At 41.3% G+C, this 144,179-nt stretch overlaps 4 protein-coding genes across 7 annotated transcripts; 3 read left to right on the forward strand and 1 right to left on the reverse strand.

Moving 5' to 3' along the window:
- The first annotated feature begins 11,677 nt into the window (after window positions 1–11,677).
- On the forward strand, window positions 11,678–19,655 carry nsfl1c (NSFL1 (p97) cofactor (p47)). Of its 2 annotated transcripts, none has more exons than XM_082518058.1 (9): window positions 11,678–11,823; window positions 12,530–12,630; window positions 12,755–12,829; window positions 15,270–15,435; window positions 15,562–15,657; window positions 16,625–16,734; window positions 16,850–16,987; window positions 17,848–18,018; window positions 18,453–19,655. In XM_082518058.1, exons 1-9 carry the CDS (start codon window positions 11,722–11,724, stop codon window positions 18,613–18,615), a joined length of 1,122 nt encoding a protein of 373 aa, XP_082374184.1. In that variant the 5' UTR covers window positions 11,678–11,721; the 3' UTR covers window positions 18,616–19,655. The 2 variants fall into 2 exon arrangements, with proteins under 2 accessions (XP_082374184.1, XP_082374185.1); XM_082518059.1 differs by having other exon boundaries at window positions 11,683–11,823; window positions 12,752–12,829.
- A 1,846-nt stretch (window positions 19,656–21,501) lies between these two features.
- On the forward strand, window positions 21,502–31,104 carry fkbp1ab (FKBP prolyl isomerase 1Ab). Its single transcript, XM_082518079.1, has 5 exons — window positions 21,502–21,776; window positions 21,883–21,930; window positions 25,548–25,660; window positions 28,046–28,213; window positions 29,756–31,104. The coding sequence occupies exons 1-4, from the start codon at window positions 21,740–21,742 to the stop codon at window positions 28,172–28,174; spliced, it is 327 nt and encodes a 108-aa protein (XP_082374205.1). The 5' UTR covers window positions 21,502–21,739; the 3' UTR covers window positions 28,175–28,213; window positions 29,756–31,104.
- Window positions 31,105–55,387: 24,283 nt separating this feature from the next.
- On the forward strand, window positions 55,388–83,975 carry sdcbp2 (syndecan binding protein (syntenin) 2). The gene is made up of 9 exons (XM_082518071.1): window positions 55,388–55,552; window positions 69,814–69,865; window positions 70,648–70,744; window positions 74,925–75,025; window positions 75,795–75,959; window positions 78,037–78,212; window positions 79,441–79,612; window positions 81,711–81,802; window positions 82,451–83,975. The coding sequence occupies exons 2-9, from the start codon at window positions 69,815–69,817 to the stop codon at window positions 82,503–82,505; spliced, it is 909 nt and encodes a 302-aa protein (XP_082374197.1). The 5' UTR covers window positions 55,388–55,552; window position 69,814; the 3' UTR covers window positions 82,506–83,975.
- A 446-nt stretch (window positions 83,976–84,421) lies between these two features.
- snphb (syntaphilin b) lies at window positions 84,422–115,543 on the reverse strand. 3 transcript variants are annotated; one of them, XM_082518055.1, is made up of 6 exons: window positions 115,323–115,543; window positions 104,595–104,723; window positions 99,762–99,914; window positions 94,811–94,915; window positions 93,862–94,011; window positions 84,422–93,722 (listed from the first exon to the last, which is right to left on the reverse strand). In XM_082518055.1, the coding sequence occupies exons 2-6, from the start codon at window positions 104,642–104,644 to the stop codon at window positions 91,730–91,732; spliced, it is 2,451 nt and encodes an 816-aa protein (XP_082374181.1). In that variant the 5' UTR covers window positions 104,645–104,723; window positions 115,323–115,543; the 3' UTR covers window positions 84,422–91,729. The 3 variants fall into 3 exon arrangements, with proteins under 3 accessions (XP_082374181.1, XP_082374180.1, XP_082374182.1); XM_082518054.1 differs by lacking the exon at window positions 99,762–99,914 and adding an exon at window positions 95,410–95,589 and having other exon boundaries at window positions 115,323–115,542; XM_082518056.1 differs by lacking the exon at window positions 99,762–99,914 and having other exon boundaries at window positions 115,323–115,540.
- Window positions 115,544–144,179: the final 28,636 nt, after the last annotated feature.

Consider the following 144,179-nt stretch of genomic DNA (forward strand, 5'->3'; position numbering starts at 1 on the left):
CAAAAAAACCCAAAAAAACTGAGTATCGTGCATGACAGTTGAATGTTTTCCCAGTGGGTCATAATACTGTAGACCCACTTGGGTTCTATTATGTTTTGCTAAGTCTTTCTTAATGGTTAAGCAAAAGTAGAATTGTCATTTTTCCGAGCTGTCAAACGACGTGCAGGTACAGGTGTCATTTTCAAAAATGTGGTCTTTTTTCTACTTCAAGAAAGAAAAATTGCAGTAAATGCAATGCTGACAAAAAGCTTCTACAAGAGTTTGTTTATTTGGAATGACAGAGGGAGATGTTATCAGAACGAGTGCATAATTAGCACTTTGGGTGGATAGCTCAGAGCTGTGAGAGCAGTGCCTAAACTTTGGCTCCTTCCTAAACTCTTCATTCCATCCTCACACTGAGTGTGTAGAACTCACTCTCACTTGTTTCTCCTTCTGTGGGGAGGACATAGCAGTAAAGCAAGGGTGCCCTGCACGTTTTAAATGTGTCCTTGATCCAACACAGCTGATTTCAATAGCTAAATTACCTCCTCAACATATCTTGAAGTTCTCCAGAGCCTTGGTAATGAACTCATCATTGGATTCAGGTGTGTTGACCCATATTTAAAACCTGCAGGACGCCGGTACACCGGCACATGTACTACTACTAATAATAATAAATTGCATATACCGTAAATATAAATAACAAATATACACCAATGGACATTAGAATGCAAATTGAATAATACAGAACCTTGAACACACTTTTAGCAATATATATAGATGATGATGTTGACTTATAGAGAGCACTTATAAATGTATGTTTATGCAAGTGAACACCTGAAAAAGAGGCATTGTGACATAGTAACACAATGAAGTGCTGAATGACTTACTCTGAGACCAACTTGGAGACTGGCGTCAAGCTCCAAAGGCGATGGATCAGGTGGTTCAGCTGACTGAGCTTTATGAACTGATGATGTGTGGGTCTGCACTCAGCATGCAGCTGAAACACTCAAACGTTGTTTGTGACTCACATTGTCCTCCTCACGTTTCATATGTGAGTGGGAAAAAAAAGTCTATTGTTGTTGGCTCTTTACTTTGGCCCTCAGTGCTAACTACTCCTCCAGATAGTCTGTTTTCTCCTGTTCACCATTAACTTGTCCCTGCTGGTTTTGTACATCTCTTGACTCCTTACACCCCGTTTTCCTCTCTGCATGAATACCAGAACCTAACATTAGTTGGCATAATGTTAGCTTATAAACAGCTGTTGCTGTTGTTGTTTAGCCAGCTTGTTGTCAGCAGTCCGGAGATGGGAGGGTCTAATCTACTGACAAGAAGCAATTGCGACAAAATTGGGAATAAGTAAGCGTGTTTATGAATGTTTCTGTGTACTAGAGCCCTGATTTCAGTACAGGAGATGAAATTTGAGGTGAGGAAGAGGATGAGGAGGGAATGAGGGAGGAGAGAGATGAAGAAGCAGAGTAGATAGACATAGTGAGAAAGAGATGATGAAAATATCTACGTCCAAATCCTAATTGGTCATATGCAATTTGAAATAGCTGTTTGTAAACAAGTAATTTAAAGGCATACTTTGTATGTGGCCAGCCTCTAGCAAGATACATGAAACATGATTAGGCAGAACAGGGATACCCATTCAAGATAGACATCAGGGTGGCTTCCATAAAACAGTGCCTCTTCTTGTGTATATTTAATAGTTTAATTCTATGTTCATTAATCCATTAATTTGTTGGAAGATGTAATTACACAGTAATCAATATATATTTATGAGTACAACATTTTTACCCCCCCCCAAAAAAAAATTACTTGCTGTACCTTTAAACCAGGTCCACCCCCAGCAACTTACATAAATTATTGATAAAACAATGTAAACTAAATGTGCATGCCACCAGAATACTGTGCACTACACAGAATACTGCTTCTTGTCAGTTTCTGCAGTCCCAGAACTTGGGAACACAGACCAATTTATCATGGTTGCTGCTAACACGTGCAAAACGGAAAGCTATCCACATCCTCAAAAATGTAAACACACTGTTGTCTCCACATGAACAGATATTGTAATTAGGTCAGCCAGCAATGTGCCCCAGAGTTTGTATCCTCCTAAGATGTCCTTTAGACATTCACATCCTAGACGCCAAACATCTATAACGGATTTGGAGATTGGAGAAAATATATGATAAGTGAAACATAACACACAAATAAATATCCAAATATGTTGCTTTTCAGCAGGCATGCGTATATAAGCAGTGTCCCTTGGTATGTTCAACATTTTTGTCATCGAAGGGAAGCTTAATTTTACTATGGATGCACAACATGCACCATAAAACATTTAGCAGACAGAACAACAAAATGTTGGCTGAACCATTTTCCATTCATCTACCGTATAAATAATCACAACTGAATAACTACTTTGTAATACTAAATAATCTCAACCGTAAATCAAGAAATCAATGTAGTCACTGTGGCATATCCTATTGCTTAGTGTAGCATCTTAGTGAACTCAAAAGCTGCAGACACCATTGTGATCATTTGAAAGTGGACCTGACAGGAGAGTGTGGGGTCTGACTGAGAAACCACAAGAAATCACAGGGCCAGCCTTAACCTTCTCTGTTTAGGACTATTAATTGAAAAATGAAAATTGTGTTTTATTTAATAATAAGGCACTTATGGCTCCACCTTTCAGACATGGAAGCTGTGTCACTCTTATGCAAAGTCTCATATATAATCCACGACAGAGTAGCATTAAAAAGCAGTTGCGTGATCATTTTTAGAGAAGGATCTTATCTCTACAACAAGTGTTTACATTTCAAGGTGGTTGCATGAACGCAGGTATTGAATGTGAGCTATAATACATTGTTTAGAATCTGACCTGAGAATGCACCAGAAACAACATTAAATAAATCTATTTAATAAACAACATATATATTCTTTTGAACTCTGCATCAGTTGCAGCCTTCAGCTTTACAGCTGTTGTGTGAACTGTAAATCACTGTGGGGTTTAATTAAAACGTGTTCACTGCTGTGTCAGTGTGTGTCCCCAAGTTACAATGTGATGCAGCGGGTGTTTGACCCTTGGTGACACTGGGCTGTGTGTGTGTGTGTGTGGGGGGGGGGGGGGGGGTGAAAGAGAGGAAATTGAGGGAGGAAAAAGGTGTCAGGGAAGGGAAGAGGGGAAAAGGAAGAGACAGAGGTTTGAAAATAAAGGAAGAATAGAGAAAACAGAGGAGGAGGAGGCAGAGGAAAGCATCCTGGCTGTAGTAAATCTCTCTCTGGCAGTCGAGAGAGCGGCAGCCAGATTCATGACTGCATGCTGGGGTAATAAGAGAATGGACTGTATCCCTTTTAGTGGCCCTCTTCACAGCATTGCAGTGCCTACAGCCAGAGTGACCTCCCTGCTGCTGTACACTGATTTATGTACTCTATGATCTGCTACAATATGCACACCCTTTAACCTAATGCAATTTACACTTCTTGTCATATGTAGGTCAGAAGCTTCTGTCTCGTCCCTGCAGACCCGGTTCTGCCAACTTTATCAGGTGATTGTCTGCTGCCACGGAGATAAAAATGGAGCTGGCTCTGGTTTTGGTCTTTTGGACGCACAGACAGGCAGTTTTCAAGTATCTGCACATGCAGAGATGCACCCGTGGAGAAAGAGGAAAAAGTAACAATATAATGGCTACGAAGATAATAAGGCCCTTCCTCTTTCCTTCTTCCTGCTGATACCAAACTGTTTATCTTGTGTAGGCTACACAGCCTCATGGGCAGAAGCAAAAGACAGAAAAAAGACAACAAAAAAAACGGAGATAATAATGTGTGGATATCCGCCCTGCCCACGAAACTCAAGGGAAAACTCAGTGGTGGAGAGTGAAAATCTTGTTCACATTGGCAACTTCTCTTTAAAAAAGTAGTGGAAATCCACAAATCCTTTAACGCAAACACTTGGATAATACTTAGCACCTTGTAAGTGGATGTGGAAAAAATGTTATCAATCATCTAACACATACTGAGCAAGTCTAGTCTCCTGTGCATGTCTGTCCACCAGAAATCCAAAGAAGGCCCCGAGAGCTCGGTGCAACGACAAAACACACACAAATAGACAAAACTTAAACAAATTAAGGACACATCTTTTGAGCATACCAGACTTTTTTCTAGGGAGACTTAAAAAAAAGTTGTAAGCACTGCTGGAACACAATTATTGTTGCAATAATTTACAGCTAAAATCAAATGTCTGTTGGTGACGTTGAAAAATGAGCCTATAAAGGCTTTTGGTTAGTTTTTAGCATGAAGTATTGTAGCAAAAAGTATGTCCGCTGTTTTTTTTCCTTTTCGTTTACACTCTCACATAATGACTCTGGAAACCACGCACCTCTATGTGCTAACAAAGTCGTAGAAGAAGGGAACCAAAACATAGCAAATATGTATGTAAATGGTGCAAGACATCAAATATTCGGAAATTGTCGTTCCATTTTTGAATGCAGGAGTTGGAATGCTTTGCTTTAAAGTGACACACGTAGTTCAGTCTGTGTGGCAGCACTACTTTTGTTCATGTAACAACCACAAGTGCTACTTCTATGGTTCCTGAGTCACCAGCACTCAGTGACTTTAGCGCATGATGTCAGTGACATCCCAGTAATGTATTAGCCAGATTCTAAGAAATAGCTCTGTCAGTTTGTAATTATGGTTAGACTCATGATAGGTGAGAAGAAAAGCTCGTGCTGACAGAGACCCTCAGGGCAGCCATTGTTAGGTCTGACTTCACCTGGACTTCTATGATGTCTGTCTGCTGGGATTAAAAATTCTCCCAAAGGGAAATACCAGTGTGGCACTGTGAATGCACTGGTGCTTACAACAGATGAAAAACCACCGCTGGGGATGACATCGATATAAGTGTACTAACTTTTAGAGGGGTACAAGAATCCTCTGCTTTGTTATTACAGAATATAACATGGATACGCCTTCAATTCCAAAAGGGTTGGCATGCTGTGGAAACAGAATACAATGATCTGTAAATGTGCAAATATTTTATTCACCATAGAACATAGAAAACAGTGACATGTTTTCCCTGCTTTATTATGAATAAAATGTGGATTTTAACCCTTAAATTTTGTTTTATTGACATTTTATACAGAATCCCAGTGTTTTTAGAACATTTTTTAAAATAAACTTTAAATTAAACTTTTTAATTTTTTTAAAGTAAACTTTAAATAATGTGTTACACATAATATCAGATTACAATAAAAGCTTATGACACATGGTGTGTGTCTATCGAAGCAGAAATTACCAGTTTGATTGGAAATTATAGTGATATTTATTTATTTTATGACATATCCCCAGCATCACCTTGTTGCACATATATGCTTCCTTTGTTGCAGGATTCCTCTCTGCAGAATGAATTGTTTGTGACTCTGCTGACCTTTAACAGGGCAGTTAACACAAGGCCTTGACCTTTTAGCCTGCAATTGTTACTATTAGCTACTCCCTGCCTAAAGACAAATGAGCATATTGCTATGTTTGACAATACTAAAGCAGGTGGAGGATGAATAAAGAGCAGGAACACAACGAATTATTGAAATATGTACTGATACAAGTTGGTACCAGTCAAGAGTTAAGTGGTAAGTATAATAAATCCTTGAATTTCTATGGCATAGTCTTCAAAAGTAGCCATCACTTATTTGGTGCTCTCCTGAAGATTGTAGACCTTCACTAAGTCTTGAGTTGTTCTATGCTGTGGTTCTTTTATGACATGACACCACTGGTAATTGCGATTGTGCAACTTGTACATGATTTAGAAGAGTGAGTGGCAGGGAGGTGGAGGGAAGTTCAGGGGCCTCTAGGTTTATGTACGCTTGGACTAACAAACCTCAAACAGCAGCTTTCTTTTACGCTCTGCTGGATACTGACCTCCTGAAGGCAGTTCAAAATTAAATTACTGTGTCCTATAATAGGAAGGTGTTTTTACCTCTAATAAGAAAAACTGAAAGATACAATATTAAGATTATCATGCTATTGCACATATATGAACAGAAACTATAATCCTATGGTAACTTTATCACAATAGAACCTGAAATCATATCTAATTTATCTACTCTCTAATCATATCTACTAATGTTAAATACATCATAAAACAAACTACAATTTACATACTTTTAAATTCAGAGAAATACTATATTTAGCATTCTTGTACAAAATATGAAAAAACGGATACCACTTTTATAACTATAAGTATGCCGAGGGGGAGCCAGGAGAGAGTAGCATCAGTTAGCATAAAGAGTGGGAGCAAGAGAAACAGCCAACATATATGATATATGTTAGATTAGAACTGGAATATTGTTGGATAATAATAATAATAATAATAATAATAATGAAACTACAACCAAAAATCAGCTCAAGGGATCACTTCTGTGGTGTCCCTGGTTGCAACAGTTTTGTGTTTGAGTTTTATGCTAAGAAGCCGAGGATATACTGCATCACAAATAGCTGGATTTTCTTGTTTGAGTGCAACTAGCCAAACAGCGAACAGCCACTGAGACAGAGAGTTACAGAGACAGGCAGTGAAAGTGGACAGTGTGTCCTCTGTTTCTTAACATAAAACTCATTGCTGCAGCACAAATGTGATCTCCTTAAACAGATTTTCAGTTGTAGTGTCCTTATTTTACCCTGAGTTACCGATTCTGTCACTAGTTAGCTAACATAAACTAGTGTAAGTCTATTAACTGCAACCAACCACATTTCTTACTGACAGAAGATGGTGCTGAACATGTTCTTAAAACTTTACAGAGCTACATCGATTTCAGTTTTTGAGAGTAGGGCTCAATGGTGTAAATTAGCCTTTATATGTGTAGCGTTTCATGTCCCCTTTAAGGCAAGGTCATGAATTTACCATTCCACAATTAAGTAGAGAGTAGGCTACTGAATTGTAGTCGTTATAAAAAATTACACATGCATTTCAGGTAGCAAATCTCTAAATCTTTTATTTTCTCCAGAAGGTCCTCCAGCTAAACAATTATATAGTCATGGTCCTGCACTGGTCCCATTGCTGTTTTGGTATTCCACTTTCAACAAGTAGGTTGGAAGTTGGGTTAAGCAGGTGATGATGTGCCTGAGGCTCAACACCAACAAGACCGAATACTTAGAGGCTGGCCCCCAGACCGACGGCACGATCAGCGTCGATGGAGAAGATCTGGCGAAAGTACCTCATTTCAAATACCTCGGATCGATGATCAGCAATGACGGCGATATCCTACTAGATGTACGAGCCAGGATCAACGCAGCGTGGATGAAATGGCGCCAAGTCACCGGCGTCCTGTGTGACCGAAGAATGCCCAATCGCCTCAAGTCAAAGATCTACAAGAGTGTAGTGCGCCCCGTCGCCCTCTATGGATCCGAGTGCTGGCCAGCCACCGGAAAGCACGAACAAGCCCTTCACACGATGGAAATGCGGATGCTGCGATGGTGCCTAGGCCTAACACGATGGGACCACATCATGAACACCGACGTTAGAAAGAGGATGGGAATCGCGCCAATCACAGATAAGATGCAAGAAGCGAGGCTGCGGTGGTACGGACATGTGGTACGGAGCGATGAGAACTCAGTGGTGAGAACAGCACTACGGCTCAGCCCCCAAGGACGTCGACCTAGAGGCAGACCAAAGCGGAGATGGATGGACCGAATCAAGGACGACGTGAAGAAGATCGAAGCCGATCTGAGCGACGCCCTTGACCGACCCAAGTGGAGACGACTTTGCAGAAAAGCGGACCCTGCAACCGAGCGGGAAAAACGCTAGGAGGAAGAAGAAGATGTGCCTGAGGATGGAGTCCCATTTTTCAGCCGCCACACTGTTGTTTGTCAGTCTTATTTTCAGCACTTAAGGTCCAGCTCCAGCATCCAGTATCTGATTGTCTGCCTCCTTAGAGTGGTCATCAGGCTGCTCTGTGACTTTCTTGTTTTTTCACAAACCTTCAAACTAAAGTCTCAATTTCCTTGTCTCCCAGTGTTCCTTGTGTGGCCCAACTTACCTGTTCTCATCTAGCTGGTCCATTCTCTTTGGAATCCGTCAGAGAATTACCGCATCTACTCACCTGTCTGCCCTGGCACAAAACAGATCAGTGCTTCCCTTCCAAGTATCCTCCCCAGATCAGCCATACTTGTTATTAATCTCTGTCTCTCTTCCACAGCATGTCTTTTATCCTGTCTTCCTTCTCTCTCCCCAACCGGTCGCGGCAGATGGCCGCCCCTCCCCGAGCCTGGTTCTGCGGAGGTTTCTTGCTGTTAAAAGGGAGTTTTTCCTTCCCACTGTCGCCAAAGTGCTTGCTCATAGGGCGTCATATGATTGTTGAGTTTTTCTCTGTATGTATTATTGTAGGGTCTACCTTACAATATAAAGCGCCTTGAGGCGACTGTTGTTGTGATTTGGCGCTGTACAAATAAAATAGAATTGAATTAAGTAAAACCCTCTGGGACAATGCTGTGGAAGTCTTGTCTGTAGGTTAACCTGAGCCAACCTGCCTCTTCCTCTCTCTCAGTGGTTCCAGTCCTCATAAGCCAAACGGTCCCCAGGAAGTCTCGTAGCTGACATCTCCTCCAGTATTTCTTTGTCATTATTTAATAAATCTCTCAAACTTTTAATTTGTCTGCACTGCTCTAGAGTCCACTACTATTTTGGTGTATGACACATATTTGTAATATTTGTTGTGTGTTCTTATTATCTATCTTAACTATCTTAACAATCTCAAGTGTTGCTAAAATAATCTTTCCACTATAAAAGCCTAAAACCATCTGCACTAACAGGGAATGACAAAAACAAACACATTGAAATCTTGTCCAGGAGATTTTAGTTCTGTCTGTTTAACCACCAAAACTACTTGGTTAGGCAAATACCATGTCTTAAAAGTAATCTCTTACAACATTAGAAACACGTTAAAACCCTTAATTTTCTTGTATATCAGTGTGGTGCCAGTCCCACTGAACCTTAAAGGTGAAAACACTATTTACATTTCACTATGTATTTACTATTCACAGGAGGGGAGGAGGTCACGTTTTCTGTCCGTCAGTTCATCAGATGCTTCCAGTGACATTCCAGTTAACTTCAGCTGACATCTAAAGTCTGCCGTCTACTTCTAACATTTTGCAACTGTAGGCTCACTGTAACATTACACTTCGACAACATCAGCCTCCAATCTCATGGGACCATAAACACACACATAAATCAACACTCACGCCTTCAGGATTTCCTGAGGCAAGATTCACTGATGTCAAGCCGTGACATGGGTTGAAGCTGACTCTAGTGTGTGTTGGTGTGTGACAGGCTTTAGGACATGATAACAACTACTTCTAGTTTTGTTCCTTTTTCACTTTATACATCATGTGCATGTGATTTTTCTTGTTTTTCTTCCATTGGTCTGCATGTTTACACTTCACTCTCTTCCTGATATCATTCCCTCTCTTGCTTTGAATCTGGGTGCTGTTGCCTCATTACGCAGAGCCTGAAGCTAAAAACATCCAAAGGGGGAACTATATGATCACAGCCTCTTAAACTTCCTCACTGTATTTTTCCTTTATTTATCTCCATCTTTTGTCTGCGTCTGTTGGGGGATGGTGGGTGTTGTGCTTCACCAATGTGACAGCAGGGTTTTCTCACTTCACTACAGATTAATTAGCCTTGAAGATCAAACAACGAAGAGCACATGGCACAAATAACCCCACCAACCCATGTCCCCCCCCCCACCCCACCCCCCCCACCCCAGAAAAAAATTAAGACGGTCCAAATCTGTCTGAATGTGGATTGCTTTGTGCCATCTGACCAGCCTGCGATCAGACACTTTATTGGAATACAAAGGTAGCCTATCACCCATGGGAATATTCTCACCATCTGCTTATCATACTGGAATCAGAGGAACATGTTTCCTGGAGCAGTTCTGCCAGAGGTGAGGGTGTTTGACATTTCAGTCAGCATTTGTTTCACGGAGCACTTGCATAAAAATATAAACTAGAGATAGGGGCTTAGAAGTTCCCACATTGATGTGTCAGAGTTTGTTGGAATGGAATCAGATTAACGAGACAAAATGAGATGAAAACCCTGACAGGGCCTGAAGAAAAGCTAGAAAGTTGTTATAGTCTGTTTAAAATAAGAGGTGATCTTTTCTCTTTCTCTCTCCCAGCAACTCGCTTGTCACAAGGGGTCAGCCCAGCAGGCAGCCTTTACACCAGATACTCTTTTTGATGTAACTCCAAAAGGGATTTGTGTCCCCAGTTGGAACTGAACCAAATGCAAATGTATAATCCAACACAGTTAAATTTATAGACTTCTTTGTATATATATATATATATATATATATATATATATATATGTATATATATATATATATATATATAAAAACACCCAGCACGCCCCTGCGGGCGGTTTATCCTTCAAGCTCGGGTCCTCTACCAGAGGCCTGGGAGCTTGAGGGTCCTGCGCAGTATCTTAGCTGTTCCCAGGACTGCGCTCTTCTGGACAGAGATCTCCGATGTTATTCCCGGGATCTGCTGGAGCCACTCGCCTAGCTTGGGAGTCACCGCACCTAGTGCTCCGATTACCACGGGGACCACCGTTACCTTCACCCTCCACATCCTCTCGAGTTCTTCTCTGAGCCCTTGGTATTTCTCCAGCTTCTCGTGTTCCTTCTTCCTGATATTGCTGTCATTCGGAACCGCTACATCGATCACTACGGCCGTCTTCTTCTGTTTGTCTACCACCACTATGTCCGGTTGGTTAGCCACCACCATTTTGTCCGTCTGTATCTGGAAGTCCCACAGGATCTTAGCTCGGTCATTCTCCACCACCCTTGGGGGCATCTCCCATTTTGACCTCGGGACTTCTAGGTTATACTCGGCACAGATGTTCCTGTACACTATGCCGGCCACTTGGTTATGGCGTTCCATGTATGCCTTGCCTGCTAGCATCTTGCACCCTGCTGTTATGTGCTGGATAGTCTCTGGGGCATCTTTACACAGCCTGCACCTGGGGTCTTGCCTGGTGTGATAGACCCCAGCTGGATAGCGTAGTGGTTAAACTACACGCCTTTGGAACAGAGGATCGCAAGTTCGATTCCTGCCTGGGGCGTCTGTATCCAGTAAGGGTCCTAAGGCTAGACCCCCTATGCTAAGCAAGCCTACCGCAGACATGAGCGAGACAGATAAATATGAAGGCATGCCGGCTCGGACGTCGCCCGGATCAACAAGGTCCGCGTCAGGTGTTGAGGAACCAGGGCACCCTGACGAAAAGTGGGCTACTGGAACAAGAAGGCATCGGTGGGCAAGGGACGAAAACAGGGCGTTGTTGGAATGCTACTACGCAAGTAACCCCGGCGGAAGGGGCTACATGAATAGGATGAGGGACCTATGGATATATATATATATATATATATATATATATATATATATATATATAGTGTAACGCTAATGAGTTACTGCTCAGTTTAACCTGTGGGTATGTCGCCACCAAGTGGTTAAAATCATGTTAACAACGCAGAAAATTGTAATAAAAAAAATACACTGTGTTCAAAATTATGAGAGCTGTCGATACTCGTTGAAAAAATAATAAAATACAGTTTGAAACCACTTTTTTCTTTTTTGACTGTGATGTGTTTAACAATTGCTTCCTGTCTGGTTTGTAACAGGATAGGAACCATCATCTGTTGCTAGTTTCTTCAGGTGGAGGCGGACGAGTTATTGAAGGAGCGAATCAAAATGGCGAACCAAGAGGAGTCAGTGAGGGAGTTCGTCGCTGTTACTGATGTGGATGAGGAGAGGGCCCGTTTTTTCCTGGAGTCTGCCGGCTGGAATCTGCAGGTACGGCTTTTCTGTGATCTTCCATGGAGCTGCGGTGGACTGTATGAAAGACCCTATGAAGGAAACTCAGGTTACCGGGCAGGTGCCAGACCAGTAGCTCGACGGCTAACGTTAGCCGGGTTTTGCCGGTAATTTGTGCAAGTCACCCTTTGACAATGGCCGGACTGCTTCTTATCATCAGCAACAATTCACGCGTGCAGTTAGTCAGCTGATAGCGTCACGCGTGCAGTAACTACTGCTGTGTTATCATAAAGAAGATTGTCCATTAAGTGTTGTCTAAGCTGGTCTGCCGTAAACCTATTGACTCATGCTAGCTAGCGTTAGCATGCAACGCTAAATAAAATGGTTATTATTAGTAGCCACCTTCCCGGGTCGTATGGGCTGCTCCATGGGAGAATAACGTGTGTGTGTGTGTGTGTGTGTGTGTGTGGGGGGGGGGGTTTAGGGAAATAAACGCATATCCACAGTATTTGCGTGGTCTGATACTGTAAGATAACACAGACATGGGCAGTTTCTTCACTGTACCAGCGTCGTCAGTGTACAAAGACAAAATAAGTCAGTGAAACTGTGGCTAAATCGCTTAATCCTCGAGAATGTTTGACGTGAGCTCTTGACTGACGTGTTACCGGAGCGGTGTACTGTAGCATCTGGAGCTCGTCAGATATTATCGTGCTGTCACATTTGCATGCTCGTTTTGCATCCTCAGCTTGCACTTGCCAGCTTCTTTGAAGACGGAGCCGATGATGACATAGTGACACTTCCCCAGCCTGAGGGAGGCTCCTCGGTGTCCCGATCCGCAGGCCCCAGGTATAGTCTCCATCCAGCCTGTCAGTGCTTTAATCACAATGTAATGGCACAATTATAAGAGGGACGTTTTTGTTTAAGTACAGGACACTTGTACATGTATTTATACAATTGTATCGTCCAGTAGTCAGCCCAGAGTGACCTCCTTCAGAGATCTAATGCATGAAGCAGAGGATGAGAGTGATGAAGAGGAAGGCCAAAGGTAAGTGTGCTTCCCTCTTGTCTGTTTATCTTCAGTGAGTGTGTGGAAATAAGACCACCGCTCTCTTAGGCTGAGTTACAGAAAAGCTTCAGTGTGTCTCAGTATAATACTCAAATAGATAATTACGAGCAAAGGAGGTGAATACCTTTTTGTGCCGGAGGCCTTTCAGAATGGGTGTGACAGATGTTGCTGTCTGTTTGAGCTGTGGATGGATGGTACAAAGTCACACCTAGCTGGCGTGGTTCCAGAATGCACCAAACTATTTTTGGTAACACCTCATTCTCTGGGAGCTGGTCGCTTTCCTGCTGTGTCAACAGATTCTGCTGCTGGATCAGTGCAGTGGACTAGTTGTTAAGGGGACCGTGTGGGGGTACTGATAACCTTCATAGTCATTTTTCATTTCATCCAAGCAAACAGAGCTAAAGAACACAGTATTTTATTCCAGAGTCAGTAATGATGTCATTTATAATTAACATTTCTTCTGGTTCTGTTTCTCAGTGCACAGTGGCTTCTGGGATAGTTTGGAGGAGGGGGGAGTGTCTTTATTTCAATATGTACACAGCTCAAAATGAGTGAAGGGACATTCACACATTGCTGTATTAATCAAAGTCAGTTCAACTTCAGGGATATCAGTTGATCCAGTTAGGAAGTGTAAACCATTGTGAATCCATTTTACTGACTTTGGTGCAAACGACATTCACAACAGGTGCAGTATACAGACAACAACAAGACCAGGGAATGGTTTTACAGCAGCTGCTCTCTCTTTACCTCTGATGTTAATTGTTTTCTGTAGTTTTCCTTTTGTTAGTAGTATTATCTTCTATGGTAGCATGAGACAGTACCTGTTGTAGAAATGGTGCCGTATTTCTTGAGAACTTCTTGACAAGTCAGTCTACAGGACTACCTGTGCAACCTTAAGGAGCTGTCAGTACAGTCACATGCTACTATGACACCAGCTTTAGAAAATAAAAACAGTTAGGAGGGATAAGAAGAGAGCATTGGTCTGCAAAAGCTTTCCCTCTTTGTTGTTGTCTTGTTGTTGCCTCCACAGCACACCTGTTGTCAGTTTCGTTTCATGTCTATCATTTTTAAGTTTGTTTCCATCCAGGCGACACACTTTAACATGCATAAGAATTATATAATGCAGCACTGTAGATTGTGCAGTTTTCAAGTCTGGTTACATTGTTTGTCTTGCTGCCTGACTACTAGAACAATGTGCACATAGTTGGCTACCCAGACACCCGTCTCCAGTGCAACTGTATGCTCATCTTATTTCTTTGTTGTCCAAACAGCTGATACGCTGCAAAGGACTACTCAGTAGAGATGTTCCATTTTCTTTTGCCTATTTTCTTCATTATGTATCAAAACTTTAAAACTATGAAAAGACACATTGAGAAAAGTGCTTTAAATTTGCGATTGTTAAATGTTTGTACCTTTAGCTTTGATTACAACTTTCCACTCTATCAGGTTGTCACATGAAGCCAGTCCAACACCCTTGAATAAGTTCTAACATATGGTTGCTTTTCTCACTCATACAGTTACTGTGCTGAATGGTCTGTAGTCCATTCATTGTTTCTAGATCTAAGCACTTTTCTCCCTTCTTCTCAGTTGGTTTCAGAATTGATTTTTTCCCCCTGTAGATCCACCATGAAGGCTTTATTCAGTTTTCTACACACAGTTGAGATCTGTCTGAAAGATTCTGAACTTGTCTTTCCTGTGGTGATCCTCCTACAAATTATTAAATAAAACCATGTACACTTTATAGTCCAAGATGTAGGAGTTACCTGACTAGCCTGTTTGTAAGGAAAAGGATAGACAGGAAAGACCAGAGCTAGCTGGTTAGCAGCAAGTTGACTTTCAAAATAAAAGCCAGGAGACTGTTGAATAATCAGTCAGTTGCCTTGTGTTCTCAGGTGGATGAAAAAGTAAAGATAAATCACTAAATGTGTTTTTTAGTCTACCCAAATAAGCTTACTCCTAAAAATCACACGTAAACACACATACTATCCATACACCAATAGACTTAGTTTATTTGTCATACCTCCAAGAGAACAGAACCATCTGCAATTATTTTACTTGTGGTCAGTACCTTTGCTCTAGACACCAACTGTGAGCTGGAGGACCACTCCGACCAGATCCTGTGCTGTGCCAAGCTTATAAAGGTTGCAACACAGAACAAGGATTACTGCGGCCAGTTGTCCATCAGCAAGACAAGAGACTCACTGTAAACAGTCTTTATTGGGCACAAAGGACAAGGACTTTAGTTTTTGCACAGAAACACTGTTGTTTTTCAACCTTTATTTTGCAATTATGGCTTTATTATCCTCACTCTCACACTGTGACATGCGACCCTGTAGAACACTATTCTCTCTCTTTCCCCAGAGTGGCTGTTGTTCTGTTTATAAAAGACTTCTAACTAGCTCTATTCCCACCCTCTCAGGTTTTTTGCAGGAGGATCAGAGCGCAGTGGGCAACAGATTGTGGGACCTCCTAAGAAAAAGAGCTCCAATGAAGTGGTAGAGGATCTATTCAAGGGGGCGAAGGAACACGGAGCTGTGCCTTTGGACCGCAGCGGGAGAGGACTGGGGGAGCCCAGCAAAGCTAAGGTGAAGTATAGCTACTGTGAACAGCTGTCCATGACAGGCTCCTTCTCTTCTATGTTGCTCCTGTTAGCAGATTTCTTTTGTGTCTGTAAATCAGTTACTCTGTTCTGATTGTACTTTTTGTTCTAGGCGTTTGTTGGCGGAGGTTACAGGCTAGGAGCAGCCCCTGAGGAGGAGTCAACTTATGTGGCTGGTGAGAGGCAAGCTTCCAACAGGCAGCAGGATGTGAGTGTAGATTATTTTCTTTCTTTTTGTGGGTAATTCAGTCCTTGCATTGTTTCCTGTCCTGTGTTTCTGAATCTGCTCCAAGGTAGACTTCAGTCAATCAAAGCCTGGGGCTCTTAGTTTATAGCAATAAAACAAGACAGTAACAGATGAAGGGTGATCAATCCTGTTCCAGGAATCCAACTAATCATTAATCAAATCCTAAAGAGTGTCCTGATGAGTAGAGTCACATAACACCGAGATGTTTGTTTTGTTGCTTTGTTATATAAACTGCACTCACGGCCATCTCACAAAGCATACCAGTGCTGAAAGGCATGATGCACTTAAGTTGTTGTTCTGAGAGTATTTCAAAAAGTATATTGGCTCTAAAAGTAGCCCATAAATCTGAGAGAATATGTAGGCAGAGTAGAGGTCTCTTTAGCCACTAAGACCAGACAAATCCTGCAGGGATGTTGCACTATTACAGGCACTCTGTGGCAAATATGCTGCAATTATGTATCAAGCCTGAATGCACTCTGCAGAGCACAGTTTGCCTGAAAGTATATAAATGCATGTTTCAGCAGCACCAACAGTACGAAATAAAAGGAGCTGATTTTAGAGCGTTATTCTAAGAAATCATCACTAGATTTGTTAGAATAACTATATTTAACTGCATTAATAATGCAAATCATACACCTAACCTAGGAGGCCTTTAGGAAGCATCCTAGTCAGAGGCCCAAACCATCTCAGCTGGCTCCCTTTTCTTTGTGGAGGAGCTGCGCCTCTGCTCCACCCAACCAGCCTTTAAAGAAAAATAATTTCTGATGCTTGTATCTGTGACTTTGTGACTAGTTAAGGCTAGGAACGTAGGTTGAATTGTGAGTGGACAGCTCGGGTCTCTTCAGAGCAACGGGTGGGTACAGCGTCTCATTCAGTGCCTCACCAATCTGTCTGTCAGTCTCAAACTCTGTGTGTGTGTGTGTGTTAGGTACATGTGGTGCTTAAGCTGTGGAAGACCGGTTTCAGTCTGGATAACGGTGAACTCAGAAGCTACGATGATCCTGGAAATGCCAACTTCCTTGAAGCGATCAGAAGAGGGTGAGATTAGCTGAAATCTATTATTTGTTTGCAATTTCAGTAATTTGCTTTTCGGCTCGTCTTATGTCCTGATGAATGTTAGTTCCACACTCACCCGTTCATCCTCATCCCACAGGGAGATTCCTCTTGAGCTGAGACAGCGGTCTCGAGGGGGCCAAGTCAACCTAGACATGGAGGACCACAGAGATGAGGACTTTACCAAGCCCAGGATGGCCTTCAAAGCCTTTGACGGTGAAGGACAGAAGCTGGGGAGGTGAGGATGACGTTTGATTTAACATTGTAGCTGTATTGTGTCTATTGTATGGTTTTTAAAAAAGCACTGACTGAGCTCAGTGCAAGCTTCATTCATATAAAGGCCAGTGAACCAGTCTGCCTCGTTTTTCAAGTTATCATGAATCATCTGGATGAATTACTGGTTTCTATGGGTCATAGAAACTCCAAGGTTACTAATAACCTGCATAAGTCATGCATGTTGACGGTAAGTACAAAGAAGAAAATTCCAAAGCAATGGTTCAATCCTGACATTAGTATGGAATCATTCTGGATACGATGTCTTATCTGTATCATTAATCTTGAACGTACCACAGCAAAATTAAATAACCCACGACTGTCGAAGCTTGGAAAATCTTCTCATCCAAAGTTATTTCCTGGAAGAAGTCTATAATATATATCGAAATTCTCACTATTTGATTTTCTTTATTTATTTGTGGATGGGGATATTTAATACTTTTATCAGTTTCCAGAACATTGTTGTGGTTTATAGGCTGGTGATTATCTGAAAATAATACAATCTCAAGCTAAAAAACCTTTTCCTCAGGCCATGAAATTGTCTGCTGTCCACGGGACTGCAGGAGCATGTAATTTGAATAGTTAAATGTTTGATTGAATACAACCCCAGTAAAATCGATCAGCAAGCAGCAAATGGAAAAGCAAAACCCAAACGAAAGTGTTTCAGACAAATGTTTGGAAAATAACTGCAAACCAAATCAGTAGCTACTTTATTCTTCAGATGTGGACATTCATGTATTTAAAGTATACGTTGTGTATGTTTTGCATTCATAACTTCTGTTCACTTTGGTCATGTTTGGGTTTTTTTTGCCCTTTTCTCTCCAGCGCCACACCAGAGTTGATTTCAGCTCCGCCCACCTCCCAGCAGGACCAAGCTGCCAACGAGGCCCAAGCCAGTGCCTCAGTGACTCTCGACCCCTCCCAGCCCGTCACTAACATTCAGATCAGACTTGCCGATGGTGGCAGGCTGGTCCAAAAGTTCAACCATACCCACAGGTAAAAAAAATTTAAGTTGCATGTGTTTCTGCTGGACGTGGATATGAAGAGGACAAGATCTGTAGATATTTGGTCCCAGTTATGCAACCAGTCCTTGTGATTGTTAAGGCAGAGACATTGTGTTGTTTCAAGTGTCTTATTAGGGACACAAGGTTTGGGGGGTTGTAAATCAGTGAATCCCTGTCTCATAAACCCAACACACTGTGATTTTACACCAATACAAACCATGTTCTTAAAGAAGAGAGAAAGAAACAGATACACAAACTGTGGTACACGAGTCTGTAGACAACATTTAGCTTGGTCAGTGCTACCAGCCTAAATAATCGAAGAAGGTGAAATCAGTCCTGTATCAAAGAGTAGAAGCTAACATTGTCAGATTTCATCCTGTCATATAACCCTTCTTTCCTGTCCTGCCGTGTTCTTGTGTCTCTCAGGGTGTCTGACCTGCGGCACTTTGTGGTGGCGGCCCGGCCCGCCATGGCTGCCAGAGAGTTCATCCTGATGACCACCTTTCCCAACAAGGAGCTGATGGATGAGAGCCAGACACTGCAGCAAGCCAACCTCCTCAATGCTGTAATCGTCCAGCGGCTAAAGTGAGGATGAGAGAGGAAGATCAGCCCCCTGAACCCTCTCCCTGTCCCCCTCCTCCAGCTGCCCTCCCCCCTCTTCCACTCCTCCCTCTCCCTGTGGTGTGGCTAAGCAGCTCTTTGAAACCTGCTGCCCTATCGAGGGTGGAGAGAAAACAGACTTATGTATGGACTTCTAATTTCTCAGTTTTGTTTTTCTAAAGTGAAACTTAACACTCTGCTTCACAGCCCTGTCCCCCCAAATTCTCCCCCCTCTCCCTGTCTGTGAAAGACGGTAACGGGGACGAAACTAAAAATCTTCCAGACTGGAACAGAGTTCATGTAAGAGCCTGTCGGAGCCTGAAGATGCAGTCTGAACGACAGTTTAGTTATAAAGGTGTTCACTAAAGATTTGTTTGTTTTCCATTAACCCATCTTTTCTTTTTCTATAGACCTTAACTCAGCCCATCAGCTGTCAGTAGCCGGTGCTTTGGCAGATCCACACCGTGACAGATTCTCACTTTGATTCTGTCTCAACAGCACAGACCAGAATCACATAACCAAAGCCAGTTTATTATCGCATGATGACGTGGCTTTGTACAAGTTTCCATTTCTCTCCACACATTCATGTTGGAGAGAAATGGGTGATGATGTAACAAAACATCAAGGATTTTTCTCTCTCCAAACAAACCTGTACCAGTAGCCTTACTCTTCTTTACGCATCTCCACAATCACACCTGTCCATTTGTTTAAATGAAGATGGAATAATTTTTTTTTAAATCAACTCCTTTTATCACTTCCTTCTTTTTTTTTTTTTTTTTTTTTCACGCCGATTGTAAGATTGTCCCAGTTAGACAGAGGCATTTTGATATATGAACACCAATTACACATGGCTTTATTATTAAACCAATGGTCGAGCAAAAGAACATTTAGATTGTAAACACTGGTTTGTGTTAGCGGAAGTTGAATTCTTAAGATACACTGACATCTTCTATGCATCCTGGGGCAACACAAAAATATGTTTGGACCTCTGGTGAAATAAATCCATTTTATGGTTGATGTATAAAGAAATGATGGTCTTGTGTTTTTGTTATTGTTAGTGGGATATCTGCTGCTTTTATAAAGTGAGAAAACATGAATTATAATATGCTAGATAATGTTAGCATTTCACCTGGGGGACATCAGTGAGTTTATCAGTGACGTAACCACATTTCATGTTGGTTTTCTAATGTGTAAATCCCTCCATTTGTCAGACTTCCCAAAAGAAATTACACATGGACCCAGCAAAGGTGTGTATACACCTTATTGCCAAATACCGCCATTTCCATTGTCAGTCTGGCACACAGACTGTATCTAAAAGAAGGATGTTGTCACAGGTACGTCGCCCTTCTGGATGTTTTGGCTGTCAGAATATTTGGTTTGTTTTCAGGAGTGACCATATTTGGACAAGAGGCTGGAAGCCTAAGTTATTGCATGCTAGCATGTTTGGTTAATAAGGTGCATCAATGAACTGCATGAATGCAACATTAAACACACATCTGCTAGCAACTACTAAGTAGCAGACTTATCAAATACTAAGACTGAACTCACCAAAACTGAAGCAAACAGATTCTCTGCATCTGGCAGCAGGTTTTATTGTTTGTCCAACTGTAATTAGCAGAGGTAAAGCTTGGCACACAGCTGCCAGCTATTCAAAGTGGCTACCTTCCTTAACAAAACAAAGGCATTCTAAAAATATTTACCCACTGTATAGCACTTCTTAAGAAAATATCTGTAGAGTCTTGGTTTCTGATTATTTCTGCTGTGAGGTTGAAAATTTTAAAATGTAAGAATTGAGAGGAAGGCAGATGATGTGGTTTCTAATCTAGGGGTCCTCCTTGGATTTGGGCATGCCAAAAGGGAGGGAGACGATCCCAGCTGGACATGAGATTGTCAGTTGTGTCTCTTGGCTGGCTTCGTTCCTAGCCTCTTAGTGCCCCTTTGGAGAGTGTTGTGTGGGAAGAGGGAGGTCTGAGCAATCTGCAACACATGGTAGATGGATTTATGGAAATGTCAAGCTTTGTGTAATATCTGACTATTGATCAGATCTGATGGGCCCCCTTTGTTCTAATAGTGTTTTATTGTTTGTCTTACGTGACTCACTGTATAGTGTTTAGATCTAAGAAACCTAAAATCATTCTCGTGAATAAAAAAAGCTTCCACTTTAAATATTTCCTTTCCTGTTCTCACATACAGTTTAAGCTTACTGTATTCTGAATTAAGATGAATTAAGATCTCAGAGGCCACACACACACATCCACGTGGACTCGGTTGGCATGCAAATATTTTATAGTGACTTTAGCATAACAGTCTCAACTACTGCGCTACAGTTTAACGATAATAATAATAATAATACATTTTATTTATAGGTGCCTTTAAGACCCTCAAGGTCACCGTAAAATAGTACAAGAACAATAGCAACAATAAAATAATATTTTAATAATAATATAATAAACATTGCAAGATAAAATTTAGACATAAGGTTGAAAAAAATGAACCATGGAGAATGAAAAAACCTAAGAAGCAGGTCAGTTCTGATTCTTCTTTCAGTCAGAAATGAATGGCACGTAACTTTTTTAATTTCTTGCTACGTTGTGCTTTTGCATTTAAGGAGCACTTGCTGGTGCCCAGAGTAAACCCAGTGCGCTGTGATCGGTTTTTCCTTTTTGAAGGCCTGTTTTTCTGTTATTTGCAAACTTTTTTAATCTTGATTTTTTTTTAAATCACAAGATAATATCTGAACAATATATTATTCACTTTTAAAACTGATTTTATTTATTCTAATAACATTCATCTAAATATGAAAACGGGTGGCCTGTGGCCGCCAGGGGTCCGTTCCAGTGATTTAGATTGGGTTTTACTTTGGTGGTCGTGGGCGGAAGTGTTGATGTGAGCCATTGACGCTAGTGTGTGTGTGTGTGTGTGTGTGTGTGTGTGTGTGTGTGTGTGTGTGTGTGTGTGTGTGTGAGTGAGAGTGTGTGTGTGTGTGAGAGAGAGAGAGAGAGAGAGAGAGATGTGGAACATCCGCCGGAGGAGCGCGCAGACAGACTGACTGCGGGAGGAGTGTTGCCGTGTTCAGGGACAGCAGCAGCAGCTCCAGGACGCACAGCGCTGAAATGGGAGTCGAAATCGAGACCATCACCCCCGGTGACGGTAAAGCCTGCTGTACATTTTAACGTGCTTGCGTGCAGCCATAGAAACAGCGCCTTAATTGCGTCATGAGCATGTTATGTTGAGCTCCCTTTTGGCTTCTCCACAGGACGGACTTTCCCCAAAAAAGGACAGACGTGTGTGGTGCATTATGTCGGTGAGTTTGACGTGACAAACTTAAACTGTACGTGCACGGACACACTGTACACGTTAGGCACACCGGCGGGTTCACGGGAAGGCCGTCCGAGTGGAGTAACGGCTGTGGGCACTGTGTCCTACACCCGTTCTGAAAAATAGCTCAGCGTGATAATCCTGAAAGTATCGCAGGAGATGATGAGAATCCTCGCAGGGACGCTGTGAGGGTTGGATTAAGAGCAACGTGCAGCCGGACAAAGTGTGCACAGCAGACATATTTTGTGCCTCAGACCTTTCCAGGCAGTGATTTCTCAGTAGGGCAAAGAGGTATTACTGTCAGTCACCGACCGAGCTGCGTGGAAATTTAACCCCTTCGTCGCGTTTCTACTCCCCGCACATTCGGTGTGTTGGGTAGGTGAAAACGTGCAAAGCAGCATCAGCAACAGTAGGTGGAGTTGGTGGTGGAGGTGGTGGTGTGTCCCGGGGACGGTGCTCTAGATTCACCACTGCGTAAAATAATGCGCGCCTCAGTCTGGGGCCGACCGCTCCATTACAGCCTCATGAAGATCACTGGATGAATGTGGTCATTTGTCTTGTCTGGATAATTAACAAATGAGGAGGTGGAGGGGGGACGCAGACTGATTCCGCCGCAGGGTTCACTCAGAGGACCAGACAGACAGACCAGAGGAGCCCAGACAGCACGGTTTTAAATCCCGTCTGATTTCCAGCGCTTTTCTGTCTTTGTTGGAGTTTCTCTGGGGTCGTTGGGGGGTTGGGGGTTGGTGGCGTTTAGCTGAGCCGATTATAACCGTCTGGCTGACTGTAATAATAGCAGGCTCAATCCTCTACTATTTTCTGGAGAATTGCACGTTATGTGAACAACACTGAATGTTGGTCACTTCGTCACTCTGAACAAGAGTTAGCAATATCAGTCACATCTTTTATTTTTAACCCCTCCTTTGTGCCACCAGGATAGAGCTGTAGGACTGATGTACAGCACAGTCTGTGGCTAAGACTTATTTTCTGTGTTAATTAATATCTCAGTTGTCTTTTGGTGGTTTTTTTGTGTTTTTTTTAAGAAAAAATGTTTAGAAAGGAAGAAGCTTATTACAGTTCACTGGAGTCAACTTGGATGGCAGCATAAAATGTTTTGTTGTCTAACTAATAATCCAAAGCCACAGGGTGCAGATGAAGACTGAAATGGTTCAATTTATTTAAGTTTTAATTATATAGTGCCAAATCGCAACAGCAGTTGCCCCAAGGTACTTTATATTGAAAGATAATGATCCTTTAATATTAGAGTAAAACCCAACAATAGAACAACCCCTTATGAGCAAGCACTTGGCGACAGTGGGAAGGAAAAACTCCCTTTTAACAGGAAAAAACCTCCGGCAGAACCAGGCTCAGGGAGGAGTTGGGTTGAAATTGAAAATCATACTGTGTTAAAAAAAGTCTAAAGTAGTGACTGGGGCGATCGTGGCTCAAGAGTTGGCAGTTTGTCTTGTAACTGGAAGGTTGCCGGTTCAAGCTCTGGCTTGGACAGTCTCGGTCATTGTGTCCTTGGGCAAGACACTTCACCTCCACCAGTGTGTGAATGAATAGTGGAATTGTAAAGCGCTTTGAGGGCCCGAAAAGCGCTATATAAATGCAATCCATTATTATTATTGATAGCATAACTGATTGGCAAAAACAATAGTGGATAAAGAAGGATTATCCAAAATATGAACACTCGTCCATGACAAATTGTCAACATTAGCAAATTGGTAGCACCGTTTAATTGACTAATGACGTATACTTGACCTATTAATATTAACAAGCCTATGAGTATAGAGTTATTAACTAATAAGCACGGGGTTTCACAGTCAGATCCAGCCCTCACTCGTCACATCTGGTTTCAAAACACTGGTGATAGAGAAAAGTGACTAACTATCCAGTGAGTGACTGTGTCCATCTTTTATACTGGCTCTCATTTAAACAGACTAAGTTTTGGCAACATATACCCCCCAACCCCCATTAATCTCTAGTTGCCGATCAAGTCACACATCACTTACTAGATCCTTCTCACTTACAAATCCCTCCATACGCTGGCCTTCAGTATCTGTCTGACCTCCTTCACCCGTGCACACCGTCTCAGATCCTACGATCTTCAGCCATGGGTCTGTCCCTCGCTCTAACCTCTGTACCGCTGAGCTTTCAATGTGGCAGCCCTACCCTCTGGACTCCTCTCCCATCTGAGCTCCGCAACGCTAGCAATGCAATGCTAAAACCGTATGTTGAGGTTTAGCAGTCGGTTGTGTGCATGCTAGCAGAATTTGTGCAATCAAATTTGTGGCTTTTTCTATTGCCAAAGTTTTGCATAAATTAAAATTCTCCTCAGATAGTGCTATATGAAAAACTAATTTATTACAAGCCACTCATAGTGGAGCATGAAGTTTGTGGATCAGCAAAGTCATTGAGAGTTTTCTTGTGGAAATTGCACACTACTTCATGGAAATCCTTCCTCGTGTTGCTGTTGAGACGTAAAAGCAGTGGACAGACTGACAGATATCATTAGCATGCTTTGCAGTGTATTAAAAGGGAGTAACATGTAGATCATGTCATGCAGTTCCCAGCATACTAGACTACATATTTGTCTGCACCTGTTTTTAGTTTGGCAAAGCGTGTTGCCTGGTGAGACAGACATAACTCACCCTGTAACACAAGCCTCTTTGCTTCGAGATTATGTAACATGAAGTCAGAGCTCATTTGGGCTTTGCAAGGCAAAGCATATTTTTTAAAACTTGTTTTTAGGCTTGAGACTGCATTCTCTCCTTTTTAATAACCCACAATCTGCAGGATTTCCTCTCTGAGCCGTCTCCCTTCCTGCAAGCCTACAAAGTTATCTTGACATGAAACAGGATATTCCGTTACACAAGCGAGTCTTTTTTTGATGCAGACATCTGTATGAAGATCAAAACTTGGTCTGTCTGGGAGCAGCTCTGCATCCAGGAAATGATCAGCGTGTGAGAAAGTCATTATTGGGTTCTTTGCACCGCAGTGCTCGGATCGAATGGGACCTTTAGCTTGTCCAGATAATCTGATATCTAGATTTCCAGAAGAGGACAGGACACCCCACCGTGCCGCTGGGATTACAGGCTGCATCTTGCCAGCTCGCCTCCTGATCTGCGTATCGATATGTGTTATGTTGCATCAAGCAACCACACACACAGACACACACCCTTCCACGGTGGTGGTAATAACAGTAATAACGATGGCGGAAATGGTATTGGAGGGCTGCTATTCTGTGCACCCATGCCTGCATCTTCCTGACTCACATTCAAACCCACCATGCAGACAGCTGCAGCTTCTATTTCTGAGATGCTGAGAATCCCTTTATTTGTGCGCTCTGTATAAACACAGCAGAGATGATGGATGCCAGAGAAGCTTGGAAGACATCACTGTTTGCAATGGTTTTATGAAACAACTTGTACACGTTAGATATTAGCCGGCCTGAACATTCTGTGAGTGATTAGTCCTGTAATTGTTCATGTTCAGGGGTAATGGCTGGCTTTTTCAACAGCAGGATGAGGGCGTGCACCAGCAGCTGTTTCTGTTTCTCTCACACACTGTACTTCCATCTTACCGTTTCCTTGTTTGCAGGCTCTCTCACAGACGGACGGAAGTTTGACTCTTCTCGTGACAGAGACAAGCCTTTCCGGTTCAAGATTGGCAAGCAGGAAGTGATCCGAGGCTGGGAAGAGGGTGTAGTGCAGGTAGGCTGGAGAACTTTGGGAAAAGGTAAAAAGGTTATTATTAGTAGCGTTACATTTTTCCATCATAGACTTTACATGGTGGGTTAGCACGTTTTAGTTTTATATATTCATCCCTCCAGTGATACCCACCTTCAGTTTACTAGGCCATAATATTCTCACTTTTATTTGGGAAGTTAATTTGCTGCTAACCATTTTGTATTTTCCCTACTAGCTGAGTCACTGGGTAGGTTACTGTTGTGGCGGTCTTCAATATCCATCTGCTGCTTTGTAGGAAGGATCTAGTCCTGTGGTTGGAAAGATTCCAACTCCACTATCTTGGACTGCTGCTGGTGTTCGTACTCCTTACTGGAGATCTTCTGCAAGCTGGAAGGCCACCAAACTGGCTCATGTGCTGCAGTTCTAAGCTGTACAACAGAAGAAAGCTTACTTCACCAGCTGCAGTCCAAGATGATGGAATTTAACTACAACATTCACTGAAGTTGATGATGATTCAATAAAACATGGATACATCTATGCTCATTCAGCCTATTTTCAGTCAGGTTAACAACCATCGACTCTGCTGAGAAGATGGAAATAACAAAGCTGACGTGTTCCACTGGTTTTGTAGTTCTTTTGGAGCCGGAAATAATAATGGATTGCATTTATATAGAGCTTTTCGGGCCCTCAAAGCGCTTTACAATTCCACTATTCATTCACTCTCACACACTGGTGGAGGCAAGCTACAGTTGTAGCCTGGGGCAAACTGACAGAAGCGAGGCTGCCATATCGCACCATTGGCCATCACCAGTAGGCGGAGTGTCTTGCCCAAGGACACAACAACCGAGACTGTCCAAGCCAGGGCTCGAACCAGCAACCTTCCAATTATAACACGAACTGCCAACTCTTGAGCCACGATCGCCACGAGAAGTGACCATATTTACAGCCGAGGATGGTGTGCTAAGTTATCACCATATGCTAGCTAGTTTGGTTAGCAGACATGCTGTTGCTAATTAGTCTGAACACTAAAAAAAAAACAAAGAATTTCAATCAACAGTTCAGGGACTCTGATTAACTGTCTGCTAAGCGGCGCATGGGCTGGACACAAAAACAAAAGAAAAAAACAGTCTGACCATGAAAGCAGATATATGAAAAGAGGTAGTGCGAAGTAAAATTCTTACCGGGCAAAAAATGAAAACTGAGATTGCATTTTGCAAAATGTCTTTTAACTTCTGCTTAGGCTATTTGCAGACTTGCAGTCCAACAGATTCATTCACGATTAGCCAAAACGACCCAGACTAAAAACAGCCTAAAAAAACAGACTTTAGAAAGGCTCCAGGACCAAAAATCGTGCCCTTTAGAGTTTGCTTGTTCAGACGTGTTCATTGTTTCCTGTTTATAAACAGTATCATTATACCTGGAGCAAATGCCATAAATGCCATTGTTTCTGCTACTTGTCTGGTTCCAGGTCATGTAACTAGTTAGTTGTATTACTGTCAATTATGAAATTCAGCTGGTTAAAATGAGGTGGTGATGTCAGTGATATCAATGTACCCGCTCATGTGCTTTGTAAATAAGTGCTGAGCTTATTGTTCCCACTGGTTTTACATTGGACTGACTTGATTGCAGAAAGGAAATAAACATTTTATTATGTGTCTTAAACAGTCTTAAATTTGTATCTAGTACCCCATACGGAAACCCCAATACAGCACATATAAAATAATGATCAAGCAATGAAGCTAAAGCTGGTCTATAAGCTGTGTGAATTTATTCAGATGTCCTCAGAGGACATTCTGCAGTGTATTGTATGCCACTGGATCAGATGCTGGGGGAAAAGTCATAAAGCTCAGCAGCTTCAGCAGTCATGATTTAGAGGCAAATGTAACTGGGATGGTTTCAAAGAAGATGTATTTTGCTTCTGTAACACATAAATTTATTGACATGGTTCCATTATCGAGTTTTCACTTACCAAGCTCTCCATTAACTCTGTTCCTCTGTGCACCAACACAGCAAGGACACAGCTCCATATCTCACCCGCTCAGCCGTGCAGCATTTAGATGAGGTGGCTGGTGCTGCCTGTGTGGACATCCTGTATTTTTAATGGTAGCAACTTCAAGTTCTCTGTGTGCTCAGTGTGATCTTTAATATACCCACAGGGCATTTAGATTGATTTGCTATTGTGCAGTAAAGCAGTCAGAGTAGATGCACTGTGGATAAGATTGAGGAAAACTGAAGCATCATTAGTAAACAAGATATTTTTACTGTCCCCTGTGGCTTATTATCTAACTTCCACTGCAGAGACTACATTATGATCCAATTAACTGTATTTTCTAGCAGAACAAGTGCTCAATAACAATCCATTGCCTTTGTCCTGTTTCTGTCTCCTCCTCTTCATCCTCCTGCATCTAGATGAGTGTTGGTCAGAGGGCCAAGCTGACCTGTTCACCTGACTACGCTTACGGAAACAAAGGCCATCCGGGCATCATCCCACCTAATGCCACCCTCCTCTTTGATGTAGAGCTGCTGGGTTTGGAGTGAAACAAACCCGCTGGCTTTATTTATTTTTTTTAATGTTGTGTAAGTAGTCTGTAAAAAGTCACAGTCTGATATACATTTAGCTAGCTTACATATTAAACACAGGGCAGCACAGCAAGTGATGAATGGACTGGTTCTCGTATCATGCATTTCGACTCTACTTGAGCACTTGGAATGCTTTATACCCATTCATGCAAGCACTTTTCTCCTACACTTAATTGCTTTCCATCTAAACACACACATTCATACTCTGACGAACACCCTGGAGAGCAACTTGGCGTTGCCCAAGGATTCAAATAAAAAATCAGCCACCCAAAAGCCCCATAAACTCATAAGGCTAGAATACAAGGGTTGTTGTTATTGAGAAAATAACTGGTAGCACACTCACAAGTTCAGGCTGTCCTAGAGCTTTCCTCTCACCACAGATGAGCTGTTGTTGTTGTACCTTTGTCATTTTAATTTTTTTCTTTTTGTCCTGACAGGACACAACTAGCCTACTTTAACACAGTACCATAGCATAACAGTTGGCTAGCTTCTTCAGTAGCTAGTTTATTATTTCACATTACATGACATATTGTAGCTGCAGCATGTATTGAATTCACTCACTACCTATTATTATAGCATTTCATTATGTTACAGAACTAACATATTCACACATGAATATGAACTGGCTAAATTTGGGTTAAAAACTGAGCTAATGTAGCTATAGTTATAATGTAGCTAGTTAGCTAGTTATGGCTACATTCTAACTTTCTTTCTGGGCTCTGTTTTTTTAAAGCCTCGGTGTTAGCATTGTTTTCTTCTACTTCAGTGGGTGTTTTTTTTTTTCTAGCTTTAGTTTTTAGCTGACATTCAAAAGCTTGGTTTACAATCTCCTAAAACTCTACAGGTATAATACAAAGACATAGATACCCCATAATTAGTGTAATTAATACTAAAAAATAGAATTTAATGACAGTGAATCAGCTTAGTGGATGTGACACCAGACAGCTTTGGGCCACTCCCCTAACTTTAAGTGTTATTAATGTGGAAATTAGCTATAAAGAACAAAACCATTTCTCCAGGTTGTAATGTTACAGCTAAAGCTCTGTTTGTAGCCAGTTTATACTGGCCATTAGAGGAAATGAAGTTTTTGGCTTTTAATTCTGTAACCTAGAAGTTGATACTTGTTTTTAATGTTCATATATATCCTATATTCCAAGTTACCGTCTCAGTTAAATCCAGTTTGGATCCCAGAAGTGCACCTATTCAAATATGTTTCACAGCATCCATTTAGCATTTATGCTTAATTGACTTCCTACACTCCTTGTTTTTACCCTTACCCCTGAATTGGTCGTGGCAGGAAGTTTCATCCTGTTTAAAGGGAGTGTTTCCTTCCCAGTTGCCAAATAGGCGATTGTCTGGTTGATGTGGGGGGTTATCTTATTCCATTAAGTGCCCTGAGTGTATATACTGCTGTTAAACACTTAAGCTTGATAAGATGACTCTTAAATCTCAATCCAAACTAAAGTGTCAGAGGTATCTCCATCTGTACATCCTAAAATGTTTTTAAACAAGATGTTCTCCTTCATGTTGTCATCACAGGGGACTTCCTACACGGGCGACCAGGAGAGAAGCTAGGAGAGTCTGCACTTGAGGCTCAAGTCAATATTCCACTACTTATTTCATCAAACTATGACAGGTTGTGTTATTTTGTCTCTGTGACTGAGTTGATTCTGTTTTTCCATCTTATTCTTCCTCCTAGAAAAACCATGGGTCATAGCCTTAAAAACCTCCACGTTCTTAATCTTAAAATGCTAATTGAATTGCTTTTCTTTGTGTTTTAGAAATGTTGTGCATGGTTACGCTGAAAAGTACATAACCAATGAACCACTAGCCGAAACATTCATCTTTATAAGTCCAACCCATACTGATGTTATATGTTTGACAGCTTGTTGTATTCCAAAAAAAAATAAAGGAAAAAAAAAAAGTACAAAAACATATTAAAAGCACACATTTTTATCCCTGCCCAGCTTCAAATTGGGTTAAATAGGCATAAGGTTAAATTTAATGGCTACTTGTTGTGAAAGTCAGGGAAGGCCTTAATGGTGCGATACAGGAACGTAGTTTCTGTAAAACACCACTGTGTTTACTTTTTCATTGAACTTGCGAATTTAAGCTGGCACAAAAGAGAACAAGTAACAGTTGTAGATAGCTCTCATGTGTGCCTAAATCTTCTCACCAGATACACGGTTACTACTTTACCCTATCTGCATGTTGTAGGCCTGATGGAAACTTAGTGCGTACATGCTGAAAGCTTTGCATCTGATTTTATTATTACTGCCTTCTCATCTTGCCAAGTCTTTAAACCCCATTTAAAGCCATACACAGGTCGAACGGTGCAACAACGGGATTTGTGGGAGCACGTGTCAATTGGAAGTTTGGTTATTTTTGTCTTATAAAAATAGGATGGAAATGTTTGAAATCAAGGGGAGGGTGTCAGTCAAATTGCAACCTCCCTGATTTATTTTGTGGATCAATTACAATTGTGTATTTTTTCAGATGCTCACTTTCTATCTCTAGAATCAACATGGCTGATGTTCAACCTATGACGATAAATTTTCTTCTTTTTTTAGTTATATTTTATTTTTTTGCCACTGTTAAGTACCACACTGCCTAACTGAAGTCTGTGTTGTCATAAAAAAAGTTGCTGACACACAGGCGTCCTTGTGGTTTTTGTATCTAAAAAAAAAGTAGTAGTTTTAAATGGAGTTTAAATGAAGGGATTTGCTGGCCTGGCTGTCTGATATTGACTGTTGATGTTGCACATTGGCCAAGCTGCAACTGGTGTGACAGCAGTCCACCTATGTACTGTGTAGTTCTGTGCTGATGCATTACTGTATGCAGGCTAAACCAATGAAGACATATTTAAAATAAAAGAAGTACTCTCCACATGCCTATGAAGTTTATTTTTGGCTTTTTTTTCCTACTCCACTGTATTTGATTTATTACCATTTGGGGCGTGACAAAGTGCAGACCAATCATCATGCTTCAGAGGCTGCCTCTGTTTATTGACTGCTGCTCACTGACCTGCAAGCCAAGGGTGGGGTAACCTAGACAACTAAACTGATGAGCAGCTTATATAATAAATTGTATTAACATTAGATAAACACTTTAAAAATCAATAACTTGTGAAACTATTTTACCACAAGTGCCTACAAGCTAATCATAAATACCAGCTTAAATAAAAGCTTTTGTGCATATTTTTTATCTCTCCTAGAATTCCACTTGGTGCCATCTGGAACCTTTAAAAGGTGCTCAGGATGCATGAGCTTACTGGGGGGGAAAGTAAAAATGTGCTGCTTCAAGCTGACTGGAACTCTGTATGAGTTACTGCACTGCAAAAAGACCACTTGGATTAATACTGAATGAATACACATACATTGTTGGCTTAACCTTGTTATAACTGCTTTCATCTAGACAGCAAGCAATACCATGTTCTTAAAATCTTTGAAGACAAATAGTTATTATTGACAACATATAGGCATATAGGGAATATAGAAGGATTCTAAGTATCACATTACTTCTAAAGGTCAAATAAGTTAAATCTTTAATAAAATGTCTTTTATCTTTAAAACTATGCTTAAAATGCTGCTACCTTTGTATTAGCAACATTCAGGAAATGACACAGGAATATGGGGATTCAAAATATTATGTTCTAGTTTGCGTCTAAGTATCATGTCACCTCTGACATCAATTTTAAATTTCACATCTGTGTGGAGTTTGCATGGTTTGGGGTTATGTAAATAGGTAATTCTAAATTGCCCATAGGTGCGAATGGTTGTCTGTCTCTATGTGTTAGCCCTGCGACAAACTGGCGACCTGTCAGGATAGGCTTCAGCCCCCTGCAACCCTCACATGGATAAGCAGAAGAGAATGGATGGACAGTTCTGATCTTTACTATGCAAATTACATTCTTTACTCTTTTCAGTCTGGTTTTCAAAAGTACTCCAATGAGACTGCTTTCTTGAAGATCTATAATGATCTTTAAATAGCTTCTGATGCAGGGAATTATTCTGTAATAATTTTGCTTGATCTCAGTGCAGCCTTTGATACCATTGACCATAAAATCCTACTTAATACGCTTAAAGTTTTCACTTGTGTATTTTGGTTTTTCCTTAGGCTGGGTTTCTACTTATCTCAGGGCTGCCCAATCCCAGTCCACAAGAGCTACTATCCTGCAGCTTTTAGATGCATCTGTAACCCAGTGTTAAAAACGGGATTAAAAGTATAAATATTCATACTCTCACGATGGGAATAAATATTGATAAAAACAAAATTAATTATAATAAATACTGATAAAAAGCATGTAAACATAAGTTTAATATGTACATATGTATATGTGGTATATAGATGGTGTGGGGGCAGGACTTAGTCCTTTAGAGTGTGTTTGTCAGATCCACTGAGCGACCAATCATTGGCCGGTCTGACCCTCCCCCCAGTCTGTGCGCTGCTGAGACACCTGTGCGTGCCTTCGTGTGCCAGTAAGATACGCCAGAGACACAGACGGTGAAAGATCAGTTTACCCGTGCGGCGAAGAAGCTAGCTGGATAGTGAAAGTCCTTTTTTCGGCGAGAATAATAAGAGTGATACTGTATTCCAGAGGCCGTGAGCCAACGTGAGCACTGTGAAGCCCCGTGTAGCATTTGTTGCTTCGCATGGTCAGGTTTTTTCCTTTGCTTATTTGGATTGGATTGGTTTTGAGGACCTGAGAAGAATCGAGGATCCCTTTTCCAGTACTGGATGGCGAGCCCAGCCCAAAGAGCCGGATGAACTGGTAGATTGTAACCCGACTGGTTACAAACACACTGAGTGACTACTGAACATTGAAAGACTGAAATTGACTTTTAAAAAAAAGACACAAAAGACAATATATCCTTAGGTCGACCATTTGTGGGGTTTATTTTATTTTGTTTTCAAGAAGCGCGCTCTACTTTTGTTAAATGTGCACAACTTTAATAATTGCTAATAAATGCAATTGTGTTTTCTACACCTACTGTGTACAAGTCCTCTGTTGTCATACACCCTTGGCTCCTACGAATCTAGAACCTGTCTGATCTGGTCCATATTTCCCTTCTGTCCGCGTACTGTGGTTAAAGGTAACTATACTGCCCGCACTACATGCAAAGAAGGCAAGAAGTAGCACTAACAGGTCTAGTATTGCACCACCAGTGTTACATAAAAAAAAGTGGCGAGCCAGCCAGGAGCCTAGAGTGTTGTGTGACAACATTGGAATCCTCTTTGACCTTTGATCAAATGCTCACATACTGTGAAAATGGATTTTGTCGAGAAGTATGCCGTTAAAGTACCAAATGCCATTATTGTTAGCGGTGTTACAGATAGAGATAAAGACAAAGAGGTATTTGAGTTTCTGGAGCAACATGGTACTATTCGTAGAGTACTCGCTGTCGATGATGACTCTTCTGCATTCCACAAAAGTCAGATTGTAGAGTTCGAGTCCGGTGCAGCCATGGAAATATTAGCACCTAAGCTGCCTTACCTCTTACAGTCCACTGACAATCCAGATGTCAGTTACCGCATTCGAGCCTTAACTGACGTCTATACTAAGACCGTAGGGGGCAGTGTTACTGAGGCTTACATTAGCAACCTGAAGGGTTTAGCCAAGTTAAGTGGGAAGGATTTCGAAGAAGTGTTGCGGGAGGCCCTATCCACAATAGGGAAGACCATCGAAGCTGCTGAGACAGCTGAGATAAACCCTGAAAATGATGCTGCTGATCAGACTTGCCCTGTGGTAGGATCCACACAACTTGGAGCCTCACCTTCAGTCTTAACTGAACTGCCTCACCCTCCTGAACCCATTCAGGGCACATTCCAACGCCCCATGAGACCAAACTTGACACCTCAAATGTTGAGTCCAACTGACCTCAACCCACCAGAGGTTCAGAAAGTAGTAGTCGAGCATGTTGTCAAGAGTGTTGAAAAGACATCACATGCTCACTCTACATTAAGACTCAGAGCTTTCTCTGGCAAGATGCCCAGACCTTACAGCGAAGCTGACTATGAAACATGGCGTTCTCATGTTGACTTGTTGATGGAAGATGCTTCTTTGTCCGAGTTGGGAAAAACTCATAAGATTCTTGAAAGTCTCCTTGCTCCCGCTTCTGATGTCATCCGCCCTCTTGGGCCAGAAGCCACTCCTGCAGACTATCTTAAACTTCTGGATTCAGCTTTTGGCACCGTCGAAGATGGTGAGGAACTGTTTGTACGCTTCATGAACACCCTCCAAGATCATGGTGAAAAGCCCTCTGCTTATCTGCTTCGTTTGCAGGTGGCAGTCAATCACACCGTGCGCAGAGGTGGGCTTGAACCACATGAAGTAAATAAGCAGCTTCTTAAACAGTTTTACAGAGGCTGCTGGGATGATAACTTGCTAACGGAGTTGCAATTGGAGCTAAAGCATAAGGAGCCACCCACTTATGCAGAGCTATTGCTTCTCCTGCGTACTGCAGAAAACCGACAAGAAGTTAAAAACACGCGAATGAAGAAACACTTTAGCGCCACGAAACCAAAAGCAGTGTCTCATGAACAGACGGTCACTGAAACAAATGCAGATGTTCGCCAAGCACAGTCAGATAGTCTAGAAGAGCTGAAAAAACAAGTTGCCGATCTAAAAAGCCAATTAGCTGCCGTTGTGAAGCCAAAGAAACAAGCAACACTGAAGACAGTTCGAACAAGGAAACCTGAAAATAAAAAACCTGACCATGCCAAACCTGAAGACTCACCTCCACCCAGCCGCCGCAGTACTAGGCCCAAGCCCTGGTATTGCTTCCGCTGTGGGGAAGATGGACATATAGTAGCCACTTGTGAGTCAGAGCCCAATCCTGCCCTTGTAGTTGCAAAACGAAAGGAATTAAGAGTGAGAAGGCAGATATGGGACAGGCAGAATGACCAGCTTTCTTTAAACTAAATTCTGCCTCCGTTGCGGGACAAATGGAGGCTGATGCTTTGTTAACCCGTCCCACCCAGGTTAAACAAAAAGCTTCACCTAAAAAGCGTGCCAGCCTAAAGTCACACACAAGATCAGATTCCTTCGACTTTCCTAAAGGTCTAATTGGTACGAAGAGTACTGCACAAGTGAAAGTTAATGGTCACACAGTGAGTTGTTTGCTAGATACTGGTTCCCAGGGGCCCGTTCTTCGTACCTCGCTAAGTAGGTTAGCCGGATTAGATTGTTGACGATTTCGCGTGATCCTGGATCAGTCGGTTCCCCGAAGCTCATCCGGGACTTGCTGTCATAGCAACAGAGCCGTAAGCGTAAACCTGCTCGGGAGCAGGTTTACTTTATGTAAACAGGATTAGATCGCGGCCACGCAGGTATGTCCGCTTCATTTATACGAAAGCAACAGCGATATTTTTCCACTGTTTCACCATAAATAAATATTATCAATGTAACTAAAGATAATGCAGCACTTGATCCTTTTATTGATGTCACACAGATACATACAGGTCATTTCCTAAAAAAGGGAAATGTACTATTAACATTCTATTACATGTATGTGATTATTACAGATGTAATTCATATTTCAGAGTAGTAATTGTAAATTACTTCGTGTAATCAAGATGAGAGACCACGGCTATAAAAGCGAAGGTGGATTTGGGAAGCCTGTCGCAGTCATATCCTGTCCGTATACGCGACCAACCCATTGCGGAAGGTGCAAGATTGATAAGGAGAGTCCTCAGAATTCAGCGTATATTGCGGGACAGACAGGATCCTTTAGCTCAGCGCGACAGTGTGCTCATAGAGAGATATCGATATTCCCGTGAGGGTATTATTTACTTAACCAACTTGTTGACGAGGGGGTGCAGGACCACCACCTGTCTTTTTTTCCTCTGCCCTTTTCTTGGTTGCTGTTATGAACAAACTAACAGAGTATTACAGGCCAGTATTACCTTGCCAAGAGACGCAAAGCAATCTAAGAGATAAATATTACCATTCTGTAGAATACTCCTGTATTCCACTTTTACTTGTTCCCATGTTCTTGTGGGTCCTGTTGTGGCTCTAATGTGAAAGGGGATATAATATAACATATTATAATATAATATAATGCCATATGATATTGGACAATATAGTGTCATATGATAGATCTACCCTACCGCCTACTGGTGTTGGCCAGAGGGGCCGATGGCGCGATATGGCAGCCTGGCTACAACCGTAGCTGCCTCCACCAGTGTGTGAATGTGGGAGTGAATGAATAGTGGTATCGTAAAGCGCTTTGGGTGCCTTGGAAAGCGCTATATAAACCCAATCCATTATTATTATTATTATTAAATTACCTACGAGTTTGATTTGTCAGCAACTTTCTGCCAGCCCTCTCTCCTTGCTTTTGCAGCCTTTGCAGTGTTCTCTTGCGTTTTAATTAAACTCTGAAACTCCTGAAATCCCTCACTCATGAGTTCTTGCTCTGCTGCCGGAAAATACCGAGCACGCCCCTTGGACATTTTCGCCGACCAATCAGCGGGTTGCCGATCAATGTTTCTACTATCGATGCGTAGCCCCTTTTACGACACCCAGTGATGTCACATTCCTGCGTCCAGCTGTAGTAATCGTCAACAGCAGGTGTGTTCGGGGAACCGGATTAGCGAGCTCACGGTTAGCGCGATGATTTGATCTTGGATGTGTCATTTGATCTTGGATGTAGTAAGCGACGTACGAAGAACGGGCCCCAGGTGACTACAGTCCCCGAGTCCTACTATCGTCAGCATTTGTCCTCTCATGAGATTAAGCCATTGTTTGAACTTTTAGAAGTTGAGGGTGCCAACGGTCAGTCTGTGCCTTACTTAGGCTACATTGAACTGCATGTCACTTTCCCAAAGGACTTCCTTGGCATTGAAGCTGAAGTGCCGACACTTGCCTTAGTTGTCCCCGATGTGCGCACAGCTTCTCAGTCCTTAGTGCTAATTGGGACAAACACATTAGATGTACTTTATGAGCTGTACTCTAACACATGCCATGAACTGCAGCTGAACCTGCCATATGGCTATAGGGCAGTTCTAAAAGTTCTTGAGTCACGACACAAACAGTCCAAAGACAGTAGTCTTGGTTTAGTGACGATGCACAACAAAGAGCCACAGTTGATTCCAGCAGGCCAAACTGTTGTTCTAGATGGTGCTGTAGCTGTGTCAGCCGGTAACGGTGAAAAGTCTGTCTTGTTAGAGTATCCACGAATGTCAGCCTTACCTGGTGACATCCTTGTGAAACCTTGTCTCATAGACCTACCTGAACGAGCACCTTACCTTGTACCAGTTATACTCACCAATGAATCCGAACATGATGTGACAATCCCTCTAAATTGTGTCATCGGAGAAGTCAGTGCATATCAAAGAGTTCTATCTCACGAACACTCAGTGAGAACTCCAAGATCCCGAACTGAGCAGAAGTCAAATGTAACATATAACTTTGACTCTTCCCCTATTAGCGCTGAATGGAAGGAGCGCATAACCGAAAAACTAAGCCAAATGCCCGAAGTGTTTGCACAGAATGATCTTGACTTTGGAAAGACGGATCAAGTGAAACACACAATCAGATTGTCAGATGAAACACCGTTCAAGCATAGAGCGCGTCCCATACATCCGAACGACCTGGAGGCAGTCCGTAAGCACCTCAAAGAACTGCAAGAAGCTGGCGTGATCAGGGAATCTACCTCCCCTTTCTCTTCACCCATTGTAGTCGTGCGGAAGAAAAATGGTGAAGTCCGCCTCTGTATCGACTACAGAAAGCTTAACGCGCAGACTATAAAAGATGCTTACGCTCTCCCCAATTTGGAGGAAACGTTTTCCACCTTGATCGGGTCGCAATGGTTCTCTGTCCTGGATTTAAAATCTGGGTACTACCAAATTGAGATGGAGGAGCTGGACAAACCAAAGACGGCGTTCGTATGTCCCATCGGCTTTTGGGAATTTAATAGAATGCCCCAAGGCATTACAAACGCCCCCAGCACATTCCAGCGGCTCATGGAGAAATGTATGGGCGACATGAACCTGCGCGAAGTGATCGTGTTTCTCGATGACATCATTGTATTCTCCAAGACACTTGAAGAACATGAGGCTCGCTTAATGAAAGTTCTTGATCGCCTGAAAGAATATGGGCTCAAACTCTCACCCGAAAAATGCAAATTTTTCCAAACTTCTGTCAGATATCTTGGGCATATTGTGTCCAGCAAGGGAGTGGAGACTGACCCTGAAAAGGTGGAAGCCTTAAGTACCTGGCCTGTGCCCCGTGATCTTAAACAGCTCCGCTCATTCTTAGGCTTTTCAGGGTACTACAGGCGGTTCATTAAGAACTATTCGAGTATCGTTAAGCCCCTCACTGACTTAACATCAGGCTACCCTCCTTTGCGCAAAAGCACAAAGCCTAAAGCTAAGTCTGACCAGTACCATGACCCCAAGACACCTTTCGGCGAGCGATGGACTCCCTCTTGTGATCTTGCTTTCAAAACCATCATTGAAAAGCTCAGTACTGCGCCTGTATTGGGTTTTGCTGACCCTAAACTGCCATATACGCTCCATACGGACGCCAGCACTACAGGGCTTGGCGCCGCGCTCTATCAAGAGCAGAATGGCCAGACTAGGGTGATAGCTTATGCAAGCCGTGGGTTGTCTAGGAGTGAATCTTGTTATCCCGCCCATAAGTTAGAGTTCTTAGCTTTGAAGTGGGCAGTAACGGAAAAGTTTGCAGATTACTTATATGGAAATCAGTTTACTGTCGTAACAGACAATAATCCTCTGACGTACATATTAACTACTGCTAAGATGGATGCCATGAGTTACAGATGGCTAGCTGCCCTGTCAACGTTTAGCTTTAAGCTCCAGTACAGAGCAGGCAAGCTTAACTCAGATGCAGATGGCCTTTCTGGACGGCCACATGGCGAGTTGCTTAACGACGCAGTGTCCCAAAAAGAGCTCGACCGCATACAGCAGTTCACACAGACTCACCTGTCCCTACCTGACAGCAGTTTAAGTCCTGAAGTAGTGTCTGCTATTTGTGAGAAACACCTTGTATGCAGCTCTCAAAATGACACCATCCCTTTGGTTCACTCGCTAGCCATTTCTGCAGCTGCCATTCCAGGTGACTTTGTCAATGAAAATGACTGTGGTGGTCTTCCTGTTATACCCCATATGTCCCTTGAACAGATCACAAACGAACAAAGAACAGACCCTTGTCTGAGGGAAGTTATTGCACAAATTGAAACTGGAGAAAAGGTCCCACCAACTGTGCGAGCTGACCTTCCTGACATCAACCTTCTACTCCGAGAGCTCAATCGATTGGAGATGCACAATAACATCCTGTATCGAACTCGCCAAGATGGAGGAGATGTTACCTACCAGCTTGTCTTACCTGAACAGCTCCGTGACTCAGTCTTCCAAAGCCTCCACTGTGACATGGGCCACTTAGGCACTGAACGTACCTTAGATCTTGCCCGAACAAGGTTCTATTGGCCTCGCATGGCAGCATATATAGAACATAAGATCAAAACATGCAACCGCTGTGTAAGACGTAAAACTCCTCCAGAAAAAGCAGCTCCACTTGTGAATATCAAATCCACCAGACCCCTCGAATTAGTCTGCATGGACTTCCTGTCCATTGAGCCTGATCGAAGTAATGTAAAGGATGTGCTTGTATTAACCGATCATTTCACGAAATATTCATTAGCCATCCCTACCAGCAATCAGAAAGCTCAGACCGTTGCAAAAGCCCTTTGGGACAACTTCATAGTCCACTACGGGATACCCGAACGATTGCATAGCGATCAAGGTCCCGACTTTGAGTCCCACATTATCCAAGAGCTTTGCAAGATCATGGGCATTCGCAAAATCCGGACAACACCCTATCACCCCAGAGGAAACCCGGTAGAACGTTTCAATAGAACGTTACTAAGTATGCTAGGTACTCTTGAGGAAAAGGACAAAACTCAGTGGCACAACTATGTCAAACCACTCGTTCATGCGTACAATTGTACGAAAAATGATACAACCGGTTTTGCCCCATATGAGTTAATGTTTGGCCGTCAGCCAAGATTGCCAGTCGATCTAGCATTTGGGCTGCCCTTTAACAACAAAAGTTTCAAGTCGCATTCTCAGTACATAACAAAACTAAAGGCAACTCTACAAGAGACCTACAAACTAGCAACAGACCATGCTAACAAAATGGCAGAAAGAAACAAAACAAGATTTGATATGCGAGTGAAACCCTCAAAACTAGAGCCAGGTGACAGAGTTTTGGTGCGTGCAGTCCGTCTCAGAGGCAAGCACAAGCTAGCCGACAAGTGGGAGACTGATATTCACGTTGTGGTGAACCAAGCAGGTGACTTGCCCGTCTACAGTATAAAACCCCTAACAAAAGAGGGCCCAGTCCGCACAGTCCACCGCGATCTCTTGCTCCCTTGTGGTTTTCTTGCCCCTGTTGAAGAGAAACCTGTCCAACTAACTCATGTACGCAAACCAAAAACAAGGCAATCACCTAAACAACATGAGGAATGTGATCATTCAGAACTGGAAGATGAGGATATCTGTTGGTTCAGAGAGGAACCTCTTCAAGAGCCCATAAAGGTCACTCGAGTCTATGAGATTCCCCAGCCAAAGACACACCCTAATGATCACGATCATACTGAAACTCATTTGCCTGGAGGAGACAACTTACATGAACATGACAACCTGCCTGGAGGAGACAACTTACATGAACATGACAACTTGATTGGAGCTGACAATTTAACCGGATGTGACAACTTACCTGAATGTGGAAATCCACTTGGATATGGAAGCCTAGAGGAGAGTGAAACCATGGTGGAACACTCAACCACTGACAATGAAAGCGAGAGTGATGCCAACTTACCCGATGGATCTACCTGTGATGGGCCAGTGGAAGAAGACAACTCAAATGATAATCAAGCAAACTCAAGTCAGTCAAATACTGAGAGTGAAGCCACAGCGACTGTAAGGCGCTCAGAGAGAACAAGAACCCAACCAGAACGACTGCAATATAGTCGGTTGGGAAATCCTCTCGTTTCCATTGCCCAGTCCCTGTTTCAAGGTCTAAGCCTGGCTTTTACCAGTGCCTTGACAGAACAAGATTCTGTGGTCATCCCCATGAAGGCTGGTTCCCCTGTCATTACCGTTTAGCTATCCCATGCAAAGGGACTTGCATGATTCTAAGAGGGGATAGTGTAACCCAGTGTTAAAAACGGGATTAAAAGTATAAATATTCATACTCTCACGATGGGAATAAATATTGATAAAAACAAAATTAATTATAATAAATACTGATAAAAAGCATGTAAACATAAGTTTAATATGTACATATGTATATGTGGTATATAGATGGTGTGGGGGCAGGACTTAGTCCTTTAGAGTGTGTTTGTCAGATCCACTGAGCGACCAATCATTGGCCGGTCTGACCCTCCCCCCAGTCTGTGCGCTGCTGAGACACCTGTGCGTGCCTTCGTGTGCCAGTAAGATACGCCAGAGACACAGACGGTGAAAGATCAGTTTACCCGTGCGGCGAAGAAGCTAGCTGGATAGTGAAAGTCCTTTTTTCGGCGAGAATAATAAGAGTGATACTGTATTCCAGAGGCCGTGAGCCAACGTGAGCACTGTGAAGCCCCGTGTAGCATTTGTTGCTTCGCATGGTCAGGTTTTTTCCTTTGCTTATTTGGATTGGATTGGTTTTGAGGACCTGAGAAGAATCGAGGATCCCTTTTCCAGTACGGGATGGCGAGCCCAGCCCAAAGAGCCGGATGAACTGGTAGATTGTAACCCGACTGGTTACAAACACACTGAGTGACTACTGAACATTGAAAGACTGAAATTGACTTTTAAAAAAAAGACACAAAAGACAATATATCCTTAGGTCGACCATTTGTGGGGTTTATTTTATTTTGTTTTCAAGAAGCGCGCTCTACTTTTGTTAAATGTGCACAACTTTAATAATTGCTAATAAATGCAATTGTGTTTTCTACACCTACTGTGTACAAGTCCTCTGTTGTCATACACCCTTGGCTCCTACGAATCTAGAACCTGTCTGATCTGGTCCATATTTCCCTTCTGTCCGCGTACTGTGGTTAAAGGTAACTATACTGCCCGCACTACATGCAAAGAAGGCAAGAGGTAGCACTAACAGGTCTAGTATTGCACCACCAGTGTTACACATCCCTACTCTAACACAGCTGAATCAAATGGTTTGATTACCTCTTCAGCATGCCATCATGTTTGGCAAAGGCCTGATAACAAGCCATTCATTTGATTCAGGTGTGTGGGAACAAGGATGCAAAGCTGCAGGACGGTAGCTCTCGAGGACCGGGATTGGGCACCCCTGACTTATCTGATAGGACCTTCACTGTTAGAGCAAACAAGTTCACCTCCCTGACCTGCAGGTTAGAGTTCAGTTTTGGATCCATTATTATTTTCTTTCTACATGCATTCTCTAGTTGGCATTATTCAATCTTTTAATAACATTTCTTATCATTTCTATGCCGATGACAATCAGCAGTATATGTCTTTTAAGCTTCATCACCTAAACATCACCGAATTTAGGATCTTCTTGCTGTGAGGCAACAGTGCTAATCACCGAGCCATGGTGCTGCCCAAGAACTAATTTTCTACAATTGCTTTGTAATAATTTATAATAATTTGCTTCTACATGGCAATTTTGAAATAGGCAAATAATTACCAGTAGAACTTGCATCAAGATTCTGTTTCTTCAGAATCTGTTACTTCACAGTTACCTTGCCTCAGTATTAATGAGTCACTGTTAATGACAGACAGCAATGTGGGACCATTGCTGGTGAGTCCCAGAAAGGACAGAAGGAGGTAATATATCTAAGGATATTATGACAAGGATTTCATTTGACCTGTTACTGAAGTTAAACCATTCATTGTAATTGGAGAAAAAGAAGTAGATGATCCAGGGCACCAAGGACCATTTTCATGAGGGGAGCCATTTGAGGAGATTTTTGATCTCAAGTCCATCAACTTATTTACAAAGTGATTGAGAAATGTATTGCAATCATCATCAGACAGCTGAGTTGGAGAACAAACAATACTGTTGATAATCTCAAATAATACCCTTGGATTATTCTTATGACAATTTACGAGATTATTGAAATAAGAGTATTTAGCCTCTTTCACTGACTTATTACACTCAACAAAAATATAAACGCAACACCTTTGTTACTGCTCCCATTCCCCATGGGATGGACGTAGAGACCTAAAATTCATTCCAGATACACAATATAACCATCCCTCCCAAACAGTGGTCACAAATCAGTCCAAATGTGTGGTAGTGGGCACATCTGTTATATTGAGATAATCCATCCCACCTCACAGGTGTGCCACATCAGGATGCTGATCTGACATCATGAGTAGTGCACAGGTGTACCTCAGACTGCCCACAACAAAAGGCCACCCTGGAATGTGCAGTTTTTTGCGCTATTGGGGGTCTGGGGACCCAGAACCGGTCAGTATCTGGTGTGACCACCATTTGCCTCATGCAGTGCAACACATCGTCGCATGGAGTCTATCAGATTGTCAATTGTGGCCTGTGGAATGTTGGTCCACTCCACTTCAATGGCTGTGCGAGGTTGTTGGATATTCGTGGGAACTGGTACACGCTGTCGTATACGCCGGTCAAGCACATCCCGAACATGCTCAATGGATGACATGTCCGGTGAGTATGCTGGCCATGCAAGAACTGGGACATTCTCAGCTGCCATCTGCTCTGAACAATGTGAACCATGATTCATCCGTGAAGCGCACACCTCTCCAACGTGCCAGATGCCATCAAATGTGAGCATTTGCCCACACAAGTCTGTTACGGCGACGAGCTGGAGTCAGGTCAAGACCCCGATGAGGACGACGGGCATGCAGTTGAGCGTCCCTGAGACGGTTTCTGACAGTTTGTGCAGAAATTGTTTGGTTGTGCAAACCAATTGTTCCAGCAGCTGTCTGGGTGGCTGGTCTCAGACGATCTTGGAGGTGAACCTGCTGGATGTGGAGGTCCTGGGCTGGTGTGGTTACACAAGGTCTGCGGTTGTGAGGCCGGTTGGATGTGCTGCCATATTCTCTGAAACGCCTGTGGAGACGGCTTATGGTTGAGAAATGAACATTCAATGCACGGGCGACAGATCTGGTTGACATTCCTGCTGTCAGCATGCCAATTGCACGCTCCCTCATTGCTTGTGGCATCTGTGGCATTTTGCTGTGAGACAAAACTGCACATTCCAGGGTGGCCTTTTGTTGTGGGCAGTCTGAGGTACACCTGTGCACTACTCATGATGTCAGATCAGCATCCTGATGTGGCACACCAGTGAGGTGGGATGGATTATCTCAATATAACAGATGTGCTCACTACCACACATTTGGACTGATTTGTGACCACTGTTTGGGAGGGATGGTTATATTGTGTATCTGGAATGAATTTTAGGTCTCTACATCCATCCCATGGGGAATGGGAGCAGTAACAAAGGTGTTGCGTTTATATTTTTGTTGAGTGTATATAAGCCAAGAATCTCTGAATTATTGCAAGATGAATATGAGTAGGCCCTGATACATGTTGAACAAAGTTAAAAGAGTCTGTAATGCTCAGGAATTCCTTAGTGATACCATTTGATGGATCTTCTGCATGAATATAAGTCCCTAACAGTGATGACCATGCCAAACCTAATAGTGGGAGTTAAAAAGACTTGAAATACTGACAGAAAAGATTAAGCAGACCCAGGAGGTGGAAGATAAATTAAAATATCATACATGAGCTGATCTCTTCCAATTTTGATCATAATCATCTCGAAAGAGCTGTAAAAGCTCGAAGAGATCACCTGGTATAAAAATGTATTGCGGGGCATAGCTATAAAAGATAAAGATGAAGCTGACGAAGTAGTACAAGGAAACCGTCTCTCTTCCCCCGCTGCCTCCGATGAGTCCTCCAAAGCAAAGGTGGAATGACCGGCAAGAGTGGAGATATGCTGGGTGCTGCGACGCACTCAAGCATTCTGTGCTGGCACGCGATGGCGCTAAACATGTTTAAGACATTTATAGCACTTATTTAATTCAGCTTCACAGACAGAGTTACATCTATGTCAGTTTTTGAGAGTAGGATTTTGTAGTGTAAATTAGCCCTTATACTAATAGTATAATGCAAATAAATAAATCAGCGATCTTTTACAATATACATATAAAAAGAATCATGTTTTATACTGATCCAGAGTCAGGGTGAGCAGCAGACATGTACTAGCAACCTACTTTTTCAAGGTGCATTTAAGTCACCTTGCTTTTCAATATTTACAACCATATAGGCACACTACATCACAGAGAAATGTAGTCACAGTAGTCAAAAAATGGTCTTAAATTGCAGAACGAAGGCAGGAGCCAAACAGGAGACATTTTATAAGTAGAGAATGAACTTATTATACACTAGAACAGTTGACTGTGAGCACACAATATCACCAACACATTTCCAATTTCTTTGCAATTTTCATGCTTGGGGGGGGGGGGGGGGGGGGGGGGTCATGCTTAAAAACTACATGCAAACGCAGAAGAATGTCCTCTTTTTAGTTTCAAAGATTCATGAGGGGTACTCCCCAAAGTCTGACCTGAATATATGAGAGATATATATATATATATCTCTATCTCTCTATATATATATATATATAGATATATCTCTCTCTCTCTATATATATATATATCTCTATATCTCTATATCTCTATATATATATATATATATCTCTATATATATATATCTCTATATATATATATATATATATATATATATATCTCTATATATATATATATATATATATATATATATATATCTCTATATATATATATATATATATATATCTCTATATATATCTCTATATATATATATCTCTATATATATCTCTATATATATATATCTCTATATATATCTCTATATATATATCTATATATATATCTCTATATATATATATATATATATATATATATATATATATATATATATATATATATATATATATATATATATATATATATATATATATATATATATAGTTGTTTAACTAACTAGTGATAGTATGTCAAGAGTGAGCGAGACGTCGATTCACTGATCCACACTACTAGAATTTACAGCAATGACCTCTGAATGTTCATGTCACGAGATGGTAAATAAGAGAGGGAAAGTAGTCAGAACTGAGGGAATGCACTCCCAGGAGGCAACATTGCAGACATCGAGGACAGCTACAAATATCTGGGAACCCAGGGACTAGGACCTGGAGTTTTAAACTAAGCATTTAGTATTGCTCCACTCTTTCCCTGACTCACAAAGCATCACATGATGTCACAAAATGTTATTGATCAGTTGCAATGATGGTCTTAGAACAGTATTAATCAAGATATTGTTAGAATAACACCAACACGGGGATAGCTGACTGTTAGCGGGACATCCATTCGGTAATTCCTCTGGCACGTTTGTCCTTCTTATTAAAGTCAGCTGCTGAGAGCTCACACTGTTCTCTGTGTACAAATCAGCCTGACTCGCCAGATGTTTGGATCCATATTTGACTATTAAGCACATTTTGGCTATAATGTTTGGTCTTCTGTGAAGTGTCAGCTACCTTTGTAGCTTATCTATGACATGTTGTCATTTATTTGACACAATGTAGCTCCATGGTTGACCAGCACTTTAAGAAGTTGTGCAACTTGTTACTAAAATGTTCTCTTTTTATGTTGGGGCCCCTTATTATTTATCTTAATTTTTTTACAGTGCACAGCGATCCAGCCAGATAAAAAGACAGCCTCATGGCACTGTGACGTTAAGCTCCACTGATCTCCCCTACACCCCTTTGATGCATATTTGCTTTGTGCTTAAAATATGGCACTCATTAAATTATAAATTCTACCCTTCCTGTGCATCACTTTAGGTATAAATTCAAATGGTTATTATCTCTTGGCATAAGCACATTTGCAATACTAATCTATCATCGAATTCCCAGGGCCTCCATCTGTACCAGCTGAGAGGCTGCCAACAAGGACAAACCAGTCAATAAAAACAAAAAAAAAACAACAAAAAAAACCCAATAAACATTTTAGTGCATTCTTTTATCTTTACAGTGTCCCCCCCCCCCCAAAAAAAAATAAAGCCCACAAAATGTGCAGGGTACCAGGAAAACACTCCCAAAACAGTTCAGGGGGCCGGCCTTGAGGTCGACGGCCCAAGAGTCCAGAAAACAGCTCAGGGGGTTGACCATGAAGCCAGCGGCGGCGACGGAGCAGGTCTTAACAGTCTTTGATTTAACAGTTTTCACAGTCTCAGACTTTACGTGGCCAGGTTTAGAAAAAACAGACTTGGCAAAAGTGGGTTTTAGCTTATTTCCACCACGATGAACAGTCTTAGGACTAAAAATCTCAGAGGAATGTATATTGTCATTAACTAGCTCGTGAGGAGCTAAACCAAAACTGGCCTCCCAATCCAAATCATCATCGAGAAAAGAGATCCCGAAGGTGTCTGAGGTGAGATTATAGTCATTTCTGTTTATTGGCTCAGGAGTGTGGGAAATGTAGTCATTTCGACTCACCACCACAAGTTGCTCAGAATTGTCCATATGACGGCAGCGTGGGCGCCGCTTTCCTCGGGAGGAGCAACGCTGTGGCTCCAGCAAGGAATGTGTGTCCGAAGTTAAACGAAGACCTCCCACTTGTAGTGTAGGTAGCACAAGTGCAGGCGAAGTAGCAGGTGAAGCAGCATGGCAACTCCGGGCACCCCCCAGAGCTTAACGAGTCCCATGAAAAATGTGCCCATAGTGGGGGTGAGCCATGGCCTCCACCGGAGCTCCTCCTCTAGCTGGGAGAGAGCTACCTGTCGGCGCTCGTGCAGTTCAACGTCTGCTGGGTCCATGTTCTGGTCGCGATCTTCTGTTATGAAACGGCTGTGTGCAGGCAGGAGTGGTGATATGAAAGACCCAAAATGCAGACTCACGGAAATCAAAGGTGAAGTTAAATACAGCTTTAATGCTGAACTCCACAAAAAAGTAACAAAACTGAGACTCCAAGGTAAACTTTACACAGACAGAACACACAGCAAAACAAGGGTAGATCACAACACGGACACAGAGAAACACAGGGCTTAAATACACAAATGGAGCAATCAGGGAATAGGTAACAGGAGGGAAACAGCTGGGGCAAATCAGGCCTAACGAGACAAAGGAAGCAAAACCAGACACATTTACATGAGACACGGACTTTCAAAGTAAAACAGAAAACATAACACAGACTGAACTTACAGACTCACAGGCAGGCACTACAACAGAGGGAACAGAGACGTGGGACCAGGGCAGACAGACACTGACTGGACACGGGGATATAGCAGACAGGGGAGACTGCAACTAAAGATTACACAGAGACATAAACCATAAGACAGAGCTCTAACAAAGAAACCAAAGACTAGAAATGATAAATAATATAATAAACTCAAAAACCCTGGGTCAATGACCCAGGCATCCTAACAAATATACATTATGCACACCGTAGATTTATTCATGTCATAAGTGTAGACACTTCTGAGACCCTGTGTTTTAACCTATGGCATAACCTGATCTGTACCTCCAGTGCAGAAAGCCAGTAAAAATAATAACAAACTGTGTATTCATTACAGACTGTTGAGGACATTGTACTGTGATGTTTGATGTGTGTTGGCTCTCCTGCACGCAGTAATAAATAGCTTGACCACAGCTCTTTCTGTGTTGCAGACTTTTTTTTTTTTTTTTTTTTTACAAAATTCCACGACAGTAGACACACATTTTTCCCATACCTAAGGACTCTCCAGCTAACACTTCAGTGAAAAAATTTGGGTAAGACACTGAAACTAGACTAGACTAGCAGATTAGCCAAAGATTGAACCACCAACCTTCCAATTAGAAGAAGCCCTGCGCTACCTCCTAAGCCACAGGTTCCACCAGTCACAGGGTGCTCCGGTTAGCATTTAATTGGAAAGTTGAATTAAAGAAGAAAATGTGGTACAGTAGGAACATTATTGACAGGGCCCACCAGTAAAGTCCCTGTGCTCCCTCAGCTGAATTCTACTGATACACTAATTCATGCAGTATGGTAATGAAAAATTTAAATACCCATATCACTGTTAATGTATTGAAATGCAAGCTCAATTTAATTATTTAGTTCACAGTAGTTTAGTGCTTCTGCAGCATAAATGGGAACCAGCATGAATGAGGGGGACACTGAATGGATGGGCCTGTGCAGGTCAGTCTTTGAAAAGTACTCACCATGAGTCTTTCAAACTAAAAAGAGGTCATCTACACATCACTTTGTGCATTTAGTTTTAAAGCATGGCCCTATTGGAAAACTGCAAAATAAATGGAAATGTGTTGATGATATTGTCTGCTTACAGTCAAATGTTCAAGATTGTGATGAGTTCATTGAGCCAGAGAAAATGTCTCCCCATTTGTCAGTTGGTTTGCTTCTAGAATCTAAGACATATACTTTTGCACATTTATAACTATGGTTACATTCCTCTGAGTGTACAGTCTATGCCTTTGTAAATATGCATAGCATTTGCTAATTATTTATTTCATCATCATCATCATCATCATCGTTTATTTATATAGCACTTTAAAAACGCACCAGGCAGACCAAAGTGCTGAACAACACAAAAACAAAGAAAAGCAAAACATAGTATAAAATAATAGGAGGGATGTCAGTTTCCCGCAGAGTTAAAAGCCAGGGAATAAAAATAGGTTTTCAATCTGGACTTAAAGAGCTGCACTGAAGACGCTTGTCTAATATGAAGGGGAAGGCTGTTCCAAAGCTTCGGAGCCGCAATTGAGAAAGCTCAATCTCCTCTGAGTTTCAGCTGCGACTTAGGGACTGGCAACAGCAATTGATCAGCTGAACGGAGCAAACGAGTAGGAACATGAGGCTTCACCAAATCGGATAAATAAACAGGGGCCAGACCGTTTAAAGATTTAAAAACCAATAAAAGGACTTTAAAACGGATCCTAAAAACAATAGGAAGCCAATGTAGTGAAGCCAGAACCAGAGTGATGCGGTCAAATTTCCTTCTACCAGTTAAAAAACGTGCCGCCGCATTTTGCACTAATTGCAAGCGTGACAGGGTGCCTAACCCAACCCCAATTAAAAGGGAATTGCAATAGTCCAAACGTGAGGTAATAAAGGCATCAATAAGAGTTTCCAAACTGTGTTTGGAAAGGAAAGGCTGGACCTTCGCTAGGTGTCTGAGGTGATAAAAAGCCGATTTTACCACCCCATTTACATGACCATCAAAGGTAATAATAATGGATTGGATTTATATAGTGCTTTTCTAGGCACCCAAAGCACTTTACAATACCACTATTCATTCACTCTCACATTCATACACTGGTGGAGGCAAGCTACAGTTGTAGCCACAGCTGCCCTGGGGCAGACTGACAGAAGCGAAGCTGCCATCGGCCCCTCTGGCCAACACCAGTAGGCAAGTAGGGTAAAGTGTCTTGCCCAACGACACAACGACCAGGACAGAGAGCCCAGGGATCGAACCGGCGACCTTCTGGTTACAGATGCGATTCCCAACCCCCTGAGCCACGGTCGCCACGGTAAGTGCGGAATCAAAATTCACACCAAGATTTACGATTGAACTTTTCAGATAGGAGGTCAAAACACCAAAATGAGCATCTGGAGAAACAATAGAGCAATGCGGGCCAAATAAAATTGCTCCCGTTTTATGATCATTAAAATTTAAAAAGTTATTTGCCATCCACACTTTAACTTCACTGAGACAGTCAAGTAAAGATTGACAGGGAGAAGTAACCAGGTGGCTAAAAGGTAAATAAAGCTGACAATCATCAGCATACAAGTGAAAAGATACTTTATGTTTTCGAAATATCGCACCAAGAGGGAGTAAATACAGCGAAAAGAGTAATGGCCCAAGGATAGATCCCTGGGGCACACCCCAATGCAGAGGAGCCACAGAAGATGCAGCTAACCCCAGCTTAACACAGAAACCTCTGTCAGAAAGGTATGACTTTATCCATATCCAGTTAAATATATCTTATAGGAGACACACACAGTGATATTTGAGAAGTGAAATGAAGTTTATTGGATTTACAGAAAGTGTGCAATAATTGTTTAAACAAAATCAGGCAGGTGCATAAATATGGGCACTGTTGTCATTTTATTGATTCCAAAACCTTTAGAACTAATTATTGGAACTCAAATTGGCTTGGTGACCCCTGACCTACATACACAGGTGAATCCAATAATGAGATAATTTAAGGGGGTCAATTGTAAGTTTCCCTCCTCTTTTAATTTTCTCTGAAGAGTAGCAACATGGGGGTCTCAAAACAACTCTCAAATGACCTGAAGACAAAGATTGTTCACCATCATGGTTTAGGGGAAGGATACAGAAAGCTGTCTCAGAGATTTAAGCTGTCTGTTTCCACAGTTAGGAACATATTGAGAAAATGGAAGACCACAGGCTCAGTTCAAGTTAAGGCTTGAAGTGGCAGACCAAGAAAAATCTCGGATAAGCAGAAGCAACGAATGGTGAGAAGAGTCAGAGTCAACCCACAGACCAGCAAAGACCTACAACATCATCTTGCAGCAGATGGAGTCACTGTGCATCCTTCAACCATTCGGCGCACTTTACACAAGGAGATGCTGTATGCGAGAGTGATACAGAGGAAGCCTTTTCTCCGCCCACAGCACAAATAGAGCTGCTTGAGGTATGCTAAAGTACATTTGGACAAGCCAGCTTCATTCTGGAATAAGGTGCTGTGGACTGATGAAACTAAAATTGAGTTATTTGGGCATAACAAGGGGCGTTATGCATGGAGGGAAAAGAACACAGCATTCCAAGAAAAACACCTGCTACCTACAGTAAAATATGGTGGTGGTTCCACCATGCTGTGGGGCTGTGTGGCCAGTGCAGGGACTGGGAATCTTGTCAAAGTTGAGGGACACATGGATTCCACTCAGTATCAGCAGATTCTGGAGACCAAATGTCCAGGAATCAGTGACAAAGCTGAAGCTGCGCCGGGGCTGGATATTTCAACAAGACAATGACCCGAAACACTGCTTAAAATCCACTAAGGCATTCATGGAGAGGAACAAGTACAACGTTCTGGAACGGCCATCTCAGTCCCCAGACCTGAATATTATTGAAAATCTGTGGTGTGAGTTAAAGAGAGCTGTCCATGCTCAGAAGCCATCAAACCTGAATGAACTAGATGTTTTATAAAGAGGAATGGTCCAAAATACCTTCAACCACAATCCAGACTCTCATTGGAACCTACAGGAAGCGTTTAGAGGCTGTAATTTCTGTAAAAGGCGGATCTACTAAATATGGATTTCATTTCTTTTTTTGTGGTGCCCAAATTTATGCACCTGCCTGATTTTGTTTAAACAATTATTGCACACTTTCTATGAATCCAATAAATTTCATTTCACTTTTCAAATATCACTGTGTGTGTCTGCTATATGATATATTTAACTGACATTTTTTTTTATTGTAACAACCAATGATTTATATAGGAAAATGATAACTATTAATAAGGTTGCCCAAACCTTTGCATCCCACTGTACATCCATTTCTGCAGCATGGTCAGGCCTATATGGTAACCCAACCACAATCATAAAAAAGGCTGCTGATTTGACAGTTGTTGATCATGAACAACCTCCACAAATTGGGTAGGCCATTGAAGGACCTTCAGGACTGGCTCTTACATAGTGCTTTTCTACTCTGCGTGAGCCATCAAAGCACTTCATAATACAAACATTAATCACACACATTTTTCCTATACCTAAGTGCTCTCCATCTAACACGTCAATGGAACAACTTGGGTAAGATACTGAAACTGCAACTCCTTGGAGACTAGAGCAGCCAGAGATTGAACCACCAACCTTCCAATTAGAGGATGACCAAAAGAGAGTGTGATCCACCAGTCTATATCTGCTGTGATTACAGCCCGGTACAGGTATAAATCCACAAAAGCACCACGAGGTTCCCGCACAAACTAATGAATCAGATCTAGCTGCTAATCGTTAGCGTCACGGCTAATTCACATCGCTACCAATAACTTATATACTAATGACACATAGTGGGGATCAACGGCCAACTTTCCCACATTCTCTGCAACCCCGTGGACTCATCTGTAGATACATTTTAAGTTATTTACCATCTTGTATCTGCTTACCTGCAAATATATATATATTGACATAGCACAACGTTACACACTTATCAAGTCTCACACAACACACAACTCAAGGCGCACTGCCTTGTGGTTAGTGGCTGGTCTTATTTATTCCCGCTAGAGCTGCTCATTTTAGGGGATACTCCCTCTTGTGGTGTAACGGAGGAATAACTACCCTTCCTGCACTATGTCATTTTTGGAGACTGGAGCACGCATTATTTTACCACAATCAAAGAAAATACATATTTGAACAATAAGACCATTTAACTAACTATAATATTGTAACTAAAGATTATCGCACATTCACCCAATGTATATACTACACACACACACACACACACACACACACATATATATATATATATATATAATGTTTTTCCTCTACACCCCCCCCCCCCCCCCCCCAATTTTTTTGCACATGTCGAGGAGCGTGTCAGGCTACATTTCACTGTGTGTTATACTTGTATAACTATGCATGTGACAAATAAAGAACCTTGACCTTGGGGGGTGCCCTGTTTTGTCCACAATGTCTTTCTTGTCCTTACACCTGTATTACCTCCTAAGGCACAGGTCCCAGCTTTGTTCCAAACAAAAATAAAACAAAATGATGAAAAGAAGATTGGACTCTTTGCCCTTAATACCAAGAGTCATGTCTGGAGGAAACAGGCACTGCTCATCACCTGACCAATACCACCCCTAAAATAAAGCATGGTGGTAGCAGCACCAAGCGCCAAGCAATTTTTCTTCAGCAGGAATTAGAAGACTAGTTGGGTTTGATTCAGGAATTTATAGAGACATGCTTGATGATAATCTGCTCCAGAGTGCTCTGGATGTCAGACTTGGTCAAAGGACAAAAACCCAAAGCACACAGCCAAGATAACAAAGCAGTGGCTTCAGCACTCTGTGAATATCCCTGAGTGTTCCAGGCAGAGCCCAGACTTAAAACCTCTGCAGAGATCTTAAAATGGCTGTGCACTGACACTCCCCATCCAACCGAGGTCTTCAAAGTCAGCTTAATAATAACTAGTTCAAAATTCAACAAAAGTGCCTTATAACTTAGAAACTATGATTCTTACAGCATATGATTCTTAAAGCATGTTGTGTATTGTCAATATGTAGAACATACTGTATAGAAGTTTAAAACATCATTGTCACATTTGACCTCTGACCTCTCCTTAACATGGATGTATTGACAGCAAGAATGACAGACAGAATTTTAAATTCTACAAACGATATTTTAAGTGTCCAAAAAGGACTGGATTGATTATGATGTAGAACACAGAGTATGTTTAAAACTGCTGAGTCATAAAGCCTCTTGCAAACCAGGTGATTTCTTTATTTGATATATTCTGCTGACTACAGGCTATTTACGGACATAAGGAAAGATATCAGACATAAAAAACACATAGAAACATTGTAAAATCACTTTTTTTGGCTGATGATTACTGTTTGGCCCTCCCTCACTTTGTACTCTGGTAGCAATAAGTCTGAGTCTGACTCCTCTTCTACAACTATGAGTAAAGTCCTTCCTTCCTCACTCTGCCCTCAGCTTACTTAAATATTGACATGGGTGGAGGTATTAGTAAGACTTGTTGTCCACTACAAAGGACACTGAGTGAACGTTTAGTTTTGAAAGAAATGCCTGTAACCTGAAGTTAAGAGTGTCATACTGAAGAAGAAGTTTGCAACATAATCACTTAACCTCCTTTTTTTCCTATGAGCTACAATGACGTCGCTCTGAAAACAAAGTCCATGTTGTCTTTTAGCTTAACCCAGCATGGCCTCTTCACAGTACAGTAGGATTCATTTATACTGAATTGCGCTTGAGTTAAAAGTCTTAGACTCATGTTCCCCAAAGAGAACAAAAATGAACAATTGTCTTATCATTAATTACCGATGATCACAATGTTTTCGTATAATTATGGTCCTGGTGAGTTAATATTCATGTGACCGGTACTGGGCGTGGCTTACAACGTCAATACTGATTGACGTGGTTGGCACGACCAGGAAGCCAGGAGTGACATCACTTTCCAGAAGTCCCCTTCAGGTTTGATCGGCGGAGAGCCACAGCGAAGCAGAGACAAGAAAAAAAAAGGCGTTCGCTGCTATCTGAAATTCAGGAGCGTTTAAGCTGACTTTTCAACCAAAAATTTAAAAGGTAAGACGGCATTTACCAAATTGTTGTAGCAAAGCCTTCCTAGTATTAACTGTTACATCCTGACTTCGTGTACCTTACAAGCTAACGTCGTTACGGCTAGCTCTCTGCGTTCCTGCTGTTTATGTCGGAACAAAGGGGGTCTGCTTCTCGGCTCCTCCGCTGCTTTTCTCTTGATATGCACACCTCCCAGTGTGTTCTCATTTCAGCTATTTTTTTTTAGCAGCGTTATGACTGCCCAAAATGTACCCGTCGTCTTAAAGCACCTCATTAATATTTAATGGCTGTGCGGTAAGGTTAGCTAACGGTTATTCGCAACACTTTAGTGTCGTAAAACTTAATGATTGTCATATGATTTAGACGCAACTGAACGACCTCATTAAAGTCATAAAGACGCTTAGCCATTATTAGAGTATTATGGCAATGGCGAACCTGATATTACTGACCAGTCGTCTGAAAAATGCAGTTCCTGTGTTGTTATAGCGTTAAAACAACAGCCTAAAGCATAACGGTATGCTAGCTATCTTAAGTCCTGTAATGTAACGTGGTACAGATAAATAGGGCACATTAGCAAGGGTGTGGGCTTTTTTTTTTTTTACCTTTTCAGTCCTTCTCCCTCCCTCTTTCGTTTTCCCAGCCATGTCAGTAGACCGGAATAAGCTGCCAGGAAGACCACATTCTTAGATCGAACCAATTCGTTCAGGCTTACTGAAGTTGGCCTTCTCTTTTCTTTCCACTATCCATCCAAGCTTTTTGCTTCGCTGGCTCCATATTATCAGGCTGAATAGAAGTGATGAAAAGTGCTTTAATTCAGTATTTTAGTTTTTGGGGAACTTGGACTTTGCTTGCACTCTTCTATTCGATCCTGCTTCACACTCCCAGGACAGAGTTATTGTTGTTTTGTCTATTTTGTCTGTTTTCGTTTTAATTTCTTTTCTTTTTAAATATTTTTCTTAGTTTTCACAGTGGGTCTGCTCTTTAGTTTTGTGCTTTTTTTAAAAAAAATATACTTTTACTAGTATTGTATTAGTTTAGTTTTTATTCATAATAAGTGAAGGGTTGAGGGAGCATATTTATCAAGTGCAAGTCATAACAAATATATAAGGTATAACAATAATATAAATGTAAAATAATGTAAAAGATGGCTGCTGCTGCTACTGTAAAGCCACCTACTGTCATGCTTAGTCATTCTGTAAAGAATACGCTGCTTTATCCAACTTCTTGATTCATTTGGGGACCATAATTTCCAAAATAAACATTGTATTTTATTCAAAACTAGTAATATAGAACATGGATTCAGGAAATAGGAAAGTGTTTATTGAAGTCATGGATTAGGTCAGCAGTACGGTTATTTTCCATGGACTAGATCGACCATCGACTAGATGTTTGTTTTTATTGTGAGGAATCTCCCCCTGCAGACGATTAGAGACATTTCAGGTCTCAGGCACTCCTGATTTGGCTTCACTTTTCAGACTTCAAAGGTGCAGCTGTTTTTTATATGCAGTCTGTGTACAATACATGCCACCTTTGACTTTCAGTTATGACCAGTTTCAAAAAACATAGTTAGTTTTACATGCCCACAAGTTAATAATAAAAGACAAATTACTTAAAATTAAACTTTTTTTTATTACCTGCTTGTAGTTGTGTTTTTTGTGAACTATAATAAGCTTTGTTCCTGGCCATGTCTTATTCTAGTGTATGCAGATGAAGATTTGCTTTAAAGCCATGTGATATGGACTTTTTGTGTTGTGTAAGTTTTCTTTGAAATGGTTGCCTAGTCACAGCCCTGTAGGTTTCAGATGAATGTCTGAGCTATTTCCCCTTTGGCTTTTTTTCCCACAGGGTTTCTTTATTTCGAAATTATCTTAAGATCCCAAAAAAGCAGAGTAAAAAAAAGAAAGAAGTTTTGTGAATTGTGAAACTTTCACAATACAGGCTGGGGAAATGCTCCTCACAAGGGTTATAATCTAACAATCTTAGATTATAACCAGCCACAGACAACCTGCAGTATAAATGCTTTTACTTTAGCGCATTTAGCTGATGGAAATATCAGCTGCCCACTTCTTTTAAGCTGCAGATGCAGAAGTGAGTCAATGATGGGATTGTGTCATGGCAAAAGTTGGTCAGACTCTCCTTTTTTTCCACCACGGTTACTCCCTTATACCTAAAACCTGCAGATATGAAGGAGGGATATAAGGAGAGCAAACAAACAGAGCTGAAAAGTAAACAGTAGAAGGTACAAGAATGTGCCTCTGTATCCACTGGCACAATGATGCACTTGTATGTGAGGACTGGGAAGAAGAGAATAGAGTATTGGCTGGAGTAGCTGAGAGAGTGAGATGTTATTGTGGTCAAGTGATTTGCTTACTTTACGGGCTGAGTTCAAGTTTTATTCACTGGTGTTAAGCTCGGTGTCTGACTGCATGTCTTGCCACAGGATTGTGATATATCGCACATATTAGTACAATAATTTGGTAATGCATCATACAGCGAGTTACAAAGCATTTACCATGTAATGTTTGGTATTTAAAAATACTCACAATACATTTTACATTTACAAGTATTTTAGGTACTGCAAAGTAGTTTCAGGTACTGAAAATATAACCCTTATTTCAGAAGAATCATATGACATATGGACATTACACCACAAGTCATGTGCTGTATTACGAGTTGCTGACAACAGGGTTTTTTTTGATTGGCTATATTTGCCTCAGTATGTTGATAAGCTTTCTTTGGGAAGTTGTTTGTGATGGGTGCATTAGCAGGATGGAGAGCAAGTCATTATTTTTTAACTTGACTCCATTTAGTTTTTCCATTTTGTTGTCTTTCTTGCTGAACTCTGTCATTCAGCTTCAGTTTTGGTCCTAGTTTGGTCCTAGTTGTCCTTTATCCTCCTCACCAATTTCCTGTTTTGTTTTGATAAATATGTGTCCAGATGTCTTGTGATCATGACACGCAGTTAGCTGTCACGATGTGACAACTGAGCTTGTAGAGAAGTAGAAAGTCCAGAGTTTGTTTAACATTAGCACTGCTAGCACCAATAGCCTTGGGTTTTTCCATGTTAACGTCTACATCCTGGTGCAGAATATGGTTACACGTCTCTTCAAATGCTTCGTTATTTTCCAGTTTATTCTGACAAAGCCTACATAGAGTCGCTCTTTTTTATTTATTTTTTTATTAATTCATTTTCATTTAACGTCAAAGGTTTGCAGAACAGCACTGCTTAGCACAGCTGTCATATATTTACTTTCCTCTTTGCTCATTTACAGCTCACATTCATAAAGAGCAAGAGAGAGAGATAAGGGTGCCTCGATCTGCAGCCCCAGGTAGTGAATGTTGGCCTTTTAATATCAATGAACCATTAACTGCCATTGCACATTCATAAAATAAAAATAATTTATAGAGCCAGATAGAGCATGGCGATATGGCCAAAAATATTTATCACGATATATATTTGAAAATTTGCGATAATGATATAACCGACGATATAATTGATGCGAGACAAAATACAACTCCACAACATTACTAGCGCAAAAAGACAACCTTCCATTTATTTTCACTTAAACAAGAAGCTGGTTTTTATGTACATTAAAGCTTTATAAAAATGTAACAGTGCAAATGCAAATTCCTTGCTGAAAGTTTAACCAAAAGGCATTTCCAGTAGAAATGGGCTGACATATCCTGAGCATAACCATGTATAATATCCACTGAAGTTAAAAAGAGGTGCTGCATCAGTCCATCCCGGACTCTGCTATTGAGCTAGCAGGCTACACCGCACAGCGCCAGGATAGAACAAACAATTCCGGTAAGAGAAAAGGAGGGGGAATCTGCATATACGTGAATAACAGCTGGTGTACAAACACAGTGATCATAGACCGTCACTGTTCTCCGGACATAGAATATCTGACTGTCAAATGCAGGCCCATCTATCTTCCACGGGAGTTCACTGTTGTGGTAATAACAACTGTTTACATACCGCCAGATGCAAATACTAACGTGGCACTAGCGCTTTTGCACACGAACATCAACAATAAACTCAATAAATATCCTGACGCAGTGCACATTATAGCGGGTGATTTTAATCAGGTGGATTTAAAAACAGCTATCCCTAATTTCCACCAGCATGTGAAGTGTGCCACGAGAGGGGCTAACACCTTAGATAAAGTCTATTCCAACATCAAGAAGGGCTACAGGGCAAGACCCTTACCACATCTGGGCCAATCTGACCATTTATCCCTGCTCCTAATTCCTGCATATGCCCCAATCAGGAAAACTGCGTCGACCATCACTAAAACTATAACAACATGGCCAGAGGGCGCTTCTCAACAGCTACAGGACTGCTTTGACAGAACCAACTGGAATATCTTCCAACATCAAGACCTGGAAATGTTCACAAACAGTGTCCTCTGTTACATCAAACACTGTATAGACACTGTCACAGTAGACAAGCAGATCCGGGTTTACACCAACCAAAAGCCATGGATGACCCGGGAAGTCCAGCAGCTGTTAAAAGAGAGGAACAGCGCCTTCAGGTCCGGAAGCAGGGAGAGCTACAGCAGGGCTAGAGCCAACCTGAAAAAAGGCATTAAGAAGGCCAAGGCGGACTATAGGAAGAAGATCGAGAACCACCTGGAGAGTAAGAACAGCCGGCTGGTGTGGCAGGGTGTCCAGCAGCTGACAAACTACAAGTCCAAATCAGGTATGGCTGAAGGTGACCCAGCATTGGCGGAGGAGCTGAACACCTTCTTCACACACTTTGAGGTCACTGCACCCTATGCCTCAGAGGAACAGCTACACCATACAGCCCACAGCAGCAGTACCATCATCACTCTGGAGGAGCATGAAGTGAGGCGCACCCTGCGGGCTGTTAACCCGAGGAAGGCAGCCGGCCCAGATGGCGTACCAGGACGTGTGCTGAGAGACTGCGCAGACCAGCTTGCCTATATTTTCACCAGGATTTTTAACCAATCCCTTGAACAGTCAAACGTCCCACCCTGCCTCAAGACCTCCACCATAATACCCTTGCCCAAGAAACCTCATATCTCTAGCCTAAATGACTATAGACCAGTGGCACTAACCCCGGTGGTGATGAAGTGCTTTGAGAAACTTGTGCGTTACCACATTACAGCAGCCCTACCCAGCAGCCTTGACCCACACCAGTTTGCCTACAGAGCAAACCGATCGACAGAGGACGCCATAGCAACAGCACTCAATGTAGCATTAACACATCTGGAGAGGCAAGGAAGCTATGTGCGTATGCTCTTTGTGGATTATAGCTCGGCATTTAACACCATTCTTCCATACAAACTGGACGCCAAGCTAAAAGACCTAGGGCTTCCTCACAGCACCTGTAAGTGGATCAATAGCTTCCTCACCGACCGCAGACAGAGAGTGAGAGTGGGATGTTACACATCTCCAGCCCTAAATCTAAGCACTGGGTCGCCACAGGGCTGCGTGCTTAGTCCACTGCTCTACTCGCTTTATACACATGACTGCACCCCCGCCCACCAGAGCAACACCATTGTAAAGTTCGCAGATGACACTACTGTGGTGGGGCTCATATCTGGGGGAGATGAGTCTGCCTACAGAGATGAGGTGGAGCGGCTGTCTTCATGGTGCAAGGATAACAACCTTCTCCTAAACACGAAAAAGACCAAAGAACTCATAATTGACTACAGAAGACACAAGACAGAAATCCAACCACTAATCATCAGCGACGACTGTGTGGAGAGGGTGGCAGACTTCCGCTTCTTGGGAGTCAGCATAGAGGGAAACCTATCCTGGAGTGTGAATACCTCTGAGCTACTGAAAAAGACACAACAGAGACTGTACTTTCTGAGAGTGCTTAGGAAGAACAACATCACACAGAGACTGCTGGTGTCTTTCTACAGAGCCTCCATCGAAAGCATACTAACGTACTGCATAGGCATATGGTACGCTAGCTGCACAGTGGCTCAGAGGAAAGCACTCCAGGGAGTAATCAACGCTGCCCAAAGGACAATCGGCTGCCCTCTCCTCAAACTGAAAGACCTACACAGTTCCCGCTGCCTCAAAAGAGCCCATAACATCATAAAGGACACCTCACACCCTGGACACTCCATGTTCGAACTGCTGCCTTCAGGTAAACGGTATAGAACAACATACACAAGGACTAACAGACTCAAACACAGTTTCTACCCAATTGCAATATCATGTCTCAATGCTACTAAAAGTAGATGACTTTCATTGCCCCTGTTGTCATTTGTGCCCTTGATGTTGGAATGCTTTCAGACATGTTTTGTTGGATGCGCTAACAAATTGATTGAGTGATTGATTGTTTGAGTGATATATCAACTAGGTCGTATGTTGAGTGTCTGTATGGGGCCTTAGGCCTGGATTGCTTGGGTGTATCTACGGTATGAGAATACTGTATTTTATATGTATTTCTATCTTTTATATCCTATCATTATAGTTTTTAAGTATTTAATTATAGTTTTTAAGTATTTATCTTTTGTGATGTTGCACTGACCAGAGACATCTTTCAATTTCATTGTACCTGTGACAATGACAATAAAGAATATTCATTCATTTGCAACATTAAACTGCAGTGTGCAGTACGCATTTTTCGGACCATAAGGTGCACGGGATTATAAGGCACATTAAGCGAAACAAAGCAGTCAGATAAATCAAACTTTATTAAACTCATTCTTCTTGCTTCCTCCACTTCTGTACCATTGATTCATTAATGTTGAATTCTCTGGCAGCTGCTCTATTCCCATGTTGTTGCAGTATATTAATGACTAACCTCGTATTGTGGATGGATTATCTCAGTTGTTCTCCTGACTGAAGTTTGGTCCGTTTACAGCATCCTGCCATGCGATTGCATTTGTCTCTAACCATGAAGAACCTTCACGTTAACTTTTATAAGTGGAAAAGTGTTAGTGTTCGTCCTCCAGCTTCACTGTTTATGTTATGCTAACATAGCTGTGTCGGTAGCGATCACGTAGCACATCATTATATACCAGCTAGCCCAACTTCAGTAACCCTACAAACGTCACTGCTGTTTAGTTTCCTGTCTTCATTTATGTTGGAAGTGATAGCAGAGCTGTACGTTTGATTTTTTTCAGAAATCTCTCAGTCAGAACATGCAATATCATGCTTTGGTAACTAGCTAAACTAGCGAGCTAACTTCCGCTAGCTTCCTGCTAACTTCTAACTCCGTTAAATGTAATAACTTTTGTTTTCATGGATGCCTGGAAGTTAAACTTTATAGTTACACCTGGTAAAGCAGCAATGCTGATCGTTTTATTAAAGATGAAAGAATTTAGACAGTTTTTAACTCTAAGTGATGCTGCAGTGTTGTTTGACCTGAAGTATACGGAGTTTAGGACCCAGATTACTCCCAGATTTAAGAGCATCTTAGTCCAACAAATACGACAATAACAACGGCCGCTTGCATGTTCTGCAAAAAAATGTGCTTTGTTGTGTATCTGACGGACAAACACCAAACCAGTTCCACATCACGGAAGTTGCACCATTTTTACAAACCAATTCTGGTTCATCTGTTTCACTCAACAATCAGCCATGTGCGTATGAAAACAAAGACACTGCGCATGCGCGTTTTACTCCCATTCTATCGCGATATTTCATTTTCCTATCGTTGCCTAACATTATACCGGTATTACCGTGAACGGTATAATATGGCCCAGCCCTAGATCCAGATAGTGTTTTGGTAGTTGAGAGCAGTGGGTATTTAGTAAAAAAAATGTATTCATGTTATGGAAACCAAGAAATCTTCATTAGGAAAAAAAAACAAAATTCTGTTGAAGTCTTTGAGCTCTTCAACACATTACAGTCTTTCAACTGAATTAGAATGTATTTTTATTGCCAGGAGGGGCATTGACGCACACCACTGCTTTTATGAATACAATTATAAACTGTAATATATTTATCATTTGTAGCAGTAAATAATCAATAGTGAGCTGCCTCTCCAGTCAGTTATTCATCCTGTCCATGGACGCAGACTCCAAGATCTTGGACCAGCAGCTTCTGTGAACTTAGTGTGGCGGCACCTGAACCAGTTCTCCAGCTGCTGGAGGTTCTGATCACTGTGGTTGTCTAACTTGCAGCGGGTTTCCAGAGTATAACAAGGATTACTGTCACCAGCTGCTGTCGACAGCAGTACAGTTGAAGTACGTCTCACTACAGGATGACGGATTCTCCAAAGATAAATTATCTAATAGCTGGTCATAACAGTGACCTCATCAGCTTGCTGCTGGGGGAGATACAAGACTGGAATTGTAAAAGTACAACTACCTTTGAAAAGGTGTCCAGTGCAAGATTTATGTCACAAGAGATAAACACCTTTCATTCCTGTCAGTAAATGCCATCTTAGTGTTGATGTCATAAACAAGACTTTTTCCATTATGTAATGGTACATATTTGATAATATCCGTGATACATAAATAGCTACCAAACTAAAAAGAAAAAGATCATCATGTTGTACATCCATGAAAGTCTTTGAAAGCCTCTCATGAAATACAGTAACAATTAAAAAAGTAATTTTCACAAAGTAGTTGGGTATATGCCATGAGTGCCCTCTGTGTGTGAGTGCATGATTGCCTATCACAGGCAATCATGCACTGTAGCTGGAAAATGAAGAGGTTTAAAAAGTTCATCCATTGCAACATGTTCCATTTGTAATGCTCTCTGCTTTTCCCGGTTCTTTGCTGCTTGTTACCTTTCATGTATGAAGTCTGCAGATTGTTATCTGGAAACTAAACAACAACAAAACCTCACAAGCTGAAAAGCTTAATTGTTGTGTAGTGCAGCGGTCCCCAACCTCCGGGCCTCGGACTGGTACCGGGCCGCGAGAGTTGAGGCTCAGGTGTGAAATGTATGGTTTTCCATGTTTTTATCGGTTTTCAGCGTTATTTTGTTATATCGTTTACTCGGTTTTCCTGGGTTTTTTCACGTGTGTTATGAATAAATCTTCTTTTTTTCGGTACCAGTACTAGTTTTATTTTGTTGTATTTATCCGCGACACCTTAAAGGCCGGTCCGTGAAAATATTGTTGGGCATAAACCGGTCCGTGGCGCAAAAAAGGTTGGAGACCGCTGGTGTAGTGTACACCTCAACACAATGTGGGGCAAAGAAGTTTTATTTTCAAAAAAGGATATCTGTGCTTTTCCTTAGTGTTCAGATACAGTGGTCATATTCAGTAAAACTGATTTACTTCCACCTTCCACACTTCTTTTTTACTGCTCACCTTTTCCAGCTACTAATGATAAACTATCGATTAAAAAGAGATAGTTTATGAAGTTTGCAATATAGATCCATGATTACGTTTGCCCTCATGCAACTGGGGCTGAACCAGTGTGGGAGGGGTTTTGTGGACCAAGAATAAAATATGAAGTGAAACTAAGGTAAATATGAGGATATGGATTTTGTATGGAAACCAGGCTTTGCTATTGCTGTGGTATTGACATTTATAGTCATTTTTTAGATCAATACTTTTGGTGTATGTGGCAGCAAATCAGCTGCTGAAGTGGGCAGATAAAGTTTATGAAGCTCCGCTTTTCACTATTATATATTCCCACGTGGTAATGTGTGGGTAAGTGTGTGTTTTCTTTTTTCTTTTTTCTTTTTTTGTTTTGGGATTTGGTCAAGTACAGTGGAGTTGTTGCAGAGTTCTCTGGGTTATTTAAAGAATGCAAGACCAACAAAGGTGGGGTTTTCCAGGGTCAGAATGGGCTGCTGAGCAGTGACCATAAATAGAATTAGTGAATATACAGTTCCAGCAGTGAGTCTGTCACAAATTCCAATTAAGAAATCTCGTTAGCAGATTGTTTTTATTACAGAATGAATGATTGGTTTTGGATAAAATCTCTTTGAGAAAAATTGTGCCTAACAAGAAAAGTAGATTATGATGTTAATATTACTAAGAAGAAGATATAAAACTGTTTTCAGGAAAAATAGCAATTACAGTTAGCTATTATTTATAAAACCAGTTTTGCAAGAAACATTTGGACAGATGTTCAGGTTTCAACTTATACAAGTATCTTTTGCTTTTAGGATGCTATGATCAGGGGTGCACATAAGTTGTCCGCACGTGTTCATGCACTGTCAAAATAAAAGATGCGCACCAGATAAGAAGTTGCAACGCGTGTTTGCGTGCATAAGATTTTCTGGAGGAGGACAGACATGATGGGAATATGCACCACATCTCTGCGTTCATCATTTGTTTGAAGGCAGCTCACTTCCTGCAACCACTTTTCCGGGAATATGCCCTTCTTTTGCGGTTCGGACTCCTTCTGACATTTCTTTGGAGGTGGAGGAACACCAAAGTAATCGCTTAAAGGAGCTTGCTTCTTCGACATCTTTAAGAGTTCTAAACAAATGTCTGTCCTCCCCTGGCTATGACAGTAAACTGAAAAGAATGGGTCAAAAATGGAGTCTGGTTGATATACGGTGAAGGTCAGCACTTAATTCAATAATGATAATAATAATTGTCAATAGAAAATTGTACTTGGTAGTCAGTATAATCTTTTAATAATATAAGTTTACATATGGTAGTGATAGGATGTGCGATCCTCAATAGTCTGCAAAGGCTTTGTGTGCATTCCAGAGTGCTCTGGCATTCACACCCACATCCTGGGAGCATGGGAAAGGTTGTACCTTCTTTTATTGTTTTACGGTAGGATAAACGTAGCTATGTCAGTATTAGTCTAAGTGCCTTTTTTACATATAGATGAACTGTTGAATTTTCCAGACCAGCAGGTTTAGGGAAGTCGTTTATGGGGTCACACTCTGACACACACACGCACACACACACACACACACACACACACACACACACACACACACACACACACACACACACACACACACACACAGACATATACACCTCCACATTCCAATGTAAGGAACAAACACCCACTGATGTATAAATAAAGACCAGGGCAGTCTCAGAGCTGCGAGTCTCAGAGCTCTCACTCTCAGTGCGAGTGCTCTGTACTGCCCTTGCATGCAAGTAAAACTGTGTGTTTCTCCTCTCTGATTCTCAGCTGAAGAAGTGTTTTAGAATACATCTCTTGACAACAATAATAATAAGAATTATAATAATAATAACAATACATTTTATTTAAGAAAGCGCTTTTCAAAACACTCAAGGACACTGTACACAAGCAATAACAACAACAAACATAACAATTTGCAAAATAATAAGGATAAAACGTTGAGCAAATAGATAAAATAAATTAAAGTAGCAGGAAACTCTTGAGAATCTGTTTTGTGACAATGTCCTGGTGAGATGAATCAGCATGGGAACCCAAAGAAACCTGCTGGTTTGAAGCCAGGACCTGAGTCAACATGCTACCTGAGCATGTTACCAGAGGATGCTATAGTTTATTTTACATAAACTTTGGACAACCAACTTTTTTTTACATAAGGTGTTGTCCTGTAGAAGCATCCATGAACTTTCTGTTGTGTCAGATTACCAGGCACCAGAGTACAGGAAAACATGAGCATTATTGTATAACAAAGCAAATGAGCGAGCAGGTTCTACAGTAACATACACCAGATGCAGACATGCTTCCTTGTAATGCGTAACCATGCCACTGCATGTCTTAGCCTGTTCTGCTGGACTGTTGACTGTCTACTACCTCTCATTTCCTCTTCCTGTTGCATCCAGCTGTTTGTTTGTGTTCATGATAATGTCTTCTGGCCTGAATTTTGTTTAGACTAAAACCGCAAAGGAGTCCAGGTTGCATTATAATGGTTTTTGCCATTGTAGGATGCTGAGAGCTAATACTCTCTGCTTATGTGTTTCTCCATAAGTCTTTTTTCCTCCACCTGTGTTGACTCAATATTATGTTGTGTGGCAAGCCGCATGTGCTCTGTACAACTCATTTATATTTACAGACCTGAGTGTTATTCAGTGCAATGTTGTTGAACCTTAGCAGAGACCTTCATCATTACCACAGTTCAGAGGAGATGATTAAAAGACTTTCTTATATATTGTCCTACTTTTGTGCACTGTACACATTCTACCAAAATACCTTGTGTCATGTCTACTTTGTCCAGAATACGTCATTTACGGTAATGTGAGTTCAAAGTCAGCACACACATGTGCACACCTTCATTCATCCAGTGTTAAAACAAGACTGAAGAAGATAACTGTGTCCCTAGGTGACACACATTGGAATAAGTGACCTTGTTTTTTCTATGGTCCTTTACATATATTGACAGTGCCTGTGTGTTCACCTGGCCATTCGTTGCCAGGTTCTTCATTTCTGGAGCTTTGCTGCTAATGTTAAACTATGGAAAACTGTTCCATGTACTGTCTGGACAAAAGGTCACCTTAGCTTGGATTTATTCACCGCCTAACACAGATTTAGAAACACAGATTTAGAAATAGCCAAATGCTATTTCTAAATCTGTGTTAATGTGCTTACGGTTTGGCAATACAATAATAATACAAAGTGAGAGGTTGCTAAACAGTTATTTTCTGAGGGTGAAGAAAATGTATTTGATTTGATTTATTTCATCTCGATATACAGCGACAGTTGAATTAGTTGCTAGAAGAAGTCTTTAAAACATGTAAAAAGCTCACTGAGTGTGCCGAGGTGGAGACCAACCACAAGATGAGGGACTCAATGGAAAAGCAGCTGGTTATTAGAGCAGGGCGATATGACCAAAAATATTTATCACGATATACATTTGAAAATTTGCGATAACGATATAACTGACGATATAATTGACACTAGACAAAATACTTTACATCTCCACAACTTTATTAGTGCAAAAAAACCCATCAACGTATTTTCACTTAAACAAGCAGCTGTTTTTTTGTGCATTAAAGCTATATAAAAATTAACAGTGCAAATGTAAATTCCTTGCTGACAGTTTAACCAAAAGGCATTTCCAGTGGAAATTGGCCGACATATCCTCAGTATAACCATGCATAATATCCACAAAACTTAAAAAGAGGTTATACACACACAATACGGTAATTGAAGCACAGTACGTATCACTCCGCGACGCTCCTGCCTACGATAGCCGTAATGCTCCGACAATCCATCAAGCGGTGCGGGTTCGTAGCTTAGCAAAGTCATACTGAAACATTTGACAGATTTTCGAGCACCATGTACCACATAAAATCAATTCGAGGTCAGTAAACACAACCAGAACTCATACATAAGGCACACGGGATTATAAGGGGCACTGTCGATTTTCAGAAAAATCAAAGGATTGATTTTAAGTGTGCCATATTTTCCAAAAAACACGGTAATAACGACGGCCCGCTAGCATGCTCTACCAAAAATAGTGCTTTGTTGTGTATCTGACGGACAAAAGCTAAACCAGTTCCACACCACTGAAGTTGCAGCATTTTTACAAACCAATTCTGCTTCATCCGTTTCATTCAACGATCCGCTTTCGCCCTTCTCATTCTCCGTTGCCGCCATGCTTTTTCCGCCATGTGTGTATGAAAACAAAGGCACTGCACATGTGTGTTTTAGCCATATTCTATCGCGATATTTCATTTTCTTATCGTTGCCCAACATTATAACGGTTTTACTGTGAACGGTATGATATGACACTTACTGGTTATTGTGCAATTATTTACTATTTTATGTGCTTCTAACTATCTGTAGTGTTGTTTTAGTTCATTATTTTAGAAAGCATGGATTTTGCTCCTATTGCCCATGCACACACACATGCCATGTTGCCCCAGAAAGTTGCCAGAAATACAGTTTTACTCAGTGGTGAAGTGCACAAGAGCAGATGAACACACCCGAAACTCTGGCTGATTGGGACCCACGCCCAGTTTCCCACCTTGGCTCAGGCGATTAGAGGATCATCAGGGGGTCCTTTTGTCCCTCTGTGGGGGGTCACTCCCACTAGATTTATATCTGGGACTCCCCACCATTTGACCTTAGAACTGAAGAAGCTTGTCGGATGAGAGGTGAAACGTCTTCAAGCAACTTAAAGAAGTCCAGACGCTTTTCTTTGCAAGCTCCTTTGACTACGATGACCTGGATGACTGAGAACCTCCACAGACAAGAGCAGAGTTTCTTACTTTGGCTTTCTGAGTGTTTGACTGTGTGCATCATTCACTCTTAATCTGTGTTATTACTCTTCGTTTCAAACACTAGCATCGAAATTACATTAGAGAGTTGTAATGGATGACATGAAGACAGTTTTCGTCTGGAGCTGGTGATGCTTATCTGGTTGGGTTGTTATCTTGTTATTTCCACTCACAGTTGGTTGTGTTATCTCCACAGCATGTCTCTGTACCCATCACTCGAGGACCTTAAGGTCGACAAGGTCATTAAGGTAAGGGTTTTGAAGTGAATCTATATTAAATGTGGTGCTGGCTTTGTAAGTAACAGGTCATGTAAAATATACAAATATGTTCCCAATGTGGTTTTCATTTTCAAAATGAGAAGTCTTACTGATGTTGTAGAGCCTCTTTGGAAACTCACTTTAGTCACCATAGCTTCTAAAGCAGTGAATGGGACCTTTTTGGAGGTAATTTAATAAAATGGTTTGTAAAACTTGTCCCTCCTCAGGAGGTTTGGATATTCACCAACCTTTAACCTATCCTTTGTGCCTCTGACTTTAATTTAACTCGGTACTTGAATCAGAGAGAACAGAAAACATAATAATAATAAACATATAACACTCACATGGCATCGCAATCACTGAGTGCTAAATAACTTTGTGATATCAGTATCAAACCTGCCTGCCACAGAAGATGTTCAGTGTAAAAGTTTAAGAACCCCTGGTCAAAATTTCTGTTAAGGTTGTTGAAAATGGTATAAGCCTTAAAATTAATAATTCTTTTTAACTTTTTTGAGTTAGCAGGAATAGCAGAGGTCAAGCTGAGCTGTATAGCCCAGTAATACCACATTAAGTTTGAACATTGTAAGAAATCAGGAAATTAACTACTTACAGTAATGGAAATTTTTGCACTCCAAAGCCATTGATATTTGTTGTAGGCAAAGAAATCCTTCAGTCAGTCTCCTTACCAGCAGTAAAATACTTATGTATTGGTTTGAGCCCAGTTATCTCTAATTCAGTATTTAAAAATCACTGTGTGTTTGATTGCTTTTTAGGCCCAGGCCCAGTTCGCCCAGACTACCACACCCATGCCAGCCATCACTGAGGGAACCTACCAGCCCCAGGCTGCCACTGCTGGGATGCCAGGATCAAGTGAGTGTCACTTACACTGTTAAAAATCTTTAGAAAGTGTTTTTGTTTTGTCACCTAAAAACCTTCACCACCACCTTTTTTTCTTTGTCTTTTGGTTTCTCTTTCTCTTGTTTCTGTTGCTTGGTGTTTGTGTCTCTGTGTGGGGGGCCTGTGTTTCGGAGCTTTTAGTTAAGAACTTTGCAGTTGTATAAGGGAAAGATAAAGGACTGGGATTGGTGTTAGGAGTTATTTAGGAAAATAACTAGAGTAAAGGGGCCTCACACATTCTATTATTTGTCTTTTTGTGACTTGTTTCTGTTTTGTTGTGCATTTGTTTTTGTTTCTCTGTGTTTTTGTCTGCACGGAAGCCTGAACTGTGCAGTGGGTTGGATTTAGATGGAAGCAAGGCGAGAGAAATGACGACCCCACAAAAGATTAAAAGTGGGCAAAAGGGCCTTTGGAGATTAGAGAAAACCACTTATTTTCACTCCCCCTTATCCCATTCTCCCACTCATTCAATTTCTTCTTTCTCTGCTTGGATGCAAAGTCCTGTGGGCTTTTCCGTCTTTTGTTTTTACCTCAGCATAGCTGTCTATGAGTCACCATGGAGACTGGCTCTGGCAGTTGTGGTGGGACAGGGCATGAAGGGAAAAGGGAGAGGAGGAGGCGGAGTTGAAAAGGAGGGAGGAAGAGGAGGAGGTGAAAAGGGGGCAGTATGATCGACATAAGCCTAGTTGGATATACTCATTTTGTTCAATAACAATATCAGGGTGTCTTGTCATTTCGATTGAACAAACTGAACAGAAACAGTTCAGTTCAATGTAGTTTTATTACTATACTGCGGAATCACAACAATTCCCTGAAGGTTTTTTATATTCTAAGGAAAAGACCGTACAATAATAGCCAGAAACCCCCAACAATCAGATGACCTCTTTTGAGCTAGCATATTTATATTAATAGTAATTACTATTAGTAATAACTAATATTAAATGAGAATGAAAAGAGGTGAGTGAAGAAAAAGTGCTCAGTGCATCATGGGAAGCCCTAAACAGCCTAGGCCTATTGCAGCATAACTGCAGGGTTCAGGGTCACCTGATCCAACCCTAACTATGTGCTTTAGCAAAAAGGGAAGTTTTAAGACTAATCTTAAAGGTAGGGAAGGTGTCTGTCTCCCAAATCCAGATTGGAAGCTGATTCCACAGAAGAGGAGTCTGAAAGCTGAAGGCTCTGCCTCCCATTCTACTCTTCAAATAACCAAGTAACAGACTGATTATTTTTCAAGCGCTTATATGTGAAGAGACAGATTTTAAATTCGATTCTGAATTTAATAGGATGCTCTCTCTTTCTAGTCCCTATCCCTATTACAGTAGTCAATCCTAGATGTTATAAATGCATAGAATAGTTTTTCAGCTTCTCTCTAAGACAGGAGATTTCTAGTTCTAGTAAAACAGGACATCCTTCATGCTCATCCTAATCATCCCTGGGAGTGTGGAGATTTGAATTCAGGTCCTTGTTTACAGAGCTCACAGGTTGTTACTGTTGATACTTCACCCCAGTAGTCTTTTCTTTGCTTTGCTAATTTGAGAGGACAACGGAACATCATTGAATAAAAAAGGAGAAATCATTATCATTCCTAATACTTGCCCGTGTGGGAGCATGTGAAGCAGGCATGTGTGGGAGAGGTGAACCAAAGAGATAAAATAAGAGAGCATAGGAAGATAGACCAGGAAAGCAGAGAGGACAGGCCAACTGTTATGACAAAGTATTCTCATTTTCTGATATAGCAGAGCACATTCAGTGATTTTAATTAGGACCTATTGTAGGATTGCACTTTGAATTAGCATATTTTGTTGTTTGCTTAAGGCTTGACCAACGAGTTGTGGGTGCTTCTCTGTCTCTATGCTTCTCTTCCATACCATGATCAGACCTGTCATTTATTAGTGTGCCTTGGGGGATTTCTGAGTGTGTAGGTGGAGTGTATATTTTATTAAAATGGCATATTCAGATCATGTTAAAATAAGAATATGATACTAAGATTTTGTCTCAGTGATGTATTAATAGATCAGAATCATTAAACTACTCCCTCCTGCTGTCCTGTCATACTCTCTGGTGCGCTCAACATATACCACCTATCTACTGCTTAGTTTGTTTCATTTCCACTTTTGTCCTCAGTAAACCGACCTCACTGGTTTTCAAAAAAGTTTCTGTGATTATAAAACAGGAAGTCAGAATCCAATAGCAACAACCTTTGACAGAAAAGGTAAAAAAGCAATGAGTTCCTGTCAGACCTTCCTGATAAATTATAGGGTCAAACACAACTGGTCACAGACCATTATTTAAAAGAAAAAAAGCCACTTGCCCCCACACAGGCAGTACAGTTTAAATCTCTTTAATCACTTCCTTATTGAAGCTGTAGCTTTTCTGGTAACTGCGGGTAACATGTCAGCAGTGAGTAAATTACTTCAAGAATTACACCACCAGCTACCAGTTGTTCATTATTTTCCTGTTTAATCTACTAATAATTTTAGCTACAGAACAGGTAGACATATGACTTAATTTGCTGGCAATCCATTCTGGGTGTGGTTGCATGTGCTTTCAAAGTACATAAGAACATCATACATGGGGATTAACTTGTAATTAAATGGCTTTCATTCTTACTTTCATAGGTGTTTAGCAACTTGGCTGATACCTATTTCCCTCCTCTGAATACTACCATACACATTCTTCCTTTTGCTTTTTCCAAAATAAAGAAATTCAGGCAGGCATGTATCATCACTTTGCATGAAACTACATGGTTATATTTTTATATCTTTGGGATATTTACGTAGGCAAAACAAGAACACACAATGGACACATACAAGCAACAAGCAAACCTTTCCATAGCAGGTTATAGAGGGCTTGATGTCATAACACGGAGCTCAGTGCTGATGTCTGAATGGTTGTACTGCACAGCAACACAGGCCGCTCATTATCAAATTTCTTCAGCGGAAAGCTTAATAGCTCAGGCTGTGCCCTTGTAGTGATGGATGGCATGAATAAAATATAAAGTGTTGGAAAGAAGGTGGTCGGCTAAACAAACTTAAATCGTTTAAAAACCTGTGACTGCGGGAAACCTGTCTTCATTGTTATGTTTAGAGGTAGCACTTCTTTACCTTCTTTACTTCTTTTGCATTAATTAGAAAAATATTAAAATGTATTTGTATGGGATTTCATCAAAACCAGTGCTACAAAACACAGTGCACATTATAATCATTTCAATCACTTCAAGGATAAGTTACCAGTGTCTCAGCAAGAGTCAAGTGCAATGTCCAGAATAAATTATAGTGGGACTCAGCAGTCAACAATAAAATAACCTAAAAAAGTGTAAATAATTTAGAAGCAGGTCTGCTCCTAAGTCGTTAAAAGGGGATTTTAAAAAAAGATACAGATGAAGCGAGCTGGAGTATGCCAGGCACATCATTCTGCAACTGAGAAGCATGAAGTGGGAGAAATTAGCAGACTGTACACTGGTGGGTACAGGGACAGCAATTCCAGTATAGTGTAGTCTGGGTCCAGGCATTCAAGGGCCTTAAAAGCACTAAGAGAGTAAAATTGAGGTATTATGTGCACTCTTCCTGGTCCTCCTAGATTTTGCTGCCACGTTTTGGGCAATGTAGAATTCACTAATTGATTTCTAATCGATACCTGTTAAAAGGCTATTACAATAATCTAACTGAGAGGAAAGCACGAATGATCTTGAGTGTGACACTAAAACTTTTTATTGATTGTATTGCAGCAATCTTCCCTCAGTGTTCTTGTTTGTGTGTTTCTCAGAAGTGAGATCCATATCATACCAAACAGACTTCGGACCACTGATTGAACATTAATTTCTAAATGAGGACCAAATGAGGTCCCAATGCTAGGATGTTTCAGAACCACTAACATCTTCATTTTGAGTTTTATCACACAACATTACCAGATTTGTGTTGGTGGTCATAGAGGTGTGGTCACAGACATACCAGTGGATCAAGATGATATTTCTCTATATACTGTGGCTAAGTGGTAGCATATTATGTAGAAAGCTCGTTTTTTCCTTCCTACTCACCACATCAACCTCCTTCTACCTACTCTGTCTGCCTCCAACTGCTCCCTTTATTTCAGTTCCTTCTTGACCTTGTTTTTCACCCACTCACCTCCTTCTCTGTCCCGCCTGTTCTCCCAGGCCTGTACCCAAATCTGGAGGAACTGGGAGACTACATGGGGCTGGCCCTCAACAGCGATGAAGTGCAGAAGAACTTGGCCCTGGTGCCTGTTGCTGACAATGTAAGCATTATAACTGTGTGTGTTTTGATCTTCATGCTACCCCATTATGTGTGGATATATGGCATGTTTCGTTTTTTATTTATTAACAGTTGTGACTAAAAGATATAATAATAGGCATTTTGGCATTTTATTTACACTAAATTCTGGTCACATTAAATTGAAAACTTCATAATTAATCTCACATCAAACCAGCAACATTTAAAGACTCAAAACCTGCTTTTATTGGATGTAGGAGTTGTGAGAGTGCAACAGTACTGTGTTCCTGGAGCTCCACATTACTAAATGACTCACTGCAGGCCTGGAGCACTGTGTGGGAGGGTGTGAGCTCTTCACTCCCCTCCAACACTGTGTGTGTGTGTGTGTGTGTGTGTGTGTGTGTGTGTGTGTGTGTGTGTGTGGAGGAGCGGGGGGGCGACGACACATTCCGCTCAGTTTTGTCACCTGGCATTTAACCATCTGAGTTCTTTGCCATTTGCTGCTTCTCTGCACCTCCACTGTTATTTTCCTGCTTTTTAAAAAATTAATTTCAAAGCATATTAACGACAGAAGTTTTTGAAAGAAAAGCCTAAAGCGTGTCATTCTCTGGTGGAGGAGGAGATGAAACCGAATCCTCCCACTCTATGTGATACAGCTTTCCTTTTTATGTTGACTTGAATATTAATGTAGCCTTGCTCTTAAATCTGTTTTAAATCACCCCTGCTAGTTCTCTTTTTTTTTTTAACCCACGTCTTTCAACCTTTTCACCTTCCTCGCTGTTTGCCCTTTCCAGCAAGTGGCACTGCCCTCTGGCTCAGGTGTTGGAGGGATGGTGCGGCCGGTTACCGGAGCAGACATTGGCATCAGGAGGGCAGAAATCCGCCCAGGACTGCGGGAGATCATCCTCTGCAAAGACCAGGACAAGAAGGTTGGACTCCGGCTCAGGGCCATCGACAATGTGAGTCAACAGCCAAAAGCCAACTCCTTCATGAATTATTCAGCACAGGCTGACTGTCATTAACAGCCCTTTGAAACCATACCAGTGACTGAGGAAATCCACACTAACATCTTGCGTTCTTAAGCACAGGATCACAGTTGTGATGTGGGTCAAACTGTCTGAAACATCTTTTCTTCCAGCGAATAGATCACTAGTGTCAGCTGTTTGATCTACTTAAACTAGAGCAGAGCTTATTCAGGGACAGTGTAACTCTGAATATTTTTATAGCAGATGTCCCCTAAGTGTGCCACATGCAGGCACTCATAAATAGTGTTTTGAATAGAGGAAAGCTGTAAGGAAATGCTTGCTGAATGCTTGTTTGTGTGTTAAAAATGTGGCTGTGCCAAAATCTGCATGGAGCCATAAAACATAAGGTGTAAGCTTATCTTATAGTAGTATGTTTGTGTCCTTTAAGGTGTTATTTGGCTAAACAGAGAGGTACAGAACCTACACAAACTTGCGTGTAGTTCATGCAGATGATGCTGCATGTAGAAGACAGCCTGCAAAGCTATAAGTCAGCTCAGCTTAGGAACATCCCAAAAGCACGAAGGCCAAAATAATGAAGGGTGACAGCTTATAAGTATAAATAAACTTAGCAACATTACTAGTGAAAACGGGTTGAAATAATGACTTTAGCTAACTTTTAATTTCAAGTAATATCTACATAAAATATTTAAATGAATAATTACGCTTTTACCATGTGACTACTCTGCAGTGGGCTATTTTTGTTGTTGTTGTTTTTCTACCCTTTTCTGCATTTATTTTTTCATGTAAACATGTTTATAGCCAGATTGGAAAACCCTGGCTGAAGTGCCCTTTTTTAGGGTAAGTGAAGCCGCATGGGGAAAAGATATCCTTGGTTTGTTGGGCTTGCTTTGTAATACAGACCCTTCTCTGAGAGAACATTGTGAGGCTTATCAAGATTTTTTTAGGTCAGGTTGAAGGTCAGTGTTGACACTGTATGATTGAATGGAAAATAATTATTATAGGTTCAAAAGAACAAGGTCCTGTTCTCTGCCCAAGTAATATGAATTGATAAGAAGAGGTAATTATAGAATTCTGCAGCATGGCAGAGGGAAATGTTTGAATTGCTCTTACCTTGCAGGGGCCCATAGAGCAGGGTTGTGTGATACTTTGCATCAGAAAAATAACTGAACACGTCAGTGAGTAACACAGAGATGATAGTGTCGGTCATCTGAGCGTGTTTATGAAGCTGTCATATGAGTCTTGTGTTGACATCAGCTCTATGATACAGAATAAACTGGTGCCTTGTGTCTGTTGGGTAATACTGTTATTGTGCTGATTTCTTTTAGTCTGGTGTTACAGTTCTTTTAAAAATTATAGGTTCGTATTTCTTTTTAAGGTCTAGTTACACATTTACTTTGTAAGTGTGGCTGTGCTACCTGAAATCATATGAGTAACTTACTACTGGGCAAAGCATTTATGTGTTTTGATAAAACTCATAAAGCCTCTATTGGAACCACCTGCTTTTGTGCTTGTTTCATTTTTAAGACAGAACCATTTTTATGGGCATGATGGGATGCCGTGAGTGAATTATTAGAATATCTAAACCTAAAAAAAAGTCAGCAACAAACCACAGATGGAGTGTCAGCTCAGGTAGCTTGAAAGTGCTAACAGGCTCCTAATGTAGTTAAGTTATCATGTACTTTGTGTTCTGATACAATGAGCCCTATGTGAAGTAAGCTGAAATAAGTGTGTTGGGGATCATTGTGGACCTGAAATTAAGCACTCTTGATTTCTTTCTGCACCAAGGAGTATAGTCAGCTTTGCATTCAGGTTAACATAGAATCCAGAGAAGAGACCTAAGAATAGAGATTATCAAATGTATTTTTATATCGCAGATCCATCAAACAAAACATTTTCATTGGATAGTTAGAACATAAACATCCTGTTTACCTTTTTATGGCCCATTTCTGTGTCCTTGTCACCTTCTTTTGTATTCTTTCCACTACCTGCATCTGTTTTCTGTCTCTTCCTCCATTCCTCACACTTTGAATGTTTTATCTGTTTCTCTCAGGGAGTGTTTGTCCAGCTGGTGCAGGCTAACTCCCCCGCTGCCCTGGCTGGGCTGCGCTTTGGGGACCAGGTCTTGCAGATCAACGGGCAGAACTCTGCTGGATGGAGTGCGGACAAGGCCCACAAAGCTCTGAAGGCTGCGTCTGAGACCCGCATTGAGCTGGTGGTCAGGGACAGGTGAGGGGACTTGTAGTGTGCAGCAGGGCTTGTCAAACCTTATATCAGGACTTGATGCTTCAAACATAACAGATGTCATACAGCTGGTCCATATTCTGTCCATGGTTGTGTTTAGCTTAAGTGGAGTGCTTTTCTATATAAATGTGCATGTCGGTCGTGAAGCCATGAAGCCAGCGCCTTACACCTGCATTCTTTCTGTAGGCCACCAGATGGCAATAGCTGTAGTTGAAAAAGACTTCTGGTCTCATAGACCTGCGGAGTTCTCTGCTACCCATTTTCCAAGAGCAGAAATCCTGAACTCAAGCATTACATTTAACTGTGAATTTGAAATAATAATAATATGGAGCTGGAGTTGAGCAGACTCTGTCCATTTTAAGCTAGCATCTACAGCTGTTGGTTCTCACAAGATCTCCAGTAACTGTTTGAATAATAAGCTTTTCATGAAATGTTTTTCTTGTCATAGTTTTTCTGTTCGTCCAACTTTGACTTTCAAGGGTGCTCATTAAGTTTCAGTGTTCATCATAAGATGACTTTTTATTTGGTTTCAGTCTCAGTTTTGTTTCAGAAATGAGAGTCACCAAAAATTCATTTTCGACTGTGGTAAAACGGTTGGACACCTATGTTTGTGAATGTGATAACTTGAGAATGAGGCGACGTAGCATTTTGAAATTGATACCATAAGTGTATCCTACGGTGTTCCTATAGGAGGCTAAGTGGTAGCACCATTGGTTTAAGAACAAATTGTTGCGAACGTCTTAATTTCTCTGCGGGCTTGCAAATTATAAATATTACAGTGCACATTAAAACTAGACACATCAAAACAGAACAGACACAAAAAGGATCAAAGGATCTCTGACTACTCGGCCGATGTATTATTACCTTGCCTTTTATACAGAAGTGCTACACTTTGGATTTTGAATCTGTAACAGGATGTGTTCGGTGATATCGATGTGTGAGCAGATTTCCAATGTAAAACTGTAAAATATTTAAACTGCTGGGGTATTGTTGCAGTATCATAGCCTCTGTGGAGCTGAGATCTTTGGCTCCCTCTTCTGACTGTTTCACACATGTCATCTCTCCTCTTAGTTTCTGTTTTTTCGACTGTTATGAAATGCTTTTTTCTGAGTCACAGTTCTGTGATGACAGGCATGTTGTATGCTGCTTTATAGCAAAAGCTCTAAGACTTTCTGCATATGGATTATTGATGTTTTCCTGTGTGTGTCTCTAGGCCATTTCAGCGCACCGTCACCATGCACAAAGATAGCTCTGGTCACGTGGGCTTCATCTACAAGAATGGGAAAATCACCTCATTGGTCAAAGATGGCTCAGCCGCCCGCAATGGCCTGCTGACTGAACATTACATCTGTGAAATCAATGGACAGAATGTCATCGGACTCAAGGTCAGACTCTCACTCGTGCAAATATCAGGCTTTTCATCTAATAGTTTGGTAGGATATTTTGTCATATTGTGTGTGTTGTGGAATCTGTATTATGATAGATGAAGTTCAGTATAGAGAATACCATGGACCGAAAATGACAGTGACTTCAGAACGTTTGCAATGCTCATCAGATGTTTGGTGACTGATTTTAAAGATTGCACTGAGATGGCTGCTTCCATAATAGGAGAACGTAATAAAAGACAGGGACGCCCAGCAGTGTTAAGTAAGTGCAGTGCTCCCCAGCTCTGAGGTGTTTAATAAGTGTTGAGTAGTTTGCTTCCAGTGGGTGCGTAGTTTCTGTCTACCCTGTGATGCAGGTTTGCAACATGTTCTTATCTCGGGTTTGTTTGCACATCGATTTGATGCACCTTTGCAGTGCTCACGGTTATGGAAGCATTCACTTTGCTTTTGAAAATTTCTGGCTTTCTGCACCACTTGACCTTTCATAGAACCATGATTCACCATGTGAGAGTATCCAATGAGATCACGGCAAGTTGGTTCTGTGGATGTTTTAAAAAATAAATAAAAAAACAAACAAGCTGTAGTAAAATGTGAATAAAAGCTGGCAAATTTCATACAGTATATAAAAGACAGATGTAGCATACAGGTCTGAAAGGTCTTTGGGAGAATAGCCTTCAGCTCCCCTGATATGTCTATGTGACTGCAGTAAACACTTCAGTGATGAGCTAATGAGTTTAGTTTTTAGTTTAAAGTCTGGTCATTTAATAAATAAAGATAAATAAAGACCTAGATCAGGTCATGCTTTATCATGGGATTGATAAGCTGCTAGTCCTTGAGCATGCAGCATCACGTTATGCGGTTCCTCAGTTTTATCTGCCCCTCACACCAGTGTTAAAACAAGATGATGATGACAAAAAAACTCAGATTGAAGCATCACTAATTTGTGGAAGATGTCACAATGCAGTGTTCATCTTTCATGAGTAATTCAATTTGATTTATATAGCGCCAAATCACAACAAAAGTCGCCTCAAGGCCCTACAATAATACATACAGAGAAAAACCCAGCAATCATATGACCCCCTATGAGCAAGCACTTTGGCGACAGTGGGAAGGAAAAACTCCCTTTTAACAGGAAGAAACCTCCAGCAGAACCAGACTCAGGGAGGAGCGGGGCCATCTGTTGCAACCAGTTGGGGTGAGAGAAGGAAGACAGGATGACAGACATGCTGTGGAAGAGACCCAGAGATTTATAAGTATGAATCAATGGAGAGAGGTCTATTAACACATAGTGGGTGAGAAAGGTGACTGAAGAAGAAATACATAATGCATTATTTAAGACCTTGTATGTGAGGAGCAGGATTTTGAATTCAATTTTGGATTTAACAGGGAGCCAATGAAGGGAAACCAATATCGGAGGAATCTGTACAGACAGTTTTAGCTATCCTGGAAAGTAACTAGATTTTACTGACCAGATCTTATTACATTCTGATTTTTCAATGTAAACCCCCCCCCCCCCCCCCCCAAAGCAAAATATGTGACAGTGTGGCAAACAAATTAAGACAGTGACCTACACATCTGAATGTCCACTAGCAGCCAGCTGCCAATTACAAGACCATTTATGATGAACACAATGCCTTATGTAGTGACTGGGCTTGAGCCTAAGTTCATCTAATGAGTAGCTTAGCTCAGCAGAGCAGCAGCATGTGCTGTGCCTGCATCCCTTGACTCTGGTAGAACAAATATGTAAACCCCTGTATGTAACGAGTCATCTATTGCATTCAACTTGTAGGTTGTTTTTAAAGGTCTGAAAATGACAAAGCGTAAAGGCAAAGTTTCCTGTCGCACTTGTATACCTGGTAGTTGTTTGGTAGTCTTGAAACAACAAACCCCAATTTCTCAGCTACTCCTGTGTTTGTGTTGCTTCCCTCGGCCTTCGTAGAGCAGTTGTGCTGTATTTCAGACCATTTTTTGTTTGTTTGTTTTCTTGTTTCCTGGAATACGTCTAAACAACAGAGTGAAACTGTGAAGCGAGTGTGTTTGTTTTGCACTGATTACACAAAGCCTTTACATGTGCCTCTGCCTGTGTGGAAATTTCCAGGACTCTCAGATCAAAGACATCCTGACCACCTCTCCGACAACCATGACCATCACCATCATGCCTAAGTTTGTCTACGAGCACATGGTTAAGAGGTAGGACTGCAGCAGAGACTTTTTCTGTCCATGCATCAGTTATTAACATCTGATCTCAAGTCAAACCCAATGTGTTTGGCTCGATCTGTGTGGAATAAGCCATAGAGTCACATTGAGTCACCTCTCGCCTGACTAGCCAACATTATCTTAACATACTGCTTACCACCCTTGAGCAAATTTAAAGGTTTAAATGAGTAATTAATAGAGATGTGTACTGAAATTAGGCATGAAATGGACCACGGGGCTTAATTATCGAAGACCAGAATGCAGATGAGCTCCAATGCTATCAGTGCTGCTTTTGGTACTGGAGAAAAGAAAAACATAATGGTTATTATTTCCACAAGAATTTTATCTTCAAGTCCCTTGAAGGTATTTATCTGTGAGGCATTTTTGCTGTTCCTGATCCACAGACAGCAGGGCCATGGCGCAGGTCTCTCATTTGCCACACCGTGCAGATGAACACAGACCCTGGTTTAGTGATGGTGGGGTAGAGAATTAAATGCTCAGAAGTGTGGTTGCACTGATTCAGACAGTGCTTATTGTCACAAGTGAAACAGTGATGCCCTCTAAAGAGTAGCTGAGTGCCCAGCTCAAGAGATCAGGAACCCATGCAGCGTTTTGTTGACAGGTTGTGTGCTTGTGTTCCAGGATGTCCTCTGGCCTGATGCGGTCAGCCATGGATCACTCTGTCCCAGAGGTGTGAGGACCAGGAAGAGGACTAGAGGATGTCAAGATGTCTACAGTGCAGATTCTTTCTCTCTGTTTTCCTTATGTCTTTTTCTCTATTTCTGTCATCAAACCAAACCTCCTCCTACATCACAATCACCAACCCTGCCCTTGCTCATCTCTAACATAATCTTAAGATGCCTTTTTTTCTATTCTTTACCTTTTCTACATTTCCCTCACCTGCTGACATTAGTATGTTTTATATGTTAACCTAGTACTCTGATATGTTTTTTTTTTCTTGTTTTGTATTTGAGATCAAGGACAGTAAAACAAAAAAAAATGTTTTTTAAAAAAAGCCATGCATACCATCATGAGTCCAGAGCTTCCTGCTCAGTGTGGAGATGAATCATTCACCTTTTCATAATGCTGTAAAAGCTGACGGACAGCCATCAGAGCCGTCCACACAGATATTCAGCTGCCCTCCTGATCCCTGCACCCAACCCCTAACGTGTAAATAATCTGAGCTGAATTAACACCTGCAGACTCATATGAAGAGGTGTGTTGTGGGTTCCAGTGTACAGTCATTTTTACATGGCCAGTGAAAGTGAAGGTGGTGTTTACTATTCTTTCTTTTTCTTTCAACATTAAAAAGAATCCCAACATTTCACCACCCAGGTCTGAGTAGCAGTTTCCGCTTTTTCCAAGAGATGGCGACATATCCTTGTAACGCATTTTCAAGCCTCTGACATTAAGTTTGCAGATAGTGCGTGTGCACATTCTGGGGAGCAAGTGTAAGGAAAGGGAGCAGCAGTACATTATCATTAACCTATGCAGCTGGGACTGTCCACAAACACTCTTTAAGAGCTATGACAGAGTAAAAAAACATGAGTTAGCAGGTGCCCAGCGCACCACAGGCTGCAGGAGTCCTGTGAGGCTTTGTGCTTCAAAGAATCGAGGAAACAGTTGGTGTTTGAATGGAGGGGTCGGCGCCAGGCGGACCCACTAAGTGCACTTTCCATTAACCTTATAAGAGGTCCTCTCTCCTATATTCATTTCAAGTTCCAACAATTTTTTTTTCATAATTGTTGTGTTTGTGATGCTTCATGTTAACGAGAGAAAACTAAAAGCTTAAATTTGATGCTGAAAAATCAATCGGTCAAATGAAAGCATTTAAATTACGCGTCATGGGTTTATCCAGTGAACTGCTGTCCTCTGCTAAGTTTTGTTAAAGGCCTATCCTCTTTAAAATTCCTTCCTTGACTGATGAGCACAGCAAGACTCACAGCAGAGCTCACAGTTGTGAATTTCTACTTGTTATATAAAATTTCTCCTTTTAATGCTGTTCATGTTCGGATGCATGTATTCCTTTAATTTTCTAGGTATGCAATCTGATTTAAAAAAAACAACCGCTGTCATTCTGTAAAAACAAATGCTAGAAAAATCTAAAAGTTTATATACGAATGTAACCATGATAATGTTGTAAACAAATAAAGTCTTTCTGCTCACATTTGTGTTCGGTCTCAAAGCATTGCATTTCTCGTGTTGCTTCAGATCAGCTGGTGTGGGAATAAACACAAAGGCAAAGCAGATGTTTCCTCCATGCTCTTTAATATAGGGGCTTTTGCTCTTTCTTTATACAGTGTGGTGGAAGATGTAGCCTACTGATGTCTGTACCTGTACACACTACTGTTGCTATTAAAATAGTTCATTTACGTGATATTATCTGGCAATATTTATGATGTCAGCTAAATTTCTACACGAGGCATTGAATGTCCTCAGTGGAAGGATGTTAAATGACTCCACCTCTGTTACATTAGTTACTATTACATAGGTTAGGGAACACACACAGTCAGACAAGGACTAAAGCGTAAAGTGACAGTACACATTCAAATATTGTCTGATTTTAAAAAAAAAAGAAAAGCCAAACATCCTCCGTAGTCCTTTTCATATGCATTTAAAATCACATGTGTCTACAGGGGACATGTATATATAATCAGTCACCCCCACGCACTGTACACTGACATAACAGCACACTACAACAGGAAGTTCAGGTGTATCTTGGGACAGTCGGGTACAGCTACATTTTTCAGCACACCTGTAGTACCAGCGTAGGCATTCTCCTTGGCTTTAAAGTTCCACATGGTAAAAATACACCACAGGAATATTTTAATGCAATAGACTTAAAGCTGCTAATACGGAATCTCCAAAGTCCCAAAATAATCTTTAAAAAGTGACCATTGGAAGATATTACTATAGCTGCATAAAAAAAAAAAGACGAATGCACAAAATACATTTTATCATGCTCAAGAATGGTACCTTGCATTCCATTTTTTTAAAGTAATTAAACAAGAAGATCAAATATCCACATCTAATTCAAATTGTGCATGTGAGACTAAAAGTCATTATCAAAGCAGCTTGCCAAATCTTCATTATCTAGCATTGTATTTCAATTAAACATTTCAGGAACAGGAGCCTTGAGAATAAACATGTGCCCACCTAATGGTGCTAAACCAAGACGGCTGAGATGGTTGCTACTACCATTAACAATTAGCTGTTTGCTAAAGAGCTACTTTTGAGTGCTCCTTTGTTACAAGGGGTCACCAGATGATATGGCACCAGATATTTTACACCAGGTGACCTTTCTGACGCAAAGCACATTTGTGTTTGCCTGGAATCAAACCAGCCACCTTTCATTTGCTGCTTGGTAGATGTACCCTTTGGTCCTTCTGTCATCCTGTTTCCAAAAATCAGCTGCAATTAACAGCGGGACTGTCACATCAAAGTACAGTGCAGGTTTACATCAGTAATCACTTACATGATTATTATAGTAGACATTTTGGTACATAATACATTAATATTGAGAGGAGGAGGTAGCTTTCCACATTGTCACACCAGTTCCCTCACAGATTTATGGCTTTTGGTAAAACAGGGAATTGTTTTAGCCTCTTCATTATTTTTAGCCAAACCTTTCCCACAATGCAGCTGGATGATGGGCGCACAGCTCTTGCACAAATCATAACAATGCAAACGATGCTGAGAAAACCTCGTGATTGTGTCCGTAAGGCATTCATTCGATCTTTTCATGGATAGCAATGCATTAATTCAGATTATCATGATTGTCACTGACATCTGACAATTACATAATCGGATCACACAGTATGAGAAAAAAAATTATGTTTTTGAAATGAGAGCTTTTTAGAAATGTTATGGCATCTATGTATGTTAATACATAGATGTATGTAAATGTGAAGGGCTTAAATAAACAGTTCTTATTACATGAGAGAATACTGCTTTACAGCATCCACAGGAACAAGCCATACCTACATGTCTGTAGTATCTTATTTACGCCTAATTTTTGCTTCAGCTGTACTTTAAACTATCACTGCAGAACAGAACAATCAGAAAATGCTCAGTGAGCTCACACACACAGTGCAGCTCAAAAAATTTGGGTTGAAAATTGCGTCTTTCTTTCTTTCTTTCTTTCTTTCTTTCTTTCTTTCTTTCCTAAAGAAACACACATTTGTTGGAATTTAAAATCATATATTAGATTTACCAGAAATATTCTAAATGACAATAAATTGTTCAATAATCATAACCGAGTTAGTATTACATGAAAGTATTGCCAGTCCGAGTTCAACTTCAATTGCTATTTCATCAACACAATGCTTGGTTCTGTAACCAGAATAAAAAGTGGAGTTGAAGGTAAGAGGACCAGTACATCAGAATCTGTCATTAGAGAAACAGATGTCCACTCATCTTTTCACTTTCAACTTATGTTGAAAAAGTTATGACTTTTTATGAAGAGCATGAAATTCTCGGGCTAACCTCAAACTTGCCAGTGCTAAATTACAATCTCAACTTCAAGTAATTGCTTAAAATTCATAAAGTGAACAATAGTGCAAAACATATAAACCAACTGGTGAAAAGAATAGAATAGAAAAAAGAACAAAAGTGTTTTTTTTAACGCAGAACAATTTGAGTTGCTGTTTTTTTGCTGGTTGTGTTGGAACATTTTTCATTCGACATTTAAATCGGGACGGACAGATTTAGAGTTATTCCATGGAGGGATTTATCAAACACGCCCCCTGGGCACAGGAGTTTACACTGAAGACCAAAACATTTTGTAGATACTTTGTATGATTGTTTTGTGTCACTTTATAGTAGTTTTGCACCTGCTTGTAACTTTACATTCCACTAACACTGGGGTCGGCAACCTGCGGCTCTTTAGTCCTTATAGTGCGGCTCCGCGTGGTTTGGGAAAATAAAGTATTTAGCTGAAGTGTATTTTATTTATGTTAGTTTGTTTTTAACTTGTAGTTCTAAATTGGAAGGTTATTGTGATATTGAAATATAAAATTAAAATTATATTCTATTATTTTTTCATCGCTCAAAATAAGCGTCACACTCGCGGAAGCCGGTATACCCGCCGAAACGCCGTGCATTTATCCAGACTTTCAACCCATAGACCAGGGGTGGGCAATTCCAGGCTCCGAGGGCCAGTGTCCTGCAGCTTTTAGATCTCACCTTGGGTCAACACACCTGAATCACATGATTAGTTCGTTACCAGGCCTCTGGAGAACTTCAGGACATGGTGAGGAGCTAATTTAGCCATTTAAAATCAGCTGTGTTGGTTCAAGGACACATCTAAAAACCTGCAGGGACACCGGCCCTCGAGGCCATAGCCCAATTATGGATCTTCGGATCCACATTATGTCAGCAGCTGTTCTCCACCGTGAACTATGTTAAAAACAAACACCGCTCACACCTCACAGGTGACAGCTTACAGTCCTGCGTAAAGATGAAGTGACTTCGTACAGCCCCGATTTGCAGACGCTGTGCGCAGAGGTTCAGGAGCAGCATCTCTTTATTGACCACTTTTCTCACACACGGTCGCTGTACGCATACAGCCGGCTGTAGCTTTTCAGCTCACAGCCCGACACATACCAACACAACAGCACAGATAGCACGGACGTTAAGGCAGCGAGGCGTGATTGCGGGTGCCGCTCAGGTGAGTCCGCGTCCCCTGCAGCGGCGCAGCAGACCACGCCCCGCAACACACATTAACCAGGTAAAATACATATTTAGGCAGAATTTTGCAAATATCTATTTTTCTGTTTTTAGCAGCATAGTGCTTTTTTTCCAATTACTTTTTTAAAAGTCAGGCCAAGGCTCCAAAAGCCCAAAGGTGATATAAGGATGGCGGCTCACAGCAGTTTTTGTTTGCTACATGGATCATTTTAGTTCAGCTGGGTGTCTTTCCTTTTGTTATATTTCTTTAAGAGTTCAAAATATGTTAATTACATAAATAAAATGTAATTTTCTCTGTAGCACTTCATGGATTTCATAAGCAACACACCTTAGTTGTTCACACAAAGCATAAGAGTAAAACACTATATATACACAATGTTATATTCATTTTAGATGTCAAAAAGTATTTGCGGCTCCCAGTGTTTTCTTTTCCGTGGAAACCAGGTCCTAAAGGCTCTTTGGGTGTTAAAGGTTGCTGACCCCTGCAATAACATCTTGGTGATTTTGCGCTGCTTTGATTTCCCTCTGTGGTTGATTTTTCTTTTATTGGTCACTGTGGTTCTCTTTGTGGTTGTTCCACATGTATTTGAAGTTCTTTGGCGTGTCTTTGTAGTTGTATGCAGTTGTTTTAAGCATCTTTGTGGTTGTGTCTCTGTGTCATTTTGTGGTTTTATGTCTGTGCAGTTGTTTTTCTTCTTCCTGCAGCCCTTTTACATCTTTTTGTAGTCATTTAGATATAATTTCACATCTATTTGTATTTACTTAAGCTCTCTTTGAAGTCATTGTTTTATATTTTTGTAGCCACTTCAAATCTCTTGGAAGTGATTTTGCATCTCTTTTAAGTATTAGACATCTCTACAGTTGTGTTTTCTCTGCATGTTTTTGTTGCTTCAAAGTCATTTAGGAAATCTCTTTGAAGTCATTTTAATCTCTGTACAGTTTAGGCACCTCTACAATTGTTTGTTTTATACATCTTTGAGGTCATTTTATATCACTGCAGCGACTTTCTCTTTCTTTGTAGTTGCTTTCTGTTTTTTTATCCAACTGTCTTGCAGACCTTAGTATTTATTGTCATTTTCTGTCTCTTTGTAGGGTTCTTTATGTTTTATTTCCTTGTACATGACTTTGTAGTCACTTTAGGTCTCTCTGAATTCATTTTGAACCTTTTTGTAGACATTAGACATCTCTTGCATTGGTTTTACGTTTCTTGCAGTTGTTTTGTGTCATTTTTGTAGTTGCTTGGTTTCTTTTTGGAATAGTTTTAAACTCTGTTTTAAACTCAGCCACCTATCAGTCATATGTCTATTGACATATGACTGATAGGTGGCTGTAGGTCAGGAGGTAGAGCAGGTCATCTACTGATTGTAAAGGTTGGTGGTTTAATCCCTGGCTCCCCTTAGTCTGCATGCCAAATATTCTTGGGCAAGATAATAACCCCAAGTTGCTCTCCCATCTCAGCATCAAAGTGTGTGAATGGTGGTTAGAAAACATTTAAAAACATAGAAGACAGTGCTTGGGTGAATCTGGCATGTTGTATGGAGTGCCTTGAGTACTCTGGGAGAGAGTATGTAAGTGTTATGTAAGAATTAGTCCTTTACATAGCATTTTTGTCTGTTATCTACTGGCAATTGTTTTCCACCCTCTTGCAGCCATATTGCTCTTTAGTGAGCTTTCAGATCCCATTCCAACTTCTGGGAAGCTTTTTGTTTTGTTCTAGCAGTCTTAGCAGTTAGATCTGTGCCCAGCAGGCCCATTCAGTTATCCAGCCATGATTTGCTTATTTGTTCATTTACACATTCATCTTTCATCACAGTCCTCTCGTGATGCACACATTCAGACAAATGAAAAAATACCCTGATGCTAAGTGCATTTAAAACCCAGACATCTTATTAATGTACATCTGAACTGTCGACTAAGATGTAGCACACGATGTCTGTAAATGCCTTTCAGAATGATCTGTTAGACAAGTTAAGCGGAGTTATTAGCAGTGACTGACTAGCTCTTGTACAGTTGACTTGGAATACATACTACCAGAATGACAGTTAAAACTACACCACAAGAGCATTAAGTTTAGCAGAAATATACAGCACAGATCACAGACTGAGCACAACTCATTCCATTCAGAGCTACACTAAGATACCAAAGTGAGCCGGTGAGGATCTACAAACAAAGTGTTTGATCGTGACATGGCATTTCAATTAGATTTAATCAGGTGACTTTAAGTAACACAAACTGAGGTCTGTTATTTTCACCAAATGTTGGTTCTGGCAACTTTGCTTTGAATACAAGCTTAAGCAGATAAGGCCCATATGAGACAATATGACTGAGTATGGAAAATATTCCACCCTAAAATATAATGTGCATGTTATTATTATTACCTTCCCAAACAAGTAGACTGCCCCAATAAATAAATAGATACATAAAATGAAAACAACAAAAACAAAAGCTCTCATATGGATTACAGAAACAAATCTAAGATTTTATTTAGAGAGCTTTGCTTTTTAATTTTTGAGTTTATCTTTGCAAAGACTCAGGCTGGCTCTCAACTGAGCTTCATTTTTAGTGTATAGTTATAAGTGTGGTATTGATCTTAGTTTGAGTTTAATAAATCTGAATAGCTTTATTTATTTAGGAGAACTAATCGTAATGCTCTCAGGGTAGAAACACAACGAACATGGCAGAATAGGTAAATCACCCATGGACTTTCTATAATAATTAACATCTCCTTCATTATTAATGAGATTCTGGCTGGCCTCCTGGGGATGCAGAGGTTAAGAGAAATTAAAGTGCACATTCTAACGTCAACATCAAGTACAGGGAAATTTTTAAGCAGTCTTTAGAAAAAAAATTGCAGAAATCAAACAAGGTACTTGCCTTTATCAGGTTAATTGGCAGGTTAGACTAAATAACTGCTTACAAAAGGCGCAACATGAAGACTTCATTCAACAAGGACAAAACCTGTTTTTTGTTTCAAGTGATGGTTATGCATATTATAAGTAGATGAGAATGATTGACGACATATGCAATTTTATGGCCTAAATCAATGCATGTATCTGTGTATAAGAGAAGATAAGATAACCTTTATTAGTCCCACAGGTGGGAAATTTGTCTCTTATCTTTTATTATAAAGTAATTTTAATCTAAAAAAATCTACATGCTGCTAATGGAGAGATGCCAAACAGTCTTTCATTGTTCTTGTAACAGTGACAATAAAGATCTATCTTATCTTATCTTAAAAACAGTCTCATCCTAAGTGTGATGGCATCATGGTTTTTGTTTTTAGATGCCTCAAACTGCTAAATGCATGAAAGAAAATTAGAAATCAGCTTCTATGCAGTTGATGTATACACACCTCAGATTAACCTACTGTGTTTGATTAATAAACATCTACATAGGATTTTTGGCAGAGGTCATTTTAATGATGAACAACATTCCTTTGGGGGGTTGAGCTCAACCAAAACGCTTCTTTGGCCAGGAGAGAGAACTAAAACCTTAATACGATTAAAAGTAAGTAGAGTTTAACTTGGCAGCACAACTGAACTGGCCACAGCTGGGTGTTTATGATTTGAAGCAAATTTAATAGGTTTGTGTGTTTCTACCCTCGGAACATCCCTGAGTTTTGTGTCTACGTCATGATGGCAGACACACTCTGAGATTTCAGTCTTGAAGATCAATGAAAACCGTCTGCAGTCGTAGAAACATGTAAATTCTGATTTAGAGTGGATTTTCCCCTCAGCCATTGCTTAATGACTTGGTGAAGCTGTAGCTTTTTGTAACTTGGTTACACATGTATACAAGCTCTTATACATATATGCCACATATACACACACAACCAGTCAAATGTGTTAGAATTCATAGGTTGAGTAGTCAATGAATCTTTTACAGTTTTCCCTGCATTTAAGATCAAAAGAAACAATCAGCATAAAAGATTCAGGCATCATTCATTTCAATCAGCTCATTTACTTTTCCACAAGCCAGTAGAGCTGGCAGACATCTCGGTAGCAAGGCTGAGGAACATTGGGTGACAGACATTGCGGAGCAGAACCAAAACAAGGCAGAGCTTGTCAGTCCAAGAGCTTCACATTTCCTGTTTCTTATACCCCTCTTGCCTATTCTTGGCAGAAACTGCAGGACAGGAAGTCCTTGTCTTCTTGCACTTGAATCTTCCAAGAGAAAACCTATACAGGAAAAGTCGTGGTTAAGGGCCACAGAGGTGCTGAGCAGATTTTCCTCTTATATCTGTGATCCTCCTAAGTCTCCCCCGCCTGCGGGGTAGTGCCTCAGCCCGCCTCCCCTGCGCAGCGAGTGCAACGCCACAGTGCAACAGCCTCTCAGCAGTGATCCTATGTGATACATTGGCTGTCCTTCCCGGACTGGACCGCGGCAGAGCCACGCCACCGTCGGCACCACAGGAATGGCCACCGCGAGCAGATCAACTAGGAAGTGACGACTCCAGTAGCTTTTCTGAATCGTCCCAGAGCTAGATGATTCTCCGTTCTCTTCTGCAGTGTCCCCTGTGGCACCGTGCTCTTTTGTTTCACCGTTATCATTGTCCTCATTGTGCACCTCCACCACTGTAACACCACCTATCTCCTCATGGGAAGTAGACCTTCTTGGCTGGATTGTGTGAGGCTGTTGTATAGCTGGAGATGATCCCTGGTGACTCGGACTCAGGTGAGGTGTCTCTACCTGGGTTGATTCTTGTAAAGGACAGCTTTCTTGCTGCGTGTCCACAACTCCGAGGTTTTCAAATGATGTCCCACCCTGCCTGCCTTCTCCACAGCATCCTCTTAACTTAAGCTCACCCTGCCATGTTGCTGGCATCGCAGCAAGATCACAGAGTTTTCCTTGAGCCGGCTTCTCTTCAGCACCCTGCCCTCCTATCTTCTCTCCCACTGAACCAATCAGCGTCTGTTGCCTTTCTTCTGCCAGTTTGATCATAACTATCTCCACCTGCTCTTCTGCCACAAAAGCTTCCTTCTCTTTTTCCTCTTTCTCCTGCTTTTCCTCCTCCTCTCCATACTCTTTCTCTTTATGCACAGGACTTTCCATGGAACACGCAACAGTGGCGGACCGTGGTAAAGATGGGACCACTGGAGTTTTGGGGATTGGCTCTGTTGCTGTACTCATGACTGTTGCTGTGGTTACTGAAGTTGTGGTGGTAATGGAGTCCAACTCCTCGTCCCCTTCATCAGACATCCAGGTTGAAGTGGGGCTACAGGCCTGGGACCGGAAAGTACGTTGCTCTGCGATGGTGTCCAGATCGGAGGGATACCCTGCTGTTGTAGGGATGGGGCAGCTTTCTGTCTGAATGCCAGTCTCCCTTAAAGGGTGCAGGTACAGATGGTGGTGGGAGAGGCAGGGGTGGCTCATGCAGCTCACTCCACCCAGACCACAACGAAAGGGTGCCAGCCCCTCCCCTGTGCACAGCTTCTCATACGTAGAAGAGTGTGGCATAGTATGCGGCACAGAGTGGGACAAATTGTGAGGGAAAGAATGAGGTAAGGTATGTGAGTAGGTGTGAGACAGTGAGTTTGGCAGAGAGTGGGGATGAGAATGGGGAAGAGAGTGGGAGAAGGTTTGCGTGTAGGAATTAAGTAAAGATGCTGTTTCCTCAGAAAGGAATGCGGCCTCCAGCAGAAGGTCAGCCCGGCTGGGGATGTTACTCTCCCCACAGCACACAAAGCCGCTGTCCTGGGTGCCGTCGCCTGAGAGACAAGGAAAGTCCGACCCGTTGTCATTGCGCTCCGCCAGTGCCTGATCACTCAGCTTTGTGTAGGTGGAACTCCGAGTTAAAGACCGGGCTGGGGAGCCATCACAAGAGCAAGACCCTCTTCCTCCTACAGTAAGTTTGGGTACTCCGCCAGGACTTTCTCCTGAAACAGATGCTGGTGCTGAACCCCCAACGCGGGTCCGACAGCCTGGCATGGCCTCCGCCTCCTTTGCTAATCCAGCCTGGGCCAACTCCATACTCAGCAAAAGGTTCTCCAGCTTGTGGTTCTGAGCGTTGATATCCTGAAAGTACTTCTGGACCCCTACATCTCCACTGAGGCCTCCGGCATCGCTCAGCCTGGCACGAACAGTATCCACAGCCTGTTTGAGCTGCTGGATTTCCTGACGCGCCTCCTTCAGGGCCAGCTGAGCCTCTACGCGGTGGCACTCTTCTTCAACCCAGTCCTCCTGCATTCTGTAAAGCCGGCCTCTCAACTCATCTATTTCCGTGTCCCTAAGAGGGTGACAACAGAGAAAGGGTTAGAACCTTTGACGATAAGAAGCACAGACCAATATACAAGATCTAAGAAGAACTAGCATAAAACCTTACTTTATAGGACCTGCCAGTCTCTCATCCTGTCTCAGTATCTCACCTGTCTTGCAGGGTGTTGATGGTTTCTTTTAGCTTGGCCCGCAGGTGTCGGATACACACCTCCTTCTGCTGAAGGGGTGTGAGGTACTGCTCTGGTGGAGGAGGCCGAATGCCATGGTTGTCTGTACATGACGTGTACTTCTGATGGCGTCTAAAAAAGACAGGACTTCAGTTTATGAAAAGAATAAGTGGTGTTTTCCATTTTTTGAGATGTTAAGAAAGAAGTGATGGAAGGAAAGTTAACATCACTATTATAAGAATTAAGAGTTTCAAACACTCTTAACCTTCTGAGGTCTAGGTCATCGGTGATGATGATATCACAAATAACTTTTTGCTTATCTTCAAAATAGTAGGTTGGGGCTCAGAGCTGCTGTTTTATCAGTAATGTGGGCTTTTTTCCTTTTTAACAGCACTCACCATATTTTCATTCACATATTCAACCAATGAGCATAAACTGAAAAAAGAAGAGACTGCAAATGTGCTCTTTCATACTTTTGGAAAGCGAACTGGAGTAAATAATTTTTTCTTGTGTCATATCATCACTAAAATTCTGATTAAATTTGATTGAATTATTTAATCAAAATTTGATAAATTTTGATTAAATAGCTAATTAAGGTAATAAGACAGCAAATCATATTAAGTTCTGTTTTCACTGAGTTGACAAAGTCACAAAGAGTTCCATTTTCTATCCCAAGGCATTAACGTTATACCTCTTGTCAATGCATCCATCAATGCAGTAGTGCGGCAGAGTTTGTGGTGCACTGCTGTTAGAGAACAAGCCCACAATTTGACAAGTTAGAGAAGTCATTATTTTGCAATGTTAGTGTTGGAATTTGGGGAAACCTTAGTAGGAAGAATCAGAATCGGTGGCCCGCATTGCAAACATATTTAGCTCTAGCATTGGGACTACGCTGGTACAAGAGCTAGTAGAAATGTGCTACACCTCTTACCCTTTGGTTGGGCTGCATTCACTGCCTTTACATGAGCCTGAGTTGCTGCTGCTGAGAGAAGCGTTTCCATAGGGATCTCTATTACTGGCCGCAGCCGGAGTGCGCCTGGTACACAGTAAGAGGAGACATGTTAATGTGTTCCTGGCAACACCATGGAACCACAGTCCAGACACTAAGTGAGCTGCTAAGCTAAACCATGACAAACGGATCCACAGTGCAAACAGAAATGAATGGAAAACACTTCAATCCAGGTCCACCACCATGCTTATACAACACAGGTCTACACAGATACACAGAGTACAATATTTCAGCATGTCGGCCTGAGAAACAAATACACACACTCCTCTTGGCACTCACAACAATGCTGAAACTGAAAAGGACATCAAATTAGCGTTACTCAATGAAAAAAGAAAGTTTTCACCAGAAGGGAACTAAAAGAGAGCAATCGGACAGAAAAGAAGAAGAGAGTCAGACTAGACAGGATGTTTTCTAGAATGTGGCGTCACAAAACATTTACAGCAGTGCAAAACATCTTGCCATTCCCATGCTTTAAAGGATCAAGACTGATCGGGAGGAAAAAAGAGTGAGTCGGGACAGACCGGGAGCGAGGGGTAGAGGGAGAGTTTGTTGAACGACCGTGGCGATCCGGAGACTTGGTGGAAGTGTATCCCTTGGTTGGTGACTTGGTCGATACATAGCCTTTAGTTGGGCGCATTGACACCATACAGCTTGACTCCATGGGCACGTAGTCTAACTCTATGAACCTGCAGTAGTCAAACCTGACCAGAGACAAGAGGGTGTTAAATCACAGAGGGTGGCAATGTGCCTGCTGCACACTGAAGGGAGGTAAGGTTGGTTGACATTTAGCATATCTCAGCATAATTTTAAAATGTAAGAACTCAAACAGTGAAGTGGCTCAGGAGAGCTTGCTTTCTAAAAGCCATGCTTCAATGTTGAGGCTCCTCTGTTTGGCTTCCTATACTGCACCGCTAATAGGAGCAGTTTACTGCTATGAGGCTTTTACTGGAATGTAAACTAACACTGCATCCTGAAACACAATTTACAAGTGATAAAATGTTTTAGGTCTTCTAAGAGCAACATGGAAGCAGCTGCAACAACAATAATTCATAAACGCCCCATTTTAACTCGCAACACACTTTCACAAAACTATCTCAGCAAACTTATAGAAATTTCGCCCCACTTTTGATGACAAGTGCAAACTAGCTTAGCTAAAAAAAAGTTAACTTTAAGACAACTGACACCTGTGCAAAACCACTATAGAGACCAAGTAAAACCACATAATATCAAAGAGTAGAATTGGTGGTGTATATATATTTTCACCTCTAGGCATTTTTACTATCCAGCAAAACATGACACAGTTTGTTAGTACAGTTTAATTATATCAGTGGTAGATAGGGGGGAAAAAAAAAGGGTTATCTGTGATTGGCAACTTTTGTCAGCGTCTGTGTGGTTTTAAAGTCTATAATGAATGTTCACCAACTGAGTTACTGTTGTTCTTTAACAAGGACATAACTGTTGCCCAATCACTGGACACCACACTGGGAGGGGAGGACAAGCAGGGTCAATCAGAACAGCCATGATGGTATTGGACACAGGACACGAAAACTCCACACTAAACATGCACATAGTCTTGTATATAACTCGTCTCGGTCTTTAAACTTTTTGCTGTTCATGTCATATATATGTATATATATAAATATATATATATCATACTTGATGATAGTCAGTGTTTCCCAGAAATACATATCTTACTTATTTCACCAACACAGAAAAACTAATGAAGCACAATGTTTTTGCAATTTGGCTGAATTTTTTTAATTGCTCTTGAGTTCATTTCACTCTATTTTGAAAGTACAGTTGTTAACTATGTCATGTTTCCATGATGGCAAAGTGACGATCTCACTGTTCGGGGGGTCCTCAGCTTCTTCTTCTGTTGGCTTTTCTTTCTCCAGCTCCACCATCATGGACTGCAGCTTACAATGCTAATCTTGCAGATCTGGAACAAGCTGGAGGTTCACTTTAAACCCAAATGCACAGCTGCTGGAGAACTAGTTCAATTGCTGCTATGTTGAACTCCCAGAAGATCACGGTTGCCAATTGCAGGTCAAAACTGTTTGACTGTTGTCACAGGATTTTACTAACTGAGGAAGTTGCTAGATAAACAGCTGACGACTGAATTATTAGATATTGGTAAGTGGCTGTCTTAATCATCTCAGAGTTCAGCTGTGAGCTTGAGGGCCACATTAATCAAAACTTCAAAGACTTTTGGAACTAATGCTGCTAAGCTGACTCCACCAGGGCTCTAGAGCAGAACAAGGACTGCTATGGTCTGCTGCCGTCTAAGACAATGGAGCTGAAGTCCATCGACACAATGAGGAAGTTACAGGAGAAGAAGCTAATTACTGTCCTGTTATTGTCACAAAGCACCTATGGAAAAGTTTTTACATTTACTTCTAAAAAAAAATTAAGCAATACACCAAGTCCAACTAGTGGTGTATGAAATCATGCATGCACATGTGTGCACAAACAAATGACCAAACAAAGAAACAAACTAAAAACTCTTGCAACACTATAAATGAAATTTTGAATTTTGAGTGCCCTGTAAAAGATTAATAATAATTTTACTCAGGGTTTATTTGAGCATGCAGCTAAGGTTCAGCAAAGGTTCCAAAAAGTAATTTTACGCATGAGGTCAAGTAAAAAGAACAAAAACCTTAATCACCTGGATTATGTAATAAACCGCTGGAGACAGTTTGTAATAGACAGATACATTATATTTAAACTATTATTGAACGCACGTCTGTTGTTTCCATTTTCTACTGTATATTTTGCTACTGAACTGAGTCACCGTGTCCTGTGTTACATAATTAGGGAGGAAGCCAGATATTGACAGCTCAACACTTGATAGCACAGAAATGGGGAGAAAGAAGCAGCAGAAACACTGAGCCTGGAAAATACACAGTACAACAGTGTTTAGGGCGTGACAGTTCATCCCAGCCATCTGCTGGGATGGAACTAATGTCTGGGGTGTGGGTGTTGTCTGCTTGAGGCAAGCATTTCCCAGTTGTCAGGTGTTAGCATGAGTGGGTGGAGAGGAGTGAAGAGATATTCCTTTACGAAAGCAACTTTGCTCAAGAGGCTGAAACTGATTTAGTAAACAATATCTCGATAAACCAAAAGCACATTCGCATTACAGGCAATGCTGCTGCACATGAGTGTTTCACACAGTGCTGTTGAGTGAGTGGCTGCGGTCAACCAGTGATCACAGTATGCACATTAAACGTGCCATTTCTACCGTGCATGTAGCCACTAAACCTAATCCTTGAAAGATTAGCACCAATTCTTGCGTTTAAGTGCATGATAGTATCACAGACTCTGTATTCGAAGGTGATGTGACACAACAACACGCACACAGTTCTTGCCACTTTCTGTGCTCCTTACAGGCCACAGACTGTATACATGTGTTGAAAGTAGCCACAATGACACTACCCTCTGATTTGGTTTGAGCATTTTCCACATTACCATTCTGATTTTTGTACACTTCAGTCAGGACTTATCATATCCATGGTAGTCACACAAGGCGTTTATGTTATTGTTGAATCTATTTCTATTTATATCTATCTATATCTATATCTATCTATTTTTAAAAAGTACATCATGTTGTTTTGGATAAGTCTTGAAAATAGCAACCGAGGCCACAACTCCAATCAAAAAATGTTTATAAAGATATCATGAAGTCAAACAGAAGTCATTTTGCTATAGCCCTATGTATAATAGACTCCAGGCATGCCTGCTTTTTTGGGACCACATTTTTACATTACAATGCACCAAATAGGCATGCTCCCCAGGTGAAGAACAAGCAGGTGACAAAGTAGTATAAGAGGAATGACTACTTGGCCTACGGGTCTCCAGCAGTCCATGTCTGTGTCCACAACGGAGGATAATCTTGGCTTGAGGTTTTAATGCACTATAAAGAACTATGCTAATTCCGCACTAAACTAATCATAAACCTTTAGCCTTTATGTTAACAGTAGCATGGTGCAGGTTTTCTTGTAGCAAACATCATCTAAAGTAAATGAAAATATAGCAGATTTTGGCAAATTCAATACATAGACCTCCCTTTGAAAGTCTCTTGTTGCTTTACATAGTTTAAAGCTAAATCTTAATGAATAACAGGACTACCTTATAAGTCATCAACTAGCTCTACGCTGTATAACAAGAATAAGTCTTTTAGCATTGATTGCATGCAAGTACCCATCTAGTATCCAGAGGTAATGTTAGCTAACTAAACAAGCTAGCTACTGATGGTAAACTCTTCAGTTTACCTGCACATACATGTCTGTGTCTGCTAAATTATTCTTATCTATGCTGGGGATGAATATTTATCCCAACTTCTGAGTTTCAGTACTGCGTCTTAGATAAAGTCTTCAGTGCAAACAACAGTCAAATAAAAAAATCGACTTTTACTTTTGGCAGTTGTGATCCTATGACACCGTTTACAGTAGATCAGGATCTGTTCTGTTGCAACATTTTATTAAACTCACAAACACATGTTTTTAGCATGAAAACTACCAAATAAAAGAGAAATTAACTAGATTCACAGCATTAGGAGACTCAAATAAAAAATCTACTTTGTGCCAACCGCTTGCCTGATCGTTGACATTGAAATTCCCTAAAATGTGAGCTGTGCAGCTTTGCAACAGGTGATGTTGACAGGAGAAGCCACACACCTGACTGCAAAGATTAATCCTAACCTGACCACGTTTCACTGCATCATTCACAGGTTAGAACCTTAACTTGCCTGTGTGCTGTTGTTTATTTTTCCAACATTTAATTTCCAATTTTGGTTTTAGTGGCTACAGTGCATGCCAAAGCTACAGCTACAGCTATGGAGCATGCTCTCTCAGACTGTAACTGAAGTGTGTCTCACGCAGGGGGCGCGGGCACAGGAATGGCCACTGGTGCTGTGGCGGTTGGCACAGCAGTCCCCAACCCAGACGCCGGCTTGGGTACCGGCACGGGCGAGGACGCCAGTATTTGCTGCAAGCGACGTTTGGGCTGCAGCACCTTCAGAGGGTTGAATCTGAGGAAAATAAATAAGAGAGAGGAGGACACCACAACTATACGTTGATCCGTCTGCAGTTACACAACTTTTCCTGTAAAAACATTAAACCCTCCAGACAGATTCAGCTTGGTTCCAGTTTAAGAGACCATTTATCAGTCTGTGCCCAACACATACACCATAGCAAGCAACAGCTAGATGACAGCAAAGACTATTTAACACATCAGCTGAAAGAAACGACACATTGGCTTTCTGTGGTATTAAAGTACTGGTAGTGTCAAACTGGACCACAGAAGAAAAGCAATGTCCATCACTCATGCATTAAGTATATAACAACACATTACTGCAGCATTCACATTCCGAAACAAGTTAATGGTTGTGCAAAAGTCAACAGTGGTCCCTACAGACAAGAAATACATCTTATCCTTTATCCTGTGTCCAGTAAACAGGCCAGGTTAGTCCAGTGGCTAGAGGAGAGAACATCAATATACTCAATAAACTCTGTTCAAGTCGGTTGCTATTTACAGCATTTAGAACATACACTGCTATGAAAACAGTATTTGCCCCCTTCCCAATTTCTTCTTGGCACACTCACAGCCTTCAAACAAATGTTAAAATTAGACAAACAGACTGAGTTTATATAAAAAGAAAAAAGTTATCTAAACCTAACTGGCCTTGGTGGAACAATAATGACGGGTTACGCCACCCTTGGCAGTAAGAACTACAATCAAGCGTTTGCAATAACTGGCACTGAGTCATTCACATCGCCGTGGAGGAATTTTGGCCCACTTAATTCAAAAAAGAGGTTAAGATATTTGCCAAAACATCTTAACTGGACTTAGATCCAGACTTACTTTGAACACTCCAAAATTATAGTTGGACTTACTGTTTTGGATTAGTGCTGCATAAGGTTCAGGACACAAGCTGAGGGATGGACTAGTGAAAGTGAACAATGTGGTTGATCACAACAATTTCGTAAATAATAAAGAGCTATTCTATTCTATTCTATTCTATTCAATACATTATTTAATTAGGGAGAACAATTACTTTTTCCGTGTAGGGCCAAGGAGTTTTGAATAACTTATTTCCTTTAATAAATGAAATCATCATCTAAAAACTGCATTTTGTATTTATCTTTGTCTAATATTAAAATTTGTAAGATTTATTGTCATTGTAAGAACACTGTGAGACGGGATTCCAGAGTGCTACCTCATTTGGAAAGGGCACAATGAATGTGGAATGTGTGATGATCTCAACATGTAAATGTAGTAAAGAAAAAAAAAAGAAAAAAAAAAGAAAAAGAAGGCAGCAAATACTTTTCATAGCACTCTAGTTCTCAATTTTAGGTCCATTTATTCATCAACAAGTCTTAGACGAGTTATTTACAGGAAGTACAGAAACAAACTGAGCATGGTGCCACTTTTTAAATAAAGACAGATATATTTATATGATATGTTGGTCTTTTACAATTTGACTTATTATAAAGCTACAATACAAAGTAACACATGCCAGTTTTTCCTGGTTTGCAATCAGCAGTTTCCTTAACTGTTTATTTAGAAGATTTTTACACATTCTTTACTGAAAGTACTGATAACTGAGTTTCAGTGCTAACTGCAATGCCAGCTTGCCATTTGGTGGTGTAATTTTGTAAATGTTTAATTATTGCTGCTACAAATCGTAGCAGTAACAGTAAATGTTGCCTTAACTTTTCATTTATATTTTTTTAATCCTTCATAAATACTGACAGCTAACCGTGTCGGAAAAAGCTCAAGTCTCGCAGTTCCCACTGCAGTCTTAAAGGCGCACACCCCACCATGTCATTAAATCGCTGCTGAAAATTTTTAGAATTTATAAAAGACTCATTAATGGAGTTAAATTACTTATTACTGTTTAAAACAACTGTCAATTAATTTTAAAACACCCTATTTTCTCTCACTTATTAAAAAGTGGCACCACATTGACTATGAATATTTGTTAAAGATAAACACACACACACACACACACACACACACACACACACACACACACACACACACACACACACTGTTGTCCCCCCCCACTGACACCGGGCAAACCTCCACCAGCCCCACTCCTGCAAAACAGTTGAAAACAGACTTAAGAGCGACAGGAGTTAGTGCCGCTGAATCTTGTTTATTTATTCATTTATTTTATTTATTTTTGCTGTGTTTTACTTGCATCTATTTGAAAGAGTGAGTGTAAACGCAAAAAAATAATTTTATTTTATATGCTGGAATATGCAGAAAATAGGTTTAAATGTTAAACAAATTTCTTCAAGTCAACGACGGTTGCATATGATTTAATTTTTGCTTGATGCAATGTGCATAAAGTTAAAAGATTAAACCTAATAAAAGAGACTCTTTCATTTGATTCAATTTTATATGATGGATTATGCAGAAATCCAGCTCAAGGCCACTTATGGTTTATTTGGTTAACTTGTGGCTGACATTTAGCTAATCTGTTGCCCACATATGGGGTGGCTGTAGCTCAGGTGGCAGAGCAGGTCAGCCACTAATCAGAAGGTCGGTGGTTCGATCCCAGGCTGCCTCCTGGCTGCATGCCAAAATATCCTTGGGCAAGATACTAACCCCGTGTTTGCCTACTGGTGGTGGTCAGAGGGCCCGGTGGCGCCAGTGTCCGGCAGCCTCGCCTCTGTCAGTGCGCCCCCAGGGCAGCTGTAGCTACTATTGTAGCTACAATGTAGCTTGCCATCACCAGTGTGTGAATGTGTGGGTGAATGACTGAATGTAGTGTGAAGTGCTTTGGGGTTCTTAAGGACTGAGTAAAGCGCTATACAAATGCAGGCCACATATGGCTGACATTAGGCAGCCAGGATTGAGATGCCCATAGGTCATCGCACCATATGGTTTGTCTTCAGAACTGAGCCAGAATACGGCAATGTTTCTGTCTGGGAGTAGTAGAGATAATAACTGTTGATTTAAATGTGCTTTTGTTGTTGTTTTGTTTAGCATGACCTTATTTTGGATACTACAGCAAGATTAGAAAGGAACATTATAAAAAGGTGATATTTTGAGATGTATGTATTGTGATGTAGTCCTAGCTGTGTATATTATTATTATTATTATTATTATTATATGTGTATATATTATTATCATTGCTGGAAAGCTGCATGTTTTTGGGGAACCATATGTTCGCCAATCCATCGTTCTACAGAACATGTTTCTATTTCTCCTTCCATTTCACGATGGTTCCTACATATTATCAGAGACCGAGACTTTGGTCTCTGATAACAGAAAAACTTAAAGTTTTAAACTAACAATGCGCAACTTGTAGATCCCAAAGATGGTCCTAAGTTAAAACTCTTTGGAAACTTTTTTAACCAACCAGCAAAGATATCAATGACATCCACGAAAAGCAAGTGAGGTCATGTGATTCACTTTATACAGTTAATCCAGCTTTCTTTTTTGACTTAAGACGATTTAACAACAATTCAAAATGGGGTTTTGACAGGATAATCTGTCCCGTAATCTGTTTTTCATCAGTGAAACAGAAGAAAAAAGTTTTTCCAGTCTTTGACACTTGTTTGTACTCCAAATTTATTTATTTATTTATTTACACAAAAACATTTACTGCGGAGCAATTGAGCATAATGCCACACTTGTAAAAATGCACTGATGGGAGTGGAAAGTTCTGTGGGTGACAAAGCCAGTTCATTTCAGTAATGACCAGGGCAATCTACCAGGAGAATCAAATTAGTGGGATAAAAATGAGCCGACAATGTAAGCGCAGGTTCTGTGTTTAAGGGGAATCAGTATATATTGATATAAAGCCCAAGTCTCCCATCACAATTTGATAGGGAGTGTGTGGAGTCTCAGAGGCCAACAAAAAGCTTCTTTTCTGGATAATTCTGAAAGCTCCTGCAAAGGAAATACAGCTTTGCTTTATATGAAAAAACTGGAGAGCAAGGACTGCACCAATAAGCTGAACTCATTTCAGCACAATATTAATTTTATCTCTTTATTATCCGCTACTGGTAAGAGTAGATGTTACAGTTAGGCAATGAAGAGGTGAAACATGCATAATAAAAGCACCAACACTATTATCACTAACATTTACAGTGATGCTGGATTCAATTGCATACACACAGGTTTTTAAAGTAGTGAAAAAAAACAGCTGCCTTTAAAGTAAAAGCAAAAAAGCTGAATTATGATTTCTCACAAAATTGCAAAAGACAGGAGATGAGGAGTTTATTGAAGAGTGTTTGGTGTCTGAAATGAGATAAACTGCAAAATGTGTACTTCTTTATGTTTGACCTTCACGCACACCTCACACCTCACCAGGCTGGGCCTGGATGTTGCCTGCAAGCCACACAATACTCAGGGATGGTTTAGTATTTATACTTTTTACTCTGTTTAGATCGTGAGGCAGGACACTTTAGACTCTTGTGGTCGAATTGAGCACAATAAAAAGAAGTTACTGGTTTTTAGCAGATGAATCTCATTTTTTGCTTCTTATTTTTTTATTTTACAGACAAAAAGTATTTAAGAAACCATGAATCACTGAAATGAATTTTTCTCTACTTATTTCTCAGGGCTCTGAGACACTACAGTACAATATGACATACTTATTCCCTGCAGACTTTTCAACCATGGTTACCTTGCAGTGCACAGAAAGCCCATAATTATCACAGGTGAGCACAAAACAGGTATTCACTCTACTTACCGGCGAGAGACCGATGTAGACCTCTGATTGGGCGGGGCAGGGGCAGACATGGAGCCAGGCAACGTCTCGGGTTTCTTGTGCTCTAACCTTTTCTCTGAGTTTTTCAGCTCTATACTGAGAGCCTGCAGCCTGACAGAAAACAGACATAAGCAGTGAGTGAACACAGAGTCACACAAAGAAAGAGAGGACTGTTACACACTCAAATAAAGCGTGATTTCTGCTGACTGCCCATGTGCACCGCTATAGATGCCTTCATCAGGCTCCCTTGTGCTACTGACACAAGCTGACACTTAGCTTGCACAGAGTGGACATCAGCGTTCAGCAACAAATCACATTTCAATCATGTGGTACAACTAGCCAATCACCACTTCTTTGTCTGTTTCCAGGTCAAATAACAGTGGCAGAGGTGAGCAAAGAGAAGTGAGAGTTGCATCTGCATCTGGACAGATTTGGTTCAGTTTTATTTACATAGCACCAAATCACAACAACAATCACCTCAAGGTGCTTTATATTACAGCCCCCTATATATGAGGAAGCATCTGGCAACACTGGGAAGAAAAAACTCCCTTTTAGCAGGAATAAATCTGTAAATGTACACATATATACATGTTGCAGGTTTCTGCCACAGCTGTAGTGTAAGTACGTCCAAAAATATTTACAAATAACATCCTGCTGAGTTGTATTGTGAGAGAGAAAGACAGGCTAAAAGAGAGAAAAGCGGATGAAAGAAGAACTTAGAGGGGGGAAAGAGGAGGATTATTCTCATCAATAATACACCACAAACAATTTGGTGGGCCCTTGAGAGGCAGGTTTCTGTATGTGTGGAAACGCAGGACGCCTGCTGTCAGTCAGCTTCCTGCATTAACACTTCTCTGCTGTGTTGTTTTCCTATCAACCATGACTGCCTCGCTCATATTCTCTTCTGCTTCTAAAGTCGGCGAACAAAGACAGCTGAATGAAAGACAGTTTTTCAGTCAAATCCTGTCGATACTAATAATCTACCTACTGTAGAACCTCATCCACATCTGAGCTCTAACTTTAAATCCTCTTCCATTGTTCCTCGGCTCTCTATCATTATTTTAAAGCTGGTCTAAGATGTATTGTTGCATAGTTAGCAGTGAGCAAACTAAACCACAGACCCGCGCAGTGGCACAAATCTCTATCCTAATGAAAACACACACACGATCCTTATGATAGTGTTTTTGTATAAACCAGAGGTCGGCAACATGCGGCTCCGGAGCCGCATGCGGCTCTTTAGTCCTTATAGTGCAGCTCCGCTTGGTTTGGGAAAATAAATTTGTTTTTTTAAAGTATTTAGCTGAAGCGTATTTTATTTATGTTTATTTATGTTCTTTTTAACTTGTAGTTCTAAATTGGAAGAGTGTTGTGATATTGAAATATAAAATTATATTCTATTATTTTTTGATTGCTCAAAATAGGCGTCATACCCGCGGAAGCCGGTATACCCGCTGAAACGGCGTGCATTTATCGAGACTTTCAACCCCAGGTAGGCCAATTATGGATCTTCGGATCCACATTATGTCAGCAGCTGTTCTCCACCGTGAACTATGTTAAAAACAAACACCGCTCACGCCTCACAGGTGACAGCTTACAGTCCTGCGTAAAGATGAAGTGACTTCGTACAGCCCCGATTTGCAGACGCTGTGCGCAGAGGTTCAGGAGCAGAAGTGCCATTGTAAACATATCACAGCAGACCTGACGATGTTTGCATGAACATGCTTTTCAGCATCTCTTTATTGACCACTTTTCACACACGGTTGCTGTACGCATACAGCCGGCTGTAGCTTTTCAGCTCACAGCCCGACACATACCAACACAACAGCACAGATAGCACAGACGTTAAGGCAGCGAGGCGTGATTGCGGGTGCCACTCAGGTGCGTCCGCCTCCCCTGCAGCGGCGCAGCAGGCCACACCCCGCCACACACATTAACCAGGTAAAATACATATTTAGGCAGAATTTTGCAAATATTTATTTTTCATTTTTTAGCAGCATAGTGCTTTTTATCCCAATTATTTTTTTAAAAGTCAGGTCAAGGCTCCAAAAGCCCAAAGGTGATATAAGGGTGGCGGCTCACAACAGTTTTTGTTTGCTACATGGATCATTTTAGTTCAGCTGGGTGTCTTTCCTTTTGTTATATTTCTTTAAGAGTTCAAAATATGTTAATTACATAAATAAAATGTAATTTTCTCTGTAGCACTTCATGGATTTCATAAGCAACACACCTTAGTTGTTCACACAAAGCATAAAGGTAAAAAACAATATATACAGTGTTATCTTAATTTTAGATGTCAAAAAGTATTTGCGGCTCCCAGTGTTTTCTTTTGCGTGGAAATCGCGTCCTAAAGGCTCTTTGGGTGTTAAAGGTTGCTGACCCCTGGTATAAACACAAAGCAACCTTAGGAGCACATCACAGAAAAATGTATCCACAGAGAATCTACTGTAGTACTCCGGCTTCCTCCCACAGTCCAAAGACTTGTAGTTAGCAGGGATAGGTTAAATGGAAACTCTAAATTGCCCATAGGGCATGTGAGTGTGAATCGTTGTCTGTATCTGTGTGTTAGCCCAGTGACAGACTGGCGACCTGTTCAAGGTGCCTGTTCACCCTGCCTCTCACCCTAAGACTTCTGAGATAGGCTCCAGCACCCCCATGTGACCCTGTAGGTAGTATTATTGCAAAGTGGAAGCATTTATGAACCATGGCAACATAGACGCAAAGTGTCAGCCCATCTTACATTACAGATGCAAATTTTATAGTATGTAGTTTAAATCTCCTCCAGCAGCAACATCAGCACAAAAACTATATTCCAGGAGCTTCATGGCATGGGTTTTTATGGCTGAGCTGCAACATGTAAACATACATTGCCAAGCACAATGCCGTGTCAGATGGAGCGGAGTGAAGCACACCACCACTAGACTCTGGAGCAGTGGAAATGTGGTCTGTGGTGTGATGAATCATATTTCGTTATTTGGCACTATGATGGACAAGTCTGGTTTGGCAAATGTCAGGAGAACATTACCTGCCGGAGTGCCAACTGTACAGTTTGGTGTTGGAAGAAAAATGCTATGGCATTGTTTTTCTGGTTTCCTTCGACGCAGTGAGGAGAAATGTTAATGCTTCAGCTTACAGAGATATTTATTCAACTAGCTGAGTTTAAATAAGCAAGAGAACTTATTCTGCTAGTAGATACCATTTTTTCTGGACCTTTTATATTAATTATTAGTTTTGTATTTGTAATTATTAGATTTGTATATAAACGATGAATTTAGCTGGTAAGACACCTTCTTTGTGTTTGGACTCTGAAGCTCCTCTAGATAATGAATGTGACTTGTAGATCTGAAAAGTGAAACCAGCATGGAAGTGTGTTTAATCTACATTAAATTATACCATTTGGCTAAGATCCTTGACAATTTAAAACCTTTTCTCTTAACTTCACTGTTTTTGACTTTTTAGAGCAAAAGTTTACTTAGCTTATAATTCATATCTACCAATCTTAGCTGCCTTAACTATCTTATATCTAACTTCAAGTCAGCATGTCATCCTGCTTTGGTTGCTGTCACCACAGATCAAACCACACCAGACCACATGATGCAGATGATTTATTAAGTTAGGCCTGTTATGCAACAACATACCCAGCCTGAGTGTGCTGAACAGGCAAGCAGCTTCTGTGCTGACGACATGGAAACACAAAACTGGAAAGAGAGGAGGTAAGAGACAAGAGAACGTGAGGATGAGAGGAGGAAAGAGGAGCCAATGAGATGAAAGGAGAAGACAGCACGTGTTGCGAGAAGAATAGTAACTAAGGAAAGGAAGGAGGTTTGAAAGAAGGATGATTCTGGACACACAGGACTATGGAATGGCATGATTACATACACACACATTCACAAACTCCGGATTATTCATACCCCCATGTGTCTGGAGCAGAACACACAGTGCATTGTCTCTCATGAAAGACAGCGTGTCCTTGTTGTCCAACCATGATGTGCCCTTGATGAATCTCAGAGCATCTGCAACAAATGTTCTGCAGTGTCAGTACGTGAAAGTACTTACAGGCAGTACTAAACAGTAACAAAGATCTGACTTATTCCAGGACGCACAACATAATTTGTGAGAGGAATGCAGACTCACAAGTCTGCATTTAAACTCCTCCTTTAGTCTTTCATCTAGATCGAGCAGACTGCAGTGGTAACATAACTCACGACTTGGGGGACTGGAGGGTGTGTGTGTGTGTGTGTGTGTGTGTGTGTGTGTGTGTGTGTGTGTGTGTGTGTGTGAAGGTGTGACTCACACCAGTTACCAGAGCCTCCTGAATGCATAATGCAAGCCTATCTAATAAACAGGAAAATGCTGGAAACCAGAGGTTCATAAACTGCTTGATAGCCATAGGGTCTTGAACACTGAGTCACTGCTGCTATTCCAGAACAGCCATTCAACACCTCTGGTGTGTGTTTGGATGTGCTTGTGGGTGAGTGTTGATCTTACAAAGCAACTGTGGTTGTTCTGTAACAATTCAACAATTCTCCCACCCTTGAGGGGGTCAATGTACGGAGCACCGCAGGGGACATGGGAGAAAAAAAAATTAAGACTGACTTTTGCGAGATCTCGCAAAACTATCTCGGGATCTCGCAAAACTTTTGGGATCTCGGGATCTCGCAAAAGTCAGTCCTAATTTTTTTTTCTCCCATGTCCCCTGCGGGGCTCCGTATCAATGATCAATGAGAAAGATCAAATAAAAGACAAACATAGACTGTAAATAAAAGATGGCGTCCTGGGTTTTAAACAGAAACCCAATTTGGGGGAACTTTACACCTGCTATCTTTCTAAGGAATGGCTCCTTTAGTTTTAAAATGCTGTTTTGTTTCATAGACGTCTATTAATAAAAAAGGCCTCTGTCTCCCATTGGTTGATTCCAGTAACAACTGAAGTCATAGTTAATGGTGCAAATCAGGATAAATCAGCGTATAGTTTAAGATGGCCTATCAGTATAAAAGAAGCTGGGCCCGAGCTAAGCAATGGATGATGTCACAGTGGTGACATCCATCCTTTATATAAGATATATTTTTATATAGGTCAAACTCCAGCAACAAGTGTTCTTATATAGAACACAGTCCTTTACTAATGTGTTTCAGCTTGTGGTCAGGGTTGCTATTACACACAAAAAGAGAGCATGTTAATACATAAGCAATCCTTTCTGTAATTATTTTAAATTAAAGTCTTTAGCATTTCAATGGATGACAATTCTTCATGGAATAATACCTTAATGTAATTAAAAGGTGGCAAAATAAAGCAGATCACAATGAATGAAACACCATCACTGTGTCCATTTGAAGTATTAGAAATGTATGGCTATATTTTAGGCACCAGGAAGTTCTCCAACACAGCTGCTGGCTCCGGCATCACAGTGTCAGAGTTAGATATATTCCGTGTGTTAGGGGTCAAAGGTTAATTATGTCTTATTTGCTACACTATTCCCAAACTAGTGAAGGCGAAGAATTCACAAGCAGTGAACTCCTCATCTGATTTCAATAGTAAATCTGTAGACTGAATGGAACACTGCGGCTCTCCGAGGTAAACAGTCTCTATCGCACTGGATGATGACTCATTCTTTTATCTTAACATACAGCACAGTCAGCCGCTTCTAGTAGCATCCTACCTGGGGAAACATAACAATATGACCCTCCACCATAAGTGCTATAAATACCAAGTCTTACACAAGAAAAACATGGTTATGATGTTGATGGTAGAGGTGCTGGTTTCCTGGATTTTTCCTACAAAGGACAAATTACATGTAAACACTACATAAAACACTGGAAATAACTAAAAATCTGCTGGTTGATCTGTTTGTTAGCCGTCGTCAGGTTTGGTCTCTGCAGTCTACAGTGCAGCTAAAGGAAAAAACAACAAGACACTTGGGACTTTGTTTCATAACAATCACAGAAGTCACTAATCCTCTGCGTTTCTTTGTGGAAGTTTTATACAAATGCATCCAGTGCAGCACTTATTTGATTTATGCTCTGCCCAGCTCTGCTTGGCTCAGCTGGTTGTCATGTTTGTGGCATTCCAAACATATGTTGCCGACAGGGAAGTTGCAGAGTGCTCTCTGGGGAACAAACTATGCAATGGAAACACTCGTTACATGGATGAAGGGTGTTTGTCTCTTTTTTATGTTTTTAATTGGTACTGGCATTTGCAATGGCAAATAGCTGTTATTGACCGATAAAATCTTGAATTGAGGTTTCCAGAGAGGTGCAATTAAAAAGAATCAATTTTTATTGCCCTTTCACAATAGAAAGTGGTATAAACCTACCCACAGCAAGTCTCTATAGCAGCAGCTGATAGTGATGCAAATACACACTGCAGTAAAGGCTGCACAATGTCAGTTTCTCAAAACAGATGGCAATGTGAAGACCAGCTCCTCTTTCTTACAAGCCTTTCCCCATGAACATGAGCCATGAGCATATACAAACTTATTCACACATACAGTAAGGAGGTCAAAACGGCAAACGCAGATCAGGCCAGTCCTGCAGAGTCACCCTATTGCCGCAGTGCATGCAGAATAAGGTCCAGCAGAGCACAGCAATAAAGCTGCTACAGCAGTGCTCTTACTAATTAACATAACAAAGAAAAAATAATAATGTTCTAATCCTTGAACAAATATAATCAATCAATAATAACAAGACTCTGTTTTTTTTCTTTTATGCTCACCAGGGTTAATGGTGCTCTTATAGTTTCGTTACATCAGGCATTTATTGGACTTTTGCCCTCATTTGGCTTTGGTTAAAAAGCACTTCTGGATTTCTAAGGGGCTGTCTGAGCTTAATCAGGTCAAATGCTCAAAATATCCAATACACCATAGGTTTGTCATTAGTGAGCCAAGCAGCAGCAAATGAAACCACGCCAGAGTGCTGCAGCCTAAATGATCGTGCTAATAGCGTGTGTGAACCAAAGAGCATTGATAAAAGCAGGAAATCAATAATCACATTATTACAGTGTACAACTCAGCACTGCCTACATGAATCTCTTTCACTGTCGATTGACATTGCTTATCTCTCCTGCCTATTTCAGGCATGTATCATCTGAAGTGGTATTTTTGTGAACACTGGATGGATAGAAGAATATCTGCTCTCTTTTTTCTCTGTGTTGGTCTCCACCATCTCCTGAGTAACGTATGTACTCAATTCTTCACTGTGAACAGCCACGAAAGGGCGAGAGATGGAACACAGAAAAGATCGTCAGGACCAAAATCAAACATATAAAGTGAAAAAATGAGAGGAAATTGTTTACAACCTTTGCTTTTAGCCTCTGGTTTGACTTCATTGTGCAGCAATAATTGCAGCTAATCTTTTGAATAACTGTTGATGAGTCCTGCATCGACTTTGGAGGATCTTTTGCCCATTTCATAGTTTATAACATAATTTAATGTTGCTAAGTTTCCTTCCATAACTTTAAGGTTTGGACTTGAACTTGGCTGTTCCAAACCATTATTTTTATTCCTTTATTTTTTTTTTCTGTGTTCAGCTGAACAACTTGGAAGATTTCATGAGATCATAAGAAATCTCACTTGTGTATTTCCACCAACATGTTGTGAAGACGAGACTTTTTTAATCTCTGTTTTTGTAATGTAAAAACAGGGGTGCATACTCACACTTGATTATCATCCCAGTGACGGAAAATACCTTACAAATAACAATTTGTAATAATGATTCAATTTGTTAAATTGGTTGTCTTTATCTACCTGTAGCAACATTTAGCTTCCAGTTACACAGGCCTAAACACCAGTTGGTGACCAGGCAAACACTGGCCACTAGAGAAACCAGTGGTGAGTGGTTACTGGAGGTTGCTGCCATTCCCTGTTAAGTCCTTTGCTAAAGTAAGTCACAGAGGCATAGAGGCTGGTCGTTGACCCCCTTGCAACCACCAATCACTAGTCTTGGTCTCTAAGTGATGGTGAATTTTGTGTGAATGCAAAAAGAGACTGTTTGTCTTCATAGTAAAAGTTGCAGTGTTTGGAAATGTGTTGGTTTCAGCAGTAAGACATACGTTGCATTAAAGCAAACATTCTCAGTTTCTTTGTGCTGCACTTTTTCAGGTTTCACTACTGCTTGGTGGTTATTTAGCGAGTATCTGGTAAATGGGCTGATTGTCTACCTGAGCACTAAAAAGTGTTTTATACAACTTACCTCATTCATCCATTTATACATGTAGTTTTTCTACCTAAAAACACTCACACGGAAGCACCAGAGTTCATACTCCAACAGATGTACTGGAGTATGACTGCAGCAGTAACAGCCAGGAATAGATCCACCAACCTTGCGACTAGCAGATGACCTGCTCTACCTCCTGAGCTACAGCCACCCCAGTCTGCAAGCAAGTCATCATCTTCCATGCACATAACAGGTGACTGCAGCAATCTAGCAACCAAAGCAATTATATGAAGGTTGCTTGTGCAGTATTGTCTTTACGACCAGGTTCACCTAACAACTGCTACTAAAGACTACCAGCAACCTTCAGCTACAAATCACTATCTGCTCAGGGAGTACACATTCTTCTCTAGAGATCTGAGGGCCGCAGACCGGTCTCTAGGTGTGTAACTGAGGTCTGAAGAGCCACTTATACAATTAAACTTAGTATTGTGTAAAATTAAGCTTTCTGCTATTTCCCCTGCTCTTTCTTCTTTATAGCCACTAAACCTTATCTCCAGTTACTGTAGAAATATTGTGCAAACAACTGAAATTCAAAGTGACATGTTTTACTGCACATGTGGGCTATACCTATACTAAAAGGGAATACCCTTTCTTCCTTTGCAGCATTCATGGATTTGAAGGTTTGATTGACACTACAACAAATAGAACAAAGAGCATTTCATATACTGAGAGACCACCGGAGCAGTGCCACACTTGAAGGATCAACAATTCTGCTTGTTGTTCCTAAAATTTACTCTCCATGAGTGCATCTGGATAAATGGCACACATTTTTGCCTGGTGACTACGTCACCATGGCAACGGTCAGTCCGCCACTTGTTTGGAACGTGACCAGAAGGAGAGTGGCTATTGGCTGGGTGCACTGAGGAACAGGATGAAGGAAGGAGCCTGCTGCTGACAAGATGGCAATGCTGCAAAGGACAGCTCAGTCTTACAGCTTGCAGCAATGCATTGGACTTCTGTTTCAGACAGCGTACTGACCGTATGTGGCCTCATAAATTAATTAAGGTTCATAAGTGTGGCTGGAGAACTGAACAGTCCTAACGGAACAGGCTCAGTTCCCCAAGAGCCCCTGTGACTCCTTGGGTGCCTGGGTCTGGTAGCCCCTTTCTGAAGGGTATCTAAAAAGAGATTCAAAATGAAAGGATAAAAGAGACTCAACAACAAACAATTTAAACATGAAAATAGAACTTAAAATGGCAACGGAAATGGAATGGCTTTAAAATTAAGTGCACAAATACACACATTTCCTTAAAAAGGCAACAAATGATTCAAAACAATTACAAAGACCCAAAACAACTATGAAAGATCCAATAAAACAACACCTAAAACCATTCCACAAATATGCAAATTAAACAAAAGTAGAGGCAAAGAGACAGAGAACAACAAAAATAACATTTCTTACATATAAAGATCAAAAGCCTATAAACAGAGACTGAAAACAGTTTTACACAAAAGTAGAAAACTCAAATCTAAAAGACAATCACTACCAAGACATGCAACATGGCAACACAAAAAATGCAAAAGCTGCTAGAGATGAAAGAAAATGGGCTCAGTGTCTCATAGTGCATTAGTGTCCAAATGTATTTAACAGTCTTTGCTTGCACACATGTACTTCTCGGTGTCTACCTACTTAACTGTAAAAAACGTTGAGCATTTATGATGACAAAGTGGAGGAAGTGTTCTTTCAGCACTGGCACAGAAATGCACAATATGCTTTCTGTGCCAAGAATATTCAGGGAGATCCTTGCGCCAGAATCTTCAATCAAACTCCTTTCATAACTCCATCCATTCACTGACTACGCTTCTCTGCCACTCTATTAAAATCAGGCTTAAGCCTGACAGAAAACCCGTAAAAGAAAACTGTGCGCAAATGAATTTGCTCACGGAAACTAGACTGTTCTGTGATATGATCAGAGTAAAAGCCATGTGGACATGAAAAAAGAGCTCTGGCTCTGTCATCTGTCAGGCAGGACGTTACGTTAGTGGAAAAACAGGAATGCTGCAAGGTCAAACTGCAGCGCCAGGCAGCCCGTCACGACTCTGCCGCCTGCAAACATGGATGACACTCACTTTGAGTGTGAGCTACTTGTGCATGCGGAGCCAGGGGTTTTAAAAACTGTCTGCTGTGACGCTGCGTGGACAGTGTGTACTATATCTGACGCCCAAAGGCCCGTGAGAGTTCAAACATGGACGCGCAGGATGACCAGACGCGAAAACATCTGCCGGAGAAAGCGCACTGCGCATCAACATCATCATCATCATGCCTCCATCAGCTGCACCAAAACAAACAGACAGGCCAGAAAACAGCCTGACCCGACAACCAAGAGCTTTACTCTCCACAAATTCCCTGCACGGGGGCTCCATTCACTTATTATTTCTAACCGCTGTTGTGAGCCACTCGGTTCACTACACGCAGACTCGTTCTCCGCACTGAGAGAGCTCTGCAGCATCCACGGATGGCACCGATGATTTCCATAAACGGGCTTGACCCGGCCCCGCTTACCTGTGCCCGGCTTCCCGTATACCGCTGTTAGTCCGTCCACAGCTCCATCGCCATGGTTGTTGTTGTGTCCCTCATTTCTTCCACCAAGAGCTCCGCCTGATGGAGCGGCGGCACGTCCGAGGAGGCGTGGGGAGGAGGGAGAGAGGGGGCTGAGTCAGGAGGGATGCAGGGAGATGCACTGGATGGCCGCCGCGTGAGGAGGAGAGGCACAAGGGTATATGGACGGAAGCATCTGCGTCACGTTACGTCAGATTGATCTTTTTAAAGGGAAACACTGCTTCATTTGTCGGGCTTCAGCTCAGTGCAAGCTACAGTGCAAGCTTCTTTAACACCGAGAATACATTAGAGACAGGGCTGCTGTCACTGCAAGTAGAAAGTGGTCTGTTACTAGGTAACACTGCAATAAATATATAATTATGGCTATTGTGAAGATGTAAAAATATTTGTTGGGAGTGATCGACAGGATTTTAAATGAGTAAATCAGAGGGACAAATATATGCTCGGACATGTGCAGAGGAGGGGAAGTGGACATTCTGTGTGAATGATGTTGAGGTAGGAAAAGAGGAAGATCACAGAGAAAGTTCGAGGATGTTGTGAAGGAGGACATGCAGAGGGTTGGTGTGACACAAGGGGATGTTGGTCAGAGGATGAGAGAGAAGTAGACAAGTAGCCAGTGTCCAAACAAAAACTTTGAAAGACCTCCAGAAAGACTTTTGTACAGCGTTCAAGATAAACAAGAGTTAGTGAGTTTTCATTGTCCTCATTTAAAGTGCTATTAAATGGTTAAACATTTCTTTGTTTTACATAGACCTGTAATAAAACCTGACTTCCTTTTACTTATTTTTAAAGACTTTGTGCCAAATCTCAAAATTGTCCTATACTGACCGTCTCAGCCATAGTTCAAGAAACAATACCTTTTACTAGAAAAAAAATCTTAAAAATGTTAATAGGCACTTCTGGCATACCTTTGTGTCTTTTTAAATGTGTATATTTCTAAAAGTAGGAAGTTGATCCTATATATCATTACTGAGAACACTGTCCTATGCTCCATTATGTCATATTTGGATTTTCTTCTTTTTTCTGATTTTATGTGGATAGCTATATTTAGCTGAAGAAACTCATTTAAGATCATATACCTGATATACCCCCGTCAATTATTCATGGTAAGTTTTTCTATTAGAATTGTGCAAATATTTAACCATGTTTACAGAAAACTGAAAGTGTTGAGTTTTATTTTCCTTTGGTGTGTGAAAATGCATGCATATTTAAATATAAACAGTATTTTAAATAAAACAATTAGGGGTCATTGTCATCTTATCAACTAATTATGAGAGTTAAGTTAAACCATGCTTATTAACTGACACTAAAACATAAAAGTCCACTGTTGTGATGCCTTTGGGATGTCACTCCAGATGACAAAGATAACACACAAAAGAACAACATATCTTTAAGAAGCTTTTACACAACTAAATAAAATAAGTATGCATCTTAATCTCAATCTCTTAATTTTCATATTTACCAGTCTCGGCAGATGGCCCCGCCCCTCCCTGAGCCTGGTTCTGACGGAGGTTTCTTCCTGTTAAAAGGGAGTTTTTCCTTCCCACTGTCGCCAAAGTGCTTGCTCATAGGGGGTCATGTGATTGTAGGGTTTTTCTCTGTATGTATTATTGTAGGGTCTAGCTTACAATATAAAGCTTCTTGAGGCGACTGTTGTTGTGATTTGGCGCTGTATAAATAACACTGAATTGAATTGATATGTGGGCAACTGAGCTCTCTTTTAGAGCAGAAAGAACTGAGGGACAGATGAATAGGACAGATCCTCACAGAATGATGCTCAGTGTAAATTAAACAGAAATGCCTTAAACTGAAAGAAAAACTCCCTTGATAATCCCTGGGATAATGACGTCAACAAAATCTTGGAGATTCACGCAACACTTTCATGCCTTTAACCATCACTCAGATTCTAATCCATGGCTCTGGGGGAAAATTAGGAGTTATTTTGCCCAAGGACACTTCCACATGCACGTACAAGATGGGGTTTGTGTCACTAAAACTCTACCTTCCGATACAGCTGCCACAAAGTGATCAAACTAAAAGAATCTTGAACTGATAGCCACCATCTTGCTACTTAGGTTGTGGTAAAAATGTAAAATGTGGCATTTTTTAAACTCATGACATTTGGTTGGTAATTGTATCTGTGCAGTTTTTGTGTAATTTAGAATTTATTTCAAAATAACTTCCTGAAAACTGCCAGGTGTGTCTCAAGAGCTGACAGGACTTGATGGTATCATCCCATACCTAAAAGCGCTGCCTCTTGCCTGATGTCTTGAGTGAGTTTGAAAGGAGTTTGATTGTCAGGTGGGCACTGTTCATCGTCAGCGTGTCGTTAATTTAATCCAACAAACACTCCAGACTGCTCAACAGCGACGTGTGGTGTCCCAAGTGTGTCACCTCTGCTTAATGGTCATCTCGCTGCCCAGCTTTAGTCATTCCTCTTGATTTACAACCATTTGGTGGATATGGATGAAGAGGACAGCTGCAAAGGTTTGGCGCTGCTTTAACTTATCAAAAACACTGTATTGTCACTCAACCATGTGAGGTTTTGTCATCATCGATAAAAACACTTACAGACATTCAGAATATCTCAGTTTTGGGCCTTTTTTTTTTTTTTTTTTAGCTTTTATGACAAAACAGTGGAGTGTGAAAATGAAAGCTACCAGAGAGAGCAGGAGAAGGCGAAGAAGATGTATTGGTACTGTGTCTGTTCTCTATTGGAAACCAGCTAAGATGACTCCAAAGGAAATAGCTAACGGCTAAAATAAGTTATTAGATGCCCACAAGTCTAATACATACGAGCTGCCCAAAGACCAGATATGAAAAAAAATGTTACTTGAAGTTTACAAAAGAACACTGAGGCTTAGGAATAAAATAAGTTCAACTAGGGTCATCTATCAAGTCATGTTCCAGGGACATGTTAGGGTTTGGCCAAGTTAAAGCCCAGATCGCAACTCATGTCTTTAACAGTGGCACATCACATCTCATATCCTGCAAATGTGGCAATGCTGAGCAAATTCTGACTGTAGAACCAAATTTTCCCCCAAATTTTGTACATCAACATTTTGAGCTTAATGCTGTCTATAGATTTAGATGAAGATCAAATCACTTTGTGAATAATTAACAGGGAAAACTAGCTAATTCCCATGTAGTCACCTTTTCATGAAATAGATTTAAACCTGCGGAGGTCATCAGTGCATCAAAATTCAGGGGTCGGATGTGAGTATTGATTGTTAATGCTGAAGTGGTTGCAATTTTTCTGCAGCAATGCAGTCTTTATTTTCTGAGGCACTGCAGGGCATTGATAAAAAATTATAGTTACCTGCATAGATGTAAGTAAATAATGATCAGTGTTTCTTGGCTTAGGGACAAAACAATCAGTGTTCACTCATGATAAAGAATAAGAAAGTACATTTCTTGAATGGAATTACAATTACAGGTCTCAGTATACATTTGCAAATAAAACTGCTATTATAATACTTTCTACATTTTTATGGATCTGTGTATGTATGGCTGAACATTGTTCCTCTCAATGCTGCTCCCTAGTGGGAATATTAAGAAAACACCAATTCAATTCAATTCAATTTTATTTATATAGCGCCAAATCACAACAAAAGTCGCCTCACGGCGCTTCAACATGGCAAGCATCATGAAGAAAGATGAAGGATGTGCACACATACAGTACGAGTTATCTTTCCTTATATCAGTAAAGCTGGAGTGCCTTTGCCACAGTTGGTGTATGAAGATAATTAGCTGATCACATATTCAGTTCATATTTCTATTTGTGTTTATGTAAAAAAAATACACATACATTGCTGTGAAAAAGTATTTGCACGGTTTCACTGTTTCCTGTTAAATTTATCATGCTTACGTGTTTAGGGTTCATCCAAAAAAAATAAAAAAATAAATAATAATAATAATAATATTAGTCCTAAAATAGCCCGAGTTATGATAAAATAAATTTTTTAAATAATGGTTTCATTTATTAAGGTAAAAAAAGAAAAAGCTGTCTAACCGTACCTGTCACTATGTGATAAGTAATCGCTACCTAAACCTAGGGACTACAATAGAGCATTTGCAATAACTAATGATGAGGCTGTCACATTGCTGTGGAGGAATTCTGGCCCACTCTCCTTTCTAAAAGTGTTTAATTTAGCCACACTGGAAGGTTTTCAAACATGTACAATCTGTTTAAGGTGATTCTAGAACATTTTATTCACATTTAAATCTGGACTTGGATTAGGTCACTCTTAAACCTTAACCTTATTTTCATTGTTTTGACATGATGTGGACTTGCTAGTGAGTTTTGTCTTGCTGTGTAACCCAAGTGCACTTTTTATCAGGCAAGAACTGATGGACATTCTCCTTTAGGATTTTCTGGCAGAGAGCAGAATTCATGGTTTCATCAATTATGTTGGATCATCCAGGTCCTGAAGCAGCAAAGCAGCCTCAGACCCTCACACCCCCACCATGTTTAACTGTTCTTTTTTATGAAATGCTGTGTTAGGTTTAAGGTGTAAGGGATGCAAACCTCCCAAAAAGTTCAAATTTTGTGTCATCAAACCATAGAATATTTTCCTAAAAGAGACCATCAAGATATGTTTTGGCAAATGTGAGTTGAGCCTTTGTGTGTTTTTTTTATTTATTTTAAACTCATAGAGCTCAGAAGGTTTGACAAGGTTTATCTTTGACCCCTCTGCAACCCTGAATTGGATAATAGGATGGATGTTTGCTTCTTTGGTGTTGGCTTTTTTTTCGTTGTTGTTAAAAATTAACAAGAAAGAAGCAAACTGTGCAAACAAATGCACCTGGAAGTGTGACGAACAAAACGGTTGAAAACACCCTTGATCACAAAATATAAAGAGAAATAAATCATTCAATAGACTAATGTGACATTAAATTAACATAAAATATAACCATTAATTATTTAGAAAATATTACAAAGATGTTTTGTTTTTCTATTGCACTTTTTAATCTCTTAATTTTCATATTTGCCAGTCTCGGCAGATGGCCGCCCCTCCCTGAGCCTGGTTCTGCTGGAGGTTTCTTCCTGTTAAAAGGGAATTTTTCCTTCCCACTGTCGCCAAAGTCCTTGCTCATAGGGGGTCATGTGATTGTTGGGTTTTTCTCTGTATCTATTATTGTAGGGTCTAGCTTACAATATAAAGCACCTGATGCAACTGTTGTTGTGATTTGGCGCTATATAAATAAAATGGAATTGAGTTGAATTGAATATTACATTCCCCAAATGAAATGACTCTTCGATGTAATACATAATTGCATTTTTCACCTTATTTTTCCCAAAGTTTGTTTTTCTTTCAAAATATCTTCAGGCATTTGTGCTTCACTTGCTCGTTCACTTTTCTGTTATGGCCTACCGATGCCTGTTATAACACTGTTCATGACATTTTATGTTGTCTGTTAATAAAATTCACATCATGGTATAATGTTTGAATTTACAGAAAGGGAACTTGATTAAACACAAATATGTTGGGTGGGAAATTCACATTTATTTCTGCATGTCTGCTCCAGCAATTGTTCAAAGTCCAAGTAAAGTAGGAGTATCCTGCAAAGGATACACCTGTGCATCCTTAGTCAACAAGCCTCCTCTCTCCTCTGTCCTCCAGATAAATTTCTGGGTCACAGGCAGGAGGACGAGGAGACACAAATAGACAAAAAGAAACGTGCTGGAGACCTGCCTCGTTCACAACAGAAAACGCTCCCTGCAGTGAGAAGATCAATGGAGAACTGTGGCGGCTGTGGGAAACAACAATGTCATTATTATGCAACTGAGACTGGAGACAAAAGCAGCCCCTGAAGGTCCCTGACTTAAATTTGCTTTGTGAGTACATTTGCATTTGGGGTTCATTCACACTGTTTAACATTCCATTTCTTTACTTCTGCCTGTGATACTGGAAACAGTCAGAGGCAAAATGACAGGCTGTTTCATACATCATAAATATGACTTCTGAACTCATGGAACTGCATTTCAGTGAGCATTAAGAGGTAAGAGGCGGTTGCAATAACCTGACAATCTGATGCCTCTCTTTTGCCGTTTAGAAAGGAAAAAGTGTGCATGTGCCCAAATCGATAGCACTGACAATTCTTCATCTAAAACACCTGAGAAGCTCAGCTGGGTAAGGACAGAGCGCACAGCAGCAAAGTTCTCTGTTTAATTTGCAAAAGACTTTAGGTTTAGGATAGGAACAAATTTTATAATTTGTTTACAGCATATACATATATTATTTCTAAAAGTTAATGGATCGGTATTTGCACATTTTGAGTTTTTCTATCCACCCAAAGCCCTTTTCCCAGGCTTCATTTACCCATTCACACACCTCTTTATTATTTAAACCTACTTATCTCTCACACACAAATGCATCAGGGGCACAGGGTCATTTACCATTTGAAAGTTTGGTGATTCATTTCCCAGCTCCTCCAGTCTGCATGTAGAAGTATCTTTGGGCAAGATACTGAGCCCTGAGCTGGCCCAATGCATCCATCTAGGTGCTTAGATACAGAAAAAAACTGCGGGTATAAATATGAGTGCATGTGTGAATGATGCTTGTAGAAAAAAGTGCTTAGTGCTCAGGGTAGAAAAGTGCTAAATAAGTCCATGGACCCACTTTATTAATCAATATTAGCATTATTATTTACACTTAAGTGATTTGAATTCTCATATACCATTTGCACAAAAATTTTGTCAATTCATAATTTCATTATACTAGCCAAAGAAACTAGTTTCATAACAAGATGATCTCATGCGTTTCCATTTTTAATGCTGGTTGTGAATAACAAATAAAACTGTCATTCCCCTTTGAAGCTTAAACCATGAAATAATTGCCAGAAAACTCAAATAGTTTGATATTGGAGCATTTATTGAAAAATAATTCAAAATTAATTTGCATATATGAGTTTCAGTTTGAATCATATTTGCTATTTGCTGCATTTTTAAAAATATATATTTTTTAAGGACAAACACCTTAGAGCAAAGAGTAATTTCATTTTATAGACAAGTGCACTAACACTTCCACTGTAACTCAATTATAATATCTAACAAGGAGGACTCCAGAAAGCACACACTGTAGTATTTTACCAATTAAAAGTACAGTCTTTTGTTTGTAGGGTAGCACTCCTGTTCATTCATGCAATTAGCAAATCGTATCATTAAAGAAAAAAAAAAGATGCAGCCGGGTTCAGGTATAGTGTCTGTGGAATAGCCAACAAACAGCCAGTAATGACAAGTTAATTACACAGGTGTAAGGTGTCAGGTTTTTTTGGCTGTTTCACAGCATTAGATTTGAGATAAACCAAGTAGTTAGGCTTAGTTTAGGTATCGAAGTACATATGATGAACTGACTAAGAAAAACTATGATACAATGAATTCTGACTAAAAAAAGATGTTTTCCCCAAGAAAATGGGTAGATAAATGACAGGAGGCTATTTAACCTTCAGCTTTGTTTACCTGACAGATGTTTTTCTTTTGGAAACAGTTACAAACTGTTATAAAGACAATTTTCCAGAATGTTGACTGTATAGTGCAGGGGTCCCCAATCCCAGTCCACAAGGGGGCCGGTGTCCCTGCAGGTTTTAGATGTGTCCTTTATCCATCACAGCTGATTTAAATGGATAAATGACCTCCTCAACATGTCTTAAAGTTCTCCAGAGGCCTGGTAATGAACTAATTATGTGATTCAGGTGTGTTGACCCAGGGTGAGATCTAAAACCTACAGGGACACTGGCCCTCAAGGACTGGGACTGGGGACCCCTGGTATAGTGTAACAAGACTAATAATGAAATATGCTGTTGGATGAAGTCTCAGTGCTTTGCAAACCCGTAGCAGAGATTTCATGCTGCATACATTGGGAAATGCATCTTTCAAGCTGAGTACTTCAAAAATATTTTCTAAAGCAAGCGAGAAAATTCTCAATTTGTTTGACGATTTGCTACATCATTCATACACTAGATGGCAGTATTGCCCTTGAGCACAATAACTATATTTTACTAGGACTGTGCATCTGCTTCTATGTGTTTTACTGAATTCCAAGTAATTGCCATTGATTTATTGTGAGAATTCTCACCAATCTGGCAATCCAGCTCACATGTGTGGGAGCATATTAGGTAATTTATTCTAACACTAATAGGTAAGCAGAGGCGGTGGTGTGTGTTTCATGATCAACAACAGCTGGTGTGATTATGCGAACGTGCACCCGGTCAAATCCTTCTGCTCACCGGACCTGGAGTACCTGATGATTAAGTGCCGGCCATTCTGGCTACCGAGGGAATTTACAGCAGTGATTATTACGGCTGTTTACATTCCCCCACAAGCCGACACTGACCGTGCACTCAGGGAACTGTACAGCGCGATCAGCAGCGAGGAAACCGCACACCCAGAGGCAGCGTTTATCACAGCCGGAGACTTTAATAAGGGAAACCTGAAGAAAGTCTCACCAAAACTCCATCAACACATCCTTTTCAACACACGTGGAAACCGGCTACTCGACCACTGTTACACCTCTTTCCGGGATGCGTACAAAGCCCTCCCCCGCGCCCCATTCGGCCAATCAGATCACTGCTCCATCCTGCTCCTGCCCGCCTACAGGCAGAAGCTGAAACAGGAAGCTCCAACCCGGAGGGCGGTGCACTGTTGGACGGACCAATCGGAGTCTGCGCTGCGGGACTGTTTTGATCACGCGGACTGGGAAATGTTTCACGTGGCCGCCAGAGACATTGATGAATACACAGACTCTGTGGATTTATCAGGAAATGCGTGGAAGATGTCGTCCCATCCAGAACAGTCAAATCCTTCCCAAATCAAAAACCCTGGATTAACGGAGATGTTCGCGCGGCACTGGCGGCACGGAACACCGCCTTTGCCTCCGCGAACACATCGGACTACAAACACGCACATTACCAGCTCCGGAAGACGATCAAAGCAGCCAAACGTGAGTACAGGGACAGGGTGGAGCAACAGTTTGACAACCCTCGGAGTATGTGGCAGGGACTAAACACGATCACAGACTTTAGAGGGATAACCAGCACACCGCAGACCACGGCCTCTCTGTGTGAGGATCTAAACGTATTCTACGCTAGATTCGACACAGCGAACACCATGAGACCGGACAGTGTGCGCACCGCGGATGACGTCAGTGCGCACACTGTGTCTGAGGAGGATGTGCGGAAGTGCTTCAGGAAGGTGAACGCACACAAAGCTACTGGTCCGGACGGGATTCCCGGCCGCGTCCTCAGGTCATGCGCGGCTCAGCTGGCTGGAGTGTTCACGCACATCTTCAACCTTTCCCTCTCTCTGTCTGTAGTCCCAGCCTGCTTCAAAATGGCCACCATCGTCCCTGTACCCAAATCCTCCACCATCTCCTCATTGAACGACTGGCGACCTGTAGCCCTGACCCCCATCGTAAGCAAATGCTTCGAGAAGCTGGTCAGGGACTTCATCTGCTCTGCACTACCCGACTCACTGGACCCTCTACAGTTTGCATACCGCCACAACAGGTCCACTGATGATGCCATAGCCCTGACACTACATACTGCCCTGTCACACCTGGAGAAGAGAGACACGTATGTGAGGATGCTGTTTGTAGATTACAGCTCAGCATTCAATACCATCGTTCCCTCGAAGCTGGACAGGAAACTGCAGGATCTAGGACTGAGCAGCTCCCTCTGCAGCTGGATCCTTAGCTTCCTGTCTGACAGACGCCAAGTGGTCAGACTGGGCAGCATCACCTCATCCCCCATCACACTGAACACTGGTGCTCCACAGGGGTGTGTACTGAGCCCTCTCCTGTACTCACTCTACACCTACGACTGCACGGCCACTAACAGCTCCAACATCATTGTGAAGTTTGCGGACGACACTACAGTGGTGGGTCTTATCACCAATGGTGATGAGACGGCTTACAGGGAGGAGGTCAGCGCCCTGACCCACTGGTGTCAAGACAACCATCTCACCCTCAACGTCGCAAAGACAAAGGAGTTGATAGTGGACTTCCGGAGGTGCAGAGAAGTACACACCCCCATCACTATCAACGGCGCTGCTGTGGAGAGAGTGAGCAGCTTCCGGTTCCTTGGAGTACATCTGGCTGAGGATCTTACGTGGTCAGTACACATAAACAAAACAGTGAAGAAGGCGCAACAGCGCCTCTTCTTTCTCAGGAGACTGAAAAGATTCGGCATGAGCCCCCGCATCCTCAGGACCTTCTATCACTGTGCCATTGAGAGCATCCTCACTGGATGCATCACCACCTGGTATGGCAACAGCACCGCCTACAACTGCAAAGCTCTCCAGCGAGTAGTGCGGTGCTCTGAACGGATAATTGGAGGTGAGCTTCCCTCCCTCCAAGACATCTACAGGAAGCGCTGCCTGAGGAAAGCGGGGAGGATCATCAAGGACTCCAGTCACCCCAGCCATAAACTGTTCAGACTGCTTCCATCAGGAAGGAGGTTCTGCAGCATCCGGTCCCGTACCAGCAGACTGAGAGACAGCTTCTTCCACCAGGCCATCAGACTGCTGAACACGTCATAGACACCTCAGCTTCACTACTGGAACTTCAACATTATGCACTCCACACTGTATATAAATGCCACTTGTTTTGCACATATTCAACTCTGTATATTTTATATATTTTATTATTATTATTATTATTATTATCTTTTTTTTTTTTTTTTTTTTTTACTATTTAATTTGTAAAAATGTGTATACACACACACACACACACACACACACACACACACACACACACACACACACACGTAGGAAAATATTTAGTATACACATCCAGAAATGCATACACTATTATATATTGTACATATATTTATTAGTTTCAGGTTGGCCATTCTTGTATTTTGCTCGTTTGTGTTGTTGTGTTTGCACATCTCTGTTGCTTGTGGGGCTCGCACACAAGAATTTCACTCGCATGTGCTGTGCCAGTGTGCCTGCACATGTGATGTGACAATAAAAGTGATTTGATTTGATTTGAACAATGAGACTGATTGCTTTGTAGAAAGAAATAAGAATGTGTTTGATGGATTTGTATCTTTTTTTTCTTTTTCTGCCTGTCCCATTTGGTTCTTTAGCCGTCAGAATTGTTGTCTGAAGACCAACAAGGATACCCAATGGATTTACTTTGCCAAATGGATCATCACGGCCTTGTCGTATTGGTCCATTTGATCGACCTTTGTTGTTATTATTTATTTTATTTTCAGTTGTTACAGACGGGACAGACATGACTGAGGGATAGGAAAGGGAGAAAGAAAGATGAAGGAAAAAAAACAGAAGTGAGAAAGGGCACTTAAAAGGAGAAAGAAGAGAAAAAGGAAAAAAAAACTCCTGGATCACCTGTTGAGAGAAAAAGAAGAGAAAACAAGCAAAAAAAACCATACTAAACACAACACCATCACGTTAATCTAGCTAAGTGTAAACAGCAGTAAATACTAAATATTGAATGTTGTTGTGTAGCAAGCAAGACCGACAGCGCACAATATGCTTGGAAATAGCAGCCAATAGAGGTGTAGTTTATGTCTATGAACAGTGAACACCTGTGTGGATCAGCGCGCTTGTATTCAAAAGGTTTCCCCATGTAATGGTCTGCTAGAGGGTGTAGAGAGCCATAGCCCCGTCCCCCAGGGCATAAAGCAGGCATGGAGGAGATCCAGGCCCCAGACATCCAGAGGCCCCAGAGTGCGAGAGCCCAAGGAGGACCACCGGAGGGGCATCCATGCCACCCTCCTGGGAAGAGCTGAGGCATCCCAGATGAGGCATCACCCAGTAGCCACCCAGTAGCCACAGAGCCAGAGGGGGCTGCAGTGGCGTGCCCGCCAGCTCTGCCGGCAGCCAGCTGTGCCAGAGTGAACCAAGCTGCAGGCCCAGAGGCCGGAGGCCCGAGGGCCCCCTTTGCCCCGGAAGAGGCCTGACCGAGCAACAGGCACCAGGCCCCGCCAAGTAGTCACCGGGAGTGAGCTGGTACATACCTGAGCGCCCAGCCCCGGACACCAAGAACCACCAACTGTTAGGATGCCTGGGTCGTTGACCCAGGGTTTTGAGTTTATTATATTATTTATCATTTCTAGTCTTTGGTTTCTAAGAGTTATGTCTTATGGTTTATGTCTCTTAGTTGCTGTCTCCCCTGTCTGCTATATCCCCGTGTCCAGTGTGTTGTCTGTGTCTGCCCTGGTCCCACGTGTCTGCCCTGGTCCCACGTCTCTGTTCCCTCTGTTGTAGTGCCTGCCTGTGAGTCTGTGTCTGTAAGTTCAGTCTGTGTTATGTTTCCTGTTTTATTTTGAAGGTCCATGTCTTATCTTAATGTATCTGGTCTTGCTTCCCCTGTTTCATTAGGCCTGATTTGCCCCAGCTGTGTTTCCCTCCTGTTGCCCATTCCCTGATTGCTCCCTCTATGTATTTAAGCCCTGTGTTTCAGTTTGCTGGTGTTGTGATCTACTCTTATCTACCCTCATGTATGCTATGTGTTTTGGTTTTCCTGCCTGCGTTAATGTTTGTACTTTGGAAGTTTGTTACTTTGAGTTCAGCATTAAAGCTGTTTTTGAGTTCACGTCTGTCTCCGGAGTCTGCACTTTAGGTCCTTTTCCTGCCTGTACACAGCCGTCACATGACACCAATGCACCGACCCCTGAGGGCATCAGTTACCAGCAGGAAGTGTGGTGAGGGGAGAAAGGCCTTTGGAGGGCCTGAGAGTTTCCAGAGAGGTGGAGTGTAAGACCCGACCTGACATATAGACACAGACAAACAGGCACACACAGACACAAACATGCATTCCCACCCTCATGCACACATATACAAATACTCAGCCCTCACCCAACGTAGGGATAGACATACATGGACACTGTACACACAATCACACTCCCCAAACAAACTCTATACTAGTGATGGCCAAATGAAGCTTTCCGAAGCACTGAAGCTTGTATTGAAAAACGGTTCATTACTCGAAGCTTTTCAACACAGTCCTCTCTGGTGACATCTGGTGGCGAAAATTTTGAAGAGCAGCTTGAATCTGCAGAATAAAACGGACTGCTCAATTATCACTGCTCACTGAAGAGTGGAGTTCTCTCTGATATTGGTCCACCGTTCCGTTGCTTTGAACATGTAATTGGTTTTGTTTTCTCGATTGGGGGGCTGAAAAAAAATGTAATGCGTATTTGCGTAATACATTTTGATCAATAAACTTTCCCTATTTAAACATGCAATATGGTGTGGCCTTCCTTTGCTCATAACTCCTTGATGTTGGTAAATACAATAAGTGAGCAATATATATATTATACATATGATAATGCACAGCACATTATGGAGTATGCCCCTGCTGTGAAGTCCTGCCTCCATCTACTTGTCATTTAATCACTGGACAGCTGGACAGGTTCATACAAAATATTAGATTAGGCCAATTGTCCTTTACATATTTTTGACCTAGGGGTAGGATTGATTGTGAACTGGAAAGGGAAAATGCTTAGGGGGCTGAGTACGGCTGCATCGTCACTGATTTGTAGAATCATTTGTTAACTGGAAAATTTATTTTCCAGTGTTAGAAAATCAGCACTGCTCAGTGTTAGCCATTGTTAATCTTCAAAACTGACTAGGTTACTTTTAAACATATAACACTGTCAAAAGTGTTAATTTAACACTCAACAGTGTTGTATTTAACACTCAGAGGTGTGGACCCATATAGACACTCTCCAGTGTTAATTTAACACTGGAGATTTTGCTGTGTACCCTCGCCCCTGGAGGGGGAAACGGCACCTAGACCCAGGAGATGTTACCCTTTCCCCCGGGGTGGAGGCAAGCAGACCGCCCCAGGCTCCGCAGCAGCAGGGAGGCCCCGCATCCCAGATCCCAATCGGATGGCCAACACCTCCTTCCAGCCCCCCTGCCCCGATGGCCAGCCGAGAACAGGGGTGTGTGAAGACCCCAAACCTCCCTCCTCTCGCTCATGTGCAGTGTTGTTGCGTGTTGTTCTAAGGTGCATTTAAAATACGGGAGAGCATGGTGCTGCTGCCAGAGAGCAGCAGGTGTTAGCATGGCCCCTCTCGAGAAATCTCAATGTCTACATGGATTTAAAATCGAGAGGTGGGCACCGGCGCCAGAGGTGGGGCTGAATACACAGACCGTCCACTGGATGCCGTTAACGTGCCCACCCTCAAGGCCCTATATGTATGTGTTATGAGAGTGTGAGTAATGTGGATGTCTAAGTTGTGGAATAAAATTGAGGCACAGATGGCCAGAAGGGGACGGGGGGGATGCCTCCCCTGCACCCTGGTGACACACCCGCACCCCAAGGCCCTACTTGTGTGGGTGGGTGTGTTGGAGAGGGAAGAGGGAGGCAGCCGGGGATGGGGAGGATTTGTTTCTTTAACTTTTAAAACAAATTATCCCTTTCTCCCAAAAATTGCCATCTATTTGTCCAGGCCATTTGTCTGCACCACTGACTGTATTTTCACCCAAACAGAAGCAGACAACTTCTGCTTCTGTGCAGACAGAAATGCTCAGCGACGCATGAATTTCCAGAGTCTATCAGGAAAATATTTCCGTTGGATAAGAAGGTCTTTGATTCTATCACATCTTTTTAACATGTCAGCACCTCCCACACTCTCATTTGATCTTTTTAAGGTTTGATATGATGCTGCATCAGTGTGTAAGCCCACTCAGGATGGCATGTCTGCCAACAATATCATTCATACCTTAAAGATGCCTCCCACCATGGAATGGCAGGACTCGATTTCATGGCTGATGTGAGCCTGAGGAACACTTCTATGATCATAGGTCTGTGTATAGGTGGGTTACAAGAGCCATCAAAGATATGATGGAAATTGCCATACCATTACAGCAGATGGACTAGGTGACTTAAAGTCGTGCCTAAGGGACATGAGCTGTGTAGCAGAAGAGCTGCAAGAATAACAAGTTTCCTTTCTTTATATCATTTTTCGCTCTTTTGTTCTGTTTAGCTTTAATGTTGCTGAATGCCTTTGCAATGCTGCTCTCTTTTAAATGACAGACTTTATTCTGAGACAGACATTCAGAGATCAAGATGCATTTAGAGATACACAGAAATAATGAATCATGATTCAAAGCCTATAAAAAAGCTTAGCAATAAGTAGGCGTAAATTACTCTATAAGATTTCATATCATCTTATTGTCATGTTTTCACACCTTTTCTGACAGTTGCACTCGAGATGCATGTAAACCATGAGTTTGTCTAACGCCTTCTATCCTTTGAGCAACTACTTCATTTTGACACATCAATAAGGTTTAGGTTTAAGTATTTAGGCATTATGTGTTGGATGTTCCCTGTGATGCCAGCAATATAATCTTTTATCTTTTAGTAGATCTATTAAACATTAGGGTGTGTCTGGTCTGATTGATCAGACACATCCTAATAAATCCTGTACATCGAGTTTTGTCACTTCTTGTACAGGTTTGAGCAAAACTCCTCTAAGCTTGCTTAATTGATGTTACACATCTGTATTTGTCTCCCTACACACACACTGTTTTGGTATTGCATCGATAAATGCTTTCTGCTGTTTTGTGTAAAAATGTTTAAGCCATCCAATGTATATAAAGATGGATGTATTGTAACATTACACAGATTTTGGAAAACAGAAATCTGAAGCCTGAATGATTTCATTTTGGCTGTTTTTGACAGAAAAGACAGAATCCTAAGCAAGGTTTTGTAACAGTACTTTTGATTCTAAAATATCTAGCATTTTAAAATGGTAATCTATGGGCAGTAACGTGTTTTGGTTTTGGGCTGGGTCTCCGGATTTGGCATCATTAGTTCAGGCCCCTCTGGATTCAGGGGCTCAGGATAGAATACATAGGATTAACAGCCTCTGCTAACAGTCTCAGGGCAAGGCCACCAAAGCATCTTTTTTGCTCCGTTGTGGCTGGGGCATAGTCTCTAAGGAAGCCTGTCAAGACTTAAATGGCACTATCTCAGTCTCTAAAGAGATCCTGTATGGAGCAGTCTCATGTGAGACACCACAAGGATGGGTGAGGGCTAGAACTCCGATTCCTCATGGCAGAACCTCCACTGGGCCAGGTATGGAGCTGGCCTGAAGGGTTAAGAAAAATGTCACAAAAGGCACAAAAGACTGAAGAATAATCAGAAAAGTCAAAATCACACAGTCACCCTGGACCAAAACCAAACAGATTGTATATTTCCATACAATCTGTTTGGTTTGGTCCAGGAACTCTGAAAACAAACTCACAGCTTATCACTCAGGACCATGACACTGTGGTCTTATAGGCTTAAGAAAAGTCAAACAAACTCCTTTTAGGGATGAAATAATAAAGGATGCAATGCCGGTTTGTACAGAAAATGGATAAAATTCAAAACAGTGTTACTAACAGAAAACTTCCACAACATTTAGACCCTGTGAACCATCACACTTAACAATCTCTGCTTTGCCATTGGGTTTGCAATGTCTCTGATGTCAACAGGCTGAAATGGTCAAAAGAAAATGATGGACTTTGGAATAATAAGAAACTCTGAAGATAAAAACAGGTTCACTGCACTGTGCAAGCGTCCAGATGGTCTGCAATGTGCTAGTGTTTAGTTTCCCTTAAAGTAAGTGGTCATGACCCTTATGCAATGTGCCCTCTGGCAATGTTTACACAAAGAGAAAGAAAAAACAGAGTGAAAAGACACTCACTACTTTCCACATAAGAAGCAGCAGTTTACTGTAAAAGGTAATTTGTAAATTGAGTTTTTATATGCATCACCTCCCAATGATGAGTGCAGTGTTGTATCATAATAATTAAGTATTGATGCAGCATAAAACTGGGTGCTGGACACAAAAATGGAACCTACACATTAACAGATCACTATCTGTGTAACAGTTACTCAGATAGAATCTGAGTAAGGTCTTAGATAGTTACTCAGAATCTGAGTAACAGATAGAATTCAAAAAGAATGCAGCCACTGATGTTTACATATAGTGTTTGAGTGGCGGCATGGTTGGAACTGCAGCTTGGTCACAGACTCTGGACCCTATAGAGAGTATCAGTATTGCCACAGCAGCAATCTGACCAGACTGCCTTTACAGAAAAACTGGATGGGAATGACTGGAGTTGGCTGGTTAACAACTACATGTTCAAAACAAGTGCAAGGGGACTGTCCTGTCAAGTAAAATTGATGAAAAAGATGTAAATTAATTGGAAGATTTTGATAAAATTTGCAATTTTGTTAGATAAATGGCAAATTTTGGTAGAAAAAGCAACTTTGTAATGATAGGTCTTAGATGCTACCCAGAATATTTTGTGTGGACAAAGTAATAGTAGCCTTTGTTGGCCAAATATTTATTAAATATTAAGGATTTTAAAACGATGGAAATATTTAATATTTTTGAAAGTGGGCTTTAGCAGCAGAGAACATTTATGGTATATTAAAACCCAAACCCCAAACAATTATTGCTAATATACATAAACAGGGCCTTACAGCTCTGTATATAAAACTGTAAAGCTGATGTGCCAAATATGATGTAAAAGGAGAAATCTGAGGTTAAAAAAACAGACAAAAGCTTTTTGCCTGGGTGTGCTGTTTTACCTTAATGCTTTGCTTAAATGTCATTTACATGCTCAGGCAGAAATGGCCTTGCACACCATGGGACAGATCTTTAAGTTATCTGGAGAAGAAGAAAAACCAACCATTAACAGAGCAGCTAGAAGCCTTTTTTACAGTGATGTAACTGGCCATGAATCTGAATAGGGGAACAGTTTTTATATGCAGCCTGAAAAACAAGAGATTCTACAACAGATGGGCAGGCTGCACAGTGTCCTGATCTCTGGAGGGTTTTCTGCCTCTACACGAGTTTCCAGAATGAAGCGTAAACGTGTTAATATATATACTTTTTCCTCAAAAGGGAAATCTAATTGAGGGTTGTTTCTAAAGTAAAAGAAAGCACAGATTAGAAAAAAAAAAAAAACCCAGGAAGCTGCACAACCTGAGATTCTAGCATCAACATTGCTGGAGGACAAACAGTAAAATAGTTCCATAAGCTGTTGTTGGAGACGAATCTCTTCTCAGTGCATGAAGCATGTTATTGCAGTCAAGTGGCTCGAACAAGACGAGTCTGGTACATTTAATTTTCAGTGTAAATTTTGGAAGTAAAGGAGTGAAACTGCCCAAGGAGTCTAGGCAACTTTCCAACCTTATACCAAAGGACCCAGAGCAATGAGATTATATCCTCTGGATAATTATAGCCACACATTAACCCAGTGGGCTAGTACATACATTACCAGTCAGAAATTTGGACTCACCTGCTTACTCAAGTAGCAGAACAATGCTGCAAGCATGTAACATGTAAACAAAAAATACTCCCATGACCTGGATGACTGAGAACCTCCACAGACATAAAAACAAAGATACATGCGAAATATAAAAATATATAAAATATAAATTCTTTATTCAGATTGAATATCTTTAAGTAGAACATGAGCAAAAAAAAGAAGCAAGGAAAATAAAACATATATTATATTTAATATGTATTTTCTGTTGCCTACATTAGAGAAGGCGACTTGTCATAGCTCCACGGCTCAGTGGCTGAGAGTGCCCAACTAATACTAACTTATTTGATATGTAGTTGCACACCACGAACATGTTTTGAGAAACTCTTAAGGAACTTGAGCATTGATAGCTTCTAAAAATAAAGTGAGCATTCTTTGTGTTCATGTGGACTATCCTGTGTGATTACCATTATTTTCTTCTAACAAGGTAAATTAGCCTTTTTACTCCCATAGTTGCAAAATTCACATTAAAACAGCAGAAAAGTGGACATGGCAGAATAAACAGATACAGCATAACCTATAACAATGATAATACACAACGATGGAAAAAAATGTGTACTTGTGTAGCTTCTCTCTGTATCGTATTGTTTTGCCGATCTTCTCAAAGGTCATTTGGGTGTTTTTTCAGCATTTGTTTGTGTATTTTTCTCCTTATTACCTGTTTGATTTGGTTCAATAACATGGCAGCGACAATCCTGGGCTCTAATAGGTGAGATTATAGCACTAATAATAACAGCCTTGGAAACAGATCAGGATCAGTCATGAAAACATATCGACCTCTCTTTGTGAGCATGTGCGTATGAGCTGGCAGGTCTTAGCATTCCTTTGAGGTCCTCTTCTAGCCGTGTGCTCTCACCAGTTCCCAGTGGATGTCTGACTGGTACACCTGCATTCCATTGGCTCATCTCCCTCCTGTGCACTTAAGTAGCAGCTCATTCACTCTCTGCTTGCCAGATCATATAGCCAGCCTCCTCTCTGGAAAACCAAAACACCCGCCTGCCCACTCTCCACCACTCCATGCCAAATTAGACATTAATTTGTTCTTCTGGGAGGAAAGTTATTCAGATTTATAATATAATAATATAAAATTTTGAACTAACCGAAATTCCATTGCTACAAAACTGCTCAAAGAAGTCCTGCCATTAATTAATTCTTTGATCTTAAATATGATCAACCTATCTCTAATAATCGGCTATGTACCACAGGCCTTCAAGCTGGCTGTAGTTAAACCTTTACTCAAAAAGCATCTCTAGACCCAGCAGTCTTAGCTAATTATAGGCCAATCTCCAACCTTCCTTTCATATCAAAAATCCTTGAAAGAGTAGTTGTCAAACAGCTAACAGATCATCTGCAGAGGAATGGTTTATTTGAAGAGTTTCAGTCAGGTTTCAGAGCTCAGCACAGCACAGAAACAGCTTTAGTGAAGGTTACAAATGATCTTCTTATGGCCTCTGACAGTGGACTCATCTCTGTGCTTGTCCTGCTAGACCTTAGTGCAGCATTCGATACTGTCGACCATAATATCCTATTAGAGCGATTAGAACATGCTGTAGGTATTACAGGTACTGCACTGCAGTGGTTTGTATCATATCTATCTAATAGACTCCAATTTTTGCATGTAAATGGAGAGTCCTCTTCACACACTGAGGTTAATTATGGAGTTCCACAGGGTTCAGTGCTAGGACCAATTCTGTTTACATTATACATGCTTCCCCTAGGCAGTATCATTAGAAGACATAGCATACATTTTCACTGCTATGCAGATGACACCCAGCTCTATCTATCTATGAAGCCAGATAACACACACCAATTAGTTAAACTGCAGGAATGTCTTAAAGACATAAAGACCTGGATGGCCGCTAACTTTCTGCTTCTTAATTCAGATAAAACTGAGGTTATTGTACTCGGCCCTGAAAAGCCTAGAAATATGGTATCTAACCAGATTCTTACTCTGGATGGCATTACCTTGGCCTCCAGTAACGCTGTGAGGAACCTTGGAGTCATTTTTGACCAGGACATGTCCTTCAATGCACATATTAAACAAATATGTAAGACTGCGTTCTTCCATTTGCGCAACATCTCTAAAATTACAAATATCCTGTCTCAGAGTGACCCTGAAAAACTAGTTCATGCATTTATTACTTCCAGGCTGGACTACTGTAATTCATTATTATCAGGATGTCCAAAAAACTCACTGAAAAGCCTTCAGCTAATCCAAAATGCTGCAGCAAGAGTGCTGACAGGGACTAGAAAGAGAGAGCATATTTCTCCTGTTTTGGCTTCCCTTCATTGGCTTCCTGTTAAATCCAGAATTGAATTCAAAATCCTGCTCCTCACATACAAGGTCTTAAATAATCAGGCCCCATCTTATCTTAATGACCTTGTAGTACCATATCACCCTATTAGAGCACTTCGCTCTCGCTCTGCAGGCCTACTTGTTGTTCCTAGAGTATTTAAAAGTAGAATGGGAGGGAGAGCCTTCAGTTTTCAGGCCCCTCTTCTGTGGAACCAGCTTCCAGTTTGGATTTGGGAGACAGACACTATCTCTACTTTTAAGATTAGGCTTAAAACTTCCCTTTTTGCTAAAGCATATAGTTAGGGCTGGACCAGGTGACCCTGAATCCTCCCTTAGTTATGCTGCAATAGACGTAGGCTGCCGGGGATTCCCATGATGCATTGAGTTTTTCCTTTCCAGTCACCTTTCTCACTCACTATGTATTAATAGACCTCTCTGCATTGAATCATATCTGTTATTAATCTCTGTCTCTCTTCCACAGCATGTCTTTCATCCTGTTTTCCTTCTCTCACCCCAACCGGTCACAGCAGATGGCCGCCCTTCCCTGAGCCTGGTTCTGCCGGAGGTTTCTTCCTGTTAAAAGGGAGTTTTTCCTTCCCACTGTCGCCAAAGTGCTTGCTCATAGGGGGTCATATGATTGTTGGGTTTTTCTCTGTATCTATGAAGCGCCTTGAGGCAACTTTTGTTGTGATTTGGCGCTATATAAATAAAATTGAAATGAATTGAATTGAGCAGCACGTTGGCACGGTGGTTAGCACCGTTGCCGCACAGCAAAAAGGTCCTGAGTTCAATTCCACTTCAATTCCAATGTCCCTGTGTGTTGGCCCTGCGACAGACTGGCGACCTGTCCAGGGTGTACCCCACCTTTCGCCCTATGACAGTTGGGATAGGCTCCAGCGCCCCCCGCGACCCTGAAAAGGATAAGCGGAAGCGAATGGATGGATGAATTGAATTGAATCGAAAATCCTATATTAATACAGATTTTTCAATACATATTACTCTGAGTACACCCTCAACAAACTTGAATAATACATATCTCACACACATGAACCAGGCAAACAGATCATCATGCATGAAATGAAAGAAAATTAATTTGTATCGAACATTTTTTTTGCAATGCTAGTAATATTTGCAGGTGAATACTGCATTCAAAATCAAACACAAGGTTTAACATCAAAATATCCCAAAGGTACCTTTAGTGAAAGCAATCATTATGTAGAACAGCCCATTTCAGAGCTGCACACATTATGCTGTGTTTATAATTTTTGTAAATGTATTTGGGGAAGATGTCCCTGAAGGCAACACACAAAACATTAGCATGCACTGCAGCTGAATATAAGCTACCACAATGTAAATAAGATAAGACAAGATAAGATGACCTTTATTAGTCCCATGTTTAAAACGATAACAATAATATTTATATTTATAACAAGGTGCAATAATAATTAATGTGCAATAATAACAGTGTGCAATACACATACACTTCTTCTTCTTTTTTATACTAAGTTAATATACTGTGTTGTGTTGTTTGTTACGTTGTGATGTGTCATATCGTGTCGTGTTGTGTTATATGTAGTGCCGACGTAGGACAGTTTTTCCAATTTCATTGTACTACTGTACTATGTATGACTGTGCAATGACAATAAAGAGTTATCTTATCTTATCTTATCTTATCTTATAGGTGGGAAATTTGTTTCGTTACAGCAAAAGTGCAAAGTTTTGTAGCAGAAATTAGAAAACACTGGAATGCAATAAAATAAAATAAAATACTATATACAATAGAATAAAATAGAATACCAATGCTATATACAACTGAGTAAGAAAATACAAAAGTACAACTTTGTCAGAAAAAGAATTGCACATATAGCAGCCTTATTGCACATGTGTGGGTTTGATCAGCTGCAAAAGTCTTTGTTGTAGAGTCTGACAGCAGTGGGGAGGAAAGACCTGCGAAAACTCTCCGTCCCATATCGTCCCCCGGTCCGGATGGGCCTGGGCCCCCTTTCCCTGGTGGGTCGCGGAGTATGGGGGTGCCTACTGGGGTCAGCGGGGGAGCTGGCCCCAGGGAGGGGTCACCTGCCCCTCCCTTCCTTCCCTCCCCATCTCCAGCTGCCTCCCACTTCCCGCTCCACCACAACCACCCACACATGCAGGGCCTTGGAGTAGGGGTGTGTCACCAGGGTGCAGAGGAGGCTACCCCCCCTGTCCCCCCCCCCCCCCCCCCCCTGTCCCCTTCTGGCTGCCTCTGCCTCAATTTTATCCCACAACTTAGACATTCACATTACTCACACTCTCATTACACAAACATATAGGATTTTGGGGGTGGGCACGCTAAACGGAGTCCAAATTGCCATCAGTGTGTACACCTCACCCCTGGCGTCGTTGCCCACCTCTCAATTTTGAATACATGTAGACATTGAGGGCTAGCAGGAGGGGCTATGCGCTTACCTGCTGTTCTCTGGCAGGTAGCTCCATGCCCTCCTGGGTTTTAATTGCACCTTAGAACACACATGCATCAACACTACAATGAGCGGGTGGAGGGAGGTTTGGAGTCTTCTCTCACCCCCATTCTCTGCGGCCTGCTGGAGCGGGGGGGCTAGGAGGAGGAGTTGGCCGTCCGACTGGGGTCTGGAATGTGGGGCCTCCCTGCTGCTGCGGAGTCGGGGCGGTCTGCCTCTCCCCACCGCAGGGAAAAGGGTAACACCACCTGGGTCTGGGTGTAGTTCCCCCCTCCAGGGGCAAGGGTACCTAGACCCGGTTTGTAGAGTACGCTTGGGGAGTGTGATTGTGTGTACAGCGTCTCTTTATGTCTGTCTCCACGTTGGTTGAGTGTGGAGTAAGTGCATATGAGAGCATGAGGGTGGGAATGGATGTTTGTATCTGTCTGTGCCTGTATGTCTGTGTCTATATGTCAGGTTGGGTATCAGACGCCACCTCTCTGGGGACATCTCAGGCCCTCCAAGGTTTGGAGGCCTATCTCCCCCCACCACCACTTCCCCTGCCGGTGGCAGACTCCCTCAGACATCGGTGCGTTGGTGGTTCTTTGTGTCCGGGGATGGGCGTCCAGGTACACACCGGCTCACTCCTTGGCGGCTGCTTATCGGGGCCTGGAGCATGGGGCTCGCTCGGGCCACTTCGGAGGTGGGGTGCCCCCGGCCTCTCGGCCTGGGGCTCGGTCACTCAGGCACAGCTGGCTGCCGGTGGAGCTCACGGGCGCGTCACTGCAACCCCCCCTGGCTTCTGCTCCGCGGCTGCTGAGTGAGCCCTCATCTGGGACTCTCCTCAGCTCTTTCTGGGACAGTGGCGCGGCTGCCCCTCTGTTGGTCTTCCTTGGTCTCTTGTGTTCTGGGGGCCTCTGGATGTCTGGAGTTTTGATCTCCTCCATACCTGCTTCATGCCCTGGAGGATGGGGCTGTGGCTCCCCACACTCCCTCTAGCAGATCATTATATGAAGGAACCTTTTTAAAAAAAACAAGCGCGTCCATGCTCACAGGTGTACACACGGGTGATCACACACACAAACTACACCTTTTTTGGCTCCTACCTCAAAGCACATTGTGTTCTGTCGATCTTACGTGCTGCACAATAATGTTTAATATTTTGTATTTACTGTCATATTCCCATATATCATTGTGATGTTGTTTCTTCTATTACTCTTGTTTTCTTCTGCTTGTGTTCTTTTTTCTTTCTCAACAGGTGATCCAGGTGATCGATATATGCATCTTTTCCCCCTCTGCTTATTCTGTTGGTTTTTGTTTTTTGCCCTTCTCCCTCGTCCCTCTTCTCAGCTGTTTTTTCTTTCCCTCTTTCTTTCTCCCCTTCTTTCCCCCAGTCAAGTCTGTCCCGTATTCAGCAAGTGAAAATAAAATAAATAATAAAAGGTGAATCAAATGGACCATTACGGCAAGGCTGGGATGGTCAATTTGGTAAAGTAAATCCGTTGGGCATCTTTCTTCGCCTTTAAACAACAATTCTGATGGCAAAAGAGCCAAACGGGACAGGCAAAAGAAAAAAAAAAAGATACACAACAAAGCACTATTTTTGGTAGAGCATGCTAGCGGGCCGTCGTTATTACAGTGTTGTTTGGAAAATACTGCACACTTATAATCAATCCTTTGATTTTTCTGAAAATCGACAGTGCCCCTTATAATCCCGTGTGCCTTATGTATGAATTCTGGTTGTGTTTACTGACCTCGAAATGATTTTATGTGGTACATGGCGCTCGAAAATCTGTCAAATGTTTTAGTACGACTTTGCTAAGCTACAAACCCGCACCGCTTGATGGATTGTCGGAGCATTACGGCTATCGTAGGCAGGAGCATCGCGGAGTGATACGTACTGTGCTTCAACATAATATTACCGTATTGTGTGTGCATAACCTCTTTGTAAGTTTTGTGGATATTATACATGGATATGTCGAGGATATGTCGGCCAATTTCCACTGGAAATGCCTGAGCTAGGACCAGCCGCTCCAGGGTCTTCATCAGGTGGGATGTCAGAGCCACCGGCCTGTAGCAGTTGAGGTCCTTGGGGCGTGAAGTCTTTGGCACTGGTACAACACAGGAGGTTTTCCAGAGCTGTGGGACTCTTCCCAGCCTGCTGTTGTTGGTGGTGGGGAGGAGTGAGCAGGATGAGTAGAGGAGGTGTGAAGTGTCTGAGGTGTCAGAGGTGAGACAGCAGTAGTGGGGGTGGGTGAGTCTGCAGCCGATGTTGAAGACTGCCTCATGGCTGAATCAAATCTGTTAAAGAAATGATTCAGTTCATTTGCCCACCTCACATCCCTCCCAGGCAGAGAGTTCTGACCTTTGTGGCCAGAGATGGTTCTGAGGCTTTGTGTTTGTCTTAGTTAGTTTTGCTTTTTACCTCCCGTGTCTGTGTGGGGCGTACTTTGTGTGACTGGCTTTCTTTGCTAGATTATTACAATAGTTGACTTATGCAAGACTAAACCACTCCAAAGGGAAAGATTCCAGTCATGCAACATAAAAGTAGATAATGGAAATGCAATTGAACTTTTAGATAAAAAAAATATAGAAGGTTATGTAATGTTGTAACTGGACAATCCTTGAAACTGATTGAGATCTGTGTGTGGCCTTCTGTCTGCCTCTCTGATTCTGATGACTTGTCACAGAAAAATATGTTCATTCTAAAGTCTGAAGACTTTATCAGTTTCCATGGTAATGCCTAAAAAAGTGTTATTTCTGTCCTTGAAAACTCCGAACCATCTAAGCGAATTGCAAATGTGAAGTGAAAATAGAGCTTAATGGTGAACAGATGTGCTGATTAATCAGTGTATCTGTGCATGAACCAGTTTGTCTTACATCTTGGCGGATTGCGGGCTTTTTGGCCTTAGGCTTATGCTACATTAAATCTTAGTGATATAATATCATTATTATAGTATTTTGCTAAAATTGCTGGAGGTCCTCTAACTCACCTTTTTCCAAATTAAAGGCGGTTGAAAGGTTTCAGTCCAAAGTGGAGAAGACTTAATCGCAGGTCAAAAAAAGCTTTTAAAAGCACAACAAACAAAACTTTAAACACTGAGTTAATACAAGAAAGCAATTGGCAATAAACTAAACTAAGAGGTAGAGGGCAAAAACAGTCATGAAAAAGCACAGACTAGAGGTATCATAGGTCTGGATTACAGTTTATTTAGCTCACATGGTATAAAAAAACAGTTAAATGATAAAACAACCCCTCTCGAAAAAATAAATAATCTAAGAACAGACAAGCCTTTATCAGTGCATGCATATCCCCAAAGGTTATTTCCAAAGCTCCAATTTACAACAGTCACCTCAAGGCACTTTATACTTAAAAGTATATTAAAGACAGACCGCTAAAATTCACACAATTTCTTAAGATATGGTGCTTCAAGCTGATAGAAAGGCAACAATAACTGAAATAACTGTATATTATAACTAAACTATGCAGAAGAGCGTCTCTGAATGGACAACATGTCGAACCAGCAGAAGGTCACACTGGAAGCCAGTCCTGACCATGTGTGGACTGGCTACCCCCCAACAATAGCTGTCTCCCAGGTGCCCTCCCTGGCAAGACTCATATGTTGGTAATAATTTTAATAAAAATGAGCACAAAAGAGAGAAAGACACCCTACAATAACTCGAAAAATTAACTTGTTACTTATTCCTGCATATACAGTTTTTGTCATTGGTATTGTGTCACTTTATATGTCCCCTTGATTAGCCATCATCACCCCTCCCCTACGCTGGACCCCTGTACTGTTCTGTTTTGGTGTACCAACCCAATATTTTTGGTGGCCCCCATATGATAAAATTCTGGAGGCGCCCCTGCTCCGAAAATTGAGGCTACAATTGACACAAACTAACCGAAATTGGAAAAAAAAAGGGAGACTGGAAAAACATTGTCTGGTTTGATGAGTCTCAGTTTCTGAGAATTTGGCTTAATTCAGTCAGAATTTGGTGTAAACGACATGAAAGCATGACTATAGGTGTTATCTAAAAGGAAAGCCTAATCATGAAAGTAGAGAAGAGTCTGGGGTGAAATTTGTTGGCATACTGGAGTCTTCGCGTGTAGAATTTGCATCTCTCTCGGCTTACTCCCACAGTCAAAGGACAATTGCTCACAGGGGGTCATCACATTATTTGTGGTTTTCTCTCTATTGTTTTAGCATGTCATACTGAGGTGACTGCTGTCGTCATTTGGCCCTATATAAATAAAACTGAATTGAACTAAATTATCAAGGTTTGCTTTGGTTTAGGGTGGGTCTTTAGGATATGAATGCAGGAGAGAGAAATTAGCTCTAAAAACTATGTTTGTGAGAATTTAAACAAGAATAAGTAGAACAGACCAGCTCTCAAATGCTTAGGTGCACATGTGTCTCAGGTTTCTGGGATGTGTGTGAGTGTTTTGAGATATAACAGCTGTGTAAATCACCTCTGAGCATAACACACTCTTTTTTTATGAAGTGGGGGATGTTAAATAGTCAGTACATGATATTTTACCTTTGCGTGTGTCAATGTGCGCGCGTGTGTGTGTGTGTGCGCAGGCACATTTGAAATGGCATGTTGTTTGCTGTTTTTGTCACTCGGCTGTACTGAGAAGTGGATTTTCTCACATTTTTCATTCACCACCTTTGCAACTTCAATCGAAAAACAGGTGCACACACACATGAAGTGAAAACTTTGCAGATGAATTTGAATCTCAAGTCTAATGTTTGCTTTGACAACAGAAATCATATTTGCACATGTTTGGAACATTGTGATTAAGCAATGGAAAAATTAACTGTGAACTTTGGGAGTAGGAGATAAAACAGACTGATCAAAGGTTTAGAGAAAGAGAAAGTTGAGAGAAGCTAAAACTGGAATCCCTTTTATCTGGTGACATCTTTTTCCACATACAGCAAGGAAAAGACAAACCTATGTCTAATATGTAAGAAAACTGAAGTAAGTAACTAGTAAACATATTCATAAAAATCCAGTCCCAATATGCATGCAGTAGTAATGCAGTAGTGGCAGATTCATTATCTAATAATAATAATAATTCCTGGTATTTCTTCTGCTTTGAGATTGTTTTTCTTTGATTGCTGGCTCTCATCAGTTTTACAGCTGTAGTTTTGTAGCTAGACAGCTAATTAAACTAACATTAGCTCCAAAAGCTGTTTTAAAATGCACTTTGCTTTCATTTTCCAGCTGGCTCTATAGAAGACGTAGCGTTAGAAGCATCACCCATATCCTCCTTTTTAAGCAATAAGTCGTCATTGTGAATGGCCCAAACATTGCGCCTACACCAGGGGTGTTGAATTCCAGGCCTTAAGGGCCTGGAAGAAGGGGCCCTGATGTGTGGAGTTTGCAGGTTCTCCTTTTGCCTGGATGGGCTATCTCCCTGAAAGGCGAACTTGGTCTCTGGCTTAGCGCTGAGATAGACTGGCCACCAGGGTGACGAGATTGTACCCCATCTTTCACGCTATGAAAGGAGAAATGGCTAAGAAAATGGATGGATGTATGCTGTGTGAAAAAATAAGCATACTCATAAGACAATGATTTTACTGTGATTTTGTCTATACTGTATATTGTACTATATGTTGTAAAAATGTTGCTGCAAGGATAATATAAACATTTCTTTTATACAACCTTCTCTATGCTAGATATAAAATCTAGGATCTAAAAAGGACATCCGATAGATTTCAAGTGTTCTTTTCGACCACACTGAGAAAAGACTAACATTT

The sequence above is a fragment of the Aulonocara stuartgranti genome (assembly GCF_965226115.1).
Source record: "Aulonocara stuartgranti genome assembly, chromosome: 20".
Taxonomy (NCBI): Eukaryota; Metazoa; Chordata; class Actinopteri; order Cichliformes; family Cichlidae; genus Aulonocara; species Aulonocara stuartgranti.

Coding starts and splice junctions, on each gene's coding strand:
- fkbp1ab (XM_082518079.1), top strand. CDS start 21,740: ATGGGAGTCGAAATCGAGACCATCACCCCCGGTGACG. Junction 21,777..21,882: donor GACCATCACCCCCGGTGACG/GTAAAGCCTGCT, acceptor GCTTCTCCACAG/GACGGACTTTCCCCAAAAAA. Junction 25,661..28,045: donor GGGAAGAGGGTGTAGTGCAG/GTAGGCTGGAGA, acceptor TCCTGCATCTAG/ATGAGTGTTGGTCAGAGGGC.
- sdcbp2 (XM_082518071.1), top strand. CDS start 69,815: ATGTCTCTGTACCCATCACTCGAGGACCTTAAGGTCGACAAGGTCATT. Junction 69,866..70,647: donor AGGTCGACAAGGTCATTAAG/GTAAGGGTTTTG, acceptor ATTGCTTTTTAG/GCCCAGGCCCAGTTCGCCCA. Junction 75,026..75,794: donor TGGTGCCTGTTGCTGACAAT/GTAAGCATTATA, acceptor TGCCCTTTCCAG/CAAGTGGCACTGCCCTCTGG.
- snphb (XM_082518054.1), bottom strand. CDS start 104,644: ATGTCTGCCCCTGCCCCGCCCAATCAGAGGTCTACATCGGTCTCTCGC. Junction 94,012..94,810: donor GAATGCAGCCCAACCAAAGG/GTAAGAGGTGTA, acceptor TGTCTTTTTTAG/ACGCCATCAGAAGTACACGT. Junction 93,723..93,861: donor ATCAACACCCTGCAAGACAG/GTGAGATACTGA, acceptor TCACCCTCTTAG/GGACACGGAAATAGATGAGT.
- nsfl1c (XM_082518059.1), top strand. CDS start 11,722: ATGGCGAACCAAGAGGAGTCAGTGAGGGAGTTCGTCGCTGTTACTGAT. Junction 15,436..15,561: donor GGGAGCCCAGCAAAGCTAAG/GTGAAGTATAGC, acceptor TTTTTGTTCTAG/GCGTTTGTTGGCGGAGGTTA. Junction 16,735..16,849: donor CTTGAAGCGATCAGAAGAGG/GTGAGATTAGCT, acceptor CTCATCCCACAG/GGAGATTCCTCTTGAGCTGA.